General features: G+C 34.5%; 7 protein-coding genes and 1 long non-coding RNA gene across 10 annotated transcripts; all 8 read right to left on the reverse strand.

Moving 5' to 3' along the window:
• Positions 1-32,963: 32,963 nt before the first annotated feature.
• Positions 32,964-34,360, reverse strand: LOC145042015 (nudix hydrolase 11-like). Its single transcript, XM_078990305.1, has 4 exons — positions 34,009-34,360; positions 33,787-33,929; positions 33,460-33,579; positions 32,964-33,324 (listed from the first exon to the last, which is right to left on the reverse strand). Exons 1-4 carry the CDS (start codon positions 34,229-34,231, stop codon positions 33,103-33,105), a joined length of 708 nt encoding a protein of 235 aa, XP_078846431.1. The 5' UTR covers positions 34,232-34,360; the 3' UTR covers positions 32,964-33,102.
• Positions 34,361-58,564: 24,204 nt separating this feature from the next.
• On the reverse strand, positions 58,565-59,771 carry LOC145042016 (nudix hydrolase 11-like). The gene is made up of 4 exons (XM_078990306.1): positions 59,387-59,771; positions 59,167-59,309; positions 58,978-59,097; positions 58,565-58,890 (listed from the first exon to the last, which is right to left on the reverse strand). The coding sequence occupies exons 1-4, from the start codon at positions 59,616-59,618 to the stop codon at positions 58,681-58,683; spliced, it is 705 nt and encodes a 234-aa protein (XP_078846432.1). The 5' UTR covers positions 59,619-59,771; the 3' UTR covers positions 58,565-58,680.
• A 1,518-nt stretch (positions 59,772-61,289) lies between these two features.
• Positions 61,290-62,562, reverse strand: LOC145042017 (nudix hydrolase 15, mitochondrial-like). Its single transcript, XM_078990307.1, has 4 exons — positions 62,288-62,562; positions 62,064-62,206; positions 61,811-61,930; positions 61,290-61,700 (listed from the first exon to the last, which is right to left on the reverse strand). Exons 1-4 carry the CDS (start codon positions 62,520-62,522, stop codon positions 61,488-61,490), a joined length of 711 nt encoding a protein of 236 aa, XP_078846433.1. The 5' UTR covers positions 62,523-62,562; the 3' UTR covers positions 61,290-61,487.
• A 2,705-nt stretch (positions 62,563-65,267) lies between these two features.
• On the reverse strand, positions 65,268-67,993 carry LOC145042018 (uncharacterized). Its single transcript, XM_078990308.1, has 10 exons — positions 67,427-67,993; positions 67,135-67,213; positions 66,935-67,029; positions 66,697-66,801; positions 66,496-66,575; positions 66,312-66,402; positions 66,131-66,238; positions 65,956-66,042; positions 65,811-65,879; positions 65,268-65,676 (listed from the first exon to the last, which is right to left on the reverse strand). The coding sequence occupies exons 1-10, from the start codon at positions 67,679-67,681 to the stop codon at positions 65,524-65,526; spliced, it is 1,122 nt and encodes a 373-aa protein (XP_078846434.1). The 5' UTR covers positions 67,682-67,993; the 3' UTR covers positions 65,268-65,523.
• Positions 67,994-70,998: 3,005 nt separating this feature from the next.
• On the reverse strand, positions 70,999-72,126 carry LOC145039685 (uncharacterized). Its single transcript, XM_078987707.1, has one exon. It carries the CDS (start codon positions 72,124-72,126, stop codon positions 70,999-71,001), a length of 1,128 nt encoding a protein of 375 aa, XP_078843833.1.
• Positions 72,127-77,718: 5,592 nt separating this feature from the next.
• LOC145042019 (protein IQ-DOMAIN 10-like) lies at positions 77,719-80,314 on the reverse strand. The gene is made up of 6 exons (XM_078990309.1): positions 80,210-80,314; positions 79,538-79,636; positions 79,249-79,413; positions 78,778-78,990; positions 78,514-78,627; positions 77,719-78,305 (listed from the first exon to the last, which is right to left on the reverse strand). Exons 2-6 carry the CDS (start codon positions 79,610-79,612, stop codon positions 78,012-78,014), a joined length of 861 nt encoding a protein of 286 aa, XP_078846435.1. The 5' UTR covers positions 79,613-79,636; positions 80,210-80,314; the 3' UTR covers positions 77,719-78,011.
• Positions 80,315-88,932: 8,618 nt separating this feature from the next.
• On the reverse strand, positions 88,933-93,086 carry LOC145042020 (apoptosis inhibitor 5-like protein API5). 2 transcript variants are annotated; one of them, XM_078990311.1, is made up of 16 exons: positions 92,867-93,086; positions 92,627-92,791; positions 92,011-92,110; positions 91,859-91,924; positions 91,631-91,725; positions 91,462-91,536; positions 91,208-91,357; positions 91,034-91,099; positions 90,881-90,946; positions 90,681-90,791; positions 90,499-90,588; positions 90,289-90,395; positions 89,998-90,112; positions 89,856-89,921; positions 89,646-89,746; positions 88,933-89,394 (listed from the first exon to the last, which is right to left on the reverse strand). In XM_078990311.1, exons 1-16 carry the CDS (start codon positions 92,951-92,953, stop codon positions 89,172-89,174), a joined length of 1,683 nt encoding a protein of 560 aa, XP_078846437.1. In that variant the 5' UTR covers positions 92,954-93,086; the 3' UTR covers positions 88,933-89,171. The 2 variants fall into 2 exon arrangements, with proteins under 2 accessions (XP_078846437.1, XP_078846436.1); XM_078990310.1 differs by having other exon boundaries at positions 91,034-91,105.
• Positions 93,087-127,357: 34,271 nt separating this feature from the next.
• LOC145038569 (uncharacterized) lies at positions 127,358-128,437 on the reverse strand. 2 transcript variants are annotated; one of them, XR_013679440.1, is made up of 3 exons: positions 128,303-128,437; positions 128,071-128,182; positions 127,358-127,683 (listed from the first exon to the last, which is right to left on the reverse strand). It is a non-coding gene; the product is annotated as an uncharacterized LOC145038569 (long non-coding RNA). The 2 variants fall into 2 exon arrangements; XR_013679439.1 differs by having other exon boundaries at positions 127,358-127,713.
• Positions 128,438-137,488: the final 9,051 nt, after the last annotated feature.

Genomic DNA, 137,488 nt, shown 5'->3' on the forward strand with positions numbered 1-137,488 from the left:
CATTGACCATCATGCCCACCATGACACTATGACAACCACCCTTACCCAAGCAAGAGGAGGGAACAACGAAAGAAAGTTTTGGGACAGCAAGAAGGACCAATCAACCCAAGGCCTCGCTAGGAAGCAACAGATCCTTGCTGTTCATGCTGCCACAACCCTCACCACACCAACTCCCATGAAACCATACGCTGGAACACTTCCAAAATGCAACAAGTGTAACTTCCATCACACTGGGGCATGCCGAAAGATGCATTGCAAAAACTGCGACAGAGAGGGGCACCCTGCTCGTTTCTGTAAGGCACCAGCACGACCTATCAACCAGGTACCCGGCTCTGGAACAAGCCCAACCTGTTACGAGTGTGGAGAAACGGGACACTTTAAAAGGGAATGCCCAAGAACAAGAGATGCTGGTGGTGGCGGGAGGGTGTTTGCAATCACCGAGGGAGAAACCACTCCGGAACTGCCCGCAAATATCAGTACGTGTTTCTAACATCGACATTTAAATCCCGAATTTCTTTATATGATAAATCTAGCATCGATTAAAGCATGCATAGTAGTAATCATGTGACATCGGGCGAGTTATTCCTCGCCATAATCAAATTCTGGTACTACGAAAAGTCATCCCCATCTTTCCTCTAAATTCCTGGATCCCCATTCGAAGTGCAAATTTCGGGACGAAATTCCCTTTAACGGGGGGATGATGTGACAACCGTCATATTCGGGTCAATTTGTGACAATCGTCAATCTTGAGTCAAGTCAAGTCATCAAGTCAAGCCGGTCAACTCTATTAAACCTTGTGTATTAGGTCGATGATTCGATAAAGCAAGAACATATGAGTTTTTGATTCGCAATTGGATTGATGATTGAGGGATGATTCATGAAGAAAAACGCGAAGTCAAGGACTATGAAATTGTTGGTTGCAAGAATTTAAAAACTCGATTGTGGAGTTGTTGATGCTCATTTTGCGAAAGTAAAACAATCGAGTGTTCGCATCTATGAATCAATTTGAAGTCAATTGGGTTAATTTTCGCATATGGGTTCAACATATGAAAATTTTGATTTCGCAAGTTTAGAGTTCAAGAACTAAACTGTGTTCGCATCTGGAATGAAAAATTTTGTGAATCGCATTTGATTAATTAGGTTAAAATGCGAAGGGATGCGAAGGGTGTAAGAATGAAAATGCGAAGGTGATTAATGCGAAGGGATGCGAAGGGTGTAAGAATGAAAATGCGAAGGTGATTAATGCGAAGGGATGCGAAGGGTGTAAGAATGAAAATGCGAAGGTGATTAATGCGAAGGGATGCGAAGGGTGTAAGAATGAAAATGCGAAGGTGATTAATGCGAAGGGATGCGAAGGGTGTAAGAATGAAGATGCGAAGTATTTCACAGTAGAATGCGAATTGGGGAAAGAAAACAGAAGATTTCAAATATTGTCCCTGGAGTTTCGCATTTTTGGAAATAAATACTCAACTTCGCAAATGGGGGTCATAAAATGATGAAATTGCAGAATTTTTAAAGAGATACACACACGTAGACAACCACACATATATTTAGAAAATTAAACTAAAAAAAAAAATGGGATATAGACTATTATAAGACATTGTTCTTGACTTTTGAGTCCAAAGACGTATGATCTGAACTTTAATTGTGAAATCGTCCTTGATTGAGTCAATTTCCTGTATAGGAGTAATATATTCCATTGTGCCTTGCAAGTTAAAAAAAAAAAAAAAAAAAAAAAAATCAAAGTCACAAGCAACCACCCCACACCCACTCTATGACCAGCCATACCTCCCCACCTTACCTATGTCACTTCAATGTTCCCTTACACTCAAATTTCACTCACTCCCACGTTTTTGAGCTGGAACAATCAACCACACTCCTCATTTTCTCTCATTTCTCTCATTCCACTAAGTAACAAACATCACTTTTTCTCTCAAACTCTTCTACACAAATTTCGAGATCCAAGGCTGGATTCAAGTGTTCTTCCACACTTAATTCTCAAAAACCTTCAAGGCATCTCCAAGTGTTCTTGAATTAAACACTTCCATTCTTCAACAATAATCTACTGAAATCACTCAAGGTGAGTTCATACCCCTACATTTTCATGTTTTCTCAAGTTTTCAGGGGGGGGAATACAAGTTAAAACACTAAGAACATAACTAGATTTTTCTAACAGCCTTCATCAGAAAAGTTCAACTCCATTCACGGACTGTTTTGGGCATCTTAAACATTTTTGTTTTCAAAACTGTACAAGGTGCAAATAGTTTAAGTTTTTAGCTTTAAAATGACTACTTGCACATCTCCATACGATTTTTCTACAATTTATGGTGATTTTTACAAAACTGCCTATCACTTCAAACAACAATCCGGACCAGTCTGTGATTATGGACTTTTTCACCCAAGTTAGAGGTCATTATAAATTGTGATAAAAATTATGAGCAAACTAGACACATTTTGTGAACTCTCAGAATTTACGGATCTAGTTTTTGACTTCGTATGATTTTTCTATGATTTTTCCAAATCAGGGCAGAATTGCTAAATTTTACCAACAGCATGTAAATATCATAACACTTTGTATTATGTTGAGCAAAGTGTATAATCATAAGTTTTAATGTTTGAATGTGATTCCTAGTTAGTTTATCATTATGAACTGAAACTAAAACATTCATATTAAATATTATTCATTCATTTTGGAACACGTGCTATTAAACTATAAAAAGTATAGTCAATAAATTCACAACACTAATACTTGTCCATAAAGGAGTTCATACATAGTACATACATTTTAGATAAACTATAATAGGTATAGTTTATGATACATCACTCTACGCACTCGTACAAAAAGGGTACATTCATACAAGAAAGATTTATATTCACACACATTTCAAGTAAACTTGTTAACCTATGGTGAGACTCTCTCTCTCTCCCCGTACGTCCGAGTGCGGGATATAATTCCTGGTAGTTATAATCAGAATCTCCTTGAGGGAGAACGTGATACTTGTATATAGATCTATATTGGGTTTGACACCCCACACCTCGCTGCTAGCTACAGTGGGACCTGCAGGTCTACGGGTGACAAATGTCATTTCATTTTTCGCGACACTGAGAACGTCGTGGCAGGTTCACATAGTCATAGTATGATTATAACGGCTCACATAGGGAACACTCCATAAGTTTACGGGATTTTATTTTTAAAACCTAAATGAGTTTTATGTCGATTTAAAATCACCTTTTATCTCTATGGGTACAAATACAAAGTACCGGGTCTCTATACAAAAAGGGGTACAAATACAAAGTGCCGGGTCTCTATACAAAGCTATTATGATATTAAAACTACACATCCTCTAAAATTGTTAGACTTCAACTATAGTCGCTGAGCGTATATGTTGAGTCATATAAGAATTTAGTCTTGATTGGCCTAGAATTGGTGGTGCCCGCCTCATCTCCTGTTCCTCGTTGGGTTGTGGACCTAGGGCAGACCCACTATATTCAACGTTTTATCTAAGTTAAGCCTTATATAACTTTATATGTTGGACGATTATAGAGGAACTCTACGGATTACTCTAGGGTTCATTACAGCATCATGTAGGATTATTTCTATTCATACTTAACTAAGAAAATATTGGATTTTCTGGAAATCAAACTAAATCGATTTTACAAGGAAAAACGGTTTCTACTTCAAACAAAACTCTTATGAACTCACCAACCTTTGTGTTGACACTCTTTAAAACTACTTGTATTCTCAGGAAATCAGTGAAACAGGAAAACTTCATCGCTTTGAGGATGGGGCGCTAAACCGTCAACAATTTATTTTGTCATCATAATGTAATTGCTTTTGAAACATGTAAACATATACTTTGGTGTAACTTTTGCAATTATATTTGTGTTGGTTGTATTTACTTTGAGCACTATTATACGCGTTGTTGTGATACTGTACATGAAGTCCTCCACCCCCAGACGTTTCCGCCATCCTTGGTTTGGGGGTGTGACAGATTGGTATCAGAGCATTGTTTATAGTGAACTAAGTATATCGAACCACATAAGATATACAAACTATAAATGCATTGGGACTAAGGTCTCTGATTTTAAGATTTCAAAACCACTATACCTTTAAGAATAAATAACTCTTGTTAAAAGTATACATGCATGCATACATACTAAGGTCAGCATTATTTTTAGGACAAAACAAAAGTAATGATTGTTGGATATCACAGGTAAGCCTGGGGATGTATGATCAGTCTTGGGAATAGCATAGCCTGATCAACTATGCTGGTCCGAGGAGTGATTAGCATATGCCCAAGAATGGTTGTGATGTGGCAACAAGTCTAAAAACTTACCAACACTACCACAATGGAATACCATAGGGGTATTTTGGCATTATTAAAATTACATCTGCGAGAACTAAATAGATCTTTATCAATAGGTCAATAGTTGCTTAGTGGATACATTAAAATTTTATGTATCCAGGACGTCATAGACTTAGAATCTGTGGATCTTTGCCCTACTTCCTGTTCTCGTTGGATTGGGGATTTAGAGTTAGGGTCGCTTATTCGAAGGTCTATCCTGTCCCGAATACATATAATTAGTATGCACTAAACAATTTGTTGAAGTACCTGATAAAGATCATCGTATAATTAGCAAATTAGTACGTTTGCTTAATCATTTCTTATATCCCCATTTCTCGCGAAGATATCATGGCTGGATTCCACCCACACGACGACCCGTACTACCCTAACCACTACAATACCAAATGGCTCGGAGAGGAGCCAGAGAATGATTACCCAACCCCTGTAGATGGTCACCAAGCTGAAGGCTATGCTGATGGTTCTGACTCCGACCCTGAAGTGGAGAACTTAACCCCGATGACTCTTGTTCCGAATCCCAACCCTTGACCGGCTTTCAAGGCCCGATGCCTCCTTGGGTAGAGTGCTTGGAAACCTGGAGCAAAGAACAAGACCAACATATGTCGTTTAGTAGAGAACGAAGCTTCTACAACATAAACGAAGGAAACTCAGCAGATAAAATTTTTCCAATCCTAGTCTATAGAGTTGCCCGAAACGAGATTCAGGGTAGAACAACTCTCCATAGTATCGCAGAGGTTGATGCAAATAACGAGAATACATACGATCCGCACCAATCGCCTTGAGCACACTCGCGAAAAATCTAATAGAGACCACAAAACCCACTAACTCGTGAAGTTCATTCATATGGACTTCCTTTATGAACTATATATAAGGAATTCTTAAATCGAAGAAAAATGCAGGAAAAATCAAATTCTATAACAACTGACTTGTCTTTACTAGTAGGAACTTACCATCTGATCAGTTTTCCTTTTTACAAACTCATGACAGAACGATGCCACCAAGGAAAAGACCCAGGCCTTCGGGCAGCACAACGCCACCACCTCCAACGCCACCTCCCCAGTTTGATCCTGAAATGTTCCAAGCTGCAGTGACAGCAGCCGTGGTAGCTGCAATGTCACAAATTGGCACAAATAGCAATGGTGGTGCTGGATCTGGAGCCACAAACCCTAACCACGGGGATAGTGCAGGACGCACAAGGGAATGCACTTACAAGGACTTCACAAGTGGCAAACCCGATTCCTTTGATGGAAGAGGGGGTGTCCTCGCACTAATTCAATGGTTCGAAAGGACCGAAGCAATCTTTGAGATTTGTGCTTGCCCCAAAGCGAGCAAAGTCAAGTACGCGACATTCACCTTCATCGGAAGAGCTCTCACTTGGTGGAATGGCAAAGTTAAGTCGCTTACGCTTGCAGTGGCTAACTCGTTAAGTTGGGAGGACTTAAAGAAGATGATGTTGAAGGAATATTGCCCAAGAGGTGAAGTGCAAAAGCTGGAGCAAGAACTATGGAATCTCCGAATGGCAGGCTCCGACCTTACAACTTACACCAACCGATTTTGTGATCTAGCACTCCTTTGTCCCGCTATGGTCACCCCGGAAGACAAAAAGTTGGAGCGTTACCTCTGGGGATTGTCCCCCGAAATTCAAGATAGCGTGCTCGCCTCAAGACCAACTACCTTCGACAGCGCCAAGGAGTTAGCACAACAACTCATTGACCATCATGCCCACCATGACACTATGACAACCACCCTTACCCAAGCAAGAGGAGGGAACAACGAAAGAAAGTTTTGGGACAGCAAGAAGGACCAATCAACCCAAGGCCTCGCTAGGAAGCAACAGATCCTTGCTGTTCATGCTGCCACAACCCTCACCACACCAACTCCCATGAAACCATACGCTGGAACACTTCCAAAATGCAACAAGTGTAACTTCCATCACACTGGGGCATGCCGAAAGATGCATTGCAAAAACTGCGACAGAGAGGGGCACCCTGCTCGTTTCTGTAAGGCACCAGCACGACCTATCAACCAGGTACCCGGCTCTGGAACAAGCCCAACCTGTTACGAGTGTGGAGAAACGGGACACTTTAAAAGGGAATGCCCAAGAACAAGAGATGCTGGTGGTGGCGGGAGGGTGTTTGCAATCACCGAGGGAGAAACCACTCCGGAACTGCCCGCAAATATCAGTACGTGTTTCTAACATCGACATTTAAATCCCGAATTTCTTTATATGATAAATCTAGCATCGATTAAAGCATGCATAGTAGTAATCATGTGACATCGGGCGAGTTATTCCTCGCCATAATCAAATTCTGGTACTACGAAAAGTCATCCCCATCTTTCCTCTAAATTCCTGGATCCCCATTCGAAGTGCAAATTTCGGGACGAAATTCCCTTTAACGGGGGGATGATGTGACAACCGTCATATTCGGGTCAATTTGTGACAATCGTCAATCTTGAGTCAAGTCAAGTCATCAAGTCAAGCCGGTCAACTCTATTAAACCTTGTGTATTAGGTCGATGATTCGATAAAGCAAGAACATATGAGTTTTTGATTCGCAATTGGATTGATGATTGAGGGATGATTCATGAAGAAAAACGCGAAGTCAAGGACTATGAAATTGTTGGTTGCAAGAATTTAAAAACTCGATTGTGGAGTTGTTGATGCTCATTTTGCGAAAGTAAAACAATCGAGTGTTCGCATCTATGAATCAATTTGAAGTCAATTGGGTTAATTTTCGCATATGGGTTCAACATATGAAAATTTTGATTTCGCAAGTTTAGAGTTCAAGAACTAAACTGTGTTCGCATCTGGAATGAAAAATTTTGTGAATCGCATTTGATTAATTAGGTTAAAATGCGAAGGGATGCGAAGGGTGTAAGAATGAAAATGCGAAGGTGATTAATGCGAAGGGATGCGAAGGGTGTAAGAATGAAAATGCGAAGGTGATTAATGCGAAGGGATGCGAAGGGTGTAAGAATGAAAATGCGAAGGTGATTAATGCGAAGGGATGCGAAGGGTGTAAGAATGAAAATGCGAAGGTGATTAATGCGAAGGGATGCGAAGGGTGTAAGAATGAAGATGCGAAGTATTTCACAGTAGAATGCGAATTGGGGAAAGAAAACAGAAGATTTCAAATATTGTCCCTGGAGTTTCGCATTTTTGGAAATAAATACTCAACTTCGCAAATGGGGGTCATAAAATGATGAAATTGCAGAATTTTTAAAGAGATACACACACGTAGACAACCACACATATATTTAGAAAATTAAACTAAAAAAAAAATGGGATATAGACTATTATAAGACATTGTTCTTGACTTTTGAGTCCAAAGACGTATGATCTGAACTTTAATTGTGAAATCGTCCTTGATTGAGTCAATTTCCTGTATAGGAGTAATATATTCCATTGTGCCTTGCAAGTTAAAAAAAAAAAAAAAAAAAAAATCAAAGTCACAAGCAACCACCCCACACCCACTCTATGACCAGCCATACCTCCCCACCTTACCTATGTCACTTCAATGTTCCCTTACACTCAAATTTCACTCACTCCCACGTTTTTGAGCTGGAACAATCAACCACACTCCTCATTTTCTCTCATTTCTCTCATTCCACTAAGTAACAAACATCACTTTTTCTCTCAAACTCTTCTACACAAATTTCGAGATCCAAGGCTGGATTCAAGTGTTCTTCCACACTTAATTCTCAAAAACCTTCAAGGCATCTCCAAGTGTTCTTGAATTAAACACTTCCATTCTTCAACAATAATCTACTGAAATCACTCAAGGTGAGTTCATACCCCTACATTTTCATGTTTTCTCAAGTTTTCAGGGGGGGGGAATACAAGTTAAAACACTAAGAACATAACTAGATTTTTCTAACAGCCTTCATCAGAAAAGTTCAACTCCATTCACGGACTGTTTTGGGCATCTTAAACATTTTTGTTTTCAAAACTGTACAAGGTGCAAATAGTTTAAGTTTTTAGCTTTAAAATGACTACTTGCACATCTCCATACGATTTTTCTACAATTTATGGTGATTTTTACAAAACTGCCTATCACTTCAAACAACAATCCGGACCAGTCTGTGATTATGGACTTTTTCACCCAAGTTAGAGGTCATTATAAATTGTGATAAAAATTATGAGCAAACTAGACACATTTTGTGAACTCTCAGAATTTACGGATCTAGTTTTTGACTTCGTATGATTTTTCTATGATTTTTCCAAATCAGGGCAGAATTGCTAAATTTTACCAACAGCATGTAAATATCATAACACTTTGTATTATGTTGAGCAAAGTGTATAATCATAAGTTTTAATGTTTGAATGTGATTCCTAGTTAGTTTATCATTATGAACTGAAACTAAAACATTCATATTAAATATTATTCATTCATTTTGGAACACGTGCTATTAAACTATAAAAAGTATAGTCAATAAATTCACAACACTAATACTTGTCCATAAAGGAGTTCATACATAGTACATACATTTTAGATAAACTATAATAGGTATAGTTTATGATACATCACTCTACGCACTCGTACAAAAAGGGTACATTCATACAAGAAAGATTTATATTCACACACATTTCAAGTAAACTTGTTAACCTATGGTGAGACTCTCTCTCTCTCCCCGTACGTCCGAGTGCGGGATATAATTCCTGGTAGTTATAATCAGAATCTCCTTGAGGGAGAACGTGATACTTGTATATAGATCTATATTGGGTTTGACACCCCACACCTCGCTGCTAGCTACAGTGGGACCTGCAGGTCTACGGGTGACAAATGTCATTTCATTTTTCGCGACACTGAGAACGTCGTGGCAGGTTCACATAGTCATAGTATGATTATAACGGCTCACATAGGGAACAATCCATAAGTTTACGGGATTTTATTTTTAAAACCTAAATGAGTTTTATGTCGATTTAAAATCACCTTTTATCTCTATGGGTACAAATACAAAGTACCGGGTCTCTATACAAAAAGGGGTACAAATACAAAGTGCCGGGTCTCTATACAAAGCTATTATGATATTAAAACTACACATCCTCTAAAATTGTTAGACTTCAACTATAGTCGCTGAGCGTATATGTTGAGTCATATAAGAATTTAGTCTTGATTGGCCTAGAATTGGTGGTGCCCGCCTCATCTCCTGTTCCTCGTTGGGTTGTGGACCTAGGGCAGACCCACTATATTCAACGTTTTATCTAAGTTAAGCCTTATATAACTTTATATGTTGGACGATTATAGAGGAACTCTACGGATTACTCTAGGGTTCATTACAGCATCATGTAGGATTATTTCTATTCATACTTAACTAAGAAAATATTGGATTTTCTGGAAATCAAACTAAATCGATTTTACAAGGAAAAACGGTTTCTACTTCAAACAAAACTCTTATGAACTCACCAACCTTTGTGTTGACACTCTTTAAAACTACTTGTATTCTCAGGAAATCAGTGAAACAGGAAAACTTCATCGCTTTGAGGATGGGGCGCTAAACCGTCAACAATTTATTTTGTCATCATAATGTAATTGCTTTTGAAACATGTAAACATATACTTTGGTGTAACTTTTGCAATTATATTTGTGTTGGTTGTATTTACTTTGAGCACTATTATACGCGTTGTTGTGATACTGTACATGAAGTCCTCCACCCCCAGACGTTTCCGCCATCCTTGGTTTGGGGGTGTGACAGAGGTGCCTCTGGTTCAGGTCCAATGGCAGCATCGGAAGGGGTCCGAGCCGACTTGGGAGCCGGAGTCAGAGATGCGGGAGCAGCTTCCGGAGTTTTTTTCGGCATGAGACTTCAAGGTCGAAGTCTGGTTCTAGTGGGGGAGAATTGTAACATCCCAAAATTCAGGTAAAGCTATTTAACCCTTCCCTTTTTTCAAGTTGTCAAGATTAGTCCCTTGAGTGAGTTTTTGTAGAAAATAAGTACGCTGAGCGTACTGGGGAGTACGCTGCGCGTAATCATGCGCTTAAGTTGGACGCGGACTCGCTTGGGTACATTGGGCGTAGCGGGCCCAGATGCAAACCCTAATATTTGGCTTGTGCACTATATAAAGGATGCTAAGGCTCATTTCTCAGCCTCCATATCAGAGAGTGAAACCCTAAGAGATCCTTCCATCATCCTTAGCTTGAGTGTGAGTGTTTTGGAGCTAAAAGTGCCTTGGTGTGTTAGTGAAGAAGAAGGAGAGGAGCTTGTGGAGGCTAGGGCGTGAAGTGCAAGTTAGATCTAAGATCTTCAAAGGAAGGAGCTTCATCTAGAGGTATAAAGTTCAAAACTTTCCTCTTTATTTGGTTTGATGTGGCATGGACCATTTATAGGGTTAAAAGTCCCAAATGTGGAGACTTCATGAGTGTAATGGACTCCATGGACCTAGATCTATCCCATTTCAGTGATATTTGTGTTGTAGATCCATAAAAATCCCAACTTGGTCGTTGTTATGGGGTCATGCTTGAATTATGAGCTTTCTAGGGTTGGGAATGGAATATCATGGGTGTTAGTGACTTGTCCAACCATGTAACGGCTTAAAGTCACCAACTTTATGGATTAAGAGGCTTAGGGTGGTCAGATCTGAAAGTTGGACGTGTGTCTTAACTGTTTAAGACCCCAATATCTAGAGAGTCTGAAACTGGGAGTTACGCGGGGTGTAATCCCAGTACGCGCGGCGTAAGGGGTCGCGTACCCCGTTTCTGCGAGGATGCCGGGTACGCCCATCGTACATGTTTGGTACACGCAACGTAACCCGAAGAGTTGACTTTTAGGGTTTGGTCAACTTTAGGGTCTTTGAGCCACGAGAGGGGTAAAATGGTCTTTTACCCTTCTAAGAGTACTAAGAGAGGGAATTCTAGCCTTGAGAGATGTATTGATTAAGAGTGTTTATTTCGTATGATTAGGCAGAGGCTAGATCAGATTTTTACAACGTTCGAGATTACCGAGTCACCCGAGGTGAGTCTTCTCACTATACTTTACCTAGAGTGGTAATTAGAGTTATATAACAGAGTATCTTGTATGCTATTTATGTGATTGTGATGCACTGCATTATTTCTATGTGATTTATGTTGTGTATGTTCCAAAGTTACAAAGTTAGAACTGGAAGGTTCACAGAGTTAGGACCAAAGGGTCCACAGACTTATAGCCTCGAGTGGCTAATATGTGTTATATGTGGTATTTTGGGGAACTCACTAAGAATTTATGTTTACAGTGTTGTGTTATGTGTTTCAGGTACCAGTGAGGATCACGGGAAGGCAACGGCATGATCAATACACACATGAGGAGTTTTTATGCATTATGATCATGGGTTGTGTTTCTATGGTTGATATATGTTACAATGACATTTTTATAATATTTATGAATGAAAGTATGTTTTTGAAAATGTAAAAATTGTTTGCAAATTTTGGGTGTTACATCAAACATGGTTCAAAACAAAGATTAATAAAAGAAGAATGATTGTTTGCCTTTGATTCTCTTTTAAATTGTCTCTTATGTTGAAATCTCGAAAATAGCAGCTCCAAGAACCCTTCTGATCTTCAAAAGTAGCAGCTAGCCTCCAGCAAAAGTTAGGTTTTCGGGCCTAGAAGTTATCTATTTATAGTTACAAAAAATCAATCCAACTCGTCGAGTTTTTTAGAATAACTCGACAAGTTTCTTCAATAATTCGCGTATACAGCGTGTACGGCAAGGCATCCTCAAATCGAGAATATTCTAACCAATTCGACGAGTTTGTGCTAAAAACTCGTCAAGTTCCTTCTTTTTTTTTTCAACTTCTTTCTTTAATCTTCAATCTCTAAGCATCCAATTACTCAATCCTCTTCCTTTTTCAACCGAGCATGCCTTTTATTGCTGAAATTGAAATATTAAGCTAATTAAGTACCTTTTGTCCATAAATGATATAAAATCAAAAATAATTAATAATATAATGAATGATTTCTATGACTAAATAAGCCCATATCAGGCAACATATGCCCCACGTTCGGAGTCAACCCCTCGTAATTGGTCAATACAAGGCGAGGTACGCCCCACGCATCGAAGGGGTACCCTCACATACACCTTCTGTTGGGCTTCAAACTTTAGGCTTCGTGTATTGGGCCATCTGTTGGGCCTTGATACTTGGGCTGTAATGGTCTATCTGGATGGCAGTGTCTTGGGCTAAGTAGAGGACGAGACTTTTGGATAAGGCTCAATAAGGAATTTGACCTAATTTGGAAATTGGGCCAAGTTTGGACCTTGAAGTATTTTGAGCTTTTAGATTAAGATTTGGGTTTGGTTTGCATTGGGCTGTGTTGGGCCTTCTGGGAATTTATGGTTTGTGCTTTTGCTTGATGGGTCTTCTTGGGTGAAGGTTATGAAAGGAATTAGACCCAATTTGAAAAATTGGGCCATAATCGGATTTAAGGAGTTTATTTTGATGTTGGGCCTTTTTTATCTAGTTTGGGCCTTGGCTTTGGGCTAATCTTGAGGAAGGGTAAAAAGGTATTTTACCCTAATTTGGACTAATTGTATGAGTCAGCGACTAGATATTGATGGATTATCATTTTGGGATTTGTTAGCGCGTGTGCGATAGCGGATCTGCACTAAGAGATTATTCATAAAATCAGCTTTGTTGGGGCATTGTATTGATGCTAGAAGATCGGGATCTAGCAGTCAGCAGCCAGGGATCGTCTGTGTGTTCAACAGTGTGAGGTGAGTTTTCCTCACTATACTCAAGGGTCTAAGGCACCAAGGTCGGCCCTTTGGATTGTTATCCTGCTTTATTACTGTTATAATCTATTAGTTTGGTATCCTGGTAGATAGGATGTTGCTATGCTTGGTGATCTATATATCGTTTTGATTGTATGTATACTGTTATGTGATTATCTGATATATGTGCATATGTTTGATTGGTGGTTGAGGCTTTTCTGCTTTGTGCATGAGCCAACAGACTGGGGCATTCTGTAACGCCCATAGATCCGGGCTAGTCAATTTAGAGGCAATAGGGGTCGAAAACGACTTTTCGACAAAAGATTATTAAGAATAAATAATCTCAACCAAGTTTTAGTATATGTTACAAGGTTTCCGTACATATAAATAGCGTCGAAATCCGAGTTATAACGAAGAAGTTATGGCCCGTCGAAGTTTTACGGCAAAACCGGCACGACACCAGGAGACGTAAATAGTGAATTCATGATAGAGCTTCTTTTAGCGTTAGTAATCTAAATAAAAGTCGTAGAATATGTTAACCTAAGAGCATCCATAAAAAGAACGCCCAAATCTGACTTCTTATGAGGAAGTTTTGATTTTTCGAAGTTTCGGCTTAGCGGTGTACAACCCGAAGTTCGAGTATTAGATTGAGCGGTTTTTAGCCGACACAACCTAAACGAGAATCGAAGATCTCGTTATTAGTAGCGTAACGATAAAAATATAGACGAAAATGGATCTCGGATAAAGAAGTTATGAGATTTTAACGGACCAATCCTATCCCGGCGTGTTAAAAATATAACTTTAAAAATAAAGTCAAAATTAGCCGATGGAGTCTAAACGAAAGTTGTAGAGTACGTCTCCACCTACGCGTGGATATAAATAACGTCAAAAACGGAGTTCGTATGAACGAGTTACAAATTATAATAGCATATTTACGTATTAAAATAAAGTATAAATCATATATGTGTACACAGATATATACATATGTATATATCATTAGAAAGGTATCGACGATGCGGTCATTATAAGACTAATGTTGAGTTCTTTTGATATTAGTTTAGTGCAAATATCGTTAAATCTGTTTAAAATAATATTATGAAGGGATGTTTAGTTGTTTATATAACTATAAGGTCATAAAGTAATTATGGAGGGTAGTTTTTGTAAATTCAATTACTATAAATAAGAGGCTTGGGCTCTCATATTTCTTGCACCATTCTCTTGATTCAAAAGTCTTTCTCTCCTTATCCCCCGCTCATTTCGGTCCCTCGTGATTCGACTTCTCTTTCTATAGTTTTAGTATAGTAAGGTGAGCGCTGAAGCGCTGCACGAATCTTTCTTAGAAAGATTCAGCGACGAAGTTCTGCCCCTGCAGAGCCCGACTCCTAGCTAAAATCCCCTTGTAAGTAAGTTATGCTTACCCTATTTTAAATATAGTTTATATTTAAAATTAGTATTGTTATTATAAATTTATAATAAATATTTGAGCTATTATTATGACTTATATAAGTGTCGTTATAATATCTTTTTAACTACTCGCGGTACGGGGAATCTGGTTTAAAGGGCCGCATAGGGTTGTTGGATTTCAGAAGTGCTAAACGTCAAAATGGTCCTGCCCTCCGGTGTTTTATGTCTGGCCCCTATCTGTACATAGTGGTTGGAAAGTATTGTTTAAACGCTTATATAATAATAATAATAATAATAATAATAATAATAATAATAATAATAATAATAATAATTAGTCACGGTAATATTAGCCTAAAATCTAGTGGTGATAATACTAGGTTTCGTCGAAGGAAATTATTTTAAAGTAAACGAAGCGTTGTCCGAGTACCGAGTCACCACCTTTTCAGGTGAGTGCATAGTTACGTTCAGCTTACACATAGATATGAAGTATTTTATATAAATTACGTGTTGTGTGTGTATATTATCTGTATACTTGCTATCTATGTTGGATGAACAATTTTTACATGTTTTAAATGATTTAAACTGTATATATATTTTATATCTACAAAATGTGTTGGGTAAAACATGGGTAGATGTAATAGTTGCTGTGTGACAAAATAAAATAATGAGAGGCCTCGTTATAGATGTTATTGATGATCCAGTCATCTAGCGGAGTATAGATGACGACCACAGACTATTCTAGACAGTCCAGTGGAGCACTAGCAGACTCGCAACATGTAGGTGTTTATTCGAACTGTGTGTTTATTTGAACTATGTGCTCACCAGATGTACTCCATCCCCCACATGGTTGCCTTAAGGACATTTACGGCTGAGGAATCCCCTTAGCAGTAGTGTCCATCCCGATGATAGTCCTTAGACTAGGTCCCTTGTGTTAGATGTCTTAGGGACGTAAAGTGAGGATAACGGGAATGGATAATCGGGTTTATTTGGTTTGATAAAGTTAATAAACTTATTTATTGTGGGTTGAAAACCCTATGTGCTCACCAGGCTCCCAAGCCTAACCCACTCAGTTTCTTGTATTACAGGTAGTGGCGCATGAGCATAGATGTGATGTCTTGGGATAAGAGATTAATGGATTTTAGGCCTGTAAATACGGAATAATGTAGTAAGGCCTATGTTGTATTGTTTATACTAATGTAGTGTATCGAACATGACATCCCAAGTCTTTTTAATGAAATACATTTCTATGGAAATGCTTTTGATAAATCTTTATCATAATATTGTTTTGGGACAAATTCCGCAACTCTTTTATTAAAAGATTACTCTGATTTTAAAATAAAGTATAAACAAAACCGGTCTTTTCTGGCCTTGATTTTGGGGCTGTCAAAGTTGGTATCAGAGCATTAGTTTAAGCGAACTAGGAATTTGTAGGATTTCTAGACTTAAACTTAGAAAGCTAAGCGATGATTGTGAGGTGTGAGCACTAGCTTATTTTAGGAATTATGCCTAAAATGCTTTTATGTGCTAAATGCTTTGTGCCTAACATGCTATTATTTGTTCGGATCTATGGTCTGTTGCCGACCGGATCAGGAAACCTTATGTGTTTAGAATTCTAAACGTTTAACTACGATATTAGAACTAGCATATAAAGGGTTCGGAGTGATAACGATGATTTAAACGTCAATCCTAAATAAAGATCTAGATTCACCTTATTCGGTGTATAGATCAAGATGGCAAGGACCCGTAGCGGAAATGTGAATGCAAATGGGAACCGAGATCAGCCTCCAGTGATACAGCAAATACCAGTCGTAGTAGAAGTTACACCCGAGCCAATCATGATGGCTGAAGTGCAAGCATTGATCCAGATGATGTTGGGTCGTCAAATGGAGGAAACAATGTGTTTACTTCAACAAGCTCGAGAGGAAATTACGATGCCTATTGAACAGCCCGAGTTGAATGACGGACAGTCTGAGGAAGGGAACGACAGCAGGACCATTGGTCAAGCTGATCCCCCAGTGATTAGGAGGAACAATCATGATGAAGGAGTCAAGAGGAATGGATGCAAGTACAAAGATTTTCTAACTTGCAAGCCATCAACTTTCATTGGGAAGGAAGATCCGATTGGGGTCATGGATTGGATCGTAGAGATGGAATTGGCCTTCATGACATGTGGTTGCAAAGGCAAGCTACAAACCACGTTTGCAGTACGTCAATTTAGAGGAGGCGCTGTTCGCTGGTGGAATACCCTAGGGAAGACTTTGAGCCCCAATGAGTCCTTGCAACTGGCATGGGCAGAGTTTCTGGTGCAAATTAAACGAAAGTACTGCTCAGCTCAAAACTTACTCGAGCTAGAGAACCAGTTCCTGACCTTGAAGAAAGGAAGCATGTCAATTGATGAATACACCAACAACTTCACAGAGAAGATGGAGTTCACCTTGCGCCTTGTTCTGGATGAGCTGACGAAAATCGACAAGTACGCAAAGGGACTTCCATGGGAGTACGCAGTATCAGTGCGTCAGGCACCTACTCTGGAGGCAGCTATCTGGGCTGCCAAGTCTGTGGAAGATATGATTAAGGGAAGAGCTGCCAACAAGATTGAGGTTGGCGAAAAGAGGAAGTTTTAGGTGTGTACGAGGCCCAATAAGAAGATCAAGTCTGGTTCAAAGGAGTTTAAAGGAGGAGGAAACAAAGTGAAATGGTGCGAGAAGTGCAAGAAGAATCACTTTGGGAAATGTAGCGAAGAAGTGACTTGCTAAAAGTGTGGGAAGACCGGACATTACGCCAACGAGTGCACCACTAGCAAAAGGGTGTGTTATGAATACCGTGAAGAAGGGCATGTTGCTAAGGATTGCCCGAAAAAGAAAGAGGCGTCAAGACCAAACATTCCGCCAAAACCAAAGGCAAGAGCATTCCAGATGGTCCTAGACGAAGCAACTGGCGATGCAAGGAATCAGGAGTGAGGATGGATACATGGAGATCATGTTATGAAGAAGCCATGTAGATAGTGTCATATGGTGTAGCCTATTAGAGGCATAATCTAGGGTGAACTTGAACACCCATGTAATCGTTTAAAGGAATAATATAAAACCTTCGTTTTGATATTTTATGTGTTAAGTTTCTATGTGATTTTCTTGTATGGTGACTTGGAAAACTACGGGACAATACTTGGGACGAGTATGAGTAGGTGTGAAAGGTAGTAGAGGCCTATACTACCGGAAGCACAGGACTCACAATTTTGATCAGGGAAAGTCACAAGGTTACCAAGAAACTAGTAATTGATTTTGTTTTATTCAAGTATGTCATTACCATTATTTCGGTAATGACTAAGAAGATTGTTGTTATCCCGACCCTAGTGGCGTCCGACTTAAACCAAACGATTGAAGTCAAAGCGATCAATAGAAGTATCACACTCGTTGTTAAAGAAGTTGGTAGCTAGAAATGCTACATGTTAAAATATGATTATATCACATTAGACGATGAAGGAAGGCATATTCCATTCCGGAATTTGACTCTAAGATACCTGAGTCTAAGCATTTCTACATACGATGATAGATCATTAGAATATGACACATCGGTCAATTGTAGTAATCAAATTAACTTATCCTAAGTTTGTTAAGAAGAAGAAGGAGTCTCTGATAAAGAATGAGGTTGTGACACAAAGTTCATGATTGAAAGTCCAACGAGCAGGTGCAAGACCGAGCACCGCCTACAGTCAAGGAGTCCAAGAGTTAGATACTCGTTCGAAGCGACATAGAAGTTACAGTTATTACCTAGGATGAAGAGATAATGTATGGAGTCATTATACAATCCTGTTTCATTGATGATTCTGGGACGTAATCATCCTAAGGGGGAGATAATTGTAACGCTCGTAGATCTGGGCTAGTCAATTTAGAGGCAATAAGGGTCGAAAACGACTTTTCGACAAAAGATTATTAAGAATAAATAATCTCAACCAAGTTTTAGTATATGTTACAAGGTTTCCGTACATATAAAGATCGTCGGAATCCGAGTTATAACGAAGAAGTTATGACCCATCGAAGTTTTATGGCAAAACCGACACGGCACCGCGAGACGTAAATAGTGAATTATTGATAGAGCTTCTTTTATCCTTAGTAATCTAAATGAAAGTCGTAGAATATGTTAACCTAAGAGCGTCCATAAATAGAACGCCCAAATCTGACTTCTTATGACGGAGTTATGATTTTTCGAAGTTTCGGCTTAGCGGTGTACAACCCGAAGTTCGAGTATTAGATCGAGCGGTTTTTAGCCGACAGAACCTAAACGAGAATCAAAGATCTCGTTATTAGTAGCGTAACGATAAAAAGATAGACGAAATGGACATCGGATAAATAAGTTATGAGATTTTAACGGACCAATCATGTCCCTGCCTGTTAAAAATATAACTTTAAAAATAAAGTCAAAATTAGCCGATGGAGTCTAAACGAAAGTTGTAGAGTACGTCTCCACCTACGCGTGGATATAAATAACATCAAAAACGAAGTTCGTATGAACGAGTTACAAATTATAATAGCATATTTACGTATTAAAATAAAGTATAAATCATATATACGTACATATATATATATATATATATATATATATATATATATATATATATATACGTATATATCATTAGAAAAGTATCGACGATGCGGTCATTATAAGACTAATGTTGAGTTCTTTCGACATTAGTTTAGTGCAAATATCGTTAAATCTGTTTAAAATAGTATTATGAAGGGGTGTTTAGTTGTTTATATAACTATAAGGTCATAAAGTAATTATGGAGGGTAGTTTTTGTAAATTCAATTACTATAAATAAGAGGCTTGGGCTCTCATATTTCTTGCACCATTCTCTTGATTCAAAAGTCTTTCTCTCCTTATCCCCCGCTCATTTCGGTCTCTCATGATTCGACTTCTCTTTTTGTAGTTTTAGTATAGTAAGGTGAGCGCTGAAGCGCTGCACGAATCTTTCTTAGAAAGATTCAACGACGAAGTTCTGCCCCTGCAGAGCCCGACTCTTAGCTAAAATCCCCTTGTAAGTAAGTTATGCTTACCCTATTTTAAATATAGTTTATATTTAAAATTAGTATTGTTATAATAAATTATAATAAATATTTGAGCTATTATTATGACTTATATAAGTGCCGTTATAATATCTTTTTAACTACTCGCGATACGGGGAATATGATTTAAAGGGCCGCATAGGGTTGTTGGATTTCAGAAGTGTTAAACGCCAAAATGGTCCTGCCCTCCGGTGTTTTATGTCTGGCCCCTGTCTGTACATAGTGGTTGAAAAGTACTGTTTAAACGCTTATATAATAATAATAATAATAATAATAATAATAATAATAATAATAATAATAAGACTAATAATTAGTCACGGTAATATTAGAATAAAATCTAGTCGTGATAATACTAGGTTTCGTCGAAGAAAATTATTTTAAAGTAAACGAAGCGCTGTCCGAGTACCGAGTCACCACCTTTTCAGGTGAGTGCATAGTTACGTTCAACTTACACATAGATATGAAGTATTTTATATACATTACCTGCTATGTGTGCATATTATCTGAAATTCTGAATACTTGCTATCTATGTTGGATGAATGTTTTATACATGTTTTCAATGATTTAAACTGTATATGTATTTTATATCTACAAAATGTGTTAGGTAAAACATGGGTAGATGTAATAGTTGTTGTGTGACACTATAAAATAATGAGAGGCCTCGTTATAGATGTTCATGATGATCCAGTCATCTAGCGGAGTATATATGGCGACCACAGACTATTCTAGACAGTCCAGTGGAACACTAGCAGGCTCGCAACCTGTAGGTGTTTATTCGAACTGTGTGTTTATTTGAACTGTGTGCACACCAGATGTACTCCATCCCCGACATGGTTGCCTTAAGGATATTTACTGTGACATCCCCATTTTCACGGCCAGAAAAGACCAATTTTTGTTTATGCTTTGTTTAAAAATCAGAGTAATATTTTAAATAAAAGTGTTGCGGAATTTGTCCCAAAACAATATACGATAAAGATTTATCAAAAGCATTTCCGTAGAAATGTATTTCATTAAAAAGATTAGGGATGCCATGTTCGATACAGATCATAAGCATAAACAATACAATATAGGCCTTACTACATTATTCCGTATTTACAGGCCTAAATCCCATTAATCTCTCATCCCAAGACATCACATCTATGCTCATGCGCCACTACCTGTAATACAAGAAACTGAGTAGGTCAGGCTTGGGAGCCTGGTGAGTACATAGGGTTTTCAACCCATAATAAATAAGTTTATTAACTTTATCAAACCAAACAAACCCGATTACACGTTCCCATTATCCTCACTTTACGTCCTAAAACATCTAACACAAGGGACCTAGTCTAAGGACTATCATCGGGATGGACACTACTGCTAAGGGGATTCCTCAGCAATAAATGTCCTTAAGGCAACCATGTGGGGGATGGAGTACATCTGGTGAGCACACAGTTCAAATAAACACACAGTTCAAATAAACACCTACAGGTTACGAGCCTGCTAGTGTTCCACTGGACTGTCTAGAATAGTCTGTGTTCGTCATCTATACTCCGCTAGATGACTGGATCATCAATAACATTTATAACGAGGCCTCTCATTATTTTATTATTTTCACACAGCAACTATTACATCTACCCATGTTTTAACCAACACATTTTGTAGATATAAAATACATATACAATTTAAATCATTGAAAACATGTATAAAATGTTCATCCAGCATAGATAGCAGGTATTCAGATAATATGCACACATAGCACGTAATTTATATAAAATACTTCATATCTATGTGTAAGCTGAAAGTAACTATGCACTCACCTGGTAAAGTGGTGACTCACCTAGTACTAATACCACTAGAGTTTAGTTTTAACGTTAATCGCGACTGATTAATAGTCTAGCTATTATTACTATTATATAAGCATTAAATAACACTCAATATAACTCATAATAATAGCCCAAATAATTATTTTATGGTCCTAATAATGTTACTATAATTAAATAAAAGTTATATTAAATATAGTATACGCGTAACTCACTTACATCGGGTTTTTATTAAAAACCGGGTTTCGTTGGAGCAGCGTTTCCAAGCCGAAAGCTTTTCTTCTCGGAGACGTCGAGCGCTCCGAGGCTTTCTTCTCGTGCTAGGGAGGTTCCCTAGACTTGGGAGGGGTTTAGGGAGGTTAGAGAAAAGTTAGAGAGTGAAAGTAAGGTTTGAAGTTGTGAGGAAATTATGAAGAGTTCATCTCTTATTTATAGGAATTGTATAGTAAAGTAGTCTCCAAGCTTCGTCCGTAACTTTTGCATACGAGCTCTGTTTTTGTCTGTCTTTTTATCGTTGAGTTCCTATTAATGAGATCTTCAACTTTCATTTAGACCTCGTTGGCTAATTCTCATTCTATCTCGGATTTACAAAACTGTATCGAATTCGCCACGCTTGAAAAGTAGAGACTAAGCTTCGCCCATAACTTTCGCAAACGAGCTCCATTTTTGTCTGTCTTTTTACTGTTGAGTTTCTATTAATGAGATCTTCAACTCTCATTTAGACCTCGTTGGCTAATTCTCATTCTATCTCGGATTTACAAAACTGTATCGAATTCGCCGCGCTCGAAAAATAGGAACTAAGCTTCGTCCATATCTTTCGCATACGAGCTCCGTTTTCGACTATCTTTTTATCGTTTAACTCCTATTAATGATATCTTCACTTATCGTTTAAATTATTTTGGCTAAAAATTGACCGATCTAAAATTCAGATTTCGGGTTGTGCACTTCTATGCTAAATCTTAGAAAAATCATAACTTCTTCATACGAAGTCAGATTTGGATGTTCTTTTTATGAACACTATCGGTTTAACACATACTATGAATTTCGTTTATATCGTTAAGGCTAAATCTCGCTCTATCGTAAATTCACTATTTACGCCTCCCGGTATCGTATCGGTTTCGTCACGAAACTTCGACCGGGTCATAACTTCTTCGTTATAACTCGGATTTCAACACTCTTTATATGTATGGAAACCTTGTAACATTTACTAAAACTTGGTTGATATTATTTATTATTAACAATCTTTTTGTCGAAAAGTCGTTTTCGACCCTTATTGCCTCTAAATTGACTAGCCCGGATCTACAGGTGTTACATTTACGGCTGAGGAATCCCCTTAGCAGTAGTGTCCATCCCGATGATAGTCTTTAGACTAGGTCCCTTGTGTTAGATGTCTTAGGGACGTAAAGTGAGGATAACGGGAATGGGTAATCGGGTTTATTTGGTATGATAAAGTTAATAAACTTATTTATTGTGGGTTGAAAACCTTATATGCTCACCAGGCTCCCAAGCCTGACCCACTCAGTTTCTTCTATTACAGGTAGTGGCGCATGAGCATAGATGTGATGTCTTGGGATAAGAGATTAATGGATTTTAGGCCTGTAAATACGGAATAATGTATTAAGGCCTATGTTGTATTGTTTATACTTATGTACTGTATCGAACATGACATCCCGAGTCTTTTTAATGAAATACATTTCTATGGAAATGCTTTTGATAAATCTTTATCATAATATTGTTTTGGGACAAATTCCACAACTCTTTTATTAAAATATTACTCTGATTTTGAAATAAAGTATAAACAAAACCGGTCTTTTTTTGCTGTGATTTTGGGGATGTCACACATTCCAACCGGTGGTTATGTAAGTATATGGGCATTTTGGTGTAAAATGGGGTCCTTCTTGGGTTTAAGCTTGTCTAGAGGGTGTAGTTTCAGATCTGGACTCCTCTAAGCCCTCATGCACATAAAGCCTCAAGCTTTATGAAGATTTGACCCTTATCCATGCCCTAAACCTTTTGTTAAGCTTAGTTCTAGTGTTTTAATCCCTTTGAGGCCTTGCATACACGTAAATTTGGCAACTTTATGTGATATATACACCCTAGGATGATAGATCTACAATTTGGAGTTTTGGTTTCGCTTAAAAGCATCTGAATAAGAAATGGGCTGAAGGAACTCGATGAGTTGCATAGCTAACTCGACGAATTGATTAAGGTTTACCCGCTTTCTGGATTCTGAGTAAACTCGACGAGTGGGTGAGATGACTCAGTGAGTTGATGAGGGTTTTCCCGATCTTCTGTACACTGAAGAACTCGATGAGTTACTCAGGTAACTTGGCAAGTTGACTCGAGTTTTCGGTTTAGAGATTCTGAAGGAACTCGACGAGTTACTAAGGTAACTCGACGAGTTGACCCTAGTTTTCGGTTTCCGAGTTCTGGAGGAACTCAGCGAGTTAATGGATGAACTCGACGAGTTGGGTCAACATGGACTGTTGACTTTGACTTTGACCAAGTTTGACTTCAGAGGGTATTTTGGTAAATTGGGATTTTAATGGAATCAATATATGATGGTTACAGACAGTTGAGTTTGGAGTTGCGAGTTGGAGATAGATCTTCTTGATTTCAGTACTACTTGCTAGGTGAGTTGTCCTCACTATACTAATAGGGTCGAAGGCACTAATGTTGACACTTATTGGATTGTATCCTGGTTATTGCATGATGATATGCTTAGTGATCGGTTAGGTCGGTATCATGATATATAGGATGATGATATATTTGTGAACTGTTAAGTCAGTATCCTGGTATATATGATGATGTTATGGTTAGTGATCTATTAGTTTGGTTTGACTATTTGTACATGCTAGCTAGCTTATGATATTTATTTGTTGATTATGTATGTGGGGTTGGGTTGAGGCAGACTTGCTTTGTGCTGAAGGCCAACAAACCCAGGGCAGACTGGATAGACTGCAGACCCATTAGGGCATATCAGTTAGGTCGAAGGCCCGTAGAGTGGCCCAGATAGGCTGAAGGCCCGAGTGCGCAGACCAGACATGCTGAAGGTTCTGAGAGTGGGTCAGATAGATTGCAGGCTCGGTATGGGCAATCCAGTCTTACTGTAGACTCTATATGCATGATGTTTACTTGCTATGATATGGTTATGATTTGTATGACATTGGTATTTTGGAGAAACTCACCAAGCTTTGGGCTTACAATTTTGGATTTTGTTTCAGATACTTCGGATGATCGCAGGAAGGAGAAGGCTTGATCGTGCACCTCCTCGCATTTAACGATTTGATTTATGAGATACTCTGATATGATACTATTTTGAAAACATTTTGTAATAAATATTGAATTTTTAATGTTGAAAAAGTTTTAAATTTTCATGAATTTTTATGGATGTTAAATTATGTTACTTAGATCATGACTGTCACACCCCCAAACCAAGGATGGCGGAAACGTCTGGGGGTGGAGGACTTCATGTACAGTATCACAACAACGTGTATAATAGTGCTCAAAGTAAAAACAACCACCATAAATATAATTGCAAAAGTTACACCAAAGTATATGTTTACATGTTTCAAAAGCAATTACATTATGATGACAAAATAAATTTGTTGACGGTTTAGCGTCCCATCCTCAAAGCGATGAAGTTTGCCTGTTTCACTGACTTCCTGAGAATACAAGTAGTTTTAAAGAGTGTCAACACAAAGGTTGGTGAGTTCATAAGAGTTTTGTTTGAAGTAGAAACCGTTTTTCCTTGTAAAATCGATTTAGTTTGATTTCCAGAAAATCCAATATTTTCTTAGTTAAGTATGAATAGAAATAATCCTGCATGATGCATTAATGAACCCTAGAGTAATCCGTAGAGTTCCTCTATAATCGTCCAACATATATAAGTTATATAAGGTTTAACTTAGATAAAACGTTGAATATAGTGGGTCTGCCCCAGGTCCACAACCCAACGAGGAACAGGAGATGAGGCGGGCACCACCAATTCTAGGCCAATCAAGACTAAACTCTTATATGACTCAAACATATACGCTCAGCGACCATAGTTGAAGTCTAACAATTCTAGAGGAAATATAGTTTAATATCATAATAACTTTGTATAGAGACCCGGTACTTTGTATCTGTACCCCTTTTTGTATAGAGACCCGGTACTTTGTATTTGTACCCATAGAGATAAAAGGTGATTTTAAATCAACATAAAACTCATTTAGGTTTTTAAAAATAAAATCCCGTAAACTTATGGATTGTTCCCTATGTGAGCCGTTATAATCATACTATGACTATGTGAACCTGCCACGACGTTCTCAGTGTCGCGAAAAATGAAATGACATTTGTCACCCGTAGACCTGCAGATCCCACTGTAGCTAGCAGCGAGGTGTGGGGTGTCAATCCCAATATAGATCTATATACAAGTATCACGTTCTCCCTCAAGGAGATTCTGATTATAACTACCAGGAATTATATCCCGCACTCGGACGTACGGGGAGAGATAGAGAAACTCACAATATAGGATAACAAGTTTACGTTAAATGTGTGTGAATATAAATATTTCTTGTATGAATGTACCCTTTTTGTACGAGTGCGTAGAGTGATGTATCATAAACTATACCTATTATAGTTTATCTAAAATGTATGTACTATGTATGAACTCTTTTATGGAAAAGTATTAGTGTAGTGAATTTATCGAACTCTTTTCATAGTTTAATAGTGCGTGTTCCAAAATGAATGAATAATATTTAATATGAATGTTTTAGTTTCAGTCTATAATGATAAACTAGTAAGAAAACACATTCAAATATTAGAACTTATGATTATACACTTTGCTCAACATAATACAAAGTGTTATGATATTTACATGCTGTTGGCAAAATTTAGCAATTCTGCCCTGTTTTGGAAAAATCATAGAAAAATCATACGAAGTCGAAAACTAGATCCGTAAATTCTGAGAGTTCACAAAATGTGTCTAGTTTGCTCATAATTTTTATCACAATTTATAATGACCTCTAACTTGGGTGAAAAAGTCCATAATCACAGACTGGTCCGGATTGTTGTTTGAAATGATAGGCAGTTTTGTAAAAATCACCATAAATTGTAGAAAAATCGTATGGAGATGTGCAAGTAGCCATTTTAAAGCTAAAAACTTGATCTATTTGCACCTTGTACAGTTTTGAAAACAAAAATAGTTAAGATGCCCAAAACAGTCCGTGAATGGAGTTGAACTTTTCTGATGAAGGCTGTTAGAAAAATTTAGATACGTTCTTAGTGTTTTAACTTGTATTCCCCCCCTGAAAACTTGAGAAAACAATGAAAATGTAGGGGTATGAACTCACCTTAAGTGATTTCAGTAGATGATTGTTGGAGAAGGAAAGTGTTCAATTCAAGAACACTTGGAGATGCCTTGAAGGTTTTCGAGAATTAAGTGTGGAAGAACACTTGAAATCAGCCTTGGATCTCGAAAATTTGTGTAAAAGAGTTTGAGAGAAAAAGTGGTGTTTGATACTTAGTGGAATGAGAGAAATGAGAGAAAATGAGGAGTGTGGTCGTTTGTTCCAGCTCAAAAACGTGGGGAGAGGGCAAATTGAGTGTAAGGGAACATTGAAGTGACATAGGTAAGGTGGGGAGGTATGGCTGGTCATAGAGTGGGTGTGGGGTGGTTGCTTGTGATCATACGTCTTTGGACTCAAAAGTCAAGAACAATGTCTTATAATAGTCTATGTGTGTGTATCTCTTTAAAAATTCTGCAATTTCATCATTTTATGACCCCCATTTGCGAAGTTGAGTATTTATTTCCAAAAATGCGAAACTCCAGGGACAATATTTGAAATCTTCTGTTTTCTTCCCCAATTCGCATTCTACTGTGAAATACTTCGCATCTTCATTCTTACACCCTTCGCATCCCTTCGCATTAATCACCTTCGCATTTTATGACCCCCATTTGCGAAGTTGAGTATTTATTTCCAAAAATGCGAAACTCCAGGGACAATATTTGAAATCTTCTGTTTTCTTCCCCAATTCGCATTCTACTGTGAAATACTTCGCATCTTCATTCTTACACCCTTCGCATCCCTTCGCATTAATCACCTTCGCATTTTATGACCCCCATTTGCGAATATTAACCCAATTGACTTTGAATTGACCAGAATATGACGGTTGTCACATCATCCCCCCGTTAAAGGGAATTTCGTCCCGAAATTTGCACTTCGAATGGGGATCCAGGAATTTAGAGGAAAGATGGGGATAACTTTTCGTAGTACGAGAATTTGATTATGGTAAGGAATAACTCGCCCGATGTCACATGATTACTACTATGCATGCTTTAATCGATGCTAGATTTAGCATATAAAGAAATTCGGGATTTAAATGTCGATGTTAGAAACACGTACTGATATTTGCGGGCAGTTCCGGAGTGGTTTCTCCCTCGGTGACATTGTTCTGTCATGAGTTTGCAAAAGGAAAACTGATCAGATGGTAAGTTCCTACTAGTAAAGACAAGTCAGTTGTTATAGAATTTGATTTTTCCAGCATTTTTCTTCGATTTAAGAATTCCTTATATATAGTTCATAAAGGAAGTCCATATGAATGAAGTTCACGAGTTAGTGGGTTTTGTGGTCTCTCTTAGATTTTTCACGAGTGTGCTCAAGGCGATTGGTGCGGATCGTATGTATTCTTGCATTTCTATCAACCTCTGCGATACTATAGAGAGTTGTTCTACCCTGAATCTCGTTTCGGGCAACTTTATGGACCAGGATTGGAAAAATTGTATCTGCTGAGCTTCCTTCGTTTATGTTGTAGAAACTTCGTTCTCTATTAAACAACATATGTTGGTCTTGTTCTTTGCTCCCGGTTTCCAAGCACTCTTCCCAAGGAGGCGTCAGGCCTTGATAGCCGGTCGAGGGTTGGGATTCGGAACAAGAGTCATCGGGGTTAAGTTCTCCACTTCAGCGTCGGAGTCAGAACCATCAGCATAGCCTTCAGCTTGGTGACCATCTACAGGGGTTGGGTAATCATTCTCTGGCTCCTCTCCGAGCCATTTGGTATTGTCGTGGTTAGGGTAGTACGGTCGTCGTGTGGATGGAAATCCAACCATGATATCTTCGCGAGAAATGGGGATATAAGAAATAATTAAGCAAACGTACTAATTAGCTAATTATACGATGATCTTTATCAGGTACTTCAACAAATTGTTTAGTGCATACTAATTATATGTATTCGGGACAGGATAGACCTTCGAATAAGCGACCCTAACTCTAAATCCCCAATCCAACGAGAACAGGAAGTAGAGCAAAGATCCACAGATTCTAAGTCTATGACGTCCTGGATACATAAAATTTTAATGTATCCACTAAGCAACTATTGACCTATTGATAAAGATCTATTTAGTTCTCACATATGTAATTTTAATAATGCCAAAATACCCCTATGGTATTTCATTGTGGTAGTGTTGGTAAATTTTTAGACTTGTTGCCACATCACAACCATTCTTGGGCATATGCTAATCACTCCTCGGACCAGCATAGTTGATCAGGCTATGCTATTCCCAAGACTGATCATACATCCCCAGGCTTACCTGTGATGTCCAACAATCTTTACTTTTGTTTTGTCCTAAAATGATGCTGACCTTAGTATGTATGCATGCATGTATACTTTTAACAAAAGTTATTTATTCTTAAAGGTATAGTGGTTTTGAAATCTTAAAATCAGAGACCTTAGTCCCAATGCATTTATAGTTTGTATATCTTATGTGGTTCGATATACTTAGTTCACTATAAACAATGCTCTGATACCAATCTGTCACACCCCCAAACCAAGGATGGCGGAAACGTCTGGGGGTGGAGGACTTCATGTACAGTATCACAACAACGTGTATAATAGTGCTCAAAGTAAAAACAACCACCATAAATATAATTGCAAAAGTTACACCAAAGTATATGTTTACATGTTTCAAAAGCAATTACATTATGATGACAAAATAAATTTGTTGACGGTTTAGCGTCCCATCCTCAAAGCGATGAAGTTTGCCTGTTTCACTGACTTCCTGAGAATACAAGTAGTTTTAAAGAGTGTCAACACAAAGGTTGGTGAGTTCATAAGAGTTTTGTTTGAAGTAGAAACCGTTTTTCCTTGTAAAATCGATTTAGTTTGATTTCCAGAAAATCCAATATTTTCTTAGTTAAGTATGAATAGAAATAATCCTGCATGATGCATTAATGAACCCTAGAGTAATCCGTAGAGTTCCTCTATAATCGTCCAACATATATAAGTTATATAAGGTTTAACTTAGATAAAACGTTGAATATAGTGGGTCTGCCCCAGGTCCACAACCCAACGAGGAACAGGAGATGAGGCGGGCACCACCAATTCTAGGCCAATCAAGACTAAACTCTTATATGACTCAAACATATACGCTCAGCGACCATAGTTGAAGTCTAACAATTCTAGAGGAAATATAGTTTAATATCATAATAACTTTGTATAGAGACCCGGTACTTTGTATCTGTACCCCTTTTTGTATAGAGACCCGGTACTTTGTATTTGTACCCATAGAGATAAAAGGTGATTTTAAATCAACATAAAACTCATTTAGGTTTTTAAAAATAAAATCCCGTAAACTTATGGATTGTTCCCTATGTGAGCCGTTATAATCATACTATGACTATGTGAACCTGCCACGACGTTCTCAGTGTCGCGAAAAATGAAATGACATTTGTCACCCGTAGACCTGCAGATCCCACTGTAGCTAGCAGCGAGGTGTGGGGTGTCAATCCCAATATAGATCTATATACAAGTATCACGTTCTCCCTCAAGGAGATTCTGATTATAACTACCAGGAATTATATCCCGCACTCGGACGTACGGGGAGAGATAGAGAAACTCACAATATAGGATAACAAGTTTACGTTAAATGTGTGTGAATATAAATATTTCTTGTATGAATGTACCCTTTTTGTACGAGTGCGTAGAGTGATGTATCATAAACTATACCTATTATAGTTTATCTAAAATGTATGTACTATGTATGAACTCTTTTATGGAAAAGTATTAGTGTAGTGAATTTATCGAACTCTTTTCATAGTTTAATAGTGCGTGTTCCAAAATGAATGAATAATATTTAATATGAATGTTTTAGTTTCAGTCTATAATGATAAACTAGTAAGAAAACACATTCAAATATTAGAACTTATGATTATACACTTTGCTCAACATAATACAAAGTGTTATGATATTTACATGCTGTTGGCAAAATTTAGCAATTCTGCCCTGTTTTGGAAAAATCATAGAAAAATCATACGAAGTCGAAAACTAGATCCGTAAATTCTGAGAGTTCACAAAATGTGTCTAGTTTGCTCATAATTTTTATCACAATTTATAATGACCTCTAACTTGGGTGAAAAAGTCCATAATCACAGACTGGTCCGGATTGTTGTTTGAAATGATAGGCAGTTTTGTAAAAATCACCATAAATTGTAGAAAAATCGTATGGAGATGTGCAAGTAGCCATTTTAAAGCTAAAAACTTGATCTATTTGCACCTTGTACAGTTTTGAAAACAAAAATAGTTAAGATGCCCAAAACAGTCCGTGAATGGAGTTGAACTTTTCTGATGAAGGCTGTTAGAAAAATTTAGATACGTTCTTAGTGTTTTAACTTGTATTCCCCCCCTGAAAACTTGAGAAAACATGAAAATGTAGGGGTATGAACTCACCTTAAGTGATTTCAGTAGATGATTGTTGGAGAAGGAAAGTGTTCAATTCAAGAACACTTGGAGATGCCTTGAAGGTTTTCGAGAATTAAGTGTGGAAGAACACTTGAAATCAGCCTTGGATCTCGAAAATTTGTGTAAAAGAGTTTGAGAGAAAAAGTGGTGTTTGATACTTAGTGGAATGAGAGAAATGAGAGAAAATGAGGAGTGTGGTCGTTTGTTCCAGCTCAAAAACGTGGGGAGAGGGCAAATTGAGTGTAAGGGAACATTGAAGTGACATAGGTAAGGTGGGGAGGTATGGCTGGTCATAGAGTGGGTGTGGGGTGGTTGCTTGTGATCATACGTCTTTGGACTCAAAAGTCAAGAACAATGTCTTATAATAGTCTATGTGTGTGTATCTCTTTAAAAATTCTACAATTTCATCATTTTATGACCCCCATTTGCGAAGTTGAGTATTTATTTCCAAAAATGCGAAACTCCAGGGACAATATTTGAAATCTTCTGTTTTCTTCCCCAATTCGCATTCTACTGTGAAATACTTCGCATCTTCATTCTTACACCCTTCGCATCCCTTCGCATTAATCACCTTCGCATTTTATGACCCCCATTTGCGAAGTTGAGTATTTATTTCCAAAAATGCGAAACTCCAGGGACAATATTTGAAATCTTCTGTTTTCTTCCCCAATTCGCATTCTACTGTGAAATACTTCGCATCTTCATTCTTACACCCTTCGCATCCCTTCGCATTAATCACCTTCGCATTTTATGACCCCCATTTGCGAATATTAACCCAATTGACTTTGAATTGACCAGAATATGACGGTTGTCACAATGACTCATTTAGGAAGCTAATTTTTGTAGAAAGGATACTCTGCATATGCTGTTAGGCTATCTTACGGTTAAGAGTAAATTACACGAATGGTCCCTATGGTTTGGGTAATTTGCACTTTTAGTCTCTAACTTATTTTTTAAACTCGGACGGTCCTTACAATTTGTTTTCTTTTATGCGTTTGGTCCCTATCTTACCTAAAAATACTATCTTGCCCTTCATTTTTTTTAATTTGTTTAAATAAGGTGTGCTAGATAAGATAATGTAAGGTGAGGTGGAAGTGAGGTTGGTGGTATGTTTATTTAAATAAATTAAAAAATCAAGGGTAAAATGGTCTTTTTAGTTAAGACAGGGACCAAATGCGCAACAAAAAAAATAACAGGGACCTTTCGAGTTAAAAAATAAGTTAGGGACCAAATGTACAAATTACCCAAAACCATAGGGACCATTTGTGTAATTTACTCTACGATTGATTGATGGGTTTACCAAGAATGAGAGAATTCTTTTGTGCAACACTGCAAATTGATCACGATTTTCATGTTAAGATGTCAAAAGTTGGTGCGGAATTGAACGTGGACAGATTATGGGGTTATGTTCAAATTTTGTATATATGTTTGTGACTCTTTTGACAGCTATGTTTCATGGTCGATATGATAAGTTTTGACAAACTGTAGATTTATTTAACAAGAGTTACATGTTAGTTTCATAATGCAATAATATATGCATTTTGTTTACTTTGTCATAACAAACGACATGATCCAATTCTTGTTATATAGAGTGCATTGCACAGAGTTCAAATCCAATGTGGATTGTGCTCCTTGAGGGAACTTCTATGTATCTAATTTATATTTCAAAACTCGAAAAATAAGTCTTTTATAGAATTTCATATGAAACCACACCCTATAACCTAATGGATGTTGGATGGCCAACACACAACTAAAAACGGTCTGGATTTCTTTTTATAATATTTTAAAATTTTAAAATGATAAATAACGAAGACCTCTCAAAGATTTATAAAGGCACCACAAACACAAACAGTTAAAAGTTTCAAGATTTTAATTTTTAAAAGTTGTTTATAACATTAAAAGTTTCTTTGATAGAGTGTAACTTACCCGGTAAAAAGTTTCAATGTTAACGTGTTTTGTTGACACGACATTAATTTTTTGATACAAATAAACTTACAGGTTTTTCTTTGATGACAAAAATTTCATCTTTGATTCGACTTGTGTTACATTTTTTTATATTTGGCTCGGTGATTCAAGGAACATTGGAACTTGCAGTGGTTTTGTGCCAGAATTTAGGCGGCATGTCTTGAAAATCCGGTGGTCGCCGGAAAATGAGGGAGGCGGCAGCTATCAAGATTCCGGCGGTTAGAGCCCATATCACATACACCCTGTTATTTGTTTCATAATAAAAATATTGAAGCCAATATTTGTCTCCCCCATGTTCTCTCTCTTCATGTCGTCTGTTGTTTTCATCCTGAATCAATAATCTTTTGACTTAATGGACTTAATGAGAAAATGACTTATTCCCTAAAGTTACATACGAATGTTGGTTTTTTACATAATACATACAAAAACAACTTAATAGAAGAGAAAAAGCATGAATATTAACCTTGAGAAACATTTCTAAAGGGGCATAGAATATGGATTCCACTTCTCCAACATTTGGAAGCGGATTAAATGCTTGTTTATCCCATAGTATACCCATCACTGGAACTACTGTAACATTCTTCTGCCATTACAATCAAATAGTTGACTACATGTTAAAAAAGACTACATAAAAGCGATTGGGATTCTTACAAATCGTTATTTCATGACAAAAAAAAGATAACAAAAGTTCATTTAAAGCAAACACATTTAGCTCCAATTTGCACAATTTCCAAATTAAATTCAGTATCTAGTTCATATCGAAACAAAAAATGGGAGAAAATAATTTGACCTTGGTTACAAATGGTTCAAGAACAGTGACAACATCCACAAGGGCAGGATCCAATCCAATTTCCTCCTCAGCCTCCCTCAATGCGGTTCGAATATCATCTGTATCCTCTTCGTCCGTTCTACCTCCGGGCAACGACACTTCCCCTGCAAAACGAACTCATTTCAAGGTTTCAACTCCATTCAGGCATTTCATCGAATAACTTAAGTGCACGACTTCCGTTACCAGAGTGAGACGACAGCTTCGATGAACGTTGAGTTAAAATAACATAGATATCATCTCGTTCCTCGAATAGACATATCAGAACTGCAGCTCGGTTGGGTCTTGTGGATCTTTTGGATTGACCAATTGAGGGGTCATCTAGAAGAGGGGAAACAGACTTCGATTGACGAAATCGTTTAGACAAGTCAAGTAGCTTCGGTGATCTTGTAAAGTTGTTGGATTCCATGATCAAGATTCAACCCAATTACCGTGTGGGTTAATGGGCAACGTTGTTGTGTGGTGACGCAAAGTAGATGTATATTTTTTCTTTGTAGTTTGTAAGTAGATGTATCTTTTTTTTTCTTTGTTAATAAATAATAAAGTAGGTGTTGTAAGTAACAAAGAAAAATGGTAAAGTAGATGTGCTCGATCTTTTTTCTTTGTTAATAAAGTAGGTGTTATAATATGTAACACCTGTTATAACTGTTAATTGCTCCCTTATTTCTTTAATATAAATAGCATTAAAAGGGATTTTGATTTTTTTTTTTTTTAAATCTTTTGATGTTTTATTTTATTTATTATTATTTATATTATTATTATTATTAACTTTTATCAATAATATTCTTTTATTTTGTACAAAAAAAATGTTCAAATTTATAGTCATTTGAATTTATACAGAATAATTGATAGACACTCAAATTATTATTGATATTAACTCTTGTTTCTAATAATAATAAATACAGAATAATTGATAGACACTCAAATTACTAAACCTTTGGGAGTATTAGTTAATAACTGATAGACGTTCTAAACTTTGTGGACCATTTATGTAAAATTAGTTAATACGTGAGTATTATCTTTCTCTTTGAGTTCATGTTTGTCTTTATACATCTATTCTACTACCTCTCAATGTTTAGAGATATCTAAAAATGTACGAGAGATGAATTCCGACATTTTTTAAGTAACAAATTTTAGGAAAACTTGTGTTGTAGATCTACAACTTTGAACATGTATATGTGGGAAATGGTTTAACATACACCGACTTCTACATATGGTTTCAAGTGTATTAATAATCTAATATTCTAATGTACAGAGACAATGATATAAGTTGTAGAAAATGGATTGGTCGGTTCTCCGACAATGCATTAATAAAGGGTGCAGTGGGCTCTATAATTAAAATATAAAATAATCATTATATATAGATGGATTGAATAATAATAATAATAATAATAATTTCAACAATAATAATAATAATTAAAAAAAAAGTCAAGATAAAATACAATAAAAAAACATACAAAATGTCAAATTAGAGGGTGCAATTATCAATCACGAATGATATAAATAAACACACTAAAAAAATATTATTCGCTCAAGTAATATGTCAAAGATATGAAAGGATATAAAGGTAGACCTTGATTGTTTAGAATTAAAGTTGTAACTTTTATTTTTATATATATATATATATATATATATATATATATATATATATATATATATATATATATATATATATATATATATATATATATATATATATATATATATATTTCAAATGGTAAAAAGGAAAAGAAATGACTAAAAGAAAAATATAATAATTTGTGATTAAAAATAAGATAAACCAATGATTTCGGATTTATGGAAGACATCGTCCAAATACCTAAATACTTGGATCCTAGAAGGAGGAGGGTTAACACAAAATCCAAATGGTAGGATGCAAATTATACTAAGACAATAATGTTTTAGTAAGCACAAACAAACAACAAAAGGTGAGATAAGAGATTTAAGGGGTCATTTGATAAATGTTAATAGGGTTAGAACTTCTGAATAAGTTAACTTCTAAATAAAATATGTTGTTTTTATTTTACATATGATTGACTGTACAAAATTACTATATTACCCTCAAACAATATTTTTTAGTTATAATTCATTTATGATTTACCATTTAACTTATAAATCTTTATGTAAAACAACTTTGTTTTAACTGGATTGTACAACTACCCATAAACCACTTCTATTGCTACTATTCAGAGTTTTCCCAATCAACTTATTGAAATCTGATTCAAGGAAAAGCACTAAGATCATCTAAAAAAAAAAAAAAAAAAAGAGTAAAAAATTGGGTAAATAGTATTTCATCTCCAATCCTACTTCATATTTTTATCCCATTTTACCCCCAAAAAGTATATTCCTAGTATATTCTATTATTCCAACTTACATAGATTGTCAAACACACCTCTCTACTAATTTAGTTTTAACAAATATATAATCTACATTTTTTTCATTACATTAATATTAAATACAAACAATTATATTTATAATAAACTTATAACTAAATATTATACATGCATTTATAAAAATATTACACATACATACTTTTAAATAAATATTAAATAAATAAATAAATAATAGTATTGCCACTTGTTGGTTATTATTAGATTATTATTGTAATATATAGGTTAGCTACAAGTTTAATAGCATATGTTATCGTGTTTGTAATATATATTTTAATTATAAGTTTTTTTTAAAAAAAATACGTTATCATTTTTTAAAATTTCAATATGTATTTAAAATTTTATATGAATTTGATGAACAAAAAACAAACTTTATATTTATAATTAATTAATATAATTTAATATATAACAACTTATTATAAGTATTAAATATTATATTTAAATTATAATTAGTAGGTAAAATGAACTAGAAATGTAAAAATATATAACAGAGGGACTAAAATCGACAACACAAAATTCACCCTCATTTTGAGAAAAATGAATAGTATAACACCATATTTGGTGTAATACTATTCATATCCTCCAAAATTGGTGAATACATGGGAAAGAGTTGGAGAAGAATGGGGAAAGAAATGAGGGAAAATATGGAGAATGTAAGTGGGTTGGAGATGCTCTAATCAACAACATTAAAATATATTTTAAAAAGGATAAAAGCACACACTATTGATGAAATACCAGACGCCATGGTCTTTCAATTTAGATCATATACATAAAGAAACAAGAGCCAACTCTTTACATGAACATCTACTATTTAAATGTGCTTTACTGCTAATCTGCCATCACAATCGGTGTTCATTAACGAATCTTTGTGTAGCATCTGGTTCCCGGTACGTACTCCTTGCTATTTACTTTAAAAAATACAATAATGATGCATTTTGCCTTGGACTCGGCGATTTGATGGGCCAACTCGCCGAGTAGGAGTGGGACAAGGCGCGTGAATTGGACTTTGGACTCGGCGAGTCGGTCCCCGGACTCGGTGAGTAGATTCTGGTTGGGCAAAAACCCTAATCCGAGTGTTTGCACCCTATTTAAACGCTCTAACTTGGCCTCCTTTGTCCCTAACACTTCCAGAGAGCAGTAGAGCGAGACCTTAGCTCCCATATTGTTCTTGAGAGTGTTTTTGGCTTTGTAAAGAAGGTTTGGAGTTTGGAAAAAGAAAGAGGTGCTTGAAGAGTGCAAGGAAAGGAGTAGATCCGAACTCTACTTAGGGAGAAGCTTCCATTCAGGTAGAAAAGTCCCAACCTTGATCTTTAGGTCATTAGTTACTATTTTGTCCCAATTTGGTGGTTTTCAAGCCCTAAAACACCAACCTTCATGTGTTGTGCTTAATGATCTGAAAGGACTTTAGATCTAGGCTTATTGGATGAAGCAGAAGCATAAAGTTTATGTGGTTGAAGTGATTGAGGTCCCCATTGAGTGTATAACCTCATTAAGAGTTTGGTTTTGGCCTTATGAGCTTATAAGGCCATGCATGCACGTAAAGTTTGCAACCTTACGTGATAAGCATGCTCGAGGAACATGGATCTGTGGTTTTGAAGTGTTGCATGTCTCAGTTTTGGCCTATATGGGAAATGGGTCATAGGGACTCGGTGAGTCCCAAGGAGGAAATCGGCGAGTTCCATGAAGATGGCCTTAAACTCGGCGAGTTGGATGAACAACTCGGCGAATCCGATGAAGATTTCCTTAAGAATCGACGAGTTGTTCTTCAACTCGGCGAGTTAGATGAACTTGGACTTAGTATGTATGCATCGAGGAAGAACGCGTCGAGTCTTTGCTAAGCTCGACGAGTAGATCGGGTGTAGAACTAGAACAGATGGAAGGGACTTGGCGAGTTGGCGAGCCAACTTGGCGAGTCTGGTCAACCAGGAAGTTGACTTTGACCGGGATATTGACTTTGACCGGGGGGTAAAATAGTCATTTTACCCCAAGATTAGTTATCAGTATCTGACTTAGTGTTTATGGAAATTATAGCTGGGGGTTCCGGTTCAGCAGTCAGGCGCTCAGCAAGCAAACTTTCAGCAACTACTTCGAGGTGAGTTACCTTCCAGTAGTGGTGGGTCTAAGGCCACAATGTCGGCTCACCAGTAGGAGTACGCATGATAGATGATTGTCTTTGTGATATCATCTAGGTTTGCTACTACCTGATATGTTAGATGCTAGCATGATATGTTGTATACGATAGTAGTAGAGTTCGGTTGTCAGGACCGAAGGGTAGTCAGACACCACAGATACGTCTGACAGTATATGATGTTATGTTTACATGCTAGCTTGTTATGTTATATGCGATAGAGGTAGTAGGAGGGGACCGGTCCCCGAGTTCAGTTGATATTTCCGAAGGGTAGTTCAGGCACCCCAGTTATGTCTAACAATATGTTATGTTATGGTATATGTGATAGTAGCAGTAGGGGGTGAAATAGTCCCCGAGGATCGGTTGTTAGGGCCGATGGGTAGTCAGCACCCCATAATGGCTTGACATGTGTAGTCAGCACCCCAGAACGGCTTGACACGGGTAGGTCGGCACCCCAGAAAGGTCGTACCGGGTAAGTCGGGCACCCTAGAATCGCTAGGCAGTATGTATGATATGTGATTGTATGGTATCTGGTATGATGGGGGAACTCACTAAGCTTCGTGCTTACAGTTTTCAGTTTTGGTTTCAGGTACCTCTTCTTCGAAGGGGAAGGAGCTGATGCGGTAGCGACACATCACACACACGCTTTGTATTCCGCACTACGAGATCTTCCTGGGGATTTGTACTCTGACATTGTTATGTTTTTATAAACTGGTTTCCAGACACGCACATCTTTGATGAAATGATATGATCGTTGAATGTTTTATTTCTAATGTTTTGCTAAGTATGTGTTTTAAAAATGAAATTTTTGGTTTGTATTTTTGGGATGTTACAAGTTGGTATCAGAGCCCTGGTTTGAGAGATCCGGACACACCTTCGGGGGTGTCTCAACTCAAATCGAGGGATTGAAACATTTTAAAGAAGAAAATATTTTCTAGAAAGCTAAGTAAAGAGTTTAAAGAAAGAACGAAGTGTGTGATGTGCGCGACCGGCCGAGCTCAAGTAAGTATTCCCCAATGTACCAATACAAGTTATATATGTTTATCAATTCCAGTAGAACAGCATGCTAGAATAGGGCTAAGGATCTAGGAGTGATGCCTTATGTGCCTGCTTTATGTACTTCAGTATATGAAAATTGCATGCTAGGATTGAGTAAACCGTAGTAGGATAGCCTGTTTAGGTTATGCCTGATAGCATGAGCTTAGCATTGTATGCTAGTACAGTTTCCCACTATGAGGATGGAATTGCTTGAGTAGAATCCTATGTCTGAATGTTGCTTGCTTTGTGCTTTGTGGGACTCTAAGTGATGGGGGTTAGCCATTAGGTGAATGCATCACGTCACATGCGAACAAGGTTGAATAATCTTAGAGTGCTAGACTTGGCTCTATTGCGCAACTCTTGTCTAAGTCTAACCGTTGTAGGGACGAGTATTTTACTTGAAGGATTATCTAAGCCTCGCCGCATGTGATGGTATTCAGGTGATGCCTAATTGGCATCACAAGGAGGCTTTCAGCAGCTGATGAGTGGATCGGGTATAGTCAGAGGATTCCCTAGGGCAACCCCAGGATGGGAGTAGTAGAAATTATTAGCAGTAATAGTGACTTGGTGGAGTCAAGGCAGTACTTGAGGAAAGTAGGGATAGATGTGGAAGGTAGTATGGGCCCGTACTACTGGAAGCAGAGGATCCGTACTCGAATCAAGGAAACCTAAGATGAGACCAGGAAACTTGTGGTAGTAGTGATTCCTCGAGATATATCAGTGTTCCTGACGTTTATTATGTTGTGTTTCAGAATGGTGGTATTACGCCCTAGACCAGTAGTTGGCAGTTCAAGAGAGGGATCAGGTTCTGAGCCGGTGGATGAGGGGCTACGCGATTTCATCGCGTCAGAGATCACCAGGGGCATCCTTGAGTCGACCCCCATTATCTTCGGGTCAATCAAGGAAGGGATAATGGAGTTGATGGAGGATCGCCTCCGAGCATTTGGGAGTGACATGGCATTTGGTCAGTCGGGATCTCGCACACTGTCCTTTAAGGACTTCAGGGGCAGTGGTGCGCCGGATTTTCACGGGGCGAAGGACCCCATAGCCGCCAAGCGATGGATTTCAGACATTGAGTCTGCACAGATGATTAGCTTCTTCCCTAAGGGGTCGAAGGTGAGGTTTGCAGCAGGGTGTTTACGTGATTGAGCTAGGGATTGGTGGGAGTCCATGGGTGACTCGTTGGGAGCCTCGGTTGTCGAGGCTATGACTTGGTTGGACTTCGCGACCAGGTTCAGGGTAGAGTTTGCGCTGACTGTCAAGCTTCAGCAGCTGGCCAGGGAGTTCTTGGATATGAGGCAGACAACGGAGACTGTGGCGGAGATCACCGCTAAGTTCCGAGAGAGGGCATTATTAGTGCCCCAGTATGCCGGTGATGAGGACATGAGGAGGACCCGCTACCATGACATGCTCCGAGCTGATATACGAGAGCATGTCAGTTTTTCAGCTTGCCCTACCTTGGACTCTATGATTACCAGGGCGAGGGAGAGAGAGATAGATCTGGAGCACATCCGGAAGAGGAAGAGAGAGGAGGGACAAGCAGGAGGGGCTTCGGGGAAGAAGCCCAAGGGACCAGATGGTAGGCCGAAAGGCTAGTCAGGACCGATCCGCTGCAAGAAATGCAGCATGCCTCATGAGGGGACATGTAGGCTGGGATCGTCGGGCTACTATAAGTGCGGCAAGACGGGGCATTTCAGCAGGGATTGTACCGCCCCTGCACCTATGATACAGACGTCTGAGTTGCTGTTTTTCCATTGCAACCAGAGGGGCCACAAGAAGGCCAATTGCCCCCAGTTGACAGCATCAACGCCGGTTAAGGCGCCAGCTCCAGCTACCTTGCGATTTACAGATGGCCGACAGGGCAAGGCCGAGGCTCCAGTGGTGAGGAGTCCGGCGTTTCAGCTGACTACCGAGGAGGCACGCGCCATACCTGATGTGGTGACGGGTATGATTCTTTCCCTCTATTTTATTATTATGATGTTATGATATTGATATGTGCTCTGTGTATATGCGTTAGGATCGTTCCATGTGAACGGTATCCCTGTTCAGGTGTTATTTGACTCGGGTGCCACCCAATCATTTGTTTCCCTTGCGCTTAGCAGGAGTTTTCTGAGTCTTCGGGCATGTTGGATTGCCCTTTAGAGGTAGAGATTGCCGACGATCGATCGGTGCGAGCATCAGTAGTATTCAGGGATTGTGTTCTAAGGTTATTTGAGGAGTGCTAGTTGGTGGATTTGGTTCCCATTCCCTTGCGGGGGAACAAGGTAATTATAGGCATGGATTGGTTGAGCCCTAATGGGGCGGTGATAGATTGCGCACAACAGCTAGTGCGGATCAGAACCCCAAGTGGGGGAGAGTTGGTGGTCCACGGCGAGAGGCCACAACGTGGACCCACAGTATGTTCAGCAACGAGAGCTAGGTGCTACCTTCAGCAGGGTTGCGCGGCTTATGTCGTGTACGTTATGGATACCCGGGAGACGGGTAAGACGACGGTGAGCGAGGTTCCAGTGGTGCGAGACTACACTGATGTGTTCCCGGAGGAGCTTCCTGGAATACCTCCGGAGCGTCAGGTAGAGTTCAGGATCGACCTAGTTCCTGGTGCGGCTCTGATAGCCAGGGCACCCTATTAGTTGGCTCCTCCTGAGATGCAGGAGCTGTCTACGCAGCTACAGGAGCTGCTAGACTAGGGATTTATTCGACTGAGCAGTTCACCCTGGGGAGCCCCGATCCTGTTTGTGAAGAAGAAGGACGGGTCGTATCGGATGTGTATAGATTACCGGGAGCTGAATAAGGTAACCGTGAAGAACCGTTACCCACTCCCAAGGATTGATGACCTCTTTGATTAGTTACAGGGAGCATCCTGGTTCTCCATGATTGATTTGCGTTCAGGTTATCATCAGATGAGGGTCAGAGAGGAGGATGTGCAGAACACCGTGTTTCGGATGCGTTATGGCCATTATGAGTTTGTGGTGATGCCGTTCGGGCTCACCAATGCTCCTGCCGCATTCATGGACATCATGAACCGCGTGTGCAGACCAATGCTGGATCGGTCTGTGATAGTTTTCATCAATGATATCTTGGTTTACTCCAAGACGCAGGAGGAGCACGAGGAGCACCTGCGAGAGGTGCTGGAGACTTTGAGGAGGGAGAGCTTGTATGCCAAGTTCTCCAAGTGTGAGTTCTAGTTGCGCGAGGTGCAGTTTCTGGGGCACCTAGTCAACCAGGACGGGATTTCAGTAGATCCGGCCAAGGTGGAGGCCGTGATGAGATGGGAGTTTCCGAAGTCTCCATCCGAGATTCGGAGTTTCCTGGGTTTAGCGGGATACTATCGGGGATTCATTCAAGACTTCTCCAAGATAGGCGTACCCCTGACACGGTTGACTAAGAAAGTCATAGTCTTTCGATGGGGGCCTGAGCAGCAGGCAACATTCGAGGTTCTGAGACAGAGATTGTGCGAGGCGCCAATCTTAGCCCTGCCAGAGGGCGTAGAGGATTTTGTGGTATATTGTGACACGTCCATTTCAGGGTTGGGCGCGGTGTTGATGTAGAGAGGGTACGTCATAGCCTACGCTTCGAGGCAGTTGAAGCCTCACGAGGCAAACTACCCGACGCATGATTTAGAGTTGGGAGCGCTGGTCTTCGCCCTCAAGATTTGGCGACATTACCTCTACGGGGTTCGATGTACCATTTACACGGACCACAAGATTTTAAGGTACCTCATGGATCAGCCGAATTTGAACATGAGGCAACGTCGGTGGCTTAATGTGGTGAAGGATTACGAATGTGAGATCCTTTACCACCCGGGGAAGGCCAATGTGGTGGCCGATGCGCTTAGCCATAAGGCGGAACCAATCAGGGATAGTTGCTTGCGGATGACAGTGGTGACTCCGCTTTTGGAGCGGATTCGGGAGGCTCAGCAGGAGGCCCAGAAGGAGGAACATCGGAAGAGTGAGCGCATAGTGGGTCAGGTTTCCTCCTTCGACTATGATAGCAGGGGGTTATTGACATTACACCGCAGGGTATCGGTGCCATACCTCCGAGGCATGCACCAGATCTTGATGGAGGAGGCACACAAATCCCGATTCTCCATTCATCCGGGGCGACGAAGATGTATAGGGATCTTCGTATGGACTATTGGTGGCCCTGCATGAAGCGGGATGTGGATTGGTACGTCGAGCGGTGCTTGACCTGCAAGAAGGTCAAGGCCGAGCATCAGAGACCGCACGACAAGTTGCAGCTGTTGGATATCCCGTTGTGGAAATAGGAAGATATTATGATGGATTTTATCACAAAGCTTCACAGGACCGCGCGAGGAGTGGATTCTATATGGGTCATCGTGGATCGATTAACCAAGAGCGCCCATTTTATTCCGATTTAGGAGAACATCTCGGCCGAGAAGTTGGCCGATATCTATATCAGGGAGATAGTGGCGCGGCACGGGGTGCCAGTATCAGTGATTTCAGAAAAAGATGTGCATTTTACTTCCAGGTTTTGGAAGAAGTTTCATGATGAGTTGGGCACTCGTCTGCATTTTAGCACTGCCTTCCACCCGTAGACGGATGGTCAGAGTGAGTGCACCATCCAGACTCTTGAGGATATGTTGCGGGCATGCATGCTAGATTTCGGTGGTAGTTGGGATACCTATCTTCCTTTAGCTGAGTTCTCATACAACAACAACTACCAGACGAGTATTGACCATCCTCCCTTCGAGATGTTGTACGGAACGAGATGCAGGTCCCTGATATGTTGGGGAGAGGTTGGCCAGAGGGTCATGAGAAGAACCGAAGTTGTGCTCCAGACGACAGAGAAGATTCAGCAGGTCCGGAGTAGGCTTCAGACTGCTCAGAGTCGGCAGAAAAGTTACGCCGACAAGCGTCGTTCAGACTTGCAATTCCAATTTGGGGATATGGTTCTTCTGAAAGTGTCGCCATGGAAAGGCGTCATCCGATTCAGAGAGCGGAGTAAGTTAGGCCTAATGTACATCGGGTCATTCAGGGTTGTAGCCCGGGTGGGCAAGGTGGCGTATAGGTTGGATGTACCAGTTGAACTCAGCCAGATCCACAACACTTTCCACGTCTCTCAGTTGCGGAAGTGTAACATCCCGGAATATCAAGAGTAGAGTTGAAGGGCTAAAAGTGTAAATTTGAAGGGGCAACTCGGCGAGTCCATGGGTGGACTCGGCGAGTAGGGGCGCGACTCAGGTCGCTTCTTAAGTGGCCAACTCGGTGAGTCCAAGGCTGGACTCGACGAGTAGGCGCTATATGAAGAAAACCCTAAATTCGGGGGATGAGCCCTATATAAAGGACATTATACCCTCTCCCCAGCCTCCTTGATCTCCCTTGAAGTCCAGAAACCCTAAAAATGCGTTTGAGAAGGTTTTAAGTGCATTTGAGCCTTGGAGAAGAAAGTTGGAAGAAGATATTGGAGAGTTAGGAGGCTTGGAGCAAGGGGCTTTGCTAAGATTCAGATTCCTTGCTGTTGTGGGCTTTATTTTGAGGTAATATCTCGTTCTTGGGTTGTGTTCTTCTAGATTCATCATTTTGGGGTTGAATGGGGAAGCTTAGATTGTGGTATCTTGAGTTTGAAGGATAGATCTGAGGTTGCTACCTCAGATCTGAAGTGGAGGAGGTTTAGAATGCATTAAAGTCCCTGTTAATGAGTGATTGGTGAAGCCATCTTGTCCCAAACCCACGCCTAGAATGTAAAATGCCTAGATCTCTTTGGATTCACGTAAAGTTTGCCACTTTACGTGATAGAAGGGTTGTAGAAGTGTAGATCTATGTTTTGGATCGATTGCATGGCCTGAAAAGCTTCTGTGTGGGTTAAGAACTAGTGGTACTCGGCGAGTCACAAAGGTGTAGTCGGCGAGTTGCTTGAAGTTGGGCTGGAACTCGGCAAGTTGGAATAACAACTCGGCGAGTAGGTTGAAGATAGCCTCGGACTCGGCGAGTCTGTTCTTAGACTCGGCGAGTCTGGTAGTGAGGACCTAATATTCTTCTGGTTGAGTCATGAATCGGCGAGTCAAGGGAGGACTCGGTGAGTTGAGTGCGAGGGGACTCAGAGTTACGAGACTCGGCGAGTCTCGGGGTGACTCGGCGAGTTGAGTCGCGGATTGGGGAAATTCTGAGCATGGGGACTCGACAAGTCATTGGGTTGACTCGGCAAGTAGAGTCAGTCAGGAGGTTGACTTTGACTTTGACTTTGACCAAGGGTTGACTAGTTGACTTCTAGGGGTAATTTGGTAATTATTGGTATTCATTGAATTCAGTATTTTGGGTATTAACAGTGGTGGAGTTCGAGTCAGAGGTTGCAGCAGCGTGATCTTATCCTTTTCAGTCAGCAGTTGCGAGGTGAGTTATCCTCACTATATCAACAGGGTCTAAGGCACCAAGGTCGTCCCTTTATCGGATTGTAATCCGGGTATTGTTGTTATGTTGCTGTTTTACTATGTTTGCATCCTGGTAGTTAGGATGGTATTCGTTAGAGACCTGGTTAAGGTCGGTATCCTGGTATATAGGATGATGTTATGCTAGTGATTGGTTAGGTCGGTATCCTGCTTAGAGTATGTTGTGTTACGTGATCTGCTAGATCGGTACGATTGAATATGAATTGTTATATGATTGTATGTTATGTGCACATGGTTGTTTGACTGGGGTTGGGTTGAGGCGGGACCTACTTTGTGCTGTAGGCCAACATACCCAAGGCGGACCGGTTGTTCCGAAGGCCCGGTGAGTGGTCCGGATAGGCTGTAGGCCCCACGAGGGCGGACCAGAGGTGCCGAGGCTCGGAGAGTGGACCAGGCCGACTGAAGGCCCGATGCGGGCGGACCAGTCATACTGTAGACTCAGAGAGTGGACCAGGTGGGTTGAAGGCCTGGTGCGGGCGGACCAACCACACTGCAGACTCGAGGGACATGACTGGACTCGGAGGGTGGACCAGGTGGACTGAAGGCCCTGCACAGCTGACCAGTCACACAGTAGACCCAATATGCATGGCTGTTCTGTGATTCGATATGATATAGCATGTTATGTGTATGGTATATGTGGTTGGTATTTTGGGGGTATCTCACTAAGCTTTCGGGCTTACAGTTGTGGTTTAATGTTTTTCAGGTTCTCAGGAGACCGTGGCAAGGCAAAGGCGTGATCGTACCGCTCATCGTGTTTATGTTTTATGATATGGACCTTGGAATACCCTGATAATTAAATGTATTGAAAACCTTTTTGTAATAACTTAATGAATTGGGATGTTTTTGAAAAGTTTAAATTTTTTTGAAATTTTTGGTCGTTACAGGAAGTGTTTGGTGGACGACTCGGCAGTGGTTCCTTTGGAGGATATTTAGGTCAACGACAGCCTGAATTACATCGAGCGGCCTGTGGCAATCCTCGACAGGAAGTCGAAGGATCTGAGGAACAAAAGGGTGGAACTCGTGAAGGTGCAATGGCAACACCGGAAGGGTTCGGAGTGGAATTAGGAGCCGGTGGAAGAGATGATGGAGCACTACCCCGAGTTGTTTCAGGATCGAGCAGCAGACTTCGAGGACGAAGTCTAAGATAAGTAGGGGAGATTTGTAGCACTTGGTTCCCGGTATGTACTCCTTGCTATTTACTTTAAGAAAATACAATAATAATGCATTTTGCCTTAGACTCGACGAGTTGATGGGCCAACTCGCCGAGTAGGAGTGGGACAAGGCGCGGGAAATGGACTTTGGACTCGGCGAGTCGGTCCCCGGACTCGGCGAGTAGATCCTGGTTGTGCAAAAACCCTAATCCGGGTGTTTGCACCCTATTTAAACGCTCTAACTTGGCCTCCTTTGTCCCTAACACTTCCAGAGAGCAGTAGAGCGAGACCTAAGCCCCCAGATTATTCTTGAGAGTGTTTTTGGATTTGTAAAGAAGGTTTGGAGTTTGGAAAAAGAAAGAGGTGGTTGAAAAGTGCAAGGAAAGGAGTAGATCCGAACTCTACTCAGGGAGAAGCTTCCATTTAGGTAGAAAAGTCCCTACCTTGATCTTTAGGTCATTATTTACTATTTTGTCACAATTTGGTGGTTTTCAAGCCCTAAAACACCAACCTTCATGTGTTGTGCTTAATGATCCGAAAGGACTTCAGATCTAGGCTTATTGGATGAATTAGAAGCATAAAGTTTTTGTGGTTGAAGTGATTGAGGTCCCCATTGAGTGTATAACCTCATTAAGAGTTTGGTTTTGGCTTTATGAGCTTATAAGACCATGCATGCACGTAAAGTTTGCAACTTTACGTGATAAGCATGCTCGAGGAACATGGATTTGTGGTTTTGAAGTGTTGCATGTCTCAATTTTGGCCTATATGGGAAATGGGTCATAGGGACGCGGCGAGTCCCAAGGAGGAAATCGGCGAGTTCCATGAAGATGGCCTTAGACTCGGCGAGTTGGATGAACAACTCGGCGAATCCGATGAAGATTGCCTTAAGACTCGACGAGTTGTTCTTCAACTCGGCGAGTCAGATGAACTTGGACTTAGTATGTATGCATCGAGGAAGAACGCGTCGAGTCTTCGCTAAGCTTGACGAGTAGATCGGGTGTAGAACTAGAACAGATGGAAGGGACTCGGCGAGTTGGCGAGCCAACTCGGTGAGTCCGGTCAACCATGAAGTTGACTTTGACCGGGATGTTAACTTTGACCGGGTGGTAAAATAGTCATTTTACCCCAAGATTAGTTATCAGTATCTGACTTAATGTTTATGGAAATTGTAGCTGGGGGTTCCGGTTCAGCAATCAGGCGCTCAACAAGCAAACTTTCAGCAGCTACTTCGAGGTGAGTTACCTTCCAGTAGCGGTGGGTCTAAGGCCACAATGCCGGCCCACCAGTAGGAGTACGTATGATAGATGATTTTCTTTGTGATATCATCTAGGTTTGCTATTACCTGATATGTTAGATGCTAGCATGATATGTTGTATGCGATAGTAGTAGGGTTCGGTTGTCAGGACCGAAGGGTAGTCAGACACCACATATACGTCTGACAGTATGTGATGTTATGTTTGCATGCTAGCTTGTTATGTTATATGCGATAGAGGCAGTATGAGGGGACCAGTCCCCGAGTTCGGTTGATAGGACCGAAGGGTAGTTCAGGCACCCTAGTTATGTTTGACAATATGCTATGTTATGGTATATGTGATAGTAGCAGTAGGGGGTGAAATAGTCCCCGAGGATCGGTTGTTAGGGCCGATGGGTAATCAGCACCCTAGAATGGCTTGACACGTGTAGTCATCACCCTAGAACGGCTTGACACGGGTAGGTCGGTACCCCACAAAGGCCGTACCGGGTAAGTCGGGCACCCTAGAATCGCCAGGCAGTATGTATGATATGTGATTGTATGGTATGTGGTATGATGGGGGAACTCACTAAGCTTCGTGCTTACAGTTTTCAGTTTTGGTTTCAGGTACCTCTTCTTCGAAGGGGAAGGAGTTGGCGTGGTAGTGGCACATCACACACATGCTTTGTATTCCGCACTACGAGATCTTCCTGGGGATTTGTACTCTGACATTGTTATGTTTTTATATACTGGTTTCCAGACATGAACATCTTTTATGAAATGATATGATCATTGAATGTTTTATTTCTAATGTTTTGCTAAGTATGTGTTTTAAAAATGAAATTTTTGGCTCGTATTTTTGGGATGTTACACTTTGTCGGCCAAAACAGATGAGATAAAGAAACCTAAAAGCATATTCTATTAGAGATAAACATGGACCAACATGGAGCATTTGAGAAGAGGAATCATTCAAACACTCAAGCAACTTTAATTACAGAGCAGGTTGAGAAGAAGACCACAAATTTAATTTTCATAAGAAGACCACCAATTCAATAATTCTTTTGACCCTCAATTCACTGCTTTCGTTTCGTTCAGAACCAATCGAAACATAAGCTTATTTGACCAAGACAATTGAATTTACTTAACACAGTTCCAATTCAACAAACACCAAACAATTAAATATAATTTTCATCATACTCTCAATTCCAAGAAAATATGATCATATTAATTAGAGAAAGAAAAATGCAATCAATATGAGATAGACCAACGATTATCTCAAAAGTGTTCAAAATAAAGAATATATACAAAGACTTCAATTAGTTGAGCAATTATAAAATTGTGATCCAAAAATCGAAATAAACAACTTGAGATCAGAAACCCCAAATGAAAATAAATAACTTAAGATTAGAAACCTTAAATCGAATCAAAGACCTTACTTTTCTTTGCAAAATCGAGAAATTGTCCAAAGAGATCAAAAACCCCAAATTAGATTCGATGGAGAGGACGGCGGTGGAGGAGGTAGCCGACGCTGGAGAGAATGGAAGTGGAGGAGGTGGTCGAAATCGAAAATTATTTTGATATCATGACTTTTTAAAAAACACATAGGAAGGTAATCATACAAATAGACATAGAAATATTACACAAAGAAATTTATTAGTGCAATGTGTACTTTTCAACAAAACTCTTATGTGGGACACGATTTTAAGTTTATACACATTAACAAATGGGAGGTGATATTTTCACTTCAATTTTTTATCAATCCACTTGAAATCGAAGTTCTTTTACTTTTTGTAGTTCTTTTAAATTTACAAAAGGATGGTTAAAAAGACACCCCAATTTTCCATTTGAACATCCTATTTATTTTTAAGGTTTTTTTATTGGTTAAATTTGCATTGTTTTTTGAAAAAGTAAATTGTAAATAGTTTATTATAGGTTGATTTTTAATAAAAGTATTTATAGGGTGTTTAAAGGGTATCAATTTAGCAATACCCTTTACAAAATAAGAAAAGAGAGAGAAAGATCAATTTCTTCCTTGGACGCTTCTTCCCAAAGACGAAACGTTGATTCCTAGTCGCCATTCAAGAATCAATGTTGCTTTATCGTAGTTCATCTGATGATGATGATCTGAACAGGGTAATCGTTGAAGAGGGGGAATGATTTATAGGATAACAATTGGGTTTTCTATGCTCTTGTCTCCTCCAAATGCAAACTTTTAATTTTATTATAACCCTTCAATCTGGAGATTTTGATATTTATGTTTCTACCAAGTGCTCTATGTTCTTTCCTCCATCACGTGCGTCATCCTTTTGATGTGGTGCATTTTGTTCTTCAATCACCTATTGCCGCTACATATTAATGCTTCAAACAAAAATGAAATTGTTGGATAATTAGGACTATACGTCTCTGCAAAGTGGCGGTGATAATTTTTTTTATTTGTATAGTATTCTTATGATAAAATAATAATTAGATTTTATTATTCATTATTAAGAATAAAAAAAATTATTGTTTTTAAATAAAATATTTATGTTTAAACATTTTATTTATACTGTATGTTTATACTAAGGATCTCTAGTTTATAAAATATAAATTAATTTATATAAATGAATTCAATGTTTAAAAATTGTCATTTACTTCAATTGAACTTTTTGATAACCTTCCCTAATCTACATCTTCAAAATTTTGGCAAATATTAATGATTTCTTTATGTATATTTGATCTGTATAAAAAAAATTTGTAACTTATACCTTTTAAAATTCAAGATATAACTAATATGTTTTATAATATAGTATAGATTTTGTCGGTAGTATATCTATTTTGGGATGAAAACCATACATGATGGAAACCACTCTTTGTATGAATTATGAAGAAAGTAGGTCTTAATTAAAAATAATTTAAAAAATATTAAATTCATTTTCATTATGGTTTTAATATATCTTAGTTATTATCGCACAATGAGTGAGATAATAAACTGACAATAAACTGCACCGTTAAAAAATTAAAATAAGTTTTTGATATAAGTTTTAATGTATGGTTGTATTTGGATCTTGTATTTTTATGTTTTTTAGAAGGTTGTGGTTGGGATGTAGAAGATGATCAAAGAGAGGTAGTATACATGTGAATGTTGATACAAGCAGAGCATATAACCTACTTTTCTTTCTCATATTTTTATAAATTGTCAATAAGAGCAAAAAGGTTAAAATAATTTAATTTCAGATGGATAAAATAATAGGGAATTTGACTTATTAAGGTAATTAAGTATTTCCAATGTTTACATATGGGTAATATTGTTTTTTTGTACTCATTTACCCAACTAACTTGTTTCAATCGTTCACAAATAACCAACTTTACTGGCTATTGTAGGTTTTGGGTGATGTGACATCTACGTGGCTTGTACGCTGTAATACTTATCACCTACGTGACATTGAGAAGTGTTTACATTATAAGAAGGGTGAGATACGACTGCTTATTAATTAAAACCCGAGATCGATCGATGGCATCTTCTTCCTCATCCTTTTCTTCCAAACGACAAGATGAATTGCAACCGGATCATCCATGTGATTTTTATTTGCCATCTCGTGTGAAGACATCAAGAACCCCAGACAATCCTGGAAAGAAATTCAGAGTTTGTCAAAACTCACTGGTAATTCATATTTCTTTACTTCTTCTTCTTCATCCTTCAATTTAACATATTTTTATAGCTTTCTTGAAAAATAGAAAAAGTCCAAGCTGTAAATTTTGGCAATGGTTGGATGAGGATGAAGGGAGGAAAGATGGAAGAGGGCATTACAGGATGAAAGCAGAAGAAAGTTGCAATCTTACCTTGAAAATTTGTACCTTGGAGAATGAAATCAACATATGCAGGATGAAGATTGAAGAAGAGAAGAACAGGAGTAAACAAAAACTTGACAAAGTCAATTGGAAATTGTTTACCCATAGACTTGCATTAATTTTCTTGTTTCTCTTGTATGTCAAAATGTTGTTTTAAATTATGTATTATGATGTAGTATGACTAAATTATGTATGCTTTTGTGATGTTTTCAATGAAAAATGTTATATTCTATCATTGGAATGGAATTGTTTTAAATTATGTATTATGATGTAGTATGACTAAATTATGTACATTGTAATGGAATTGTTATTAAACTTGGTAGTAAAAACGATAGTAATAAACATTGTAATGGAATTGAATCATTGGAATTGAATCATTGGAATGGTAATGTACAAAACTTGTAATGTTATTGTGAATCATTGGAATGGAATTGTTCAAACAATGTAATGGAATTGTGATTACAGTTAATATTCTAAAAGATGGTAACAAATTATAAACAATACAAATGGTATTAAAAAGATGAGCAAAAGATGGTAATACATTATAAACATTCCAGAGAACATTGACTTCAAAAGATGTGTCAAAAGTTTTACATAACATAGTTAAACATTCATTACACCCAAAAGATGTGCAAAAAGTTAAACACTACACACTTAAACATGCATTTAAGCTATTCCAACTAGTTTTCAAAAGATGTGCCAAACGATTCCAAAGTTAAAAGATATCAGTCAAAGATGCCAAAAACATTAACAACAGTACAATAAGCCAAAAGTTAATCCAACTCATACGGATTGTCATCACTACTTCCCTGTTTTCCCTCCCACATCTTTCTTATCTTCAGTTTTGTAATTCTTTCTGAAGGTTTCCTTGCCCTCTTTCCCACTACAACTTGAAAAGCTGGTATTTCCACTTGATCTTGAACTACAATTTGGTTAGCATCTTCAACTTGAACTTGTACTTTAGGTTCAACTTCAGCTTGAACTGCATGGTGAACTTCAACTTAGTTAGCATCATGAACTCCAGGATGAATTTCAGGTTCAACTTCAGCTTGCACTTCATCTTGAACTTCATGTTGCACTCCATATTTGTAACGCCCGTAGATTAGGGCTAGTCAATTTAGAGACGATAAGCATCAAAAATGACTTTTTATGGAAGATTATTTAGAAGGATTAATCTTAACCAAGTTTTAGTATATGTCACAAGTTTTCCGTGCATATAAAGAACGCCAAAATCCGAGTTATAACGAAGAAGTTATGACCTGTCGAAATTTCGCGACAGAACCGGCACGACACAACGTGACGTAAATAGTGAATTTATGTTAGAGCGATATTTATCCAAAACAATCTAAATGAGAATTTAATATCTCATCGATATTAGTCCAACGATAAAAAGACAGACGAAAACGGAGTTCAGATGAAGGAGTTATGAGTTTATAACAGAGTTTTCCTGTCCCGGCCTACTAAAAATAATATATAAGTAATATAATTATAATATATTAAAAATAAAGTCAAAATTAGCCAATGGAGTCTAAACGAGAGTTGTAGAGCATAATCTCACCTTCGCGTCGATATAAAAAACATCGAAAACGGAGTTCGTATGCGAAAGTTATGAATTTCTGAAGTTCGGGGCGCGAAACCCCAAAACTGTCAGAGACCACGACGTGGCAAGTCTCCTGACACCTATGGGAGTCCCCCAGATGCAACTTGGGATGACGCATGCAGTGACGATCAAGCCCACGACATGGCAAAAAGTTCCACGACGTGGCAAGGGCCAGTTTTGCCCTATAAATAGATTTGAAGGGCCAGTCGAGTTTGGTTGCTCATTCTCTCATCTCTCACCCATATTACCTCGATTTACGTGCAAAGAAGTACCCCCGAAGCCCCGGTATCAACCCCGAGACCCGAAGCAAGTTCTGAAACCTGAAGATCCCGAGAAGAAAAGAGTTTCCGAGCCGAAGCTCTGCGCGCAAGAAACCCGGTGTGTGAAGTGATCCCTGTTTCACCGAAGAATACTACTTCTTCAAGTCGTAGTGTTGTCCGATCATCTTCTGATCAAGTGAGTGTGTAGTCACTTTCATCTTACACATAGATATGAAGTATTTTATAAAATCCGTGCTATGTGTATATATATTGTTGTTTATACGTGTGAGTGTGTGGTCACTTTCTTTTAACACATAAATATTAAGTATTTGCTATGAAATACGTGCTATGTGTTTATATATTGTTGTTTATTTGAGATGAGTGTGGAATGGATGTTTTATATAGGTGTTAAATGAGTTAATATGTATATGTATCTTATATCTACAAATATGTTGGGTAGAACATGGGTAGATGAATTAGATGATGTGTGATGATAATTAGGTGATGAGAAATAGGTGATGATAGATAGGTGATGATAAATAGGTGATGTGAGATGAGAGGAGATACCATAACCTTGACCGGCGATGTGGCAATTTGGCGATGTAGTCATCTACCAGAGTATAGATGGCGACCACGGATTATTCTAGATGACCCCGTGGAAACACCAGCAGTCTCATAACCTGTAGGTGATGAATTACGAGTCCAGGCGATGTTGTGGCTACGTATTCATGCGATGATACTCTAACCCTTACTATGAATTAGGAGTCCAGGAAATGTTGTGGCTACGTATTCATGCGATGATAGACTAACCATTACTATGAATTACGAGTCCAGGCGATGTGGCTACGTATTCATGCGATGATAGTCTAACCCTTATTATGATTTACGAGTCCAGTCGATGTTGTGGCTGCGTAATCATGCGATGATACCCTAACCCTTACTAGACATATATTGAGGGAGTGATCCCCGAATTAGTATTGTCTATGCAATGTAGGCGATGATCCTTAGGAAAAGTTCTTAGGAACAAGCATATAAGGATATAAGATGTACGGAGATGAGCGGTAAATATGATTTAGGAGATGACCCTTAGGATAATATCTTTAGGGAAGATTAAAAGAATATAATGGGGATGGGTAATTGGGTTGATTGTTTGATGATTGAATATAATAATTATATTATTGTGGGTTGAAAACCCTATATGCTCACCAGGCTCCCAAGCCTGACCCACTCAGTTTAATTGTTATCACAGGTATCGATACGAAGCTGCTTTGCACTGAGAGATTAAAGGAGATGTAAATCACTAGAGTAAATGAATGTATGTTCTGTTTATGCTTATGTGTCTGTATCGGAACATGACATCCCGAGGTTTTATTATTTAATGAAAATACATTCTCTTTGAGAAATGTTTTGATAAGTTTTTATCATATCTTGTTTTGGGAACAAATTCCGCAACCGTTTTCTTTAAACGATTACTCTGATTTATAAAACAAAGCATAAACAAATCGGTCTTTTCTGGCCGAGAAATTGGGGATGTCACAATATTGGACTTCAGGTTCTACTCCATCTTCAACTTCAGGTTGCACATCATCTTCAAATTCAAGATCAAAAGAGTCAACATCACTTTCAGGTTCTATTTCAACTTCACTGTCACTGTCAATATCAACTTCATGTGCCAATACAACCTTCACTTTACCTGTTTTTCATTACTTGAAAAGTTAAGTTATGCCAAATATGTTAAGTTATACAAGTTATATATAAATAAATATATCAAACATACTAGCTTTCTTGGATTTCTTTTTCTTTGAACTTGCATTTGATGATTCCCCAATTGGTTTCTGAGGACAGGTTGTTCTATTATGCCCACTTTCCCTACATATGTTGCATTTCATCACACTACCTCTTTTTGTGATTGAATGCTTTTTTCCTTGGTTTTCCCTCTCAATCTGATCCCTTTTCCTTTTTGTTGATGGTCTTCCTGGTATCCTTCTCCTTTTCGGGGGCAATGGGCTGATGTAGTCTACATGAGGCCACATGTCACTACCATTTAGTGGGTTAATGGTATACATGTAACAGTTTAGGTACATTGATGTGGTAAGCCATGGTGACACATACTCTTCTACATCCCTGTTGAGGCTTGCAATGCAAGCATACCTATGCACACAAGGGTAACCTGTTAACTTCCAAGTTCTGCAGGCACATGTCCTGCTACCAATATCCACAACATATGCATCATACACAAGTTTGACTTCATACTGTTGATAACCAGATAATATTATTTTCCAAAACCTGTCCATATACACATGTTAAAAGACAAACATATATAAGGACAAACATTTTTAAGCACTTACCTTTAAAGATCCTTAAGCTTGGACAACTTTAGCCTAATGGTAGGACATATGGTTAAATCCCAAGATTCCCCCTTAATTTTCTGTCTATAAAGCCTCTCCATCACATAAATTCGAATTTCTTCTAACATAGTGATTAGTGGTCTCTTCATGGCAACTTCAATCACAGAGTTGAAACTCTCAGATTTACCATTTTCATATGCATCACAAGCCCTATCGGTTTGAAAAAATGCCTTACTCCAAGTTTTAAGGTCCCTTTCCATCAAATGGTGATAAGCTAGTGGCTCTAATTTCTTGATTTCATTCATGTGTTGTTCAAATTTTGCAGGGGTAGTAGCTGCAGCAGCATACCAGAAAAGATTTCTAAACAGTTGACCCTTAAACCTTTTTATGAAGTTAGCACGTATGTGCCTAGCACATTGCCTATGATCTGCTGCTCGGACCCTTTCCTTCACAGCCTCAAGTAATCCCTGTTAGCAATAGACACAAAACTTAAACAACAAAAACATAACATAAGCTAAAATAAAGATGGAAATAATAGAAATTGATTACTTTGTGTTGGTCTGATATCAAGGTTAGTCCATGCCCAACTCCCATTCCAAGGTCCTCAATTAGAAGGCCAATAAACCACTTCCATGTTTCTTTACTTTCCATTGATACAACAGCCCAAGCAATGGGATATATATGGTTATTTGCATCTCTACCTATAGCAGAGAGCAATTGACCTCTACATATGCCCTTTAGGAAGCAACCATCTAGTCTAATTACCCTCCTACAACCTTCAATCCATCCATCCTTCAATCCCTTGAAACATACTTAAAACTTTGAGAAATATGTGGTTCCATCAAGCATGACATCTACATCCATCTTCACTGTTGATCCAGGGTTAGTCATTCTTATCTCTTCTCCATAGCTCCATGTTTTTGCATAATGCTCTTTCAAAGTACCCTCTATCTCCTGAAATGCATACTTCCTTGCATGTCTGCATTGACCAACACTTGCAATCAAATTAAATTTCTTGTTGGCTTTAGCTTTCAACTTCCTTATACTCATCTTTGGTTTCTGAAGTATATAATTCATGAAATGCTTTGCTATCCATTTATAGGTAACAATGGACCCAAATTTGAACACTCTTGAACAATTATGCATATCATTCAGAGATTTAATCTGGAATGATTTTTCATTGCTCATACAGGTTGCCCACAACCTAAAGGGACAACCTTTACCCTGTTTATTTGTCTTACCTTTACAACATTTTACCAATAACCTTTCATGATTAGTTTTCTCATACCATAAATCATATCCATTTTTTACTGCATAGTTGGTGATACACAACTTCAATTCCAATGGATTAGAAAACTTCATTCCCAGAACTGACACCATTTACTCCCATTCTTGATTCTCATTATGGACAGGGAACACAACATCCTTAAGCTTCCCATTGTTTGCTTCCTCTTCATCATCATCACTAATATGCCCTGAAAGTTTGTCCAAGAATGGGTCTCCAACAGTTTTATCAAAAGTATGTTCCTCTTCATCATCCCATTCATGTTCATATTCCATTGTCATTGAAACTTCAGAATCCTTGTCATCCTCTTCATCCAACTCATCCGACTCATACCCTTCACCATCTGCTAAGAACTCGTTATCAGCCCAATCAAGAATTGGTTCATTTTGGTGGTCAATGTACACATCTAACTCACTCTCAAGACTATCACTCTCCAGACTATAAACAGTTTCCACAAACTCCCAATAATCAACATCACTGTCGATTCTTCTAATACCCTCACACAAGCTTTCCATTCTCATACAGTAGTAAACATTATCACAGGCTCCATTGGTTAATTTCATAAGCTACAAAAGAAACTCTTTATACGTAAATCCCTCAAAATCCACATCACGTACATTTGTTTTTACGGGTCTAAGTACACCAATGGGTTTGGCGAAAAGAATCTATTGTAATGAAAATCTACAGATACATATATACCTGTAGATGAGGATGCCATGCTAGCAATCGACTTCAATTCCAAGCCCTAATCGTCGATTTGATGTATCAATTGATTTCTCACAGAAGAAGGTAATCGAGGTGTGTCAGTTGACGATGACGAACCCTAATTAAATGAGAAAGGGGTGTAATGGCCACGAAAGATTCCACGTAATGCTTTCAACCGAACTAAATCAATGTTACCGGCTAAAACAGATAATTGGGTAAATGAGTACAAAAAAAAAAACAATATTATCCATATGTGAACATTTAAAATACTTAATTATTTTAATCAGTCAAATTCCCTAAAATAATACAGTGAAATATTAGCTCCCTTAACAAACATACCAATGACAAAAAATTTATTCATACAATAAAGTTACAATTTAATCATTGATAACTAGTACAAAGTTACAATTTTATCCTCACAACATTGTATCATTATGTCAATGAATACTGACATGTATATTCCTTTTGACACCGATTGGGGACCCATATTATAATTTGTTGTTGTTTCTGTTCCAAAATTTAGGCATCCTTGGTTGAAAATCCGGTGGTTGCCGGAAAACCAGGGAGGCTGTATCTATCAAGATTCCGGCTGTTAGCGCCCATATCACATACACCCTGTCATTCGTTTTGTGATAGAAATAGTGATGCAAGAATTTCTCTCCCCTGTGTTCTATCTCCTTCTCTCGTCTATTTTCATTCTGAATCACCAAAATTCAAAATTCCATTTTCGAGATCAAATCACTGCTACTTTTTGACTTAAATAGAAAAAGGAATGAATTACAAACCTTGAGGAACATTTCCAAAGGAGCATAGAATATTGATTCTACTTCTTCAGGATTTGGAAGTGGATTGAATGCTTGTTTATCCCATAATATTCCAATCACTGGAACCACACTAACATTACCCTGACATTAATAAATCAAAATAGTCAATTTAATGCTTCGAAGAAATTCATATTGGAATAAAAATTTTACCTTGCTTCCAAAGGGTTCAAGAACAGTTACAACATCAACAAGGGCAGGATCCAATCCAATTTCCTCCTCAGCCTCTCTCAACGCGGTTCTAATATCATCGGTATCGTTTTCGTCTCTTCTACCTCCAGGCAAAGACACTTCCCCTGCAAAAACAAAGTAATACGATCTTCATTTCATTCGGGCATTTCATCAAACACCTAAAGTGCACCAATTTCTTTACCAGAATGAGACGTCAGCTTCGACGATCGTTGGGTTAGAATAACATATATATCATCTCCTTCCTCAAATAGGCAGATCAGAACTGCAGCTCGGCTGGGTTTTTTCAATCTTTCATATTGGTTGGATTGACTGCTTGAGGAGTCAACTGAAAGTTTGAAAACGGACTTCGTTTCACGAAATCGTTGTGACAACTCCAATAGCTTCTTTGATCTTGTAAAATTATTGGAATCCATGAACAAGATCTACCCAAATAGTGAAAATGATCCTCTGGTTCTGTTCGGTGGCAAGTTTTTTTTGGCCAATGGTCAACGTTGGAATACAATGACAAAGTTACAATGAAAAATGATCCTAACGTATTTTAACTTAAAAAAACCATGTAAAAGTTTTATATTTTCTGAAAATTTTAGTTAAGGTTTTTGATTTTAGAAAAACCTAATCTATTTTCATGAAAAGATTTAAAAAATTATTATATTATTTTTTTAATGCTTTTAAACGTTTATATTTTTTAATTTTTTTTTTTTTTAATTTAATGAATTGTAACAATCATTGAAAATCAATTACCTAGTATTTATGACTATCTATGATTTACTGAACTCAATGTCTTAAATGATAATTTTAAAAAATATAAGGATTTTAACGTACAAATAAATAAATAATATAGTAGTTTTTTAAGATTCTCATGAAAATATTGAGCTTTTATAAGATTTTCCTTAAAAGAAAAAGGGTTTATAAAAATACATGGCTTTATGTTTAAATTCATTTTTATGCTTATCATTGTCTAAAATTTAATAAATTTTTTTATGTTTTATTTATTTTTGTTAATTTTATCTATTATACAGTTTTTCAAGGTTATTAAATAAAATTCATAATAAAATTATTTATATATATATTTTTTTTTATGTTTTTACCTCAATTTCTTTTTATCATATTATAAGTACTAATGCAGGAAAAAAAAAACATGTACGAAAAAACTTGCATAAACATTATATTTACATTCTTTTTAAATGTTATTTCTGTACATATGATTTTTTTTGCCTATGTATATGGTTTAATACGTAAAATACGTTTTCAGAAGTACAATTATAAATTTATGGTATAGATAAATTTTTTAGAAATATAAATATGTATTTTTAAATTTTTTTAAAATATCAATATGGTTTTTGAAAACATAAATACATATTTTTATGTATTTAGAAGTATAGCAATCAAAAACATATTTGTATGCAAAAAAAAAAAATATTTATACTTCTAATATTCTATAAATATAAAAATACATATTTATACTATAAGTCTATACTTTTAAATATATAAAAATAAGTATGTGTACTTCAAAAAAATATTTTTATACTTCTAAAAAACATCAAAAATGCGTATTTATATTTCTAAAAAGTATATTTTTTTGTTTTTTAGAAGTGTATATATATAAAAACAAGAACAGAACAAGAAATCAGGAATCAGGGCAACAATCCCAATCCCGTTTAACCTTAGCATTACAAAAAGAAAACCAATTAAAAGAAAACGTTGAAGGAGATACTCATATTAATGATTGATGTATTTACATGGTTGTCTACCAGATAATCTCATAGTTCTTTTTTTTTTTTGGTTCCACCCCCCTCTAGAAGTGGCCAAATTAGAAATGTGGAGCAAGTGTTGGATAAAATGCTCAAGGAGATTGGTTTTTTCTATTCAAGTGTCGGGTTATGATTTATGTTACTTTGATCATTAATTATTCAGGAAGCTAAAAAGGTTCTGTCTAAGCATGTTTGTACAAAGATACTCCATATGCTTGCTAGGGTATATTAATGATTGATGTATTTAATTTATCAAGAATAGGATAATTCTTTGGTGCTAAGATCTCGTGTAAAAAGTTTAGCAGCTTTGGAAGATTGTGTGACATTTAAAGATACGAAACATAAAAATTTAATTTGATACAATAAACTTACAATTTAATCTTTGGTAACTACACAAAGTTGCAACTTAATTTTCACGACATTGTATGTTTCAATACATTGGATACAATGATTCTAGTCCGTATGATCAATGTATACTTACATTCAACTAATGTCATGTTTATTCATTTTTGGAGTGTCATTCCACTAACATTAGAATTTGCTGTGGTTTCTGTTCCAGAATTTAGGCATCCTCTGCTGAAATTCAGGTGGTCGCCGGAAAACTATGGAGGCGGCAGCTATCAAGATTCCGGCGGTTAGAGCCCATATCTCATACACCCTGCTGTCGTTTGTTTTGTGATAGAAATAGTGAAGCAAGTATTTGTGTCCTCCTAATTCCCACTCTTTTTCTCCTCTATTTTCATTCTGAATCATTATCCATGAAAATCCCACTTTTTTAAATAACCCCATGTTTCTTTTTCACTTTCATACAGAAAGAAAGATTAAAGAGAGGAAAAAAAAGCATGAATACGAACCTTGAGAAACATTTCCAAAGGAGCATAGAATATTGATTCTACTTCTTCAGCATTTGGAATTGGATTGAATGCTTGTTTATCCCATAATATTCCAATCACTGGAACCACACTAACATTTCCCTAAAATTCCGTTTTATCAAATTAAGCAATTTTATATACAAGTTTCAACTTGAAGACGAATTGTAAAGTTCGAATAATCAAAGTTGTCTAGATAAATGATGCTTAAAATTTGTTCAAGAATACGACAACATACCTTGGTTACAAAAGGTTCAAGAACAGTAACAACATCCACAAGGGCTGGATTCAATCCAATTTCCTCCTCAGCTTCCCTCAATGCGGTTCGAATATCATCTGTATCCTCTTCGTCTGTTCTACCTCCTGGCAAAGATACTTGCCCTGCAAAATAAAGCAGAACGGACTCATGTCAAGTTCTTTCAGACATTTAATCAAACATCTAATGTGCACGACTTTCTTTACCAGAGTAAGATGAAAGTTTCGATGATCGTTGAGTTAGAATGACATTGATATCGTCTCCTTCCTCGAACAGGCATATCAGAACTGCAGCTCGGTTGGGGTTTTTGGATCTTTTGGATTGGTTGGATTGACCAATCGAGGGGTCATCTGAAATTGGGGAAACAGACTTCGATTGACGAAATCGTTGAGACAAGTCCAGTAGCTTCTGTGATCTTGTAAAGTTATTATCTGAATCCATAAAGAAGATTCAACACGTAATACTGTAGAAGTGGTCCTCAGTTCCTGTTGGTGGCAAGATTTATTGGTTACCGGTCAAAGGGTGTGTTTGTCAAAATAGCTGGAAGCGGGTAGCGGTTAGCTGGTAGTGGGTAGTTGATAGTGTGTAGCTGGTAGCGGGAAGTTGTAGTTTTATTTGTTATATTAATGTTTGGTAAAAGTAGCTGGAAGCTTTTGAAATATATAAAATTACATAAAAGGACAATTTATTAAAAATAAAAAAATATATAAATATATTTTTAAGGGTAATTATGGAAATTGATTTCAAAAGCTCCGGAGCGTTTTGTTAAAAGCTACATGAAGTAGCTTTTAGAATCGGAGCGTTTTGTTAAAACTAAAAGCTAAACGCTCGTACTGCCAAACGAAGCTTTTTGTTTAAACTAGAGCGTTTTGTCAAAAGCTAAAAGCTAGAAGCTCTCAAACGCTTCCAAAAGCTCCGTGCCAAACACGCCCAAAATTGGAGTACGGGCGACTAAATCGGCTTGTTTAATTTGTTTATGAATTTATAAATTCTATAATATATAATTTTTTTTTTATCATGTTAATTTATTTTATTAATTATAAAAAATAATTTTTTTGAGTTCCAAGATCCCTGTAAAAAAAAAACAATTTATATGTTGCTTTCCACCAAGACATTCAGTGCAAATTCCCTTCTCAACCTTGAACTTTGGCAAACCTTCTACCATTCCCTTTCATTGTAGTGTTTCCATGCTTGCGTTGCTAAGATGCCCATACCTTTCCTGCGATTTGTACTCATGACACTTTGAAATATCAAACCCTTTTGTAGATGGTAAAAAGGACTTTATATTTAAAGAAAAAAAAAAAGAATGTTACGGTTGGATGACTTTTAAAGTTAGATGTTATAAAAAGGACTTTATATTTAAAGAAAAAAAACGCACTACTTTCTTATATCTATGTACGTTGATAATAAATATGAAATGACAGTTCGGTAAAAAGAATTATAAATTTTGAGTATGTGGTTTGGAAAAAAGAATTATAAAATTTGAGTATGTCATAGTGTGTAATGGGATTTTGAAAAAAAAAAAAAAAAATATGCAGAAAATCAGATTTAACAAAAGGAAACCATTATTGATAGATTTAATTTATAATAACTAATCAAAGATTTGCAAAAATAAATAAATAAATAAAAATAAATAAAATACAAATTTACAAAGATAGAAGTTTTACCTATAAGCTTGTGTTCAGATATCTGATAAAACCATGATTGTGTACAATAAAATATAAGTTTGAATAGAATACAATTGAAATAAAGAATAAGTAAACATTATATAAAAATAGCAAAAGAGATAATCATTGGGTGGATGGTTCTAATATTTAAAATTTAATATGGTGATTGAGATCAAGGAAATGAAGGTGGTTTCTTATTTTTAAACTGTCATGTAAGAAAACTTATAAGCTTTGAGTTATTTATGTTTAGTTCTATTAATTTTTTTCCATAAAATAGACATTTGATTTTTTTTTTTTTTTATTATGCAAAAGTGCCACTAATTAGGTGTGCAAAAGGAATTGACTTGAATGTTTTAGCTTGAAATTTTGGTGCAGACCTCTTAAATTATTAAGGGATGAGACCTTAAAAAAGAAGGGCGTATTCATCATTTTAAACCAAAAGCAAAGGGTATTTCCATCAAAAGATTAAAATTTTAAGAACATGTTCACCAGTTCCTCCAACTACTTTTCCCTTAAACAGAGCAACCAAGTTCATTGCTATTAATTGTAAGAAAATGAAAGTGCATTGCCATAATAGGTAAGGAGTTGCTATTACATGTAAAAACTAAAGTATATTCCCTATATGGGTAAAAATACTCAAGCCCATTGCGATTTCCTTCAATTTCTTTCATGTAATAGATGTTCACATTATCCAACAAAGCAGCTCGATATTGCATGACAACTAAAGTATCAGATAGTACGCAATTAAAATGTATTGTCCACATATCTCAACCCATTAACCCGTCTATTTCATAGGTAGGTTATGTGTTTAGGTTTACGGGTCAACCTGCCAAATATATAGGATTTAAAAAAATATATATTTAATGATTAATTGGTATTTGCTTGGAGCACGCCCTAGAACTAGAAGGTTAGAATTGAGAATTTCAAATCAGTAACATCTTTTGTAGCTCACAGTTCGTTTCGTTGCATTCTCCCCGGCTCACCCCTTCATCTCATCAGATACTTGACGCCGTCGTCATAATGTTGTCATTGGATGTCTCTCTCCCTTCCTCGTTCAACAACCCACCATCGCTGGTGAATTTTACCACCTTCAATCAGTATGTTTGATCCCGATTCATTTCTTTAAAGTTATGCATTCTTACCCAAAATTGGTCTGTCAACCTACAAACATGTATAATTAAACGGGTGATGTGGGTTATGTACAGGTTGATATTTCCAACCCGCCAACTTGAATACATATATAGGTTGTGTTGGGTTGATTTATTCTAAACCACCAACCTGGCCCAATTACCACCCCTATTCAAAAGCCATGGTTGATTAGCTTCAAAGGGGCAAGCTATCATGAGCTTATGAGGCAAGTGAGAAGGGATTTCAGCATCATTTAATGATTTGTCTCCAACAAGGGAGCTTGCAATTAATGGGCATTGGGGGAGAATCAAGTGCAGCCCAAAAGTATAGTACAACAACTTGGTAGATTTTTCAAAGCACAAAAAGGTTAACCATAACAAATACAGTGATATAAACGAAAAAATAAATATAATAAACAAAAAAGAAGAAAGTACATTCGCCAAAGCATGCAACATGCAATAAGAAGTGCAAACAAACCAGATGTTTTATTAATTTGAGTACAAACTATAACAAACTGGCTCTAACCTAATCATTTATGAAATCCAAAGAGTCCACATTTCCAAATAAAACCGAGTATCAGATAGTTTAGGAACTTGTCAAAGAGTCCTCATTCCGTTTATTGATACCATCTTCTTCTTCTGAATCATTCAGTCATCCTTGGATGTGGATGTTGTTAAGTCACTCCTACTTTTACCTTTCTTCATTTTTGCTTTAAACCGAGATTTCAGTACAAGAGTCTGAACTGTATTTGCAAAATTCCCAACAGCCATAATTATCAGCAGAATCCCACACGTAACAACCTGCCCAAAAAAAAAAAAAAGAATCTCTCAGGCTTCTGCAAAAAGGTTATTCTTCCATCAACCCCTGAACTGAGCTGGCCCACACTCAGTACTGCTTAAAAGCATCATGTGAAATGTAAATCAGGTATTCTTACCTGCCATTCAGAAATGACACCTACGACTGCTGTTTTTAGCAATAGCACACCTACATATGCTTCAAAAGCCTGTAATCACAAATAATAATAATTAAATTTCCACATTATTAAAATAGAATTAATTAGGAAATAAATAATAAATCACCTGCAAGACAAAGAGTATGGGCAATAATATCCATAATTGACCTTTTACTCCAGCAGTTTCCCCCCACACAACGTCCATTCTTCTAGCCTACAATCACAACAAATACTTAGATTGATTTTTATTTAATAAAAAAAAAATTATAGATATTCTCAAATTTTTATTTTAATAACACCACCTTCCCAAGTGCAATGCGTGTGTAGAGTCTCTGTCTTTGGTATCTGTTTTGTAGAAGCATTGCTACACCTTGCATGATTGCCCATCTCAGAAACAATTGTATACCTTTCTGCAAAACATGTTGAATACACAAATGACGATTTTGTCCTCCTACCAAAAATGTATAAAAACAAGATTTTAACCTGCTTTTGGGCACAATCAGGTTGCCTTTCTATCTCCCAAGTGAGGCTGATGAGTGCCATGGCCATAGCAAAATAGTGATGATATATCCACCTACACATCGTATCATTTATATATTCATAATGCATTGAAAAACTTCATTAGATTATATAAATAATAAATTCAAACCACACAATAGAACATTACCATGGACGTATATCGCTTCCATTAACTCTCAAAATATTTTCTCTTAAAGCTAACCCTGTGTATAGAAACAGCAACCATGCCTGAAAAGGGCATAATCATTATGTTTTAGTAACGTTTTTAGGGCTATTTTCAATGAAGAGGGCATTAATGTCTTTTCCACTGACAAAATATAAAATTATGGATGAAGAGATAAAAGTGTACCTGGTAAATCTGAACAGGTAAAGCAGGGAAACATCCATCCCAAAGACATGACCTTAACACCAGTAGCAATGAAGGAAAAAAGAGAAACAGATATGCAGTTCTATCCTGCCCATAATTCAATGGAAAATCATATAAGTGTAAAGATTAAACCAAACAAAAAAAAGGATGATGCTTATGAGCAATAACTAGAACACTAGAAATACCTACAATATCTAATTAGGGGAAGAGAATTTCTTACTCTGAAACTATAGTATTCTTCTTTCACTTTCAATTGAACATCTTGTCTGTTAGCACGAACATTTATTGGACCAAGAAGCATCCTCAAAAATCTTCCTGTAACCCAATCAACAAACTGAGAGTTTGGAGGAAAAACTTATTACACACAAAAGGCCAGAAGCGAAAAAGCTCAGCTTGTTTTAACTAATAAAAGCAACGTACCATGTGATTTGCAGGGAAGAAATGTAGCTGCATCTCCTTCACCCAATGTAAAACTTGCTCTACTCAGCTCTTCAGCTAACTGTAAATGCCCAATTGAAAAAATCAGAACATTAAACACAAAAACGAAACAGATACCAGCAAGCCGTCGGTTTTTATGATTATATGATCATGGAAGAAGCGCTGTTTATACAATGATAACTTGAATTTTCGACATTGATACATATGTATTATTTGCTACCCTAAATTGATACAAATAAAATGCGCATGTAAATTGAAATCTGAGTGGGCTTACTTTTTCTGCATGTTTGGAATCTAAATTGCCTTTCTTGACGGAGGAACCAATGAACGTTCTTAACATTTTGATATTTGAATCGAGAGCTAGGGCTCGTTGGCGTAGCGATGATTCCTCCTGTGAATTTCTAGAAATTAAGGTCGACGCTGATTCCTGCAACTCTTTACTTTGTTCCACAAGCCTAGAAACTTCTTCAGCGACGTTTCTCTCCGACAAGCTATTATCACCGCCATCCCTGGCAGTGGAGTCGCCCATCTCGAACAGATCGATTGATTGATAATTCACCCAATTTCTACTTAACCATTTGCGCGAGTGAGTGTATAATTAATATGTAGGTTTGTGTGTATTTTATTGTAAGTAACCAGATAAATAAGAGGGAAATAACGATAAAGGAGATGAAGTGGGGGAAACAAACATGCGGCCGGTTTCCGGCGAGGAAACGGCGTTTTGTGGCGGCGAATATAGATACCGACGGTGGAATTGGCCCTCTTCCCGGTTGTGATTGTAGTGGTATATAGCAAACTTGCACCCACGTGCACCTCAGCTTGCTTTTAAACGATTCATACACGCATATCTCTTTTAATAAAACAATTGCTTACAAGTTACAAGGGCCATGATTTTTTATTTTTTTTTTGAACGGCAAGGATAATGTATATATTCATTAGAACCAGCAGGAACTGGCAGTACAGTACAAAATGTTAAGTAAATAGAACATAGATACAGATAAGACAGCCTATACTAATTTAAAGCTGAAACTAGGAAGTTACATTGTAAATCAAAACTTGAATTACGCCCAGAGTCTACGCCTAGGAAGCTTGAGACATCGGCTACCTTTTTCCAAAGCAAAAATACCCCTCCAAGAGACAAGGTTCTTTTGGACAATTTGTTCCTTGACTATCTTCCAGGTGCAAATAAGGTAACCTCATCTCCTACATGAGATTACTCCAACTCCAATGAGAGCAATTAAGATGACTTGCAATATGGAGTGCGACTACTGCTAAAACATAAGTGTAAGTTGAAAGGAACAAGGAGTCAAACACGAATAGAGATAAACACACACCAAATAACAACTTACCCCCACATCCCATTTTAAATTAACCCACACTAGAAAGAATACACGAAAGAAATGCCAGGCATAGTTTTAAGCCTATAAGATATCTACCCGGAAAAAGGAAAAAGAAAACGCACACCAAACACACACTTAAACTACACCCTGGCATACACCAAGACACCAAAGGAATGAACAGGAGCCCAACCATCCCCACCCCCCCCCCCCCCATTTGAATTTTAATTCAGGCCAGCTTCTTGGATTGGGTTACAGCACCATTCTAACCATCTAAGCTTCTTAGATTTATGTCTAACTTTTATCCATAAATACGATAAGGTCTGGATATCGTTTATGAGACAGGAAGGAGAGATGTGCTTGTCTGAATAAGCCATTTTGTTTCTAAAGCTCCAAATAACCCAGATAAAGACCAAAGCCACAGCTTCATGAATTAAACCGAAATCGCCATTAGATTGAACATTTGCTTTGCAGTGGAGAAGATCTTTAACCGACTGGAAACCTGGTGGAAACCGATGCCACCAAGTTGCAACTTCACTCCATACTTTTAATGAAACTGCGCAAGTAGTGAATAGATGACTCTCGGATTCGGCATGCTGATTGCATAGGGTGCAAAGAGGGTTGGAACCGATTCCTAAATTAAACAAATTCTCTTTGGTTGGTAATCTACCGTGATTAACTCTCCAAGCTAAAATGTTTACTTTTCGGGGAACCAAGTGGTTCCAGATCCAACAGTTGCTTGATTTTGGCAGGATATTGTTATCTATATGTGTTCTCAGAGAGGCTACTGTGAATATTCCTGAGAACCCCAGCTTCCAGAACCTGCCTTCACTTTGGATCGAGAACAGATTTTTAAGGTCAATACCGAGTTTTGATAGGTCGGAATGCAGATTTACAATGGTGCCCGAGCAAAAACCTTTTCTCCTTGCCCTTGATGGAGCATTGAAGCCCCCCTCTTTTCCATATATTTCTGTTATTATTGTTTGACTTGAACCGCCACCACCATTTCCCTAATAGAGCGAGGTTTTGGGCTTTCAAGCTCCCGACCCCAAGACCCCCATCGACAGCACTAGCCAAGACCTTATCCCATGCAATCCATGACATTTTGTTTTTGTCGGTTGAACCTCCCCAAAAGAACCTTCTTCTATAACTTTCCAATGTACCAATGATCTTTACAGGGGCTTTATATAGGGAGAACAAATATGTTCCAAGACTACCAAGAACGGCTTTACATAGCGTTAACCTTCCACCGAAAGAGAGAGATGAAGCTTTCCATTTTGACAATCTAGATTGAAATTTGTTTAAGATAGAACTCCACTGTGATACTCGAGACATTGCAGCCCCCACCGGCATTCCCAAGTATGAGAAGGGAAAGCTCCCAACCGAGCAATATATACTCCTGGCTAGTAATACAATTTCGAGGTTGTTGACCCCAATCCCATGAATTTTGCTCTTCGACATATTAATTTTAAGACCGGAAGATAATTCAAAACAACGTAAAATTCTAATTAGGTTCTTAGCATTTGAAATGGACCAAGCCCCTAGGAAAATCACGTCGTCTGCATATTGTAGATGGGACAGGACTGGACCCGATCTTGGGAGAGAAATACCTTTGAATATCCTGTGATCTACAGCTTCTTCCATGGCAACGTTTAAACCTTCAGCGGCCAAGATAAAGAGGAAGGGAGATAGCGGGTCTCCCTGGGGGATTCCCCTTTCCATATTGAATTCCTTGGTTGCTGAACCGTTTATAATTACTGAAGCTCTAGCTGAAGATAAACAACCCTGAATCCAGCTTCTCCATTTACCCCCAAATTCCATTTGTGCCATTACCGAATCTAGGAAGCCCCAGTTAAGGCAATCAAATGCCTTTTCAAAGTCGATTTTAAGAAGGAAAGCCTTAGCCTTGTTTTTCCGGAGCCAAGATATAACTTCATTAACAATCAAAGGCCCATCAAGGATATAGCGATCTTTGATGAAGGCTGTTTGAGTATCGCTAATGACTAAAGGGATAGCCTTCTTCAGACATTCTGCTAGAACTTTGGCGATGATTTTATACAGGCTCCCTAAGAGACTTATTGGACGGTAGTCATCGAAGGTGTTGGGATCAGTAGTTTTTGGGACTAGTGTGATGAATGAGGAATTGCAGCCTTTGTTGATGGTTCCTGATCTTTCAAGGTCTTTTACCGCCATGTATATGTCTCCACCAATTACTTCCCAATATTTCTTTAAAAATGCGAATTAAAATCCATCAGGGCCAGGGGATTTATCTGACCCACACATCCACACAGCAGATCGAACTTCCGCAAAACTAATTGGGGCTTCAAGTTCCAAACTATTCTCTGGCGGCAATTTTTTAAATTTAAGACTCGTAAAGGAGGGTCTGCATGGCTTTGATTCTTTAAATTTTGCAGAAAAGTGTTTGATAGCCTCTTCTTTCACTTCCACCGGGTTTGATTTCCAGAATCCATTTATATTGATGTCAGGAATGCGTTGTGATCGCAGGTTTTTATTTACTAGACCATGAAAAAAAACCTGAATTTTCATCTCCTTCCAGGGCCCATTTACATCTCGCCTTTTGCTTGAGGTCGCTGATCCTCTTGGATTCAATTTCCAACAATTCTTTATGAAGGTGCTTTCTTAGCTCCATCAAATTTGGATTAGCCACACCACCTTCTGCCTCTAAATCGATTTTATTTATTTTTTCTATAAGATCCTGACGCTTCATGTTGGCCTCTACATTTTTTGATTTCCTCCAATCTTTTATTTTGCCCTTTGTGTTCTTCAATTTACCAGCAACAACAGATATAGGGGAGAGAGATGCGAAAAATCTTATTGAAGGTTCGAAAGTCCAACCTACAACTACAACCTTATCAAGAGATTCATCTTGAAGCCATGAGTTGAAAAAACGGAATGGGGGCGGGCCATAGTCACATATTGGTGAAGAGAGCAGGATTGGGCAGTGATCGGAATAGAGGCGGGGGAGTACGGTGACCTGCAGATGGGGCCACTCGTAGATGGTATTGTAGGAGACTAAGAACCGGTCCAGCTTACTATGTTTACCGCCATCGGAGCTCATGTATGTGAAACGCCTACCCCCCATTTGGAGGTCAATCAGACCTGCATTTGAGATAAAGTTGTTGAAGTGATTTGCTGATGAAATGCAGAAACTTGAACCTAGCCTTTCACATTCTGAGCGAACTTCGTTGAAATCGCCAAAAATCACCCACCTGGAATTGCTATGTGCGTTCAGGATATTTTCTAACTCAGCCCATAAGAGTTTCCTACGACCAGGGTCGTTTGGGGCATACACGTTTACGAAAGAGTATTCTGTTTTGGATGGGATCCATTCCCCTTTGGTTAACAGATAGCCATATCCGAAGATAGCCTCAGATAATTTGAATTGATTGGGGTTCCAAATTGTTGCGATACCACCCGAGAGACCAACAGGATCAGAAACTTCACATTGAAAGTTGGAATCACCCCATATGGATCTGTCAAGACACCCTTTAATCTCCACTAATTTTGTTTCCTGTAGACCTAAGAGAAAAACTTTATTGTCTCTCCTAATATTCTTGATCCAATCTCGTTTTACCTCACAACCAACCCCTCTGCAGTTTAACGAAACTATATTCATTGATCAATGATTGTGATTCGCCTTGTCTTGATAATTTCCTTGATCTGGTCTTCGAACCCTTGCACTTGAAAACCAATCCTTTCTCCGATTTCAATTGTCTGTGACACTTCGTCCTCGGTGTTTGATTTCTCGATCCCGACCTGATGAGTGTTTTGGGAATCATGTTGATTTTGGGATAAAAGAGGGATTACGTTATCAGAGGATACGGGATCTGAGTTTAAATCTATCTGATTACATTTTTACTGGCGATTTTTGTCTTGGGCTAATTAAGGATGTGGATCCTTCTTGAGTTGGGCCATTAGGAGACTTGGATTGGGCTTCTTTTCCAATTGTTGTATTATTTTGGAGCGAACCCGAATTTTGGAGCGACTGAGGAGAGAAATTCCCCATGTGATCAAGCGGCTCCTTGTTTTCCTCTCTAGCCGCATCCGGGCTTCTTGGATTACGCGGAGAACCTTGGGAGTTGTGAGAGCAGTTATTGTTCACCGGAGACTTTTCTTTATCTTCCCGAGAGTGTATCACCGGCGACTTTGAGAGGAACCTATTGTTAGTATCCTGAACTGGGGAGCAGACGAAGTCTTCGTCATCAGAGCTATTGATTTCTCCTTCTTCTGCGATGTCTTCGACGCTCGACTCATGGAGGTCCTCCCAATACGGGTTCTCGAACCACTTAGGGCTTGAGTTAGGACTGAGGGCGAACTCATTGCTAGCAACCACCGGACTTAGCCTTGTAGACTCAAGGAGGTCTTCCAAAACTGTTATGGAGAAAGGAGATTCATCCACCGAGATAGTTATTGACTGGTTGATTAGATTTGGGTGCGATGTTAGGATCCCTACCCGACCAAACACCATACTTGGATTATCAGTTGCACATTCCTCCGGTATTATTACAGTGCCCCATTTTCTTGCAATGACCGAGAAAGCTTCCTCACACCATGCATGTTGAGGGACTCCGAAAATCATTATGGAAGCTATTCTTACGTTAAAATTTTCTTTTGGGTTCCAATTATACATCGTCTTGAACCAAGGTTTCCAGATTTGCCTTCCGTCCACTAAGAACTTGGACTTTGCAGCTTCACTTTCGAATTCCACGAGCATTTTTAATCCTCCCAAATATCTCATTACTACAGTAGGGCATTCTTCAACCTCCGGAAAAGCTCTCACATTCATTAGAGCTTGGAAATTTTCCACTTTGCCAACTAGTGCCCGTTTCATGAATTCTCTCGTTTCCTCAAAGGATGTCATCCTGATTGGGGTTGGATTTGTAGTTTCTTTTGGCAGTTTATCTCCTGCAACCACCTCTGCATAGCTTTTGGTACACTTCTGTGCATCTTGATTATTGGGTTGGAATGAGTGAAGATGGGGGTAGCCATAGGGTTGCTTAGTTTGACCGTGACCGTTGGGGGGCATAGTAGAGCGGAGGTTTGCTGTGCTTTTACGTTGGAATCTAGCTAAATTGACTCTTAGCTTGTAGTTTCCTATCCAGATTCCGTTTAGTTTTCTTTCAAATTCTGAGATATTCTCTATTCTAATGAATCTAACGAAACCAAACCTCTTGTTCTTGATATTCCTCTTCCTGGCTAGGTAGAGATCCACTATTGTTCCGTACCTTTGGAATGTTTGCCACAGAGCCTTCTCGTCCCAATCTTCAGGAAAGTTTTGGAAAAAGAATGATGTTGCCATGCTCTTGGTTAAGTTATGATCTTCCTGGTGTCTTCTTCTTCTTTGCCGGACTTCTGTCCACTCTCCGATAGCCATGACTCTTCGGCTCCTAGTCTACAAGGGCCATGATTTAACTCTTTAAGTAGAGAAAAGCAAATTAATTCATAAAGATACTAAATTAAATATTCTTATTAAATTTTCGCTAAGTTTTCCATAATTGTATAATAAATTATAAATAATATGCAATTTTATCACATATTGATGTTATAAATGAGTAATAGACTATTTTTTTAACGTGAGCCGGGGGGGGGGGGGGGGGGGGGGGTTGCACAATCTGATGGTTAATGATGATTGATAATTTTTAATAAAATAGTTTTCAATGTCATTTAAATTTCAAAGTCCGTTGTTGTTCTATGGTGGGTTGGAATTATGTATTTGGAGTTCCATTTTCCCAAAGGAAAAAGTTTGTTTTCATTGGTTGTCTTGTTGTAAAACTTGTTTTGCATTGGTGCCTACGTGTTTGTTGGATTTTTAAAAAATTTCAAGCTTGTATTATGTCATGTTGTATTTTCTTTTGTTTTTTTTTAATAAGGTCGTTTCTGAAAAATTAAATATCTTTAAAGGTTTAGGACGAGCAAGAAAAAAAAAAGACGTTATCGTTATTATAATTTTTTTATTTTTATTATAATATAATATAATAAAAAAATTTGGTTTTGTACAGTTGTCCACTTTGTCCCCCTCAACACCTCCATGCTTATAATTCTACATTTTTTTTGTTTTATTTTGTAAATTTTGCCCGACTGTGTAAAAAAAATTGTTTTTTTTTTTTGTCATAAATACAAGTTCTTAAAAATGATATCAAAAGTTAAGCAACTAAAATTTTTTGTTCAAAAAATATTATTATTTAAATGGTATTTTATCAACAAATAGAACTCATTTATTATACTTCTAAAGAATAATGATGTTTTATTAAAAAAAAAACATTTTTCTCATTAGTAAGGCTGGAGGGAGTGGTGCCACCAAAACCGCACTCCCTCCTATGCCACGTAGACACCAACTCAGATTTTTTTCTTATTTCATCAACTAAAAACTGCAATGAGGAAGTGAGAAAAAGGTTAGGAGAGAGAAAAGATAATTGGTTGAGAGAAGAGAGTGTGTAAGTAAAAGAGGAGAAAGAGAAAAGGGAGTGTGGCCATGGACTACCACACTGCGGCCAAAACCGCACAGAACTGCAGCCTGGGGGCGGTGTGCGCGGCTGAGGTGGCACAAACCGCGGCCCCAAACCACAGCCACACCCTCTAGTCTAACATTAACCTTTGTTGTTCTTATATTATACCATCCAACAAAAAACATATGGTCCAATGGTAATGTTGAAAGTTTAAGTTTCTTTTTGGATGAAACGTGTAAATTTAGGAATGTGATATTAAGTGTGTGAGTTATTTAGGGTTCAAGTCTCACTTGTATTTGGATATGTGATGATATTATTAGACTTAAGGAGGAAGATAGGAAAGAAGAACACAAAATATCACGACTTGCAATGGTTTTTCTTAAATCTTGTTTTGTTACTTCTTCACATGTGATTTAAAATTTATGTTTATTTTAATTTTTGGAACCAAATTATTATGCAAACTTTAAAGGGCCTTCTAGAAAGGTTCTATGGGTTGCTTAAGGCCTAAGCAGAGAATTAGGGTTTCTCCTGAAACCCTAGCAGCCTACACAAGTATAAATAGACCCCTAGGGCTCCCAAAAACGTGGCTAAGCTTTCTTGTAGAGATCTTGGACGGTTTTGGTGCTCCTCCCCTCTTTCCAATATTATCCTCTTGCTTGTGGTGTTTATAAGTCATTATAGGAGTGACACTTGTGACTCTAAGCTCTAAGACAAGAAGAATCAAGTCATTGTTCAAGAGGTAATCATCTAGATATGTTTTATTATGTTAATTTCGATTATATATATGCTAGATCTAGGGTTTATGAGCGTTGGATGATTATTGCATGTTCATTAGACAAACAAGATCCAAAAGCTTTAGGGTTTGCATGTACACCATAGGATTGATGTAGTGCTCAAAACCCACTATTTTTGTCATTAATGTTTATCCGACCGTTTTTGGGTTTTCCTAATCCAATATGTTTGGTTCTTAAACTTGGGGCTATGGATTATGTTCGAAAAATATTTTGGATATAATTTAATGCTAAATCTTTTTTTCAAGATTATGTCTCAAAGGTAAACATTTACAGGTGAATAGACCAAACCTTAAACATTGAATTGAATAAATGCAAGTCATTTTCTTGTATGTTTATATATATGCATAATTTTTAAAGAATGTTTGTAAATTACATCGATTTAATTATTTTGAATGTTTTTATAAAAAATGTAATGTGGTAAAGGAAAAATTATAGAAAATGTTATTTAAGGGTAATATAGTCATTTTACACAGTCAACCAGATGCAACATCAAACGGTAATTTCCAGTCATAAGTTAACCCACTCAGAACTTCTAACCCAATCAGCTTCTAACCCAATCACTTCTAACTCAGTTAGCAACTATCAAACAATCCCTTAATAAAGATGAACAATCGGTGATTTGAAATTGATTTTCCATTTGAAGGGGTTATTAATTCATTTAACAATTACCATAAATAAATATAGCTAACATTACCATTTTGGAATGATTGACCCACAATCATCTCTACATACACACAATAATTAGTTAGAATACTTGAATCTATCTCTCTCTTTATATATATATATATATATATATATATATATATATATATATATATATATATATATATATATATATATATATATATATGTGTGTGTGTGTGTTAGAAATGAAAATTAAAATAAAATGTGTTTAAAATAAAAAAAAATATTCAAGAAAAAAGAAAAAAGACAAAAGAAAAATGGTAAACTAAGATAGTTTTTATTCAAATAGTTTATAATATACTCAAACTGGGTTTTAAGAAAAGTGGTTGTGACTCAATTTTTTGGTGTCAATAGCAAACTAATTTGATGGTTGTTTGTTTTATATTGTTGCTTCAAATAAATAATTAATTAAAAATCATTGAAATATCATATTTTCCATGTAAATTGTTTTTAAGACAAAATTGTCCATGTATCACATCATACTAGTCTTGTGCAACATGTAAATATACCCATAGTATATATTTAATTGATGACCAGTTTGATTGGTTAAAAAATGGTTGGAATTGTCGTAACGTTATTTTATTTATTTATTACTAGGTGTAAAACTCGTATGTTACACGTGTTGATTAATGAAAATAAATTATTAAAATCTAAATAATAAGCATTTTAAAAAAAATAAAAATAAGGAATGAAGAAACGTATTAATTGCAATTTATTATAATATTTATTACATTTGATACTTATATATATATATATATATATATATATATATATATATATATATATATATATATATATATATATAAGATTATGTGTCTTTTTAATTTAAAATTTGAAAAAAACCATAAATTAAATGTGGATATTATTTATTTAAAAAATATTACAAAAAAACAAGTGTCAAAACTCATTAGAGATTGACATATGGCAAAAAAATCTTTCATTTATTAGAAAGGATGTGTGCTAATTTATTTCACTTGGTTTTAACTCTGTTTTTCTATTTTTCTATTAATAAAAACTAATAATATTCTTATTATTGTTATCATCAACATCAACAAGATACATATCATTTTGAGTTTCTGATAATTAGTTAATATTTTACAACGTTAAGCTTTATATAACCAACAAACTGCTTTACAAACTTATGCAAATAACGAAAAAGGTGTTTTGAAAATAATATTACATACGCAAGCCAAATTGGAATAAATTCAAATATTCCTGGTTTATTCGGAACTTTGCCACCTCCTTGAGTTTGATACTTTGATTCCATACTCATGCACCTTAACATCAGCCCAAAAGGCATTCTTAAACTTATTTACAACATAAATTACAAATAACTCAATAATACATCACAAAATATTCATAAATTCCAAAGAGAGTGTGTACTTATTTTTCCACTTCATGTCAACAAACACTCCTCTATCACACCACTCCACACCAAACAAAAAGAATGTAAAAATTTCAACCATCTTTCCTAACCTTTTCCATCATAATAACAACATCACTCCCGCAACTGATGAAGTGACATTCAGTACCACAACTTAATAGCTGATTCTATTATATAATTCGACCGATCTGAGTTACTTTGTTGTTTGCTTTTCAAGCTTTGTTTTTGCATCTCCCACTTTAGCGGTTGACCCGTATGATAACCTTCGATTTCTTGATGCTTTCTTACCATTAGGTGAATTTGACTTTTTCATTGATGGCGATTTCTTGCTTGGTGGACTATTGACTTTCTTCAAAGTGGACCCCACTTGAGCTCGAGTTTCCCATGGCCGAGCAGCAATCCATCTCTCCATCCAACTCCAACCCCAATTAGATGCCGCCACATCAGATTCATTTACGCCTAAATTTGAATTCGAATTTGCCCTCCACTACAAATAAATGGAAAGTTAGCAATTTGCTTTTCAAAGTTTCTAATTATAGCATTTTACTTTCATATCACATCTTATTAATGTTTTGCACTTTTACATATCTACCGATTATAGCAATGCTAAGTGGCTCCCTTTTGTATAGATCAACCCATTATTTATTTTGCTGACGTGGCATAATCAAGCTGACATGGATGTGATTTGAGTTTACCTGATGAGAAAAGGCGTATGCCATTGCTCGCTCACGCTTTACAGATGCTTCTTCTCTTTGTTTCATCCGTGCAAGAACCTCACCCATCGTATGAGAGCTCCCACTCCACTCCATCTTCAAAGTAAAATCAATTAGATTTTCGTAGTGCAAAAAATATTGAATCTTTTCATGGTAAATTATTGAATAAATGGCAAGATTTGGCTTCTTTAATCAAACAAACTTTTTTTTTCGTGTTAAAATTTGCATTATCTCTAGATCACATACCTTAGCATCAAGCCTCAATTGATTCTCAAGCTTCTTCTGCTTGATCCCGCTGTCTTCCACCATAGCCAGTCTGCGAGTTCTTATCTGGGCTTGTATCTTGCTCCATGTTTGAAGATTTCTTAAAGTATTCGAGGTTTGCTTTTTACCAAAATCGCCTTCCATAAGCATCTGCAACTTTACTAATCGTTTCAAATTGCAGAAATACTTTCTCGCCTGAAAATATCACAACAAAAAAGTCAAGTCAAACATCAGTCTAATTATCACCTGAAAAAAGATTCAAGATCATCAGCAAATTGTATTACACTTCTACAAGATTACGTTCATATAACGAATATTTTTTTGACTTTTTGACGTTAATCGACCAACTTTCGTATTATCATCATCACAAATGTAGAAGATTACGACTTTGGTTCACAAGATTTCCGCTAAAGGGCATTTTAGACTTTTACTAATCGCCAAATGTAAAATTACCTTAAACCCCCTGAAGGCAGTTTGGATCCGTATTGCTGCTATATCCTCATCAGGCAGATTAACAGATACACGGCGTCCTTTAGCAACACCATTAATAATATTTTTTTGTTCCTCTTTAGATCGAGATTTTAAAATAAAACCATTTGTTTCTTGTAATGAATTATCCTGTAAAAATTGCTGTGTTAGAAAAGATATTCACAAGCAAAAAAGGTTAAAACTGTAAATTCCATACGACATGGTTAGATTACGCTAAAAATTGGCGTATAAAATAATTTTATAAATTGCATACCTTTGTCTTGTTATTTTTTTGTTTCCTAGCTTTATTTGAGCTGATTATATTCTTCAACCAATCACTTGATCCCATGGTTGATGCTATACTTTGTGCTTGCTGAAAAGAAAAAATGGAAAATTACTTTCATGTATGTGTGTATTATATTACAAAACCATGAATAATCATACAAATTAGCATCTTATTTAAAACAAACACCATAATAATCAAACAATTGAAGGTTCTTCAAATCTTTGATGAATACTAATAATCTAATATACAAAACCATAACAAGCGTGCAATAAAATTAGCATCTTATTTTAAAAGTTACTCAAGTCAAAGCATCGTCTGTTCAAGTAAACGAAATCATAAGTCATAACAAGTCAAAACACAAATCCCGAAATCATAATAAAAAGGGTAACTTTCTTGCAGTAAATACTGTTGACTTGCAAAGTCGTATAAAAAAGACTATCGGAAAATAAAACCCAATAATTGAGATATCAATGTAGAGAAAATCTTGGATAAATATCGGAATACCCACAAACAAAAACCAGAAAATGTTTATGTGCAACAAATTAAATTAACAAACACTAGTCGAATTACTTGAAAAGTCAACGCGTCATACATTCAATAGAAGAAATCGAACAACTTTTAGTAAAAGAAATCGAGAAGGTGTTCATGAGAGCGACATACCAGAGCAAAAAAAAAAAAAAAAAGCTTCAAATTTGGATTGTGAATGAAGAACTTCTTGAAAGAAAATAAAGGAAGTGAGTGAGTGGTGATATTGCGTTTGGGAAAGGGTAGTAATACAAATAGGAAGAATAATGAAGAAGGAAAGCAGAAAAAGAACAAAAAGGTGGGTGTGAAGAAACTGTGGATATCTTTGCCATGGCCCACAACTGTTCATCTTCTTCAAAGCTGTTAAATTTTAAGAAAAAGACAACTCCTTTTGTCTCATTAAAAATGGAAGATTTCCATTTTAAGATATTTTCATAAATTTTCTCAACATTTTGATTTAAATAAATGGTTTGTTTGTAGTACTAACATGAAACACAATGTCCTGTTTCAATCCCGTATGCTACTGTTATAATGATTGTGTCTATTTTCAAGTTTTTCGTATATTTTGCAACATAAAATATTTTGAATTTAATTACATGAAGAAGCTATTGTTACTTTGATAATTGATATCGCGTTACATAATTATGATTTTGTTATTTTTGGGTCACAAGTTTCTCCTCCATATCTACGACTCCCTTATTTTAACATATTATGTTAATATTCATATATTTTGTTAATATATGTGTTAAAATGAATTCACTTATTATTTATTATATTTATATCACCGGCAAAGACTTCTTGATATTATCTATATTACAAAAAACTAATTTTAACAATTTTCTTTGGACTTAAAAGAGTATCATATCAAACAATTAAGTAAAAAAAGAATTAGAGAGGTTACACCAACAGGAAAATAAATAATTGACAATCATTGTGATGGCTTATATTTTCAATTGGCCGGGTTTAGTAATCAAAAGCACTGTGCAAAGAATCTTGATTATTATTGCGTGTGTTTGGTGATAGATACTTTTGATTAAAAATACGTTTATTATAAAAGAAATATATCTTTTTGGAGAAAGGAAGCATTTCAAAATAATTTAAGAATTTGTTATTAATCATTAGAGATTCTTAGAAAATGGATTATTTTCTGCGGTTCATATGCTTTATGTTATTAATATGTATTTAGACCATATTTATTGATGAACTTTGATAACCGAATCATAAAGATTAGATGACATATTGGGAGAAAAAATTGTGTTCGTCGTATTTGTCATCTCGTATCTTACCACATGTCATACAACCATTAGTTGACTTATACTAAAAAAAATCATAATATGTCCTTTTAGAAATCAGTTCTTAATTAGTTTTATTTAAAAATAAATTAAAGACATTAAAATTTGCATTTATATCTCTTTAAATAAAGAACAAGACCGATATACATTCATATGCAATCCTAAAAATTGTAGGTTTATATTTTGTTTCTATCTTCTAAATTTTTTGCGATAGAATATTTTTGTATCATCTTAAGTAAATAAAAATCAACTATAAATGATATTTTTTTGTAAAATATTGGATTGGATAAGATTGAATTGATGGTTACTGATAATTAATCATCGAAAATGTTGGATTGTATCAGAGAAATAAAAATTGATTTTAACAAAAAATTACATGAATTGCTAATAATTATAATTAACTTAAGTATTCATAATTGTTAAGAGTTGTCTCCGATTCGAATATTACAGACTTCAATTTTAAGATAATTTCTTGTCCTAAGCAAATAAAAGATAAAATGAAATGAAACAAGAACATTTAATATGTATGATATGCAGTAACAAATATATTACATTGAAAAGAAAATTAAAAAGAAAATGAAGGAAGGGACTAAAGTGAATTAATAATGTTTTTGGTTGGTGGGTTGTATGAAGGCATCTTTCTGGTGTGTGTTTAGCAATGATTGTAAAGGGGTTATGTTTATTAAAAATATATATAATTTAGTTTATATATGTTTTAATATGAACATTCTTATTTTTAATTAATCGTATATATATATATATAAAAAATAAAAAAAAATAAATAAATAAATAAAAAAAAAAAAAAACTATATAAGCATTCATCATAGTTAAGAAAAGGTAAATATTTTTTTCTTTCTTTTTTAGAACGGCTGAAAAGGTAAATAGTTGACACATATCTTTATTACGTGAAGCTGAAAAAGTAGAAAATGATAAATAAGTTCAGTTTTCTTTGCCATGTCTTTTCCTGGAGCTTTGATTACTTATTAATAACTCCATAAAGAGTTATGGTGAACAAAAAACGTCTACGTATAAAAGATGTTTATGGTGATTTAAATGGTTTATGGTTATGTTTGGAATGTTATTTTGTTTGCTACAACCAAGCCTAGAACTGGCAAATATTATTTTATAAAAACAAATCTCTCAATCTTATTTTTGGTTTTCTAGTAGATATCGTAATTGAAAAAAAATACATTGGAGTGGTTTAATTAAGGAACCAGCTTTGATTTTATGACTTGCAATTTTATTTTATTTTACAACTTGCTAGTTTGTTTTATAAAATTTGTTCAAAATAAGAGGCTTGGAGAATGACTTTTTTGTATAAAATGGAAATGAAATCTTGTTTACTTATTATTTTTGTAGATTTTTAAGTATCTCGATTGGTAGTGTAACAAAGGAAGGCTATTTCCAATTTTCCAGGTTTTATAAATAGAAGTGAGCACCATTTCTCTTTAAGCTACCAAGGCACAATTTCAAAGTGTTTCGATTGTTGATTTAGTTTCAACTTAATTGGGCGAATTAGATAATATTTTTTAAACAAAAAAATTCTGTAGTGTTTCTTGTATGTAATAGTGGTAGGTACAGCCCCTCCCTTATTGTGTGTGTCTCTCTGTGTGTGAGAGAAACCAATGAAAAAAAAAGTATAAACTATAAAGTATAAACCACAAGTGTATCATCAATTTGACAAAATATTTGAAGTCAATTTGGAACATATGTTAATGCATGCCGAGTTTAAGCTTAGACGAGTGTTAAAGTTTGTGTAATGATTTCAAATACGTAAATATGTTGTTATGTATGCTATTAGTTGTAAAAAAATCTTGGTGTTGACTTTTGTTGACCATTAGAAGATAATTTTTTTCAATAAATGATAATTTTTAATATATATTTTATTAGTTATCACAGGACAAGGAGTGAAGTTTGACAACAAGTTACGCCGCTAAGTTTTTTTGTATGGTAAATCAATTCTTTTGAATACAACATTCATAGGGTATATAATAATTACGTTTTATGATTAAATAGTGATATCCGTTTAATAAGACTAAACTAATAAAAACATTTACTAATATAAATTTTGAATTCAATTGAATATATTTAATTTGTTAATTTAAATATGATGTTAAATAAAAGTATAAATTAAAATATTAAATAACTTTGAAGACTAAATTTTATAATATTTATAAAATTTAATAGGGTATAAGTGTAAAACATAAATCAAAATGTCAAATTAACTAAAAATATCTAAAAGCTGTTTTTTTTTTAATAATTAAAATTTTTCTACAAAGGTATTTATTTTTAAAAAAAATTAACAATAATAATATCTAAATAAAATGAAATCAAAAACTACATTATTTTGTTTTAGAAAAAATTATTGATATTTGAAATAATTAAGTATTATAATAGTTAAAATAACATTAACTCGAAAATTATATTTAATTTTATTTACATGCAACTAAAACGATAATGGAACGAGATGAGATGTTATCGGTGATCTGAGTCTATGCCCGATTATAAGGAAGGGGTATTTTTTGTTTTGTTGAATTAACTCAAAATGAGTGAATTCCCACTTTTTTAAGGCTAGACGGAGTGGGTGCAGGAAAGACGTGAGGGAAGTTTTCTTCACTCCTGCACACCACTCCGTGGGTAAGGGAAAGAACCGCGGAAAAAGAGATGGGGAGGGGGTGCCGCACTCTTTCTCCTCATGCTATTGGTCAGTTTTTTTTATTTTTTTTAATATTTATAAAATTATATACCTACTATAAAAATATATCAAAATTTATGGTTTTTAATTCCCTACAAAATGAGTATATATAATATATGTATGAAATATATTTAAAAAAAAAGTGAGAGAAACTTAAATTAACACCATTCTTTCAAGCAACGTTTATATATATATATATATATATATATATATAATACAACTTTAAACATAAAAACAAAAAAAAAATCTGAATTGTAAAATTAATACATCTTCAAACATAAAGACATAAAATATAAAACATCGTCGCCGTCGTAGTCTTTATTCCTAGTCGTAGTCATTGTTCTTTGGATTTATTTTTCATCCATCATGTCGTTGTGCAATCTTACATTTTAAATAAATTTCTATCAATTTGTGGTATCTCAAACAATTCAAATGCAATCGTATGCTTCATCATGAATCAATTATTTGGATTTATCTAATGAGCGGTAACACAAATGAACGAATCCGGTGAACCGTGAGGTGCCGTCCAAACATCATAAGTTAAATTTATGTCGTTTTCTAAAGCTTCAAATCCTCAAATCATTTCAATTTTTGCAAGTTTCCACATTTCAATACAATTGTGTCTAAAGGAAGTACGCTTCACATGATAATATCACGATTGGAGAGTACTTGAATGAGTGAAGTGGTCAAAAGGCAATCATTCTTGAATCACGAACTTCACCATCTTATCTCGAACTTTAGCCGCTTCATAATTCCAAAATGTAGTATCTTTCGTCATTGTTGTTTGATTATTCCACAGCACAAATTTCACCGCAGGGCATCTCTTTGTCATATAAGTTTTCAATGTCGAATTCCAATCCCTGTTGAAAAAAGCACAACATTTCTTGCATCACGCTTTTCTTGGACCGCTCGACATTACACACACAAATCAAAATTGCCCCAAATAGCCGGATTTCTACTTGTTTCTTTGATGCTAACAAAGGTAACATTGTTTGATGGATCTCCAACACCAACGGAAACTGAATCCATTGCTTAACTTGAGAATGTTTTTTGAGGTTTGGTTAAGCTAAACTTGAGAGCTAAATATAATACATATATATACTATAAGGGATGGTTAATATGGGCAAATAGAAGTCGAAATCGACCCTTACACACCCTCAAACGGCTATATAGCCGGTAGGAAAAAAAAAACGCTCAAAAAAACAGTTCATCAGACTAGTTCAGACGAAACCGATTCCAAACCGGTCCTAACAATTGAAAACTCGAATTGGTCTGCTGGTTCGGTTCAAGGCTGGACCGGTTCAGTGGTGAACTGGTTTTCGGTTCAGGCAGTAAACCGGTTTTTTTGCCCACTTCTACACACAGGTATCATCTTATCCCATTTGTAAACTTAATATTAGGTATCCCATATATAATCTTAAGAGTAGGGGTGGCAACTCTCGATCCAACCCGTAACCCGACACTGATCCAACCCGAAAATAGACGGGTTTGGGTTGAGATTTTTGACCAATCAACCAACCAACCCACCAACCTGTTTATTTCATGGGTTGGGTTGGGTTATCTGTTTGTGTTCGCGGGTCAACCTGTCAACCCGAAAATAGACTGGTTTTTATTTTTTATTTTTATGTGGATGTTACTGAGTGAATTTATGTTGAAAACCTTTTTTATTTTAATTACTTTAATTGTTTTATGCTTATTTTTTAAAATGTATTGTTTATTTATTAAACGGATTATATGGTTGGGTTTGACTCGTTAACTTGTGAACCCGTGAACCTATATACTTAAACAGGTTATATGGGTTGTGTGGGGTTGAGGTTTCCAACCCATCAACCCATGATCCGCCAACCCGTCAACCCATATATTATATGAGTTGTGTTGAGTTTATGTTTTCTAACCTGTGACCCGCTAACCCGAACCCAACCCATTTGCCAAGCTTACTTAAGAGGTTAAAATTTATCTATTGAAAATTTCAATAAGAAAACTCAATCAAAAACACATCAATAACTTTAATTTTTTAATAATTCCAATTTCTAACAACATTAACATGTTTAATCTCTAACAAAAGTTACATAAATACAACTATCGTCTTTTCTTTTATAATATCCGAATTTTATGATATACTTAACATCATAACATGTATATATTAAAAACAATATCAATAATTTTGATGCTCGTAAGTAAATGGTAATTATATAACAAACTTTTTATTTATAATATTACATGCAATATTTTAATATATTAGAAATTATATATATATATATATATATATATATATATATATATATATATATATATATATATATATATATATATGTTCAGGTTCATATGAGACCATGTTCATTTTGTAAGACAGTAAGACCAAATCTAAAAATAATTTTAAAATGCAAAATAAAAGGAAAAATCCAAAAACTTTTTTAATTATTATTTTCGGAACTTTAGTTACTTAAAAAATTAAAAATAAAAAAATATTACCGTTTTTTATAAAGTACGTGAAATATTCTAATAGAATATTACACTGTAAATATACTAATGTAATTTTTAAAATGTTATAATATTATACTAGATTTCTTAGATATGTAGAATATTCTATGTATTCTACTAGAATATGTAAAAAAATGTATTTTTTTGGTTTTTTTTTTTTTTTTGGAAAATATAAATTTCGAAAATAATATTTGAAAAAAAAAATTCGAAAATTCAATTATTTTGCATTTTAAAAATGTTTTTTGTATTATCTACCAAATAAATGGCTAGGATTTTGTATCATGGTCTCACAAAATTAGGTTGTCTCAAATGAACGTAACCATATATATATATATATATATATATATATATATATATATATATATATATATATATATATATATTAAGTTCAAATGAGAACACTATTTAATGTGAGAACGTGAGAACACTAGTTTATGTTACTATTTCACTATGAATTTAATATGTATAGTATTGTAGTAATTATAATATGAATATATTAATTTTATATTGCTATTCTACTATAAAATTTATATATATGTGTAGTAATTTAATAAATTCTAATGTGAATGTTAAATATGTGATTGTTCATATATTCGGTAATGAATAATGCCATAAAGTTGTACATACAAAATTTTAATGTGAATATTAATGTGTGATTGTTTATATATTTGTTGATGAATAATGTCATATCGTTGTATATACAAAAGTCATAGTAGAATACTAATATAAAGTAGTGTGCTCACGTTCTCACACTAAATAGTGTTCTCATTTGAACTTAACCCTATATATATATATATATATATATATATATATATATATATATATATATATATATATATATATATATATATATATATATATATTTCGGGAACGGATAAATGGAACGAGTAATCAGGTGGGTATAACCCTAATACCATAACCATCCTAAATCCGTAATTTTTTTTGAAAATATCTAATATCCGACCCCATAATCATCTTATTAGCCCAAAGGTTTTGGGTTCGGTTTTTTCCATCGAGTTAGAGTATTTTTTTCATCACACGGATGGATACCATTAAGATGATGTGGTTATGATAAGATATCCTATTATTTTAAATAATTAGAATAGTTTATATTAGCTTGTTATGAAAATTAGCACATCATAGTTAATGAAAATGCATGCCATCATTATTTTTGGGGACATATTTATAAATACGCATGCGTCGTACTTTATTTAGTTAAAAGTAGGAGCTAGGCTCATCACAACATATATAATATAGATAAGCATGAATAAGAGAATCACGAAGTTAAGAACAAAAATAAACAAAAATAACATATATAATATAGCACAAACAAGGCTGATTGCTGTGCCATGGAAACATACACGAGGAGAAGTGTCGTGAATTAAGATAATGAAGCCACTAGAACCAGTCAGAGGACATATGGCTAATGGGTTGCCAAAGATGCAACATTTATTTAAAAAAAAATATCAAGTTTCATGACATTCTTTTTTTTATTTTTATAGTATAATGGTCTGCTTCAAGAACATTTAGGTTTGTGCAGCATTAAGATATGGGTTGTCGCTAGTGAGACAAGAACATCTATTCATGGCATGGTTGCAGTAGTAGTAATATGAACAATACCCCTTGCAATCGACATCTGTTTTACATGGTGGAGCATTAAGATCACCATAATCGTTCCCCGAGGCTTGTGAGTCTACAAAACCTGTGATTCAACGGTGTTAACTCTATTAAAAATACAGAAAATAAGCATGGGCATCAGCCATCATCTATATTACTTTTGCATTATTTTTCCAACAATTTGTGAGATGTAAATTAAGTACATATTAGTCTGCCAGGTGATTCTCATAAGAGCTTAGAAATTCGATAAAACTCAATAAGCATACCACCCCATAACAAATTGTGCACATTGTTTGTGTGTGTGTGTGAGAGAGGGGGGGGGGGGGACGTGAAGCCATACTCAATAGCATGATCAAGAAGACGACACTCATTGATACTTTCCCCATATCTGTTAGTAGTATGAAGCTTTTGGATGGATGAAAATTTTTGTATATGCAGATTTTGTGTACGTTTTGGGTGAATAGTTTTTGAGTTCTGATTCATGGAACTTGAATATCTCTATTGGAATTTATTTCTTACAACATAGATGTATTAAATTATATTCGAGAAGTGATTAAATTTTCCATAAATATGTTTGTTGAAAGTCCAATCCCATAAAACCGAAATGAATTGTAACTTCCTAGTAATTAATTATACTTGAAATTCCCTTTTATCAAATCAAAATTCAAGTTTCATTTGACTTGATGATCAAAGAATGTTTGATCTAGAGTTATAATCTTTACTGTTCTGTTGGATTTATCTAAAGATTTGCAGGATGGTGAAAAGTAAAACAATTTGCTCAAAAAAAAAAAGTCTGTATTACTAGCTGTTCCTTCAATTAACATGTCGCAGATTAAAATCACCTAAAAAACATACCAATGCACTTACAAAATCCAAAAGTTACTAAAAAAACAAAAAAAAAAAAATCATAGCAAAACATAGAACACAAATATTCTGAAGCACCTTTTGTTTTGTTTTTTTTTTTTCATCTGTTTCCCTCCTGGAGTTAGCAGTCGAATTCCAGTAAAAAAAGCTAATAATACCCCCTTCCTCTTCCCCTACCACCACCACCACGTCTGCCCCATCCCCGCCCATGGCCGCCCCTACCACCACCACCACCACCTCCACCTCTTCCGCCATATGAAATACCTTCAAATGCCCTGTTTACTAGCTGGTTGCCGCCACCTCCACCTCCACGACCCCGTTTGTTTGTATAGTTTCCAGAACCGTTTGTTGTATTAGCAGGGCGTTTCACTCTGGTAAAAACAAAGGTAATTTAGTCTTTTAGTGTGTGTGTGTGTGTGTGTGTATATATATATATATATATAGAGAGAGAGAGAGAGGGTAATTTGGTCTTTTAATAGAGAAATAGAGGGTGAAATTGAATTCCTTCCATATTCCATTTGGCAATGAAACAAACAATGGAATGGAATCTGAAATTCCAATTGTGTGAAGAAAGGAGAAATAGGTAAAATGTTAAAATGAAAAGAGTTATTAAGAAACATACCCAGTTGCATTATTTGATGGGGCTGCAGTTTTGACAGCTTCTTTCCAGGATAAGTTAATTCTTTTATCTCCAATAAATGATGGTGACTTTGCATGCAGTGGCTGGATTTACAAAACCAAAATATCATTATTAAATTATCACAACATATCTTTATAATAATATATTATTACAAAAGCACAAACCTATAATCAGCTAGTTTTATCAAGTTACCTGTGTCATTGCCAAAATATTGTTGCATGTACGTAAACCTGTTGTGGCATTCTGCTTTTGGGTTTTCTGCAGATCAAAATAAGGCTTGAAATTCAGAAAAGAAAATAATAATATTTTTTTTTTAAAAAATAAATAAACTCACAACAGTAGCCTTTTCCTCATCAGATATGGCAGTTGCCATTGTCTTGTTTTGCTGAGCCATTCCTTGAGTTAGCTTTTTCATCGTCACTTTAGCTAGGTCTTCAACACAGGTTAACCTGCAACTCAATTTATAACATCCTATCATCAAAATTCATTACATGTTTTTTTTTTTTTTTTTAATTTGTCTTCATAAAACCCAAATAATGTCATAAGAGGTATGTCTTCATTAAAACAGTTGCATTTAATTTTAAAGTGAACAGAAAAAATAAGAATATATGAATAACAGAATTACCTTTCTGTGAAATCTTTGTAAAATTCTGAAAAATCCTCACCAAGCCTATCTGATGGTTGCCCAGTCACTATCTTATAACCACATAAACTATTGGTGGCATTTGGAGCCTATTTCATTCATAATATTTTCAATCAAAAAAAAAAAAACACATAAGTAAACAACATATGACACATGCTAAAACTATAATACAATAAATCTCTATCTACTCACCTTGTGAGCCAAATGGTGAAATGTGTACAACAAGCATTCAACATATGTGAAATTCATCTCTTCCCCAGTTTTCCTCAGAGGCATGTATTTCTGAAAGGTCAAGAAACAAGAAAATTACATAAATAAGTTAAAAAGCACACACACACACACACAATGTAAATTTTTGATGAACAGATTTATACCTTCAACAGCTGAACAACAGAAGGAAGAATCTGCCTTGAATCCTGTGGTGTTGAGTAAGGAGAGCTTTCTGCAAGGTTTTTAAGCAAATCCACTTTCCGTTCTTCAGGAAGCTGCTTATTTTTCAAAAACATAACAACACAAGTTACTATTTATATTCATTTCATGATATAACAAAATGAAAAAGTAACATCATCATTACCTTATCGAAAACAGGAATAATGTTCTTGTTTAAATAGTTGAGAAACTTGCTACTTGAAGCACCCCTCTGCATAAAGTTTAAAAGAAACTTACTTCACTACAATGGCAAGAAAAATCAAATACAGTATGTGTTTAGTGTAACAGAAACACATACTAAGAAAAATGGAAGAGCCATGTAGAGGCATGATATCAATCTATCAATATGGTCCCCATCAGAAACCTGCACCTTAAAGACCATGTATTCAGTAAACAATCTAACTAAAAAGATTTCAAGAAAAAAATATATACATACATAAAGAAGAGAATAAAATAAATATTGTTTACTCACATCAAACTGTGCATCTAGATCTGCTTGCCCTTCGATAATTTCAATAAGCTCTTGAACTCTCTCAGTGGGAGCTTTATCTCCAAATATGCTCAAACTTTTTAAAAAATCCATAAACATCTTGAACTCTGCTCCAGTAACATCTTGTAAGCTCTGCAGTCAAAATGCATTCATATAACTTCATATTTGGGAATTGATGAAACACATAGAGAAGGGAAGAGGGGCATACAAAAACTATGAGGTTAATAAGAACATACCTTTTTAATTAAATCAGTTATATGCCTTTCCATCTGTTCTTGAGGCTTTAAGAGCTCTGATTTTATAGGAAACACCTGCAATTTTATTTACACATAAAAAAGCATTTTAAATTTGTACAAAGAATCAGAATTGTTGGTATGTATGACAAATGATAAGTTGGTTTTCTACCTTGTCCCTGATAAAGATGAGGGTCCTCTCACGATTATCATCTGGGATTGGTTCATCAACGCTTTCAATGTGCTTAAATAAAGCTGTTAAGGATGCTGCATCCATAATTTAACTCATTAATTTACAGTTGTATGAATTAAATGTATAAGGGATTATTGAAAAAGGAGAAGACAAATTGGAAAACAAGCAAACTATGATGCTCTAATGGCATCATTGTCATTGAATTACCTTTAACATCCTGCCTCAATAAAGACAACAGAGCTTTATGGACTGCATCACGTTCCACATTTTCTTCTGAAAATATTAAAGTTCTTCAAGTTATATATATGACATGATCATACAACAGCTCCTCAAAAGAAAAAAACTGAAGAAGAACATACCAGCTATGAGAAGTTGAGCAAGAATGTCAACAATCTTGGAAATATGTTCAGGTGTATCCTTACAGAAAAGAGGAAGTCCGCGAATTGCTTGCACTCGTATCTTTATAACACAAATAACCAAAAAAAAAACAAGAATTAAAACAGAAATAAGTTCATATGAAAGCAGTTCCTATATATATATATATATATATATATATATATATATATATATATATATATATATATATATATATATAACATAAGGACATAACATAGCTTCATCTAAACAAAGAGAACACTATCTTAGTAGTTTTCGGTTTTCCTCACAATATGATTAAAGCAGATATTTCAACTTTAGGGTTTTTATATAAGACACAGTTTCATATATAAGAATGAAGCATCCCTTTTGAAATAATGTATTAGTGAAACCTATGAGACTTATATAATACACTTCTCTGATATCTAGATATACATTATCATTACTGGTTATGACATTTGGTTTATGTTTTAGAGCTTAATTTATGAGTACATACTTTAAATGCTGAATAGAATGGCTCACTTGACTATGTTACATCCAGTTATATAGAGACAAATCCATAAAACACAACAATATATTCTCAAAATGTCGAAGACTAACCCCAAGTTCTTCTGCTTCACATAAATCAAGGTGAGCATCAACCGCCGTCCCCGATAGACCAGGAAAGAACTTAAAGAACCTGGGAATCAGCTGAGCAGCTAATTGTCTCGCCTTCAGGCTTGTACTTGTTGCTGAAGCGATAATATTCTTATAATCGTCCACGTTCTGTAGAGAAAACAACCTAATTTTCAGATTTAATGACGATAAACGAAGTAAACCCTAGAAAAAATGATTGGTAACCTGAGACTTGTCTTTAGCTTCGTTGAGTCGTTCACCGTATTCATAAAGCTTTTCGATATCTCTGGTGTCGTCGGAAGCTTCAGCCATTGCTGATGATAGTAGTCGGTACTCGGTACTGATCTGAGTGGGCGAATCTCGAGTGTGGTCTGAGTGGGAAACGAACGGTTTTGGGAGAGCGCCTCTCTTGATGTTAAAAAAAAATAAGAAAGACTCGAAGTCGAAAACAGAAGGGTTACATATAACATAAATGGAAAATGGAAGGAGTAAATAGAGTTTTGTAGAAGAGTATGTGATATTTTGAAAAGATATTTCTTGTGTTTTAAAAATTATTCATGTAAACCTATTTAATATTTTGTTAAAACTAAAATGGTGTTTGTAATTGTTTTTTAAATAATTTATTAATTTATTGGATTTTGAAAAGTCAATAAATTAAAAAAAAAAAAAAAAAAAAAAACAAAAAACGTTTAACAAACTAAAAAAATAATTTTCAAGTTTTCCATGATGGATTATGTTTAGATGATGTAATTTGGGTAAGGTTAAAATTGATTTTTCGTATTGCAATTATAAGTTTTTTGTTAAGCTGATTTATGTATTTTAAAAATAAAAAGTATTAAAATCCATTGTTTTCATGTTTGTTGTTATGATTTGCATTTAAGAATTTGGCATATTTTTCTAAAATTTGTTTGATTAGTCATTACGTTTTCTATTTATTCATAATTTTTGTTAAAACACATACCAAAACTTCTATTGAAAAATAAAGATAAAACTCAAATTTGATTGCAAAAAAATCTTTTGATGTGATCCAAAAAGTTTTCGGTTTGCACTAAATATCTAAAATCAAAGTTTTCGGCATATTTACCGATTTACCCTTTTAATTTCAATTTTGTATTTCCTTCCTTATTTACTTTAATACTTTATGAAATTAAAAATAAATAAATAAAAAAAAAAAAAAAAAAAAAAGATAGACCCCACTCCACCCCTTTCGTTACCCCCTTCTTCTTCTTCTCCCTCCTCCTCCTCCTCCTCCTCCTCCTCTCTCTCTCTCTCTCTCTCTCTCTCTCTATGCACCGTATACCCACATTATTTTTCTTTTCACCCAAGAACACTTCATCTTCTTCATCTCTTTTTTCTTAATCAAAATTCCATATCCACACATTTATTCCAAACACATGACACGTACAAGCACTCATAAACATACCTATCAAAATACACCGACACACATCACTGAAATTCAAGTCTACATGTTCGATCCGTGGGAGCTTCCAGGTGACTAGAAATGTAATAGCATGGAAAGATCATTTAGACAAAAGATCAAACACTTGGTAGGCATTAGCCATACTTTAGGTTCGTGGGTTGCAACTTTACTAAGTAATCTATCATGTCCATTTCTTCTTACATCATTCAATTCCCCATTCTTTCAACTTTTAAGCTAAATCATTTGATTCCTGATTTGAATAGATCTTCATTCGATCGAGTAACTGCAGTGAAATTGGATCTCTATGTTTGAATCAAAAAGTGGTTTAAATTGGATCTCTATGTTTGGATCGAAAAGGGGTTTGTTGATTGTCAACAACTTCTTTATCCACCACACGAACCTCATACTCCACCGATTCATCTTGTTTCTCCACCACTTTTGGTACACTCTGGTAATGGAGATTAGTAGTTGCTCTTTCTTCACTCTTTTCATCAACCAGTCGTAGAATAAGGATAAACAGTTGGAAGATAAGAACCCTCTAGTTATTTGTATTGATCAATATAAATCAAATTTTTGTACCATTGTTGATGCAGGGGAGGTGAGGTAATAGGTGGAGCCAGAATTCCAAATGAATATCCTTTCTTTTGATCGGGAAGGTTGAGCACCGGAGATGAAAGGTCATCGCCACCGCATGCAGCGGTGTACTGCAGATCAAAAAATGGTGAAGTGAAACACGTGCAAATTTTAGGGAATGAAAGTAAATGGGCTTCAACGAGAGCAAAATGAATTTAGGGATTTGAAGAGTGATATAAAGATACTTTGATAGTCAGGAGTATATCGTCTGTATGGAGAGAGAGAGAGAGGGGGGGGGGGGGAGAGAGAGCATTGCCTTTTCTTTTATTTTTAGGCGAAATCCTCAATGAAATCCGAGTTATAATGAAATCCGAGTTATAACGAAGAAGTTATGATCAATCGAAGATCCGCGACAAAAACCGGCAAACACTATTTAGCATAAAAAGTGAGTTTTCGATAAACTACCTTTTTAGCTTTAGTGATCTAAATGAAAGTCGTAGTGTTTGTTAAACCGAAATTTTTCATAAAAAGAACGTCCAAATCTGACTTCGTATGAGGAAGTTATGATTTTTCTAAGTTTCGGAATATCAGTAGACACTTAAAAACTCGAAATAAAGATTGAGCGATATTTAGCCGACACAACCTAGACGAGAATCGAAGATCTCTTCAATAGTAGTATAACAGTAAAAAGACAGACGAAAACGGACGTCGGATGAAAAAGTTATGAATATTTAACGGACTTTTGCTGTCCCAACCTGTTAAAAATATAATAATAAAAATAAAGTCAAAATTAGCCGACGGAGTCTAAACGAAAGTTGTAGAGTATAATATCACCTACGCGTGGATATAAAGAGTGTTAAAACCAGAGCATGTATGCGAAAGATATGGATTTTTAAATATCTGGGCACAAATATCGAGATTGGTCTGAAGTCGTACGCCCTGCGTACGAGAGTACGCTTAGCGTACTCGAACTAGGTCAGTAATGGGCCACGTCGCCCCTCTCTTCGCTTAGGTGGCACGCATCGCATCCTCTTGACACGTTCGAGGCCCGGGATCCGAACCAATAACACCTCGCTTGTACGCCTCACGTTACCGAAGGTACGCCCAGCATACGAGGGCCAGACTCTCCCCTATAAATAGATTGTGAAGGTCTCTGGTTTATATCCCCCCCCCCCCCGAAGTCCTGGTATCATCCCCGACACCCGAAGCAATTCCCGACGACCCGAAGTTCCCGAGAAAATCATATTTCAAGTCGAAACTCTGCCCGCATAAAGTCTGGTTTTCAGCTAAAATCCCCGGTTTCGTCACAGAAAGTCATATTTAGAGTCGAAGTGTTGCCTAAATTAATACTTTAGTCCCCGAATATTTCACGGTGAGTTCAATATATATGAACAATTGTATGTTATGTGTTATACGTGCAAGGTGCTTTCCTGTGATATTCTGGTATTGACTTTGAGTCTTTGGCCATGTAGAGCATGTCTTGTATTAATTATATACCTCTGATCATGTAGAGCATGTCTTGTATACTTTTGGTTATTGGCTTTGTGCCTTTGACCATGTAAAGCATGACTCATATAACTTTTGATATTGGTAATGGGCTAGGTAGGGCTGCAAGCCTATATAAGCTAGTAAAATGATAATCATAAATTGTATATGTCTTCTGTGATATTTGGGTCGAAGCTTTATTGATGTATATCAAGTATTAAAATTGTTATGTCTTATCAATTGTATATCTTTAAATAAAGTCATTGATTGGTATGGAAAGTTTGTCACATGATTTACATATGTCTTTATTGTTCTTCTTTGCTTCTGCCATATTGATGTATATATATGGCATAACGCTATAATGTATCTATTATTGAACTCACTAAGCGTCACCGCTTACCCATCTCAATGTTTAACAATTGCAGGTAATAAACATCCAGTATAGGAATATATTGTTAGAAGATTTTTGAATAAATAATACTATTACTTTCGTAATTAGTGTTTGAGTATGTATAAAACTATAATATCCTGAGTAGTTATGTAATATATAACTCTTTGTAAAAGTCTTAATACCCCTCTCAAGGTTTAATAATTGCAGGTAATAAACATCCAGTATAGGAATATACTGTTAGAAGATTAATGAATAGATAATACAATTACTTTTGTAATTAGTGTTCGAGTATGTATAATACTATAATATCATGGGTAGTTATGTAATATATAACTCTTTGTAAAAGTCTTAATAGTCGGGCCATTTTGGGGTGCCGACCTACCCATGTGGCCATTCTGGGGTGCTGACCTACCCGTCGGTCCTAACAACCAACCCTCAGGGACTATTCCACCCCTACTGCTACTGTCACATATATCATAACATAAACATACTATCATACATATATGGGGTGTCCGAACTACCCTTCGGTCCTAACAACCGAACTTGGAGACTATTCCCCTCCTACTACCACTATCACATATAACATATCATGCCAGCATATAACATATCATCACAACATATAAACATGTCATCACATACTGTCAGACATATATGGGGTGTCTGGCCTACCCTTCGGTCCTAACAACCGAACTCTACTACTATCACATATAACATATCATGCCAGCATGTAACATATCAGGTAGTAGCAAACCTAGATGATTTCACATAGACAATCATCTAACATACAACTCCTACTGGTGGGTCGACATTGTGGTCGTAGACCCACCGCTACTGGAAGGTAACCCACCTCACACTGCTGAAGTCCCGAAGACACAATCCCCCACTTGCTGAAGTCCTGCAGACTCGACCCCAACTGCTGGCTGACAGATTCCCGAACTGTCAACACCAAAATAACACCCAATTAATAATTGGGACCTAATACTTAACCATACGTACATTCTTTAGGTAATTACTACATTACCCCTAGCTTGGCTTATTCAAGCCTAAGGCCCAATCCGTAGGCCCAAAGTCCAACTAGGAATCAAGGCCCAACATATGGCCCAATTTTCCAAATTGGGCCCAAGCCTATACATGGTCTTATTCTGAGGCCCAACCAAAAATTCCAATCCAACATCTGGTATTCTAATGGCCCAACACCTCATAATCATGAAGGCCCAAACTATGGCCCATCTATGGCCTAATTTTCCAAATTGGGCCAAAGCCCCTTACACGGGCCTTACCCTAGGCCCATTAAATTATTCTAGTCTAATTTCTTGATCTTGGATGGCCCATTAATAACCCAATCATCAAGGCCCAACAATAAACCCAAGTGAAATTAGGTTTTCTCATAAAATGACGGTGAGGGTTAAGTTTCCTACTTAACCCATTAAGGGCTTCATCCACTAAGGACTTAATCCATTAAATCCAATATTGCTTAGATTAACCTTTGCCAATGATTATTATTTAATATCCTCGGTTATTAAATAATTCCCGTGTGTCCCGATTAATTTCCCAGAATTAGGGTTTTGATTGCATTAGGGTTTCCAAACCCTAATTAGGTTTTCCAACCCAAATACCATCCATTTATTAATTTGTTGGACGTTTAGGTTGTTTAGGGCTTTATTGGGCCTATCAAGCCCACTAGAATTTCATCAAGATCATTAGGGTTTTATTGGGTTAATTAGAGTCCATTAAGCTTCATTGGGCCCATTTGAGCTTCTTTGGGCCAATTAGGGTTTCAAGCACCCCAAAAGAATCAACACCACGAGGCAAAGCACACTGCCACTCGACAAGGCGGCCGGTGGCAGCAGGAGGCGGCAGCCACCACCCTAGGGTGGTGGTTTCTAATTTCTTTCCATTATTTCGATTTTGAGTTACAATTACAACGAAAATACCAAAGCAACATACACACTAACTAAGTTAAACATACACAAACAAACCACCTTGAGGTGGCCGACGGTGGTGCATAGCGACAACCACCACCCCACGGCGGTGGTGGTGGATGTTTTCAGTTTTTCGACCAAATGAAATCACCCATCAACACACTCATACACATTTCTGCTTGCAAAACGAATCCAACACCCACCTGTGGTGGGGCGGCGACGGCAGCAACACTCTAGCGACAATCAACGGCGGATTGCGGTGACAAAAAGGAAATGGCCGCCATGGTGGTTCCCATGTTTTTTCGGCCAACAGAAGGCATACGCACACACTAACACAAATCGAGCAAGGGGAACACACCCAATCACAGCCACCCCCACGGTGGCTCACGACAGTCGGAGAGAAGCACCATCCACAACCGCACCCGCTGCTCGATTAAGCGATGACGGCGATAGCTCGACGGCAGAAGTAAAAGAGACGAAGTGGCGATAGGAAACGATGGCAATAAAGCTCAGCAAAGCCCGTCGTTGACGAACGACGGCTCACCGTCTTCATCGACCCTCGGCGGTTCTCCGGTAGCAGCGTCGCAATGGCGACCTTCCATAGTAGTGTAGCAGCCGACGGTGCTCAATGGCGAGGTGGTAGGCATCCCCGTTAATCGGAACAACGAATAGAAGGGAGGTGGTGGTGGCTGACTTCACCCGTGGCGACTGAAGAGGTTCTCCTTAGGGTTAGGGTATGGACGGTGGTGTTAGGGTTATATACCCCGATACTTGAAACTTATGGCCATAATAACAAGAATGGTCCCTGCCTTCCCATTTTCCTTCAAAGCAAGGCCAAAATTTACACTACAGCCCCTTGACTCTAATATTCCTTTCAACACAAATCCAAAGAAATTGCCAAACAGCCCCTAACATCCAAAATCCTTTCACAATCAGCCTATAAGTTACCATTTGAACCCCACCATCTAAAACCCTTTACAAATTAGGTACGCAATTTACCAAACAGTTCCCCAATGTCTTAATTATAACATATTCAATCCTTCCACCTCATTTCTTTTAAAAATAATTTCTCGGTAATTACCACAGATCCCATGTCTTCATAAATATTTATAAAATGAGTCCCAAACTCATGCTTTTAACCCCCGACTTCTAAAAATGTGGCAGTTAACTCCTCGAACCCAACACCCTGCATATATAATTATTTATTTTAGGGCTACGAGCCATTTATTTATTTATTTAATAAATAGACGTGGTTTTACACTTCAGTGGATCGTGGCAATGTGAAGGCGTGATTGTACACATCCTCACGGTTTGGACTTATGTATTCTGAGAATATCTGATAATGTGAATGTTTTGAAAGTTATGTTGAAAGAGATTCTGATTTTTAAATAACATTTTGGGAACAACGGTCTTTGTAAACCCTTCTATAGAAAAAGGGTTGTTTTGAAAAGTTTAAATTTTATGAGATTTTTGGGATGTTACATAAATGGTACATGATGAAACACATGTGGTTAAGATTATGGATATTGAATATTTTTTAAAAGATGCATCTTGTATTTGTATAATTGGGAAAGTTAATGAGGTTTAGGTATAGTTGTCAAGTCTTGTCGATGTTAATGTTAAATGGAAATGAAGATGATAGAGAGTTTGATATCAAATTATTTGAAGCTAAATGTACATAAAATATATGTAAGTATAGTTTTATCCAACTTAAATGCATAAGTATAACATCCAATTTTCACAACAAAAAATTTTCTTTTTTATTAAGGTAAAACTTCTCAATTTATTAATCCATTAATTAATAAAACCATTTATTTCGAATTACATTTATTAAAAATCAGAGTATTGTAGAAATGCGGAATCATTAAGGTTGTTGATGAGTGTGTACAGTCCTGCCTTCGCCTTCCAACAATAACCGATGATACCTGAAACCATAAACAAACGTGTAAGCATAAAACTTAGTGAGTTTCCCCCAAAATACTACCATATAAACATATCACATATACAATCAAACATGTCGGTTCCATTCAACCATTAGGTTGGAATACCCCAGGCCCAGTCGACCTCTGGGTCAAATCATCCTCGGGATGGAATACCCCAGGTTGGAATGCTAATATACAACAGGTCCAATAAGCCATCTATAACATTCCGTTTAAAATAAATTAATAAATAGTTTAAATAAATAAATAATCCTAAAAACCCCAAGATGTATTTTTATATTTTAGCCATAAATCCGTAATATTTTATCAGTGTTAGCCATAAGGAGTTAGATGATATAATTTCCAGAATTTGGGGTCTATATTGTAACATTGAGACTTGAATTGTAATGACTTTTGGAAGCTGGGGGATGTTTGGTAATTAGTGGTCTTAGTTTGAAAGGAATTGTAGAGGCAGGGACCAATCTCATTATAATGCATCCAATTTTGGTAAAACACGGGACTTGAACTCGTGTTCCTTACCCCTCTCGTTTTAAGAGTGCAACACCCAAACCCTAACCCTAAAAACCTTGTAACCGCCACCCTTGTTCCTCCACCCCTCCAGCCACCCCTTCTGGTAGTTATGTGTGTATGAAAGTGTTGGATTAATGTTATGTGTAAATCGAGAGGCTTTGGATGGTGTTTGGACCAAAAATTCATATCTCTCGCCTTTGAAATGGTGGTTGTCGCTTCCTGCCGCCATGGACCACCGCCGCCGACCACTGCCCAAGGTGGCAGTAGGTGGGGCCCAATTTATTAAACATATATATTTAATTAATTAACTAATCATCTAGCTTAAGGAGTTAGAAAACCCTAATATTAAGAAACCCTAATTTTGGAGTTGGTTGGGACCCGCATTAAAACTACTAATTAAACCTAAAATAATATTTAATAATTATTGACAATTAACTTAATGCAATATTGAACTTGATGGATTAAGTCCTTAAGGGGTTAGGTGTGGAACACTAACCCTAGTTATCATTTTATGTGAAAAACCCTATAACCGGGGAGCTCTATTTGGGCGATGACTGGGCGCGTATTTGGGCCATTGATTGGATTATTATTTCACTCGATAATGACTAAGTCAAGCCTTAATCACTCATACCCTTAAATGATTAAGTCCTTAATATGTTAAGTGTTCTTATTCAAACATAATCGTCATTTCATGTGAAACCCTAATCGTCATTTCATGTGAGGCAGTCACTGTTGCAAGTGACTATAACCTGTGATCGGGTATTAACTCAAGTATCTTCCTATAGGTGTTTGGAAGTGAGTTAAAGCTGGTAGAGTCCTTCATTGCTATAGTGGTTAGATATGCGTATATCGAGGAGAGTTTCACCTCACTATACCCGTGGGTGGAAGGCAACAATGTCGACCCACTAGTTTTGGTTATCTGTTAGTAGAGGGATGCTCTAGGGACTATATATAGTCATGTAGGATAGACTGAGTACTTTTGATCTAAGCTCTCTTACGTGTTCCTTGTTTGGTTGTGGTTCTAAAGTAGGATCACCTGATCGGGTGATTATCTCACCTCTGAGTATATTAGACCATGCATTCCTTGGATTATTGATATTTAGTATATTGCTATGTTGTAGTGATTTGTTATATCTGCGTTCTGGTATTGAGTATGTTGCTATGCTGTAGGGATCTATTGGATGTGTCTTCTGCTATTGGGTACGCTATTATGTTGTACTGATCTGTTAGATCTGTTTCCTAGTATTGAGTATGTAGCTTTGTGGTAACAACCTGTAGAACTGTATTTATCTGTGCTTGCTAGCTATCATCTATAGAGTGCCCTTAGGGGCTGTCTTTGGCCATGTAGGATAGCTTAAGAACTCTTGGTTTAGGCTCTCTTGCCTGTTTAATGTTTGATTGTGGCTCTAGAGTAGGACCATCTGTTCGGGTGGCTATCTCACATCTGGTTACTTATGGTTACACATTCTATGGAGGTTAATTGGTAGCGGGACTGTATGTTGTGAGAGGATTAGTAGGCAGTAGTGAGTTTTATGATTATTGTTTGCATGTATTATGTGCATACTTGATCCTGATGGGTTATACATCAACATATTGTGTTTGGTTGAGTTGAGGCGGTCTTGCTTTGTGCGGTAGGCCAAGATACCCGGTGCGGGCCGACTTTAAGTTGTAGGCACGGAAGCTCGGGAAGAGTAATAGGGTTGAGACGGTAGGCCAACAAAAACAAATAGTATGGACTTTCTGAGTTAAAAAAATAAGTTAGGGACCAATCATGCAAATTACCCTAAACGGAATAAATAAAGTATATAAAAACAAAAACTAAAGTTAAAAATCCATGCGGTGTAACTTTTTGCAAACTATAAGGACCAATTTTTAATTCTAAGCCCAACTTTATGACTGATTTTGCAAAAAAATAAAAATAAAAGAGTTAACAATGAAACTCGTTAAATGAGCTACAATGATAATTTTACGAGAAAGTTGTGGCATAACAATAATAATTAAAAAGTGTTAGAACTTTTTCCAATTACACTTTAGACTACCCCATTGAGGAGTGAACTACTCGTGACAAAAAAAATATTAAAAAAATAAATATTGGATAATCCTTGGTGAGCTAGTTCGTGGTCAAGTCTCCGATCACTTAAGTTTGTATAACAACTTTATGTGTGTGTCCAACTTTATTAGAGGGAAATCAATTAATTTTATACTAAAAGCTAATTTTTGTTAATAAAGAAATTTATCTTTAATAAAAAATAAAATAAAATATACAAAAAAACTTAATTTAATTTTCTCTAAAAAAAGGCCAATATTGATACAATTTTATAAATATAAAATATAAAATTTTAATATAAAATAGGTTGGGTTGGATTGTTAATGAATGTAAAAAATTAGATTGTATTGAAATGTATAGGTGGAAGAAAGATAAGTTTAATTTTTTATTGAAAAATTTAATTTAATGTGCCTGAAGTTAGAAACTTTTTATGGTATTAATCCATTTATTTTCATAATAAATGTACAATTTTTTTGACCACCGGTTATTCAAAATTGGAATATTAGGAAACCAATCAATAAAAATCAATTTATATATAGTTACCAAAATCGACATCTAAGAAATCTTATAAATACTTAATACATACAAAGAAATCTTAATACTTTATACACACATCCATTCCTTATACATACACTTTATCGTCGTGTCAGTCTCATCTTTTCTGACCACCGCCATCCACCTCAGTCGTCAGCCACCGGCGGGGATTCATAATGGGGGTACTAGGAAAAATCCTTCTCCTCCTTTTATTCCTCTTCACTGCACCCACGCATACGTTTCAATTTAATAACGTCAAACTAAAATCACCATCCGATAACCAACATACGACCCTCTTACATACCGATCAGGTTACTACTAAACACTATTTACCACCCCAACCACCGCACCTCCCGTTTGTTTACTTGGTTTTCTCCGTCGCTTATCTGTGTTTACTAGGGTTTTGGATCTCAGTATGCTTAAAAAACCGGCGATGTTTTCACAGGGTTCATTTAATTATGGGTGGGTTGCTTGTTACGACTTTCTTTCACCTTGTTATGTGTGCCTTAGCCGATCAGCATTACCTGGAGGTTTCATGTACTCCTCATGGATGGGATCTGTTGCTTTACATATTTCAGTTTATGAGGATTGTGCTTTTCTACTTGGTGATCATGTTGACAGGTAGCGGATGGTGTTTCTGGAAGGAAGGGACAAGTCGGTTTTTATGACTGTAACCCTAATACAAGTTATCGTTAATGTAAACTTAATCTTGATAGGCGAAACTGTCTCTTATAGCAGTTATATAGACCGGTTGAGTTGGATAGTAGTAATTAGTTCGGCAGATTTGTTATGTCGCTTTGCTGTTTGTGTCTCCTTTAAGTGGTCGCCGAGGGCTAGATTTGAAAGACCAGAATCATGGCTGGTGATGATTATTGTATATTTTAACATATGGAGCATTTTTTTATGTCGAGGGCCTGACTATGCAGCTTACCAATGCCCGTGGGTGTTTAATATTGTGTTAGATGAAACCGTTGATCTTGTCCTCTGTATGGTGTTATTTTACATTTTCAGGCCATCTGAGAAAGACGAATGCATTGTTGATGAAAAGGCAGCCAACATGAGTTTCGGGGATGATGAGGAGGAGCTTCGGCTTTTGAATTCCATATATTGAGTATGGTTTTTTTTGTTTCGTTGGTTACGAGCTAGTTTGTCATGGTAGAATTTGATGTTCTCGTTTTTTGATTGATCATAACAAGTACGGAATAATATATATGATATATCAACAGTGTGTTACAATTTTGGTATTTTCATATAATCTAATTGTTAGTCATCATTAATGTGTTTAATGTGGCTAGTTCAGATTTCAGAATATGATATGTTGATATGTTGGATGTGTTGTTGTTTTCTTGATTTCTTGTACAGAAGCATCTTCGGAGAAGTAATTCATGTATGTTGATTATTTTAATGGTTATTGTAAAAAAACAATTTATGTATATTGGCTATTTTAATGTTCCATATTGAAAAAACAATATATCAATATATGTTTATTTTTATTAATGGCAACCATATTTCATTGAACTTTATAAGTTCAATTAAATTAATGGATTGCTGCATCAACCACTAATTAAAACCACTAATTAAACATATATATGTGCACCTTTATTTTTTAACATCCATACTTCATTATTTAAAAATGACCATCTTATTCTCCTCATTAAACTCAACTCCTCAAAACAATTCATTTTCATCTTATCACTCACACTCCATTAATCTTATTCTCCTCATTAAACTCAACTCCTCAAAACAATTCATTTCCATCTTATCACTCACACTCCATTAAGCATGCATATATTCACCATCTTATTCACCTCCTATAAATTTACCTTGGATGCCCTTTAGCGTGTAGTGTTAATGGATTAAGATATTCATTCAAGGTATTAATAATTGATTTTATTTTTATTATTGTAAATATTATATTTTTCAGCTTAAGAATATAGTATCATAAGTAATAATTTGTTGGGTAAGATATAATATAATTTCAAGTCTAATTTAATATCCATGTTTTAATGATTAAAAAAAAAACAATGGTCAAAGATGGTATGTGAATTTTATTGATACAAAATAATAAAAAAAATCATGTGGAAACCGCACCAAAAAATAATTACAACCGCACCAAAAAATAATTTGCATTAAAAAAAATATTGAAACACACCATTAATCTTTCCTCTAAAAATTTATTTGAATTTTTCATTTCGTGCTAGATCCCTCCAAATTTCCCTCTTTTATATAAAGTTGGATATGCAACCTCTTATCATAGTTAGAGATTTGTCGATTCTATGCTTGAAAACACATGTGAGGTATATCCGTTATTTATCTTTTTATCATTAACGACATTTGTGTCTCCATTTTTCTCTTATTAATTGTAATTGGATGTCCTATTTTAAGTTTTAATAATGTTTTCTTGTTCTGAATCTCTACAGGTGCCTCTTCTTCCGTGATATATCTCCAAAAAAGGATCCAAAGACTTATAATGTTTGATTCAATGACTTTCAATCAACGGGTATGGAGCTAGCTTTTGCAGAGTGAGTTTTAAGATGTTGAAAAAGAAATTGAAAACAACATCGATGAAATGTGATTTCCCAAGAACAAATTTTTAATTGGTAGAGAAAAAGAAATTGCAGAGATTGAAACCACCCCTTTTGGAGAAAAACAAATTACGATTAAACCTTTGATTGAAAAATAATCACCCAACATATCTAAATACAAAAAAATGAAACTTCATAAGTAGTGTGGTGTGCATCAATGGCAAACCGCTTAATTGGTGCAGTTTTAGCTAGCTATTTTTTGAGGCGGTTTGATTATTTTTTTGTACGATTTTGGCTTTTTTTAGGTGGTTTTGACTATTTCTTGGTGCCATTTTGCCTATTTTTGAGGCGGTTTGACTATTTTTTGGTGCGTTATAGTATTAATCATTTTAACCGCATCAACAAATGCTTTCTGTATCAGAATATGATATGTTGGATGCGTTGTTCTTTTCTTGATTTCTTGTACAACTGCTTTTGCTCGGAGATGTAATTTATGTATGTTGATTATTTTAACGGTTATTGTAAAAAAACAATTTATGTATATTGGTTATTTTAATGTTCAATAATGAAAAAATAATATATCAATATATGTTTATTTTTATTAATGACAACCATAATTCATTGCACGATGGTCAAAGATGGTATCTGAATTTTATTGATACAAAATAATAAGACATTATATTGATGATATTTGTTAATTAATTGATTTCATCAATAGAAGCAAATAAGTAACTTGGGTATGGAAATTAGTATACTGAATTGTTAAACATTGAGAAGAATGTAAATAAATGATTAGATCGATAAATGAACCTATAAAATTTTGAAATATAAAAAGGAAATTGTTATAATTAGTTTAAAAATTACGATAACACAATAGATAAAAAATTTAAAATAAAAGGATCAATAATCATCAAATTGTTCAGAATATCAAGTTACATTGTACAAGATTGACATTGAATATAAATAACTTAAGGTGATTAGTAAAAATATTTACAAAGAGGTTAGAATGTGTAAAAGTTAGAAAAGATGGAGTTTAAGAGGCTTAAAGGTGCAAGGATTGAAAGTGTTGATTGTAGACGTGAGAGGGGCGCCACTTGTTTCTCCTAAAGTCAATAAAGGTGCGGACCCTGCTTTGTCAAATTGCACCAGGTTCACACCGACTTGGAGACTTGGGTATATAACACTGGTTGGATGAGTCTCTCTCTCTCTCTCTCTCTCTCTCTCTCTCTCTTGTTTCCTTTGGGTTTGTAGTTAGGGTTTCATTGATGCAATTTAGATGTTATTCTTGTTACAATATGTTTAATCAAGATTGTGTGCTTGTAGTTACCGAGTGAGAGTGTGTATTGTAGTAAGGTTTCTTGTTGTACTTGTTTTGTTTTTTTAGTTAATAAGAGTTCATTCTATGGGTTTTAGCATGGTATCAAAGTTAGATTTAGCTCTTTTACATTGAGATCATGTTTTTGTTCTTATCGCTTTGTTTGAGGTGCTAGATTGATTTTTTTGTGCATTGTGTTGATCTAGATGTATCAGTGCAATATAGGGGTTTCTGGGTAGATCTCATCTAGATCCCCTTGTTTTATTGTTTTTTTTTTTGGGTTCTCCAAATCGTCGTTCTCTTATATCTAGATCTATGTTTTTTTTAAAATATCGTTTAATTGTCTTTTTCTATCAACAAATATGTTCTTCTGAACGGTGTTCTTGGTTCTCCTCACATCATATCCTATGGATCTGGTGTGTGGAGTTTTCTTGCTCTTTGGCATTAGTTCAATTTATTTGGCATCGTATCTCCTATACGTTTGATTAGTAGTAAACGCTAGTGTTAACACATTTGATATCCTTTAACGACCAACATTAACTAGAAAATCAACCTAAGAGTGGTGTAAATAGTTGATGTTGATAATTGTGATATATGGAATTCAAATTCCATTGTTGTGTATTCAGTGTTGGATCTAGCATTCAGAGCTACATTGAATGGTAATTGACTTTGCTACTTATTGGTTATTTTCGTTCCTGGACCGTTGTAAGTGTTCTCTTGGTCCTAATTCACTATTTGTTCAAATAACTCGTTTCTTTGTATACTTTGTATGTGTTTGTCAGTCTTTAGGATTGGTATAATTTGAATATGAACACAAGTTGTACAATGTATATGTGATCTATCTGTGAGTTTTTTTCTATTGTTATTATTTGTTGGCTTACAAATTATTGGTGATGTATCTTGTGTCTCTCTGTTTATTTCTCCTTGCTCAAAATCTAGGTGAAATCGAGTGTGATTAGGGACATAATTCTGATGGGTTTTCTGTGTGTCTAAACACACAATCATGTGCAACGGAAACAAACAATATGTAATTTACCATCCCTCTCTGGCACGTATCAAAATATTATCCGCTTTGGGATCCCGACACAAAAACTTTCAAGGGGGTCACCCATCTCTGGATTGCTCTCGCTCGGACACGCTTAACTGCAAAGTTCTTATGGGATTTGTTGCCCTCACAACTTTAAAACGCGTTATGACAAGGAATGTATCCACACCCCTTATAAGGAAATGTTTCGTTTTCCTTCCATGCCGATGTGGGATTAGGTGCAACCCACCTTCACCCCCCATTATAGGGTTTGAAGTCCCTGTCGAACACATCAACCCGTGACCTAGCTCTGAGACAATCTCTGGATTGCTCTCGCCCGGGCACGCTTAACTGCAAAGTTCTTATTGTATTTGCTGCTCTCACAACTTTAAAACGTGTTGTGAGAAGGAAGGTATCCACACCCCTTGTAAGAAAATGTTTCTTTCTCCTTCCAAGCCGATGTAGGATTAGGTGCAACCCAATTGTAACACTTCGTTTGAAATTAAATAAAATGAGTTGATAAATAGTAAATTCTAAACTCCCGAGATGTATAATATATTTTATTGTAGCTCTAAATCCATAATATTTTAGCAAGGTGTTGGTTTCGAGGAGTTAAAAGTCATAACTTTTAAATATTTGGGGGTTAAGTGTAATTTTCAAATTGGTATGTAAAGAATTTAAGAGGTCAGGGGGTGTTTGGTAAAATATTGGACTTAAATCGAATAGATTTTTGGATGCTAGGGGCTAATTGGTAATTTTGGGACTTATTATGAAAGGATTTTTAGAGACAGGGGCTAAAGGGTAAATTCCAGATTTAAATTGAAAAGGATCTTGGAAAGAGGGACTAATATTGGAATAATGGACAAATGTTTGGGATGAGACATAGGATTAACCCCCGTAACCCTTACCCCCTTGTTGCTTTGTCACAACCGTAAACCTAAGGGACATGTTTCAACCGCCGTCGTCGGGAAGTCCAGCCGCCACCCTTGTGCCCTCGTACTCCATCCATCGCTACCTCCTTGTCGCATGGCCGTCGAACACCACCACTGTCGCTCCTGTCGCCGACGAAGTCAAAGGTGAAGCGGTAACCGTCGTGAGCTGCCAAGAAAACCGCCAAGGGCCAAGGAACGCGTTGTGGGCGTCGATGCGTGAGTCACAAGCAACCAGAAGCTCTCGGTAAGTAAAGCTTCTCCTCTCCTTTGTCTTTCCGGTGCTTGTAACATGGGGAAACACCCCTGTTGTTGCTGTCGGCGGCGTTTCTGCCGCCTTGCAAGTGGTTGAGTGCTTATATGTTCGCAAGTATGAGCTGTTTTCTGAAGTGGCGGTGTAGGATGTGCATTATGAATCTGGAAAACCCATCGCCACCACTATGAGGTTGTGGTTGCCACTTACTGCCGTTTCCTACCACCTCTTTGTTGCCACCAGACATCATGGGCCCAATTTGGAAAATTAGGCCATATTTGGGCCTTGTTTCATTGATTGGTTTTTGGCCTTTCATAGTGTGTGTTTGGATCTTGGTTTTAGACCAAGTTAGGTTATGTATTGGAACCCAATTATTAATTGGGTGTTGTTTTGATATGGACAGTTCGGGAATTTGTCATCCAGCAGCTAGGGTTTTATCCGCGGGACTTCAGCAGTGTGAAGTGAGTCTCCTCACCATACCAATGGGTCAAAAGCACCAAGACATGCCCATTATATGATATGTGGTACACTAGTTGATATAATGTTATGTGGCATGTTAGTTGGTTATGTGCTAAGAGGTATGCTAGTTGTATATGTGTTATACTTGTATGGAAGACCATGGGAGAGCCCATGATACTTGGATGTAAGACCATATGGAGATCCCATGCTTTCCTATTAAAGACCATGGTGGGAGCCCATTGCGCTTAGATGTAAGACCATGTGGGGGAGCCCATGGCTTTCCTATTAAAGGCCATGGGGGGAGCTCGTGCCACTTAGGTGTACAACCATGTGGGAAGCCATGGTATCCTGGAGTAAGACCCTGGCGGGAGTCCACGACATCCTTATATGTTTATATGCATAGCTTATGTGATTGATATGGGTTATGTAGCTGTTATAGTTAATATGGATTATGTGGTTATGTGGATTGTGTGGGGTATGCTCTGGGGAACTCATTAAGCTTCGTGCTTATAGTTTTCTTTCTGGTTTCAGGTATCATCAGTTTGGAAAGAAAAGGTCCGACTTGATCGCAACACACACACACACACACCGTGTTTTCTGCATTATGTGATTTTGGGACGTAACTCTGATAACTTTTTTAACTAAGCAATGTTTTTGGAATGCTTGGATTTAGAAAAATAACTCTGTTTTTACTATAATAAAAATGAAAATTTTTACCCCTGATTTTTAGGTTGTTACAAGTTGGCATCAGAGCCTTGGTTTGATTTTTATCAATGATTTTTTATTAAAATAAATAAATAAAAATCACATAAAAAGTGTCTCATGCCTAAAAGCAAAAACCGAGATAGAGAAAGAATATGATGCATGACTAAACTCACAAACCTACTACAACATCTTATATATTGAACAAACATGCTCATCCACTCTAAAACAAAATATACAAATAACAAAAACACTGGAAAGTATAGATAGACAGATTACATAAATAAACATAAAATATAGTGATAACGGAAATGGAGAGAAAGTAATTGCCGGTAGATTCCAGAAAACAAAACAAGGGATGATGAATTAATTGCAAATAACCAAACAAATTAAATGACTTAGAAATTTGACTTGAGATGAGGGAGACCAATTATGAAATTGTTAAAAAAATAGAAACATAGATTAGTTATGCAAAAAGATAGATGCCATGACCATGACTACTTAATTAATAATCATGGAGTGGAATATCAACCATGATTTTCTTTGAACTAATGATGGAACATAGATAACAAACACGTACCATACAGCAGAATTCAAAAAGTTAAATCCTGATCTGATAGAGTAATAACAAACATACCACGTATGAAATATTTTATTCCATTGGATTTTATATACCACTGCCCGCAATATGAAGAACAAATTTGTTAAAAAAAAAGTTAACAATGCTCATCCAGACTCAATCACCAACAAGGAATGTAATCACAAGCAATAAATAATAATATGAAAACCCACTTATGAGGAATTAATAAAAAAAAATTCAAATCAATTACCCGAAAGTAAATAATAATGCAAGTAACCGAACAAAGAAAATAAATAATTTCATCGAACCCTAGCTACTAATAGTGAAATTATAGGCACACAATTAGACAAAAACAAGAAAAGAAAAATACAGACATGCAGTAAGAAGTCAACATGTTGATTCATAAAGTTGATGATGAACTTATCTTAACACAAATTATGCACTCGTATTTGTGTACTCGATATAATATACCTTACATTACACCAATGATGAAACTCAAGCGGTCAGCTAACAGGAATTTTCTTTTTTCTTTTTTATTTAATTTATTTTATTGAAATATTTTAATTAACTTAACGTATGACTACACTATTATTGTAAGGTTTACGTGTTTTCAGTTGAACTAATTTATTTTTTCTAATATTAAAAAATTTTCTTCTTTAAATTTAAGACTATTATTCCTACTTATTCTCCTACTCAATAGATTAAAACAAGTGTAAAAATTAAGAAAAAGTTTGAAAATTTAATGCAATTTTGTAATGTAAAATATCTTAATAGGTAAAAAAATTGAAAATAAGATTCAATTTTTAAAGTATCATGACTTAATATGAAAAAATTCAAAGAAAAATGCAACTTTCAAAGTATGATGACTTAATATGAAAAAATTGGAAGAAAAATACAATATTCAAAAACATGATGTCTTCATATGGAAAACTTTGAAAGTTTAATGCAATTTTGTAATCTATAATGTCTTAATAGGTAAAAAAAAAATTGAAAATTTTGATAATAAGAAGCAATTTTTAAAGTATGATGACGTAATATGAAAAAATTACAAGAAAAATGAAAATTTCAATATATGCTGACTTAATATGAAAAAATTGGAAGAAAAGTGCAATTTTCAAAACATGATGTCTTAATATCGAAAGCTTTGAAAGTTTAATACAATTTCGTAATCTATAATGCCTTAGTAGGTATAAAAAATTAAAACTTTTGAAAGTAAGATGCAAATTTTAAAATATTGATAGGTAAAATTTTTGAAAGTTTAATACAACTTTATAATGTATAATGTCTTAATAGATAAAAAAAATTAAAAATTTAAAAATAAGATGCAATTTTTACAAGTATAATAACTTAATATGAAAAAACTAAAAGAAAAATGCAATTTTAAAAGTTTGATGACTTAATATGAAAAAACTGAAAGAAAAATGAAAATTTCAAAACATGATGTCTTAATATGAAAAGTTTGAAAGTTTAATACAATTTTGTAATGGATAATGTCTTAATAGGGAAAAAAAATTGAAAGTTTTGAAAATAAGACGCAAATTTTAAAGTATGATGAATTAATATGAAAAAATTGAAAGAAAAATGCAAATTAAAAATTATAATGACTTAATTGGAAAAAATTAGAAGAAAAATGCAATTTTAAAAACATGATGTCTTAATATGAAAAAGTTTGAAAGTTTAATACAACTTTGTAATGTATAATGTATTAATAAGTAAAAAAAATTGAAAATGTTTGAAAATAAGATGCAAATTTTAAATTATGATGACTTAATATGAAAAAATTGTAAGAAAATGCACTTTTCAAAATATGATGATTTAATATGAAAACATTGGAAGAAAAATGCAATTTTCAAAACCTGATGTCTTAATATGAAAAAGTTTGAAAGTTTAAGACAATTTTATAATGTATGTCTTAATAGGTAAAAAATTTGAAAATTTTAAAAATAAAACGCAAATTTTAAACTATGATGACTTAATATGAAAAAATTGAAAGAAAATCCAAATTTCAAAATATGATGACTTACTATGAAAAAATTGGAAGAAAAATGCAATTTTCAAAATCTGATTTCTTAATGTGAAAAAGTTTGAAAGTTTAATGCAATTTTGTAATCTATAATGTCTTAATAGGTAAAAAAATTGAAATTTTTGAAAATAATTTGCAATTTTAAAGTATGATAACTTAATATGAAAAAATTGAAAGAAAAATACAATTTTCAAAAAATGATGACTTAATACGAAAAAAATGGAAGAAAAATGCAATTTCAAAACATGATGACTTAATGTGAAAAAAGTTTGAAAGTTTAATCATATTTTTTAATGGATGATCATAATAGGTAAAAGAATTTGAAAATTTTGAAAATAAGAAGCAATTCTTAAATTATGATGAGTTAACATGAAAAAATTAATGTAAAATGCAATTTTTAAAGTATGATTATTTAATATGAAAAAAATTGGGAGAAAAATGAAATTTTAGAAAATTTATAGGTAAAAAAGTTTGAAAGTTTAATACAATTTTGTAATGTATTATGTGGTAATGGGTAAAAAAAATTTAAAAATTTTAAAAATAAGATGCAAATTTTAAAGTATATTTAACCAAATATGAAAAAATTCAAAGAAAAATACAATTTTAAAAGTATGATGACTTGATATGAAAAAATTGGAAGAAAAATGAAATTTTCAAAACATGATATCTTAATCTGAAAAGTTTGAAAATTTAATACAATTTTGTAATGGAAAATGTCTTAATGGGGAAAAAAAATGAAAAATTTGAAAATAAGATGCAATTTTTAATGCATGATGAATTAATATGAAAAAATTGAAAGAAAAATGCAATTTTCAAAGTATGATTACTTAATATCAAAAAATTGAAAGAAAAATGCAATTTTCAAAACATGATGTCTTAATATGAAATAGTTTGAAATTTTAATACAAAATTGTGATATATAATTTCTTAATTGGTAAAAAAATTGAAAAAAAAAATCTTAAAATAAGATGGAATTTTTAAATTACGATGACTTAATATGAAAAAATTGAAAGAAAATGCAATTTTAAAAGTATGATGACTTAATATGAAAAAATTGGAAGAAAAATGCAATTTTCAAAACATGATGTCTGAATATGAAAATATTTGAAAGTTTAATGCAAATTTTTAATGTATATAATCTTAATAGGTAAAAAAATTGAAAATTTTGAAAATAAGATTTAATTTGCAAAGTATGATGCCTCAATATGAAAAAATTGGAAGACAAATGCAATTTCCAAAACATGATGTCTGAATATGAAAATGTTTGAAAGTTTAATGCAATTTAGTAATATAAAAAAAAATTAAAATTTTGAAAATAGGATGCAATTTTTTAAAGTATGTGACTTAATATGAAAAAACTTAAAGAAAAATGCAATTTTCAAAGTATAATGACTTAATAGAAAACAAATCGGAAGAAAAATGCAATTTTCAAAACATGATATCTTAATACGAAAGAGTTTGAGAGTTTAATAAGACTTTTTATTGTATAACGTCTTAATCGGCAAAAAAAATGAAAATTTGAAAATATGATGCAACTTTTAAAGTATGATGACTTAATATGAAAAAATTGAAAGTAAAAATGAAAATTTCAAAATATGATGACTTAATATAAAAAAGTTGGAAAGGTTAATGCAAACTTGTACTGTATAATGCCATAATAGGTAAAACAAATTGAAAATTTTGAAAATAAGATCCAACTTTTAAAGTTCGATAAATTAATATGAAAAAGTTTGAAAGTTGAATGTATTTTTGTAATGTATAATGTCTTAGATGGTATTAGAAATTTAATTTTTTTGAAAATAACATGCAATTTTAAAATATGATACTTAATATGAAAAAATTGAAAGAAAAATGCAATTTTCAAAGTATGATGACTAAATATGAAAAATTTCAAAGAATAATGTAATTTTCAAAACATGATGTTTTAATATGAAAAAGTTTGAAAGTTTAATACAGTTTTGAAATGTATAATGTCATAATAGATAAAAAAAAAAATTTAAAAATGTAAAAATAAGATGCAATTTTTAAAGTATGAGGACTTATTTTAAAAAAATCCAAAGAAAAATGCAATTTTCCAAGTATAGTGACTTAATTGGAAAACATTTATAAGAAAAATGAAAAACATATATGAAAAAGTTTATAGTTTAATACAATTTTGTAGCGTATAATGTCTTAATAGGTTAAAAAATTGAAAATTTTGAAAATATGATGCAAATTTTAAAGTTTGATGACTTAATATGAAAAAATTCAAAGAAAAATGCAACTTTCCAAGTATAATGACTTAATAGGAAAAATTTGAAGAAAAATACAATTTTCAAAACCTGATTTCTTAATATGAAAAAGTTTGAAAGTTTAATACAATTTTGTAAGGTATAATGTGTTAATAGGTAAAAATATGGAAAATTTTGAAAATAAAATGCAATTTTTAAAGTCTGATTAATTTATATGGAAAAAGTTGAAAGAAAAACTCAATTTCCAAAATATGATGACTTAATATGAAAAAATTAGAAAAAAATGCAATTTTCATAACATGATATCTTAATATGAAAAAGTTTGAAAGTTTAATACAATTTTGTAATGTATAATATATTAATAGGTAACATTAATTGAAATTTTTTAATATGAAAAAGTTTGAAAGTTTAATACAATTTTGTAATGTATAATATATTAATAGGTAAAATTAATTGAAATTTTTTAAAATAAGATGGAATTTTTAAAGTATGATGACTTAATGTGAAAAAAGTTTGGAAGTTTAATGCAATTTATAATGTATGATGATTTAATGTGAAAAAACATAAAGAAAATGCAGTTTTCAAAGTTTGATGACTTACTATAAAAAAATTAGAAGAAAAATGCAATTTTAAGCACAAGATGTTTTAATGTGAAAAAGTTTGAAAGTTTGATGTAAATTTATAATGTATAATGTCTTAATAGGTAAAACAAATTGAAATTTGGAAAATAAGACGCAATTTTTAATGTATGATGACTTAATATGAAAAAATAGAAAGAAAATGCAACTTCTAAAGTATGATTTAATATGAAAAAATTGGAAGAAAAATGCAATTTTCAAAACATGATGACTTAATGTGTGAAAAAGTTTGAAAGTGTAATACAAATTTGTAATGTATAATGTCTTAATAGGTAAAAAAATTGAAAATTTTGAACATATGATGCAATTTTTAATAAATGATGACTTAATTTGAAAAAATAGAAAGAAAAATGCAATTTTAAAAGTATGATCACTTAATATTAAAATTTTTTGAAGAAAAATGAAATGTTTCAAAATATGATGACTTAATCTAAAAAAGTTTGAATGGTTAATGCAAATTTGTAATGAAAAATGTCATAATAGATAAACAAATTGAAAATTTTGAAAATAAGATGCAACATTTAAAGTATGATGACTTAAAATGTAAAAATTGGAAGAAAAATGCCATTTTCAAAACATGATGTCTTAATGTGAAAAAGTTTGAAAGGTTAATGCAAATTTGTAATGTATAATGTCTTAATAGGTAAAACAAATTGAAAATTTTGAAAATAAGATGCAATATTTAATATATGATGACTTAATATGAAAAAATAGAAAGGAAATGCAATTTTCAAAGTATGATGACATAATATGAAATTTTTTGAAGAAATATGCAATTTTCTAAATAAGATGACTTAATGTGAAAAAAGTTTGGATGTTTAATGCAGATTTGTAATGTATAATGTCTTAATAGGATAAACAAATTGAACATTTTGAAAATAAGAAGCTGTTTTCAAATGATGATGAATTAATATGAAAAAATTGGAAGTAAAATGTAATTTTCAAAACATGATGACTTATTGTGAAAAAAAAAATTGGAACTTTAATGCAAATTTGTAATGTGTCTTAATAGATGAAACAAATTGAAACTTTTAAATATAATATGCAATTTTTAAATGTATGACTTAATATGAAAAAATAGAAAGAAAATGCAATTTTCAAAATAAGATGACATACTATGAAAAAATTGGAAGTAAAATGCAATTTTCAAAACATGATGACTTAATGTGAAAAATGTTTGGATGTTTAATGCAAATTTGTAATGTATAATGTCTTAAAAGGTAAAACAAATTGAAAATTTTAAAAATAAGATGCAAATTTTAAAGTATGATGACTTAATATGAAAAAATTGGAAGAAAAATACAAATTTCAAAATATGATGACTTAATGTGAAAAAAGTTTGTAAGTTTAATGCAAATTTGTAATGTATAATGTCTTAATAGGGAAAACAAATTGAAAATTTTAAAAATAAGATGCAATATTTAATATATGATGACTTAATATGAATAAATAGAAAGAAAATTCAATTTTCAAAGTATGATGACTTCATATGAAAAAATTGAAAGAAAAATGCAATTTTCAAAACATGATATCTTAATGTGAAAAGGTTTCAAAGGTAAATGCAAATTTGCATTGTCTTAATAGATAAAACTAATTGAAAATTTTGAAAATAAGATGTAATTTTTAATATATGATGACTTAATCTGAAAAAATCTAAAGAAAATGCAATTTTCAAAGTATGATGACTTAATATGAATTTTTTTGAAGAAATGTGTAATTTTCTAAACGGGATGACTTAATGTAAAAAAAGTTTGGAAATTTAATGCAAATTTGTAATGTATAATGTCTTAATAGGTAAAAAAATTGAAAATTTTAAAAATAAGATGCAATTTTTAATGTATGACGACTTAATATGAAAAAATATAAAGAAAATGCAATTTTCAAAATATGATGACTTTAATAAGAAAAAATTGGATGTAAAATGCAATTTTCAAAACATAATGACTTAATGTGAAAAACGTTTGGAAGTTTACTTCAAATTTGTAGTGTATAATGTCTTAATTAGTAAAACAAATTGAAATTATAAAAATAAGATGCAAGTTTTAAAAGTATGATGACTTAATATAAAAAAATTGGAATAAATATGCAATTTTTAAAACATGATTACTTAATGTGAAAAAACTTTGAAAGTTTAATGCAAATTTGTAATGTATAATTTCTTAATATGTACAAAAATTGAAAAAATTTAAAAATAAGATGCAAGTTTTAAAGTATGATGACTTACTATGAAAAAATTGGAAGAAAAATGCAATTTTCAAAACCTAATGTCTTAATGTGAAAAAGTTTGAAAGGTTAATGCAAATTTGTAATGTATAACGTCTTAATAGGTAAAACTAATTGAAAATTTTGAAAATAAGATGCAATTTTTAATATATGATGACTTAATCTGAAAAAATAGAAAGAAAATGCATTTTTCAAAGTATGATGGCTTAGTATGAAAAAATTTGAAGAAATATGCAATTTTCTAAACTGGATGACTTAATGTGAAAAAAGTTTGGAATTTTAATGCAAATATGTAATGTATAATGTCTTAATATGTAAAAAAATTGAAAATTTTAAAAATAAGATGCAATTTATAAAGTATGATGCCTTAATATTAAAAAATTGGAAGAAAAATGCAATTTTCAAAAGATGATAACCTAATGTGAAAAAAGTTTGGAAGTTTAATGCAAATTTGTAATGTATAATGTCTTAATAGGTAAAACAAATTGAAAATAAGATGCAATTTTTAATATATGAAGACTTAATATAAAAAAATAGAAAGAAAATGCAAATTTCAAAGTATGATGACTTAATATGAAAAAATTGGAAGTAAAATGCAATTTTCAAAACATGATGACTTATTGTGAAATAAGTTTGGAAGTTTAATGTGAATTTGCAATATATAATGTCTTAATAGGTAAAACAAATTGAAAAGTTTGAAAATAAGATGCAATTTTTAAAGTATGATGACTTAATATGAAAAAATAGAAAGAAAATGCAATTTTCAAAGTATAATGACTTAATATAAAAAAATTGGAAGAAAAATGCAATATTCAAAACATGATGTCTTAATATGAAGAAGTTTGTAAGGCTAATGTAAATTTGTAATGTATAATGTCTTAATAGTTAAAACAAATTGAAAATTTAAAAATAAGATACAATTTTTAAAGTATGATGACTTAATATGAAAAAATAGGAAGAAAAATGCAATTTTCAAAACATGATGACTTAATCTGAAAAATGTATGGAAGTTTAATGTAAATTTATAATGTATAATGTCTTAATAGGGAAAACAAATTGAAAATTTTAAAAATAAGATGCAATTTTTAATGTATAATGACTTAATATGAATAAATATAAAGAAAACGCAAATTTCAAAGTATGATGACTTAATTTGAAAAAATTGGAAGAAAAATGCAATTTTCAAACATGATGTCTTAATGTGAAAAAGTTTGAAACGTAAATGCAAATTTGTAATGTATAATGTCTTAATAGGTAAAACTAATTGAAAATTTTGAAAATAAGATGCAATTTTTAAGAAATGATGATTTAATCTGAAAAAATAGAAAGAAAAATGCAATTTTCAAAGTATGATGATTTAATAAGAAAAAATTAGAAGTAAAATGCAATTTTAAAAACATAATGACTTAATGTGAAATTTTTTTTGGAAGTTTAATGCAAATTTGTAATGTATAATGTCTTAATAGGTAAAACAAATTGATAATTTTAAAAATAAGATGCAGTTTTTAATGAATGATGACTTAATATGAAAAAATAGAAAGAAAATGCAATTTTCAAAGTATGATGACTTAATAAGAAAAAAATGGAAGTAAAATGCAATTTTCATAACATAATGACTTAATGTGAAAAAAAAGTTTGGAAGTTTAATGTAAATTTGTAATGTATAATGTTTTAACAGGTAAAAATAATTTGAAAATTTTGAAAATAAGATGCAATTTTTAATATATGATGACTTGGTACAAAAAAATAGAAAGAAAATGCAATTCTCAAAGTATGATGACTTAATATGAAAAAATTGGAAGAAAACTGCAATTTTTAAAACATGATAACTTAATGTGAAAAAAGTTTAGAAGTTTAATGCAAATTCGTAATGTATGATGTCTCAATAGACATAAAATTTGAAAATTTGAAAATAAGATACAATATTTAAAGTATGATGACTTAATATGAAAAAAAAATGAAAATTTTCAGAAATAATGAATTAATAGAAAAATTGGAAGAAAAATGCAATTATCAAAACATGATGTCTTAAATGACAAAATTCGAAAGTTTAATGCAATTTCTTAATTCGAAAGTTTAATGCAATTCCAAATTCGAAAGAAAATGCATTTTTCAAAGTATGATGACTTAATAAGAAAAAATTGGAAGTAAAATGCAATTTTCATAACATAATGATTTAATGTGAAAAAAGTTTGGAAGCTTAACGCAAATTTGTAATGTATAATGTCTTAATAGGTAAAAACAATTTGAAAATTTTGAAAATAAGATGCAATTTTTAATATATGATGACTTAGTATAAAAAATAGAGAGAAAATGCAATTTTCAAAGTATAATGACTTAATATGAAAAAATTGGAAGAAAACTGCAATTTTCAAAACATGATAACTTAATGTGAAAAAAGTTTAGAAGCTTATTGCAAATTCGTAATGTATGATGTCTCAATAGACAAAAAATTTGAAAATAAGATACAATATTCAATGTATGATGACTTAATATGAAAAAAATGTAATTTTTCAATTATAAGGATTCAATAGAAAAAATAGGAAGCAAAAATGCAATTTTATGTCTTAATATGAAAAAGATTGAAAGTTTAATGCAATTTTGTAATGTATAATGTCTTAATAGATAATAAAAATTGAAAATTTTGAAAATAAGATGCAATATTTAAAGTATAATGCATTAATATGAAAAAAATGTAATTTTTCAGAAATAATGACAAGATAGTAAAAAATTGGAAGAAAAATGCAATTATCAAAACATGTTGTCTTAATATAAAAATTTTGAAAGTTAAATGCAATTTTCTAATGTATGATGTTTTAATAGATAATAAAAATTGAAAATTTTGAAAATAAGATGCAATATTCAAAGTATGATGGCTTAATATGAAAAAAAATTAATTTTTCAAATATAATAATTTAATAGGAAAAAATTGGAAGAAAAATGCAATTTTATGTCTTAATATGAAAAAGATTGAAATTTTAATGCAATTTTGTAACGTATGATGTCTTAAGAGATAAAAAAATTGAAAATTTTGAAAATAAGATGCAATATTCTAAGTATGATGTTTTAATATGAAAAAAATGTAACTTTTTCAGAAATAATGACTTAATAGGAAAAAATTGAAAGAAAAATGCAATTATCAAAACATGATGTCTCAATATGAAAAAATTTGAATGTTTAATGCAATTTTGTAATATATGATGTCTTAATAGATAAAAAATTGAAAATTTTGAAAATAAGATGCAATATTCAAAGTATGATGACTTAATATGAAAAAAATGTAATTTTTCAGAATTAATGACTTAATATGAAAAAAAATGATAGAAAAATGCAATTATCAAAACATGATGTCTTAGTATGAAAAAATTTGAAAGTTTAATGCAAATTTGTAATGTATGATGTCTTAATAGATAATAAAAATTGAAAATTTTGGAAATAAGATGCAACATTCAAAGTATGATAACTTAATATGAAAAAATAATTTTTCAAGTATAAGGATTCAATAGGAAAAAATAGGAAGAAAAATGCAATTTTATGTCTTAATATGAAAAAGATTGAAAGTTTAATATCATTTTGTAATGTATGATGTCTTAATAGATAAAAAAATTGAAAATTTTGAAAATAAGATGCAATATTCAAAATATGATGACTTCATATCAATAAAATATGATAATTTTTGAAGAAAAATGCAATTTTCTAAACATGATGTCTTAATGTGAAAACGTTTGAAAGTTTGATGCAAATTTATAATATATAATGTCTTAATAGGTAAAACAATTGAAAATTTTGAAAATAAGATGTAATTTTTAAAGTATGATGACTTAATTTGAAAAAAATGAATGAAAAGTTCAATTTCCAAGCATTGTAATGTATAATGTCATAATAGTTAAAAAAAAAAAACTTATGAACATAAGATGTAATTTTTAAAGTATGATGAGTTAATATAAAAAAAATTTAAAGAAAAGTGTAATTTTCCAAGTATAATGACTTAAAAGGAAATTTTTTGAAAACTTAACGCAATTTTGGAATGTATAATGTCTTAATAGACAAAAAAATAAAACTTTTCAAAATATGATTTAATTTTAAAAGTGTGATGAATTAAATATGAAAAAATTGAAAGAAAAATGCAATTTTAAAAATACAACGACTTAATATAAAAAAATTCAAAGAAAAATGCAATTTTCAAAACATGATGTCTTAATATGAAATGTTTTGAAAGTTTAATGCAAATTTGTAATGTATGATGTCTTAATAGATAATAAAAACTGAAAATTTTGGAACTAAGATACAACATTTAAAGTATGATGACTTAATATGAAAAAATGTAATTTTTCAAGTACAAGGATTCAATAGGAAAAAATAAGAAGAAAAAAATGCAATTTTATGTCTTAATATGAAAAAGATTGAAAGTTTAATGCAATTTTATAATGTATGATGTATTAATTGATAAAAAAATTGAAAATTTTGAAAATAAGATGCAATGTCCAAAGTATGATGACTTAATATGAAAAAATGTAATTTTTCAGAAATAATGACTTAATAGGAAAAAATGGGAAGAAAAATGCAATTATCAAAATTTGATGTTTTAATATGAAAAATTTTGAAAGTTTAATGCAATTTCTTAATGTATGATGTCTCAATAGACAAAAAAATTGAAAATTTGAAAATAAGATACAATATTCAAAATATGATGACTTAATATGAAAAAATGTAATTTTTCAGAAATAATGACTTAATAGGTAAAATTTAGAAGAAAAATGCAATTATCAAAACATGATGTCTTAATATGAAATTTTTTGAAAGTTTAATGCAATTTTGTAATGTATAATGTCTTAATAGGTAAAACAAATTGAAAATTTTGAAAATAAGATATAAATTTTAAAGTATGATGACCTAATTTGAAAAAATTGAATGAAAAGTTCGATTTCCAAGCATTGTAATGTATAATGTCATAATAGTTGAAAAAAAAAAACTTATGAACATAAGATGTAATTTTTAAAGTATGATGAGTTAATATAAAAAAAATTGAAAAAAAGTGTAATTTTCCAAGTATAATGACTTAAAAGGAAAAATTTTGAAAACTTAACGCAATTTGTAATGTATAATGTCTTAATATGTAAAAAAATGAAACTTTTCAAAATATGATTTAATTTTAAAAGTGTGATGAATTAATATGAAAATATTGAAAGAAAAATGCAATTCTCAAAGTACGACGACTTAACATGAAAAAACTGGAAGAAAAATGCAAATTTCAAAACATGATGTCTTAATATGAAATTTTTTGAAAGTTTAATGAAATTTTGTAATGTATAATGTGTTAATAGGTAAAACAAATTGAAAATTTTGAAAATAAGATGTAATTTTTAAATGACTTAATATTAAAAATTAAAAGAAAAATGCAATTTTCCTAGTATAATAACTTAATTAATAGGAAAAAGTTTGAAAAGTTAATGCAATTTTGTAATGCATTGTTTCTTAATGGGTAAAAAAATTGAAAATTCTGAAAATAAGATACGACTTTTAAGTCATTATTTCTGAAATAATGACTTAATAGGAAAAAATGGGAACAAAAATGCAATTATCAAAACTTGATTTTTTAATATGAAAAAGTTTGAAAGATTAATGCAATTTCTTAATGTATGATGTCTCAATAGACAAAAAAATTGAAAATTTGAAAATAAGATACAATATTCAAAATATGATGACTTAATATGAAAAAAAATGTAATTTTTCAGAAATAATAACTTAACAGGAAAAAATTGGAAGAAAAATGCAATTATCAAAACATGATGTCTTAATATGAAATTTTTTGAAAGTTTAATGCAATTTTGTAATCTATGATGTCTTAATACATAAAAAAATTGAGAATTTTGAAAATAAGATACCATATTCAAAGTATGATGACTTAATATGAAAAAAATGATAGAAAAATGCAATTATCAAAACATGATGTCTTAATATGAAATTTTTTTGAAAGTTTAATGCAAATTTGTAATATGATGTCTTAATAGATAATAAAAATTGAAAATTTTAGAAATAAGATGCAATATTCAAAGTATGATGACTTAATATGAAAAAAATGTTATTTTTCAAGTATAAGGATTCAATAGGAAAAAATAGGAAGAAAAATGCAGTTTTATGTCTTAAAGTTTAATGCAATTTCTTAATGTATGATGTCTCAATAGACAAAAAAATTGACAATTTGAAAATAAGATACAATATTCGAAGTATGATGACTTAATATGAAAAAAAATGTAATTTTTCAGAAATAATGACTTAATAGGAAAAAATTGGAAGAAAAATGCAATTATCAAAACATGATGTGTTAATATGAAAAAATTTGAAAGTTTAATGCAAGTTTGTAATGTATGATGTCTTAATAGATAAAAAAATTGAAAATTTTGAAAATAAGATGCAATATTCAAAGTATGATGACTTAATATGAAAAAAATGTAATTTTTCAGAATTAAATGCTTAATATGAAAAAAATGATAGAAAAACTCAATTATCAAAACATGATGTCTTAATATGAAAAAATTTGAAAGTTTAATGTAAATTTGTATTGTATGATGTCTTAATAGATAATAAAAATTGAAAATTTTGGAAATAAGATACAATATTCAAAGTATGATGACTTAATATTAAAAAAATGTAATTTTTCAATATAAGGATTCAATAGGAATAAAGATGCAATTTTATGTCTTAATATGAAAAAGATTGAAAGTTCAATGCAATTTTGTAATGTATGCTGTCTTAATAGATAAAAAAAATTGAAATTTTGAAAATAAGATGCAATATTCAAAGTATGAAGACTTTGATATCAATAAAATATGATAAAATTTGAAGAAAAATGCAATTTTCTAAACATGATGTGTTAATGTGAAAAAGTTTGAAAGTTTGATGCAAATTTGTAATGTATAATGTCTTAATAGGTAAAACAAATTGAAAATTCTGAAAATAAGATATAAATTTTAAAGTATGATGACCTAATTTGAAAAAATTGAATGAAAAGTTCGATTTCCAAGCATTGTAATGTATAATGTCATAATAGTTAAAAAAAAACTTATGAACATAAGATGTAATTTTTAAAGTATGATGAGTGAATATAAAAAAATTGAAAGAAAAGTGTAATTTTCCAAGTAAAATGACTTAAAAGGAAAATTTTTGAAAACTTAGCGCAATTTTGTAATGTATAATGTTTTAATAGGTAAAAAAAATGACACTTTTCAAAATATGATTTAATTTTAAAAGTGTGATGAATTAATATGAAAATATTGAAAGAAAAATACAATTCTCAAAGTACAACGACTTAACATGAAAAAACTGGAAGAAAAATGCAAATTTCAAAACATGATGTCTTAATGTGAAATTTTTTGAAAGTTTAATGGAATTTTGTAATGTATAATGTGTTAATAGGTAAAACAAATTGAAAATTTTGAAAATAAGATGTAATTTTTAAATGACTTAATATTAAAAATTAAAAGAAAAATGCAATTTTCCTAGTATAATAACTTAATTAATAGGAAAAAGTTTGAAAAGTTAATGCAATTTTGTAATGCATTATTTCTTAATGGGTAAAAAAATTGAAAATTCTGAAAATAAGATACAGCTTTTAATGTATGATGACTTAATATGAAAAAATTGAAAAAAAGATGCAATTTTTAAAGTTTGATGACTTAATATGAAAAAACTGGAAGAAAAATACTATCTTCAAAACATGATGTCTTAATATGAAAAAGTTTGTAGGTTTAATGCAATTTTGTAATGTATGATGTCTTAATAGAAAAAATACAAAAGTAAAATGAAAATTTCAAAGCATGATGTCTAAATATTAAAGAGAATGAAAGTATAATGTATTTTCAAAGTATGGTGTTTTAATAGGTAAAAACTGAAAGTAAAATCCATTTTTCAAAGTATGATGCCTTATTTGATAAAATATTGAAAGTAAAATGCAATTTTGTAATGCATGATGTCTAAATAGGCAAAAAAAGTTTTAGAGTATGGACCAATTTTCAAAATTTTAATGTCTTATTAGGAAAAAGAGATTTAAAATAAAATGTCTTGATATGATAAAACTTGCATGACATTTATGATAAATAATCATGAAGGAAAGAAGATTTACCTCATACCCAACAAAAGTGAGTCCATCGTTTTGTTCCTCTTCTTTCTATATGTTGTTTGGAGTTTCCTTTATTTAGTTAATATCACAAAGCACCTGTACAAGTTTATGTCAAGAAGTTTTATTTTAGAATACAATAATACCATATGATTATCTCTAAAAGAAATGGAAAAATGAAGTAATAAATAGATAAGACAAGTTATTTGCATTATTAACATTGAAAAACATGAAAATATAGACTACAAGGATCAAAACAAATCAAGGATAGGTTGCCCTCGTAATTGTTAATCTTCATAGGTTAGATTTTTATAGGAATTAAAATGTGTTAATATCAGTTGCATATGTCATGTAGATAGTGACTATTAAGTTGGTTTTTTATATAAACTACTTAAGTGAGAAGCAATGTCATATAAATAGTGATGATTAAGCAAATCATGTATCAGTAGCACATCATTGGTAGACTTACTCTTACTAGAAATTATAAAATATAGGACAACTAAATTTGAAAATAATAGAATACAGAAAGTGAACAAAAGAGCACAAATAACTCACTAATTTGTTAGAATTATCCACTCCAACTATTTTATATAAAAGTCGATCAATTAACAAAATTATGGATATTGGAGATCATGAATGAAAAACTCATCTAATAACCCCTATTATGAAAACCCCCCAAATTACTCTTCATGTCCAGAGCCCACCCAAAATTAATGTGTGATGAAAAATCCTCAAACGAATCACAATATAAAAAGGGAGATGGAATCAACAAAACAAATTTAAAACCCAACCGAACGACTATATTGTTTCAAAGTAAAGCAGATTTGACTAGTAACTGTTATGACAGAAGTATACAATCAACAAGATTAACAGAAATAAAACAAACGAAATTGAAATATATGTATGAAATATACAAGAATCAGTTTGCAGAAAACATACTTGATGGTTTATGCTTACAACAGAAACACAAAAACGAAATTATGTAGATTGAGGCCTGCAAATTGCAGTGTCCTAAGACAGAAATTTCCCTGGTGGGGATCTGTCTAGAGGATACAACAATCAATCAAGAACTTCTCTTGATTCTGACGAAATTCCTATGTTCCCTTCATCTTTGGAAGAACGAATTTTAAAGAGAATTTTGTGGTGTGAATGATGATATCTTCAACCAGGTATTTATAGGTATTAGTTATGACAGTTGGAAACTGTCAAAACCGAAAATAACTGTTAAAAACCTGTCATTCAGTAATTACGAATTTAATAATAAAAAAATAAAAATTAATTTCGTAATTAAAAATTATCTAATTAATCAGGAAGGCCCAAGGCCCATCTTTTGACCATTAAATATTCTCTTGATATTAGCCCATTTTCAATCCAATTAGGCTAATCCAACACCACAACCCAAGCCCAATATGCTTAACCCATTACTTGACCCATTTAGTTAAATGAGTAGGACTAGACATATAAGGTGGGAAAAGGTTTTCTCTTCCACCAATGTGGGATAAGTCCCACATTGTAATTTTGTAGTCAAAGTTCCAACAGTAACAACTTGAATGTTTTCAAAGCAAAAGGAAAATTGATGAAAATCGAACCTTGTAACCCAACATGAATTTCGTTTTCCCAATTTTTCTAGGGTTCTTAATTTGGGTAAAGGATAGAGCGTCGGCCTTAAATAGATTTTGAGAAAGGAGAATTTGGCGGTGTCTGTGAATCATTAAACAAATATGTCGTTATCAGTAGGGAGAAACTAAGTGGAGGCGTTAGTTGATCAAAAGAAGAAAACGAAAAGAGAACAGAAACAAGAACAGGGAAGAAGAAACTTACCGGAGATAATCGTCGTCATTGAAAAGAATGAATGAGAAGAAAGGTAGGCGATAATCGTCGCATTGTCAACTGAGGAGAAGAAAAGTTGAATATATATACGCTTCGTGGGGATTGGGGAGTAGCGTTTAAATTACGTAGTTTCCATTTTTCTTTTTTTACCGTTGCACGAGTCTCATTTATTTTAGATTCCTTAATTAAACATTGTAATATAACATGCTTTTACGTTCGATTCATTAATTCTTTTTAATTAAATAATGCAATTGGAAATTAAATTTTTACTGTAAAAATAATGCAAAATTACTGCATTTGTTTTTTAAAAATAAAATCTATAATCTATAATATATATTTTGTTAATGTAATTATCTAATTACCGGAGTAATGAAATTAAAGTTCCAAGTCCATATTAAGGCAATCTAAGATATAAAAGTTGTTTGGTAAGTGCATTTTAAAAGCTATTTTTGGATTTGGATACAAGTAAAAAATGAACTTTTTGAAAAAGTCAGGAAAACCTGATTTTTTGTGACTTTTCCAAAAAGAACTTTTGCCTCCTAAAAAGCTAAGCCAAACACCCCCATAGTATTAGATAGCATTGCTCGTGAGTAAAGGTGACAATGGATTCAGTTTGATCATTTTCGATTTTTTTATAAAATTATTTGAAATTGGGTTTTATTAAATTGTTTGTAATTAGGTTGATATGTTTATTTACTTTTTTTTTTCTCAATCTAACTTATTTAATCAACGGGTTGAACTGAATTGATCCATTTAAATTTTAAAAAAAAACATAAAACTCTAATAATCTTTAAACAAAAGCACATACAACTTACAAACTCTAATCAACGTTCAAGTTTGAAAATAATACAATCGTAATATAAACACAATTCAAGTGTTACAGAACATTATTAATGTTTAATTTCTAGTAATAACTCATATTTTTTTTTTTTGAGAAAATCATTGCAGGTCCAAAATACCTAATTGCTAAAATTTTAAAAATAGTGAGTCGTAACTAAGTGGGGGCCAAGAGTAAGATGAAAGAGAATGTAACATCCATAAAAATCAAGCTAAATTTAAACTTTTTAAAACATTTCCAAATCCAATAATTATTACAAAACTTGTTTTCAAAATAGTATAGTGTAAGACTATCCCAAATAACAAAATCATAAAATGTGAGGAGCTGTACGATCACGCATACGCCTTCCCGCGATCATCTAATGTACCTGAAACCAAAACTGAAATTGTAAGCTCGAAGCTTAGTGAGTTCTCCCAAAATATCGATACATAACAAATAGCATACATAATAACAACATGTAATGGGTCCACAACTCTACAGACTGGATTACCCCTGAGCCCACAGTATGAGTCTGGCTTGCCCTACAAGCCCACAGCTCATCTCTAGCTTGCTCCCTTAGTCCTTGGACTGTAACGAAATGACTAGCCCTCAGCGCGAGTCTAGTATGATCTCCTGGCCCCCAACTCGCATATGGAATGCTTAGGAGTCCTCGGTATGAGTCTGACATGCTCTCCTTGGCTCTCAGCTCATATCCGACATACTCCAGGGTTTGTTGGTCACCGCAGAGCATTGCAACCTCAACCTTACACACATAGCATGTCGACATATAATACTAACAATGCATATAGATAATCAGGCTATATCACAGGTAGTCCTACCGATCTACCAAACTATTACATCAACTAGCATGCATAACCACTCTCAAGCTATCATAACAACTAGCATGTTGTACTAACTCATACCCGATATGTCAACAACTACTAGGATATCAAATCCAATGGGCCGGACTTGGTGCCTTAGACCCCTTAGTATGGTGAGGAGAACTCACCTCATAATTGTCGAACTGAAGTGATAAGCTCAAACTCTCGAATCACTACCACGAACTCCTCCACCTATATTTACCATCAAACCGCTTCCATAAATTTCTAATTTACTAAAATACCCCCAGAAGTCAAACTGGTCAACCTTTGGTCAAAGTCAAAGTTAACGGTCAAGGTCAACAGTCCATGTTAACCCAACTCGTCAAGTGCAGCTTACTAACTCGTCGAGTCCTTCCAGAACTCGAGAAATCCTGAAAACCCCAATTGACTCGCCGAGTTTCCAACCAACTCGTTGAGTCCATGCGTGTCCAGATGTTGGGGAAAACCCTAACTGACTCATCGAGTCCTCTTAATAACTCGTTGAGTTCATGAAAAAACTAACTACGATCAATATTCATCGGATGCGTCGAGTCGTCTATGCGACTCGTCGAGTTCATGCGGTCTAATTCTTATCCAGACGTTTTCAAGCCACCCTAAAGCTCTATATTGGATATCTGACCTCCTAGGGCATGGTTTTCACGTAAAGTTGCAAACTTTACGTTCATGCATGGACCTAAATACTAAAATCAAGCAAATGGAAAGGTTAACTCAAATGGAAAGGCCCAAGCTTGCCAAATCTCATAACTTTATAGCTATAGGGACCAAGGGGAGTCCAGATCTGAAGTTACAACTTCAGATCTTGCCCCAATACTCGAAATGACTCCCAAATGGATAAGCCAATGTATCGACTTGACACCTTCAAAATGATGCCAAGATGAAGTAGAGTTAGATCCATAAGCTCCTCTCTGCTCCAAGCTTCTTATACTTCACACCTCCTTCACAAAATGCACCAAAATCACTCTTTAAACATCACAAACACTCAAGAACAAGGTAATATCGATTAGGGTTTCTCTCAGCCGTCAAGGGGGTGGTAAAGGACTAAAGGAAAGGACTTAAGCTCCTTTAAATAGGGTGCAAACCCTAAAAATTAGGGTTTCATCCCCCAGCTCCTACTCGTTGAGTTCGGGTCCTCCGACTCGTCAAGTAGATCCAATAATCCATGCGGCTAACCCGCCTTTACACGATGAGTTAGGGGAAACCAAATCGTCGAGTAGATCCATAAATATGTCATAAAATGCTTAAAACTTGTACGTGGGAGTCGGGGTGTTACAATTCTCAGCCACTTGAACTATACTTCGTCCTTGAAGTCTGCTGCGGCAAACAAATCTGGATAGTGCTCTCGCATCTCTACCTTCGGCTCCCATGTCCACTCGGATTCCCTCTGGTGCTCCCTTTGAACCTTTACCAACGATACCTCCTTGTTTCGTAGAACCTTTATCTTCCTCTCTAAAACTGTCGCTGGCCTCTCCACGTAACTCAGGCACTCATCACCCTTTATATCGTCTAATGATACCACTGCCTCCTCTACTATGCACTTTCGCAACTGCGACACATGGAAAGTGATGTGGACCTGACTAAGCTCCTTCGGGAGATCTAGCATGTATGCTACCTTGCCAACCCTGACAATGATCCTGAACGGTCCGATGTATCGGGGACCCAACTTCCCCCTTTTCCTGAAGCGAATCACACCCTTCCAAGGTGAGACCTTCACGAGTACCATGTCACCAACCTGAAATTCCGACTCAGATCGGTGTCGATTGGCATAACTCTTATGCCGACTCTGTGCGGTTTGCAACCGCTGTTTGATCTGCTAAATCATCTCGGTAGTCTGCAGAACTATCTCGATCCGACCCATCACCCTGTGACCGACCTCGCCCTAACAAACCAGGGTGTGATATCTCCGTCCATACAACAACTCAAATGGTGGGGCACCAATGTTAGAAGGAAAGCTATTGTTGTAAGAGAACTCTGCAACCAGTATGTAGGAGTCCCAGATCCCACCAAAGTCAATGACACAGGCTCTCAGTATATCCTCGAGAGTCTGTATGGTCTGCTCCCTCTGGCCATCTATATGTGGATGATAGTTTGTACTGAAGTGCAACTGTGTGCCCAATTCCACGTGGAACTTCTGCCAGAAACAGGAGGTGAACCGAACATCACGTTCTGAGACAATAGAGACCGGAAACCTGTGGCTAGCAACGATCTCGCGGATATACAAGTCGGCCAGCTTCTCGGCTGATGAACTCTCCCGAATCGTAAAAAAGTGGGCGCTCTTGGTCAATTGATCCACGATGACCCAAATAACACCAAAGCCCTTCACCTTTCTCGACATCTTGGTAATAAAATCCATCCTAATCTGTTCCCACTTCCACATGGGAACCTCTAGAGGCTGCAGCTTGCCATGTGGCCTATGGTGCTCGACCTTGACCATCCGGCAGCAGGTTCGTGGTTGGCTTTGGTGGCTGAATGTCTCCATATCGGCGAGTAGTGAGGTCACGGGTGATGGCTCAACATCTTTAGTGGCAACACTGTGGTGGTATACGGTGGTTGACGACCTCAACGGAGTTGGTGGTGCAGCGTTAGAGGTCGAGTGGTGGGAGTGGCGGCTGGAGGTTTCACATGGTGGCTGAAGATGTTCCTTTAGGTTTAGGGTTCGATAACCAACGAAGCTTAGGATATATACACGGTCCCCAAAATCAATTTCCATAATGCCAAGAATAGCCCCTCTCCATACAAATCTTTTCAAAACATATCTCATATTTACCCAATACACCTTTATTCTTGTAATTCTTTTCATAATCAATCCAATAGTTACTAGACAACCCCTCCTCTACAATTATTTTCAAAAAAGGTCCATAAGTTGCCATTTAGTCCCCGCCTTCAATATCACTTACAAATTAAGTCCGGATTTTACACTTTTAACCCACAATATCTGAAATCACGACAATTAGCTCCTCGAACCAAACACCTTGTTATATAATTATGGATTTCAGGGCCATAATTCACATTAATTTTATCTATTTATTTATTTCCTAAACGAGATGTTATAGTCAGTGAAACCATTGAGTTTAGGAGATGACTCAGTGAGTTAAACAAGATTAGGACTCAGAATCTGAAGAACTAGACGAGTTCAATGAAGGACTCAACGAGTTAGGGTTGATATGTCCCGATATTATGACAGGAAAAACTCAACGAGTCTGGGAAAGGACTCGACGAGTTGACTTAGTTGACTACGAGGCTGAGTAGTGCATGAACTCGCCAAGTTGAGGTTGACTGAGAGTTGACTTTGACTTTGACCTGGATGTTGACTTTAACCAAGGGTAAAATAGTCAAGGATTATCAGAGTTTGATTAAGTGTATTATGTATTTGTTAGACGGGGAGTTGCCAGAGCAGTAGTTAGAGATTCTTCACTCGAGTTTCAGCAGTCAGCCTTACGAGGTGAGTTTCCCTTCAGGAACGGGTCTAAGACACCAAGTCCGGCCCGTAGTATGATATGTTAGTAGTCGAGTATGGGTGGGGACCGTATCTCACAGTTTAGTTCGATTATGGATATATGCTTAACTGATAGAACTAGTTATACATGTTATCTGTGTGATACCTTTATGTTTGTTTAGTAGCTAAGTGTGGGTGGGGCCCGTATCTCATAACAGTTGAGTATGGACGGGGCTCGTATCTCAAAGTAGTTGGGCGTGACTCATATTTCCTAGTTAGCGGAGTGTGGGCGCACTACTACAAAATGACTCTAATGCAACCGTTTGGATGCAACCTTTTAACAATAGTTGCATTTGATTATAAAAAAGATCCTGCCCAACAAAAAGGTTGCATTAAAAGAATTACTGCAACTTTTTTTTATAAAAGTTGCAATTTGTATTCAAAAGTGAAAGTTTTTAAAAAAAGTTGCAAATTATATTTAACATTGTAACTTTTTTTTAAAAGGTTGCAAATTTTATTCAAAATTGTAACTTTTATTACAAATGTTGCATTGTTAAAACATGAATGCAACTTTTAGTGTAAAGGTCCATGTTTTATAATTTTGCAATATAAATTATAAAATAAAATAAACAAAATTTAATTAAAACATTACTATATATAATTTAAATATAATATCCAAGATATTAATTATTATTATCAAATAAACTTCAATTTTTCTTTAAATATATTTTTCGTACATTATTTTCATAAAATTTCATTTATATATGTTACCTAATTTTATTTTCCCTCTCAATAAATAACATTTTATTTCAATTCCCGCTATTTTTATTTATTTATTTATTTATTTATTTCCCTCTAACTAAATTAGATAGTTTCTAATGGTTGACTTTTCAACCAAAACCCTGGTATATGCAATTACGTCTTATCTTTCAACCGACGTTCATACTCCTCTCAACCCTAACTCGTGAATCAGGAAATCACTGCCATTGAAGGTAGCAGGCTCACAGTGTCATTCATTGGCACCGTTCATCTCGTTTCCACAGTTTTGGTTAACACCATCGAAGGCTCCAAGGCTTAGGTGCTGTTTGTTTTTTGAAAAAAACCTCTTCAAACCTCTTACTGCTGCGCGGCGCAGCACACGCGCAACACTTTTCATATCGCAGTTGTTTGTTTTTTAGAAGTCTTCTGAGTCAAAAACCTCTGCGCAGGTTCTGTTTGGCGCAACACTTGTACTGCCTCTTCTAACCTCTTCCAACATCTTCTTCTTCTTTTTTTATTGCTGAAATTTTGATTATATGTTATTAAAATTTTATTTTACATTTTTTTTCGTTTTTTTTTCGTTTATTCTTATTGAATTTATTTTTTATTTTTTTATATTCAATAATGATAATTTCTTGATGAAATATCATTATTTTTTACTAAAATATCTTTATTTTTTGTTGAAATATCATTCTTTTTTATTGAAATATCATTAATTTTTACCGAAATGTTATACATTATTAAATTTTACGTATTAAAAAGTTATTTTCGGTTTATAAAATTAGTTTATTTTAATTTTTTAATATCTGCAGCAGTATGCAGATGTTAAAAAAACAAACACGCTTCTTATTATAGTCTGCAGCCGTTTGGTCCACCTCTTCTACTGCAGAGGGTTGCAGAGGTGGTCCGCAGACTTCATGAATTTTTGCTTCAGAAAATCAAACAACACCTTAGTCATCTTCGTACATGTTCTAAATTCAAGGCAAGCGAACCGGAACTTCATTTAACCTAATCGATTCCAAGCTATTATGTCTCTATGATTTGTTTTGCTAAATCTTTTCTATACTCTCGGTTAAACTTCCACAGGTTCCAAGAGGCGGAATACCCTCATCTAATTGCCAATTTCATCAAAGCTTCTTGCTTAAGTCTGTCTACCCAAACCAGGTATGACCTTGTACCTTTATGCTCAAATTACTCTTCTACTCACTATTATTCAGTAGATTTTCACTTCAGAGCATAGCTAATTGAATTTATTTAGGGGTTGAGTTTTGTTGGGATTAAACCCAAAATCACAAAAGAGCAGGAAAGAACATTGTTACACGAAGGGGAGAGAAGGAGAACTGTAAAACACAAAACTAGAATTTTGTTATAGACTTCAAGGAAAATCAGTTAAAAAGTTACATAAGACATATAAATACAAGTCAAACCATCATGACTTTTATTCCTAACATTGCAACTTATTAAATAGTGATATAAATTCCAGAATTCTAACATAATTACCAAAATACCCTTAAATGTAGATTATATTCTAACATTCCCCTTTAGTCTAGACTTTTACCACTTCAACCTACAGGGGTATTTCTGGAATTTCACTTCTCCCTTCATTTTTCTCAGTTTTTTTTGTTGCCAATCGTCATCTCCTTGTGTCTTATGATGTGAATCATCCATAATTTCCACTGTCTACATATGATGATATGATAGCAGACCATCTTTCTTCTCATCCGGATTATTAACCACACAACGAACAACATCAGAAGCAAACAGTCTAGTCTTCTTTTTTCTAGATCTTTTCAACTCGACTTCATACATGACAGATCCAAACTTGTCTTCACAAAGAACAAACAAGCCTTTATATTAATCTCCACTTGATTTGTTGGAGATAAATGTCCCAAGTGTTTTCATTCGGGTGGGATTAATCTCAACCGTCTTCTTGTTCTAACTTTTCCTGTTAGAAAGAAGATGGTAACAGAATTGCTTTCACAAGAACTAAAAGTTCCTTTATTAAATCCAAAAACTCAAAAACTTTTTCATCTCTGTGTAATATCAACCGTCTTCTTGTTCTAACTTTTTTTTTCGTTAATGACCTGATGATATATGAGAGATAAATTTTTGAAATTTTGAAGTATTTATTGAATGACCCAAATTAGTTTACTACTCATTACACATGTATTTGTAGAATTTGCAATTTGGTTGATGACAATTCAATAGTTTATTAACCTCAAGAGAAGCATGTGCATAATTACTATAACGTATGAAGCCAATACGATCAACTTGGCTATGGGAATAAACTTCGCAGCAAAAATCAACATGGCTGCCATAGACCCAATTTATCCAGTGTAATTATAACATTATTTGTCAATTCAACACTTTTATAAACTATAACAACTAAACCAACCATTTATAGAAAGTTAAATTAAAAAACTTATATATAATGATATTTTGTTTACTTTTGTTATAGACTAAAATAATAAAAATGAAAGTAAAGGGGCTGAATCTAGAATTTCCAGACTTGAAAATACAGAAAATACAGGGGATCTGTTTATCCCTGCTCAAATTTAGTACACAAATGATATATTAATAGATAATGTAGGTGGGTCCAGTGGAAATTAAACATTAAGATGGTCACGTCAAAACCATATATTTTACAATTAACACTACTATGTGAAAGGTCTCACTCATATTTTAAAAAGAGAGTTTTCCTACGCACATGTAAAAGTAATTGGCTTTCCATCAACATGTGCACTTCTGAATCTATGTTAACATAAAATCTTCGCTAATTCCGAAAGTAACCCTCAATAGATACTCAAAGCTGCAAATTAACATACAAATTTAGAATTAGAGTATCAAGTATATATATATATATATATATATATATATATATATATATATATATATATATATATATATATATATATATATATATATATATATATATATATATATATATATATATATATATAATAAAAACACAAGGCGTACAAAATAAAAATAGAATAAATTGTCTACATGTGAGACCACATAACCATATACTAGTGTTTGTTAATATTTGATTTGTCTTTAGGTGTATTTGGTCAGTTGAGTTTTATATATTAATGTGTGTGTAGAAATGTTGTTCGCGGGCAAAAGAAATACGCAAGTCTCTAAAAAATATGCACACGGCTGGTCCAAAAAGTTTTGCTAGAATTCGTGACGAGATGGTAATTAAAGTCTTCTTTTTTGCTTTTGATTTGTGTTTTTATTTTCCCACACTTTGATACTTTCTTGTTGATATCTATGTTGTCATGAGT

The sequence above is a fragment of the Lactuca saligna genome, chromosome 4, assembly GCF_052625555.1.
Source record: "Lactuca saligna cultivar CGN05327 chromosome 4, ASM5262555v1, whole genome shotgun sequence".
NCBI lineage: Eukaryota > Viridiplantae > Streptophyta > Magnoliopsida > Asterales > Asteraceae > Lactuca > Lactuca saligna.

Coding starts and splice junctions, on each gene's coding strand:
- LOC145042015 (XM_078990305.1), bottom strand. CDS start 34,231: ATGGAATCCAACAACTTTACAAGATCACCGAAGCTACTTGACTTGTCT. Junction 33,930..34,008: donor GAAGCTGTCGTCTCACTCTG/GTAACGGAAGTC, acceptor TTCGTTTTGCAG/GGGAAGTGTCGTTGCCCGGA. Junction 33,580..33,786: donor TTGAACCATTTGTAACCAAG/GTCAAATTATTT, acceptor TTGTAATGGCAG/AAGAATGTTACAGTAGTTCC.
- LOC145042016 (XM_078990306.1), bottom strand. CDS start 59,618: ATGGATTCCAATAATTTTACAAGATCAAAGAAGCTATTGGAGTTGTCA. Junction 59,098..59,166: donor TTGAACCCTTTGGAAGCAAG/GTAAAATTTTTA, acceptor TATTAATGTCAG/GGTAATGTTAGTGTGGTTCC. Junction 58,891..58,977: donor CTTTGGAAATGTTCCTCAAG/GTTTGTAATTCA, acceptor TTGGTGATTCAG/AATGAAAATAGACGAGAGAA.
- LOC145042017 (XM_078990307.1), bottom strand. CDS start 62,522: ATGGATTCAGATAATAACTTTACAAGATCACAGAAGCTACTGGACTTG. Junction 62,207..62,287: donor GAAACTTTCATCTTACTCTG/GTAAAGAAAGTC, acceptor TTTATTTTGCAG/GGCAAGTATCTTTGCCAGGA. Junction 61,701..61,810: donor CTTTGGAAATGTTTCTCAAG/GTTCGTATTCAT, acceptor ATAATGATTCAG/AATGAAAATAGAGGAGAAAA.
- LOC145042018 (XM_078990308.1), bottom strand. CDS start 67,681: ATGGGCGACTCCACTGCCAGGGATGGCGGTGATAATAGCTTGTCGGAG. Junction 66,403..66,495: donor GGAAGCGATATACGTCCATG/GTAATGTTCTAT, acceptor TACGATGTGTAG/GTGGATATATCATCACTATT. Junction 66,043..66,130: donor CACGCATTGCACTTGGGAAG/GTGGTGTTATTA, acceptor TTGTGATTGTAG/GCTAGAAGAATGGACGTTGT.
- LOC145039685 (XM_078987707.1), bottom strand. CDS start 72,126: ATGAATATAGTTTCGTTAAACTGCAGAGGGGTTGGTTGTGAGGTAAAA.
- LOC145042019 (XM_078990309.1), bottom strand. CDS start 79,612: ATGGGATCAAGTGATTGGTTGAAGAATATAATCAGCTCAAATAAAGCT. Junction 79,414..79,537: donor AAAAAAATAACAAGACAAAG/GTATGCAATTTA, acceptor CAATTTTTACAG/GATAATTCATTACAAGAAAC. Junction 78,991..79,248: donor CTGCCTTCAGGGGGTTTAAG/GTAATTTTACAT, acceptor TGATATTTTCAG/GCGAGAAAGTATTTCTGCAA.
- LOC145042020 (XM_078990310.1), bottom strand. CDS start 92,953: ATGGCTGAAGCTTCCGACGACACCAGAGATATCGAAAAGCTTTATGAA. Junction 90,792..90,880: donor TTATTCCTGTTTTCGATAAG/GTAATGATGATG, acceptor AAAAATAAGCAG/CTTCCTGAAGAACGGAAAGT. Junction 89,395..89,645: donor CCATCAAATAATGCAACTGG/GTATGTTTCTTA, acceptor TGTTTTTACCAG/AGTGAAACGCCCTGCTAATA.